Source organism: Bufo gargarizans, chromosome 4 (assembly GCF_014858855.1).
Source record: "Bufo gargarizans isolate SCDJY-AF-19 chromosome 4, ASM1485885v1, whole genome shotgun sequence".
Classification (NCBI taxonomy): Eukaryota; Metazoa; Chordata; class Amphibia; order Anura; family Bufonidae; genus Bufo; species Bufo gargarizans.
This window is the reverse complement of record NC_058083.1, coordinates 309,101,544-309,245,722: the sequence shown is the minus strand read 5'-3', so window position 1 is coordinate 309,245,722 and position 144,179 is coordinate 309,101,544. Positions and strand designations below refer to the sequence as shown.

The 144,179-nt window shown below is 43.7% G+C and overlaps 3 protein-coding genes across 7 annotated transcripts; 1 reads left to right on the top strand and 2 right to left on the bottom strand.

Moving 5' to 3' along the window:
* Nucleotides 1–24,722: 24,722 nt before the first annotated feature.
* On the bottom strand, nt 24,723–102,128 carry TRMT11 (tRNA methyltransferase 11 homolog). Of its 3 annotated transcripts, XM_044289114.1 has the most exons (14): nt 101,979–102,128; nt 100,910–100,975; nt 94,803–94,876; nt 92,674–92,755; nt 92,443–92,535; nt 89,647–89,781; nt 81,056–81,212; nt 77,039–77,119; nt 75,406–75,570; nt 73,672–73,741; nt 72,258–72,389; nt 43,235–43,355; nt 26,166–26,352; nt 24,723–26,057 (listed from the first exon to the last, which is right to left on the bottom strand). In XM_044289114.1, the coding sequence occupies exons 1-13, from the start codon at nt 102,060–102,062 to the stop codon at nt 26,182–26,184; spliced, it is 1,431 nt and encodes a 476-aa protein (XP_044145049.1). In that variant the 5' UTR covers nt 102,063–102,128; the 3' UTR covers nt 24,723–26,057; nt 26,166–26,181. The 3 variants fall into 3 exon arrangements, with proteins under 3 accessions (XP_044145049.1, XP_044145050.1, XP_044145051.1); XM_044289115.1 differs by lacking the exon at nt 94,803–94,876 and having other exon boundaries at nt 101,979–102,037; XM_044289116.1 differs by lacking the exons at nt 89,647–89,781; nt 92,443–92,535; nt 92,674–92,755; ... (1 more) ...; nt 100,910–100,975; nt 101,979–102,128 and adding an exon at nt 84,106–84,241.
* HINT3 (histidine triad nucleotide binding protein 3) lies at nt 102,100–120,045 on the top strand. Its single transcript, XM_044289118.1, has 5 exons — nt 102,100–102,277; nt 111,161–111,275; nt 111,935–112,004; nt 115,267–115,393; nt 118,959–120,045. Exons 1-5 carry the CDS (start codon nt 102,170–102,172, stop codon nt 119,004–119,006), a joined length of 468 nt encoding a protein of 155 aa, XP_044145053.1. The 5' UTR covers nt 102,100–102,169; the 3' UTR covers nt 119,007–120,045.
* A 7,944-nt stretch (nt 120,046–127,989) lies between these two features.
* LOC122935095 (actin-binding Rho-activating protein-like) lies at nt 127,990–139,482 on the bottom strand. Of its 3 annotated transcripts, none has more exons than XM_044290853.1 (2): nt 139,438–139,482; nt 127,990–128,887 (listed from the first exon to the last, which is right to left on the bottom strand). In XM_044290853.1, the coding sequence occupies exon 2, from the start codon at nt 128,857–128,859 to the stop codon at nt 128,389–128,391; it is 471 nt and encodes a 156-aa protein (XP_044146788.1). In that variant the 5' UTR covers nt 128,860–128,887; nt 139,438–139,482; the 3' UTR covers nt 127,990–128,388. The 3 variants fall into 3 exon arrangements, 2 of the variants coding, with proteins under 2 accessions (XP_044146788.1, XP_044146787.1); XM_044290852.1 differs by having other exon boundaries at nt 139,324–139,466; XR_006388779.1 differs by lacking the exon at nt 127,990–128,887 and adding an exon at nt 137,126–138,033 and having other exon boundaries at nt 139,438–139,474.
* Between the last annotated feature and the right edge of the window lie 4,697 nt (nt 139,483–144,179).

Below are 144,179 nucleotides of genomic sequence, written 5' to 3'. Positions count from 1 at the left end.
GGCAAGTGCTAAAACCTCCTGCTGGGGGTTCTCCTGCAGGATTAGCTTTCCTCCAAACTGGCTGGTTGAGGTGTGACGTTATCCACCTGGGGCCTCCTTGAAGCCTGGACCCCTGGGGCTTCCTCCCTTGCTAGCTGACTGCAGATGGCCGTGAACATATTTTGCATGTACACTGACTGTGTACATGCCAAAAGGTGAATCAAATGACAATCAGGGCTGCCAATAAATGATAACCCATATTCCTCACACCTCCCCGCTTTAGAGGGCGCTAGGGGGCAGCACCGTCTTGTGTTCCCCCGTGCGCCCATCCGCACCCTCTTCTTGCCGGGATAGCCCATCGGTGTTCCTGTGGTCAAGGCCCTTCTTGTGGCGAATGGTCAAGTGATACTGCTGGAGAGCTAGGCTCCAGCGTAGCAGCCTCCCATTCGTCCCGGATACAGTGTTTAACCAGCTGAGGAGGTTGTGGTCGGTCTCCACAGTGAAGTGGCGCCCATATAAATATGGCTGCAACCGTTGCAGTGCCCAGACAATGGCCAGGCACTCCTTCTACATTGTGGATTACGCCATCCCCCTCGGCAGGAGCTTCCGACTCCTAGAACGGGGTGTTCTTGGCCCGCAGTGTCGACCTGGCTGAGTACGGAACCAAGGCCAAAATCACTGGCGTCGGTCTGTACGCATGAAGTCGGCTGCCTGTAGTACAGGAAAGCTTGAGAGGGCGGCCTTCAGTGCCCGGAAGGCGGTCTCGCAGTCGTTTGTCCAATCGACTGCGGAGGGCAGCTTCTTCTTGTGGAGGTCAGTCAAGGGCTTTGCCAGGCTACTATAGTGGAGGACGAACCTCCTATAGTACCCGGCGGTGCCCAGGAAGGACAGCACCTGTTTCTTGGTTCTGGGGAAAGTGGATGTGATAGCATCCACTTTCCCGGGCTCTGGCTTCAGGGTCCCCCCACCTAACCGGTGCCCCAGGTAGTGGACCTCGCTCATGCCCAGCTGGCACTTTTCCGGCTTGATGGTCAAGCCTGCCTGGTGGATCCGCCTCAGAACCTGCGTCAGGTGAGTGCTGTAGGTGATCCTCCCATGTGGGACTGAAGATGGCAATGTCATCCAGGTATGTGGCCGCGTACTCTTCAAGTCCCTTAAGCAGCGTGTTGACCATCCGCTGAAAAGTGGCAGGGGCATTCTTCATGCCGAACGGCATCACCGTGGATTTGTACAATCCAAAGGGGGTGATAAAGGCAGAGCGTTCCCGCGCCTCATGGGTCAGGGGAATCTGCCAGTACCCCCGGCTCAGATTCATGATGGTCAGGTTCTGGGCCCCGGCTAACTGATCGAGCAAGTCATCGATGCGTGCCATAGGGTACGCATCTGTGACCGAGACAGCGTTGAGTCCCCAGTAGTCCACGCAGAACTGGGTGGTCCGGTCCTTCTTTGGGACGAGGACCACAGGCGATGCCCAAGCGCTGTTGGATGCCTGGATGACCCCTAGCTTCAGCATCTCGTCAATCTCCTGGCGCATGTGCTTCTGCACCTCCAAGGAAACCCGATATGCTGAACGCTGGATTGGGGGGTGATCCCTAGTGTCCACGTGATGGAAGGCCAAATCCGTCCTTCCGGGCTTGTTGCTGAACAACTCCCGGAAGGGGTGAAGGGTGGCCCATAGCTGGGACCGTTGGTCCTTCAAGAGCTGTTGGCCCAAATCTACATCCTTGATGGACCCATCCGCCTTCACCTGGGCGAGCATGTCCAGGAGGGTTTCCTCCTCCCCCTTATCTGAAAGGTTGCAGACAGGGAGGGCACATGCCTCTCTCTCATGATGTGCCTTCATCATGTTCACGTGGAAGGCCTTCTGCCTTCCCTGGGCATGGTCCAGGGTGACCAGGTACGTCGCGGCGTTGAGGCGCTGATGCACGAGGTACGGGCCTTCCCAGGCCGTCTGAAGCTTGTTTTGAGGTACAGGGACTAGTACCCATACCTTTTGACCCACCTGGTAGGTCCTCTCCCAAGCTTTCCGTCGTATTATCGCTTCTGGTCGGCCTGGGCCCGCTCCATATTATCGTGCACCAGCTGCGACAAGGCCTGCATCTTGTTTCAGAGGCGCATGACATACTCAATGACCGACACTCCAGGGGTGGCTACATCTCTCTCCCAGGTCTCTTTCACCGGAGCCAGGGGCCCCTGCACACATCGCCCGTACAGGAGCTCGAAGGGGGAGAACCCTGTGGAGGCCTGTGGGACCTCTCGGTAGGCAAACAGTAGATGTGGGAGGTACCGCTCCCAGTCACGCCTGTGGGAGTCGACCAACATCTTAAGCATCTGCTTTAAGGGGCCATTAAACCTTTCGCACACGCCGTTGGTCTGTGGGTGGTACAGGCTGGTCACCAGATGTTGCACCTGTGTTTGCCTACAGAGGGACTCCATCAATTGCGACATGAACTGGGTCCCCAGGTCGGTGAGCATTTCCTGGGGAAGCCCACTCTGGAGAAAATCTCCAGCAAGGCGGTGGCCACCTTGGTGGCCTGAATGGATGACAAGGCTACCAGGTGGCATAGTCTACTATCGTCATTATGAAGCGTTTCCCGTAGCTGCTGGGAATGGACAGCGGTCCAATCAGATCCACAGTCACCCTCCTGAAAGGCTCTTCAATTATGGGCTGCGTTACCAGTGGGGCTTTGGGGCGCCGCCCCGCTTCCAAACCCGCAGGCAGGTGACACATGAACGGCAGTAGGCAACCACATCGGCCCGTATCTTTGGCCAGTAGAAATGTTGGGCTAATCTGGCCTTTGTCTTAACGACCCCTAGGTGTCCAGCCATCGGAATCTCGTGAGCAACCCGCAACAACTCCGTCCTGAACTGATAGGGTACCACTAGCTTTTGGTCCCTAGGCAGCACCTCCGGTGAGCCCTGATAGACCATGACCCGGTACAGCCGTCCTTGGTCCCAGACCATCCGCTCGAGGTCTGAGTCCGAGGTGGGCTGTCCCGCTTGCTCCTTGAGAGCGTTCAGGCTGGTGTCAGCCACTAACGCTGCCTGAAACTCTTGACTGGAGGTGGCCAGAATAGACGAGACTGCCACGTCCCCTGTCAGGTCCCCGGGACCTGTCTCCTGGCCTCCATCTGACTCGGGAGCCACTTGGTCAGCAGGGGGAAAGCCATCAGACCCCTGAAGGGCCCCAGCACTCCCACTGCGCGTGACAGCAGCTATGGCCGCTGCCACCGCTGGTAGTACCTGCTTCCTCTCGGCTTTCAACCAAGTCGCAGTCTAGATGGACTAACCAAGCCCTCTGACATCCCAGTGGTGGAGGAACCCTGCACTGAGGCTTCACCTGGCAGCCCTACTTCTCCTGGGACAGCCCTGACCTCATTTGCATCCTCCTCCCCTGCAGTTCCTTTGGATTATAATGGTGGAATAGTCCTTGGCTGCAGTCATGTGGGGCCGGTGATGTCAGCAGTTTCCAGGTCTCTCCAAACACATGGCACGATGTGACCACTTTCAGAGAAAGACACGCTCGCTTGATGGCACAAACCTTTTAACGTGTAGCCAGTCCCTCCCCTCCCGGCCTTTGGAAGGGGTCCACTCTCCTTTCTGCTGGGCTGGCAGCAACTGACCCACAAAACCCTTTAGGGTTCATAGCTCCAGGCCAGCAAGTCACAGGGAGATGGTTCTGGGACCAACGGATCTGTCTGGGTTCCGGCTACAAGTAGAGTCCAAACATGGTGCCGCTATGTTGTTTCTGTGGGGAGATATGTATATTTCCCCTGCCGGGCATCCTAGCCTCAAGCCAGGACCATGTGGACATTTGGATAACCAAATTATGCCTGGGATGGACGGACGATTTATAATTCCTTATGAAATGTAGGTGCCAACATGTCTGGGAGGTATCATTGATCCTGGGCAAGTGCTAAAACCTCCTGCTGGGGGTTTTCCTGCAGTATTAGCTTGCCTCCAAACTGGCTGGTTGAGGTATGACATTATCCACCTGGGGCCTCCTTGAAGCCTGGACCCCTGGGGCTTCCTCCCTTGCTAGCTGACTGCAGATAACAGGGGGGTGCGGACATATTTTGAAGGGGAATCAAATGACAATCAGGGCTGCCAATAAATGATAATCCATATTCCTCACATCTTCATATATCATATGTGAACAGAAAAATAGAAAAAAGTTATGGCTACAGGAAGCCAGAGAGTAAAAAAAATACTAAAAATCTCTTCAGGAAAGGGTTAAAAGGCAGTTTTTGCAGTATCTCTGAGTTCGCAATCATTGTGCACACTATTCTCAGTCACAGTACACGTGACACAGTATTGCTCACTGCCTGCCACATAATGTTACTTACAGCAGGGTTCCTCAACTGTGGTCCTTAGGGTCCACCTACAGGTGAAGTTTTCAGTAGATGAACACTGACTTACAGGCTGCAGGCTGGCTAGTCTTTATTACAGATGGGATTTGGCTGCTTCCAGGATGCACAAACTAGGGAGCTTCTTTCTACTTATCTCTGGCCTCAACTCCTCTGCAGTATTCAGTTTTAGATGCTCTAGCTAATCCCTGAGGTGTTGTACCTTTAATTAAAGGAGTTCTCCACTTTTACTATATTGATGACTTATCCTCAGGATAGGTCATCAATGTCAGATCGGCAGGGGCACAACTGCTGGCACCGCCTTTCAGCTGTTTGAAGAGAATGCAGCTCTCCTATGAGCACCGTGTTCTCTTCACTGCTCGCCGTTGACATTGCAGTGGTGAGCAGTGTAATTACAGCTCCTCCATCCCCATTCACGTCAGTGGAAAGGCTCCTTCAAATTTAAGTCAGTATACATCAGAATAAGATCAGTGCTGTTCCCAACACACATTTACAATACACACATTCACATTATACTGTATTTATCTTCAGTGCTGTGATACATATATAATCTCCAGTGTGGTCTCTGCAATGTCCATCAGATCTTACTCGGGGTATATGACTCTCCCGGAGTGTCAGTATGCTGTCACCAACTTCCCATGAAGTTATCATTATACATTCCTACCATGATCTCAATACTTTGAGGGTGTTTCACCCACACTAGTGCACATAATCCCAAGGATCATTTATCTATTGGGAAATACAGGGCACAGTATAATACACTAGAATCTATATACTATAAAGATATTAGCCCTACCCTGGAATAATAATACAATTAGGGAGTCATTTAAACAGAAATACGTCTATATTAGGCGTATTTCTGACACAGATTGTGGTGCAAAGGTCCTTAGCACCGCAATCTGCAACTTTTCCCCACTCATGTCAGGTCTAAAAAAGCTGGCGTGGGCAGGGAAAGGGATACAGTTATTGCCAGACAGTTATTGGATAACACCACCATACAGTAACTGGATAGCACCGCCATACAGTCACCGGAGAACACCTCTGTACAGTGACTGGATAACACTGCCATACAGTGACCGGATAAAAGGGTATACGGGGGCACAGTACAGGAAATGACTAGGGGCACTATACAGGGTGTGGTAAGAGGGCACAATGCAGGGTATAAGGGGGCACAGTACGGGGTGAGGGGCACAGTATGTGGTGGGGGGCACAGTCACATGACCCTGTGATGTTAGAAGGTCCTTTTGGTGAATGCGGTTCAGATGCCACCATAATGAGAGGCAGAGGAGTGAGGCAGGGGTCCTGGATGGACAGGAGGGTTGTACACAGCAATTAGGTGGAAGGGGCTCTGAGGGGGATTCATACAAGAAGTAGGGGCAGGAGGTCTGTGCAGTGCATCAGTAGGAGATAGGAGGGTGGAACAGGAGCTCTGGATACATGAGGGAGGAAAGGAGACAGCAGGGGCTCCATGAGGATGAGATAGGATAGGATATGAAGGGGGGGGGCAGGTGTCATGGGGCAAACTGCTTTATGAGGCAGTAAAACAACCAAATAGCATGAAGCTGCTGGTATACGGCATCCAGCAGCAACTCAAAGAGTTCAGCCTGCCCACCCTCCTGTCCCACAGAAAATAGACAGTCACAGTACAGACTCACAGACTGTGTTCACACTTCTGCTCCAGCCCTGCGGTCTCTCTCCTCAGGCAGCATGTCTTTTGTAGAGGGGGTGTGTCTGAAGCTCTGCAGCAGCTAGCCTCATGTGACTATCAGAGGGCCCACCAGAGGGGTACTGCGTAAGTGAAATGACAGCAGTGTTATTGATGGAAGTGCTCAAAGCAGCTCAGTGGGCCCCCCCAGGTGCAATGGGCCTCGGCACTTGCCCGGGTATGCCGGGTGCTGACTCTGGCCCTGTGCACATATATTTACCACTCCCTTGATGGCATCTCACAACAACTTAAAGGCACAGTACATATCATTAGAACATAGCATATTAACATTGGTGCAAGTCACATGGCACAATCAAGTGCTGGGAGATATAATAGCGTGCATAAACATACCATTATACAGTGGCAATGCTGGCATATTTTGACACAAAGGGGGTCATTTATTAAGCTGAAATACACCTATATTAGGCGTATTTCAGGGGCAGATTGTGGCGCAACAGCTAGTTGCGCAGCAATCTGCGACTTCTCCCCTCTCACGCCAGGTCTAAAAAAGTAGGTGTGGCATGGGCGGGGAAGGGGGTAGCTGGAAGGCCCGTCTCATTTACCATTTTCTATGCCTTTTTCAGACGTAGAAAAAGGTCCACAATGTAAGACAGCTAGGAAGATGTCTTACATTTAGAACAAGTGTTAAATGAGCCAAAGTTATGGAGGGGCTGGCCAGCTTAGAGGTTTATTAAGACCAGTGTCTAAAACGCGGTCTTAATAAACGTGCCCCAAAGTTTGAATGAGGCCATACTTATAGTCAATATACTTATAGTTCTCCAAATATCAGCTTAAACTTATGACACTTTCTGTATAACACAAAGAATAAAATGTCATGCAGAGGTCATGATCTTAGCTGGCAAGCGATTGTGTCCTGAATCATATCCACATCCTACCAGAAAACCACATTATTTCCTTTTTTTTTTCAAATAATTGTCCAGGCAATGATCCAGTGAGTGTATTAATATGGGCAGGACATGAAACCGATTTCTGTACAATATTAATCTCCTACACAAATGTCAATATAAAAATATTTGTAATGCGGAATATCATGTTATCGTCCTGTGTTGCAGAACCTCAAAGCACAGGAGGAGCATTTCTAAGGACATAAGGTAACGGGCAACAAAAACTTTCCATTCAGGCAAAGCTGAAACAATTCTCTTTTATTTATTATATATGAATTATGTATGTCCTTACACTTTTCCATCTGCTTTAGGCATCTTTTATCACAGAGCTTACAACTATGAGACCCCAAAGATGTCTAATAATTAGATGAAGGTCTTCAGCAAATACAATTCCTTAACTACTACTCACATGTTTAAGAGTTATTCTGAGAATACCTTAAATAAAAGCACATACTAAGGTCCTCTTTAAAGTACAAACATGCCTCGGAGTTTGCTCCAGTCTCTGTTGTGGCAATGGAATGATTATATAACATTTCTTATGAGGGACCTCAGTATGAGAAGCAGAACAAGGCTGTATGATCACTACCTGCATAATTGCAGCCATATTACCTGCCACACCAATTTTCTTATAAGCAAAGAAATGGCTAAAATTAATTTTGTTTTACAACTTGACAACTCAATGACTTTTGCAACCATCTTCTTAAAGGGTAAGGGTAGATCTGTCAGCCCAGAGGTAGACGATGGGTTGATTGCTGGTTCCTGCTTAAGGTTGCTGACAGTCTACCAGGTGTGCTTATTTTTTTCTGTTCTTCAGAACAATGTCAGAGGTCAGCGCATGGCAGGAAACCTGTCAGCTACAGTTATAACAGACTAGTAGCTACTTGGGTCATGGACATTAAGATAAGTGGGGCACTGAATGAACTTATTTCTAAAGTGCCTTCCTTGACTCTCAGAGATGGTCTTGCTGCCTTGCCTACAAATTTAATTTAAAGTAGTTTTGGTGGAAATGCGAGCAGTGTTCTATGGACGATATATTTTTGTAGCCACGGAACACAACTTTTTCTCAGAAAGCCCCTGAAAAGATGTTACACTAGTGGGGCAATTTTGGATTATCTATATATCACATCCTCTAATATACATTTATGTTATGATAAATAGCTAACATAAGTGTGGAAAATTCAAAAGCCATCAGTAAAGTGTAATCTGCCATTTACATTAGGGACAGGCACAATGGGTAGGCAGAGCAGATGGCTGCCAAGGGCTCCATTTAGGTAAGGGTGCAATTATAGGCAAAATGATGGGTTTAAGTTTCTTTCTACTGGCAATCTAAGAAGCATGTAATGCTGTATGACAACCATATGTACATATACGGTAGTATATGCACATAACATATTGCATCAAATTTCAGCAGAGCCACATGAACAAGTTGGGTTAGGTTCAAACATCTAGCAGAGGAACAGCCTGCTGGAGTTCATCGTATCCGGCGTATTCGAATACTGCGTTTCCCTGCCGGGTCATATAATGGGACCTGGCGAGCATCTGGCCTGTTTCTGGCATTAGTGCTGGGATTCTGCTGGACAGAAACTGCTGCAAGTCAATGGGAGCCTATCGATGCCCTGGCCTTTCCGGCTATACCAGATACGATGTACTTCGGCAGGCTGTTCCGAAACAGCCTGCCGGAAGATTTTAACTCTAGTGTGAACCTATGCTACTGGTTAAACTAGGGCTGAAAATGATAGGCTGAGCCACTGTCCATCTGACAGCTATGAGAGCTTGTCCTGTTCCTGTCCCAATATTCAACAGGCAAACAGACTACCATAAAACTGCTCTAAAAAAATAACCCCCATTGTAAAGACAGCAATTTTAATAATACGTATATAAAGCAAAATATGTTCATGCAATTCCCCAATACAGAAGTGCAGGTGTCCCATAGGAGAACCTCTGCCTATCCTTTCCTAACCTATCCAATTTTTTTTGCAGGACATTTGTTTAAAGCCTCAGTAGAAGATAGAATGGCATCACCTAACTTCTGATTTGTAGTTATTTCATACATTACACTTTGGTTTATGTTGATGACTGTCTTACATTCATGAGATGGATGACTGAAGAGCTGTACATACAAAAGAATGTTTGTTTGCAACTGGTCACATAAGGACATTATTCCTTTGGAAGGAAACCTTTGATCATGGATGTCAAACTGAATTTTTGGCAGGTCATTTCTAAGATGCAATAGAAACAATGTGTCAGGTTCATGGTGAGTTTCCCTTCTGACTGTTTAGGTTTAATAGATTGAACCAAAGCTATAAAGTTAACAGTTGAGGTCAATTTATGATCTGAAGATTTCACATGTACTGACAGAGTTTCTAGAAAAAATTTGAAAAGTGGAAGTGAACATCAGATTAGAACCACTTGATGCACCTATGCTGCACTTTCATTTTGTCTTGTATTTAGAAGAAAGCTCAAGTAAATCCTTTAGCAGGGGTGCTGAGAGTTGGACTAGTTTAAAATCAATGGCCTAGCTTATCAGCTGACTGAAGAACCTTACAATCACTGTAGCCTCATCCTATTCACATGAATAGGAATCAGCTGTAATACCACGACAGCCCCTACTAAATGTACAGAGCTGTGCCTGGTAAAAAGATGTTCCATTAAAAAAGCCCACATAAAAAAATCAAGTGCCATATTCATCATTCTAGATAACCGTTCATCTGTCATGTATCAAAAGTTATTGTCAAATCTGTATTTCAACACCTTGACATCTGCTGTACATGAAATGTCGGTTGTTGAGTCATTAAATATGGCATCCGCTTAGGAGTGGACGCCATAGTGCCTGGTTCCTGCTATTTTAAACACCAGGTACCTGGTGGAAGAGGCCGTGATCGAGTCGGTAAAGGCAATTCCGATCATGGACTTTAACCACAGAGGTGTCATGGTTGATTGTTACCATAGCATCTGAGTGGTCATTTGCCAGGGGATCGCAGAAGCTGTTTGGTTGCTATGGCAGCCTAGGGCCTTCTGAAGTCTCTGAGGCTTGCCATAGTAAAGTTCCTATCGGGTTTGATTGGAACACACTCATTCTCCTGTAGACTGCAACGCTAAATCATTGCAGTCTATGGTAGAAGTGATCGGATGATCGCTTGTTAAAGTTCTTTAGGGGCGAGATAGGACTGAGAACCGAGAGTTATGGAAACATTGTAGCTTTTTCTCCTACACTGTCTGTGTAGCTCCCATTTGCTAAAATGCCAGTTACGGAAACAGTGGATCGCCGGGCCACTTGGCTGTTTCTATAAGCCCATCCACCTGGGGCTGGTGTTTAGTCCCATCTCACCATGCAGGGGCGGATTGGCCATAGACTTTATAGGAAATTTCCCGGAGGGCCGATGTCTAGGGGGCCGCCCAAGCCCCAATCTCTGCCGCTAGCCGGGTACATAATAAGCTATCAGTGGTAAATAAGGGCTCATGCACACAAACGTATTTTCTTTCTGTGTCCGTTCAGTTTTTTTGCGGACCGTATACGGAAGCATTAATTTCAATAGGTCCGCGAAAAAAAATGGAAGGTACTCTTTGTGCATTCTGTTTCCATATGTCCTTGTGTCTGTTCCACAAAAAAATAGAACATGTCCTATTATTGTCTGCATTACGGACAAGGATAGGACTGTTCTATTAGGGGCCAGTTGTTCCGTTCTGCAAAATACAGAATGCACATGGACGTCATCTGTATTTTTTGGAGATCCATTTTTACGCACCGCAAAATACATACGGTCGTGTGCATGAGCCCTAACTGTGAGAACCAGGTACTCATGTACCCGGCCAGTGACATGCCCTCCTGAATTCAACTATGTCCCGCATCTCACCTCCTAAACACCCTGCTCTATATCTTAATTAGAGACAAGTGGAAGAGGAGGAGAGAAAATGGTAGCTACCGATGGCCAGCTCGGAGGGATAGCTTTAGGGGCAAAATATCGTGCCGCACTGTAGTATGTGGTATTTTGCTCTATGATATTGCTGACTACTTTTGTTGTTCCCCCTACTGTCAATTTAGACCCCATACCATATAGGCCCACTTTTAGGTATTTTTCCAAGGCCACTTTAGATTCCCAATCCGCCCCTGTCACCGTGAATATGGCAAGATGGGACAAACCCTTTAAGTGTATGAATTTATTGCTATACTATTTCAAGTGGCCATTTTTTCTGGTTACCCTCAATGCATTCTGTGACAATACAGACTTTATGCTTTTATGGCTCTCTATTATTTATTTATTTTTACTCACTTACATAGCACTGACATATTCCACAGAGCTTTACAGACATTATTATCACTTGCTGTCCCCAGCGGAGCTCACGATCTAAGGTCCCTATCAGTATGTTTTTGGAGTGTAGGAGTAAACCGGATTACCCGGAGGAAACCCACACAAACACAGGGAGAACATACAAACTCCATGCAGATGTTGCCCTTGGTCAGATTTGAACCTAGGACACCAGTGCTAACCACTGATAATATACAGAAACAGGTTAGTTGAAAATAGAGGTTACTGACCATGTACTGTATCCTCATAAGATTGTAGTTCACAACACATCTATCATGGTAACAATTACTTCTTTTAATCGCAAGTGGTTTCTATATTATCATTATATATTGCTGTACTCAGAATTAGTGTTGAGCGAACTTGTGTTTTAAGTTCGGCGTCTAAAGTTCGGGTTCGGGTTATCGAAGAATTGCGTTATGGATTCTAAATTCCGTTATGGTCCGTATTATTCTTCGATAACCTGAACCCGAACTTTAGACGCTGAATTTAAAACACAAGTTCGCTCAACACTACTCAGAATGTAAATAGTGAATAACAGTGGGGCACTCTTGATAGCAATGATAACAGTAGATTGAATTAGTATATAAAAAATGTATTACTATCCTAAAATATATAAATGAATTATCACAGCTGGTTGAATAATAGCAGCAATAGTGGTGGCAATAATGCGCAGTACAATAAAACAATAATACAGATAGCAAAAAAAAGAGAATTAATAACTGAATATATTAATCCATCAGTAGATTGATCATACAAAACCAAAATAGTGCTGGTGTCTTGCACCAAAAAGTGTACATCAAAAAATGCTCTAGGTATAATCAGATGACTTCCAGTTTTTGAATTGTATCAACTGATCTCCGATATAAAGTGCAAGTCAGCGCTGGTAATATTCAGAGCGGCGTCCCGCTCCTAAACTGAAACAGCGGCGTCCCGCTGTATATTTCGAAAAGCAATCGCTTACTGATGCAGACACATCGACCTTACCCGGAGGGCTTCAATGGAATCGCCTACCTTCTACACGGTGCGCCTCCTGTATGTATCGGTGCTCCGGTCTCGAGGGCTGTTAGCCTTCAGAAGATCCCACGCCAACACCGGAAATCCAAGTAGGTCCACTGGAAGTACAGGTTTCCCCTCGTGCGTTATCAGATCTATAAGATAATGAGTCCTGCTCCTCCTAAATCGATCAAAGGTTGTGTGTCTGTAATCCAATCGTGGGGGTTAGTACCAAACGCGTTTCGGGGTTTAGGAGATTGACCACTGATGAAGGGCGTGGGATCTTCTGAAGAGTAACAGCCCTCGAGACCGGAGCACCGATACATATAGGAGGCGCACCGTGTAGAGGGTAGGCGATTCAATTGAAGCCCTCCGGGTAAGATCGATGTGTCTGCATCAGTAAGCAAACGCTTTTCGAAATATACAGCGGGACGCCGCTGTTTCGGTTTAGGAGCGGGATGCCGCTCTGAATATTACCAGCGCTGACTTGCACTTTAGATCGGAGATCAGTTGATACAATTAAAAAACTGGAAGTCATCTGATTATACCTAGAGCATTTTTTGATGTACACTTTTTGGTGCAAGACACCAGCACTATTTTGGTTTTGTATGATCAATCTACTGATGGATTATTATATTCAGTTTTTAATTCTCTTCTTTTTTTTGTGCTATTTTTGCTATCTGCATTATTGTTTTATTGTACTACGCATTATTGCCACCACTATTGCTGCTATTATTCAACCAGCTGTGATAATTCATTTATATATTTTAGGATAGTAATACATTTTATATATGCTAATTCAATCTACTGTTCTCATTGCTATCGAGAGTGCCCCACTGTTATTAACTATTTATTATCTCCTCTTTCAGATTGGGTGTCATCTGTTATTGGGTGCATCTCGTGTGGTTCCCTAGTCACTCTTGTGCGACATATCCCTGTTATTTACTACTCAAAATGTATTCTCTTACATTATTCTGTACATCCAATGGGGCTCATAGTGTAATTTCCCTGTCTGAGACAAGCTCAATCTTGACTAAATTTTTAGGAAAACCCAAGGAAACAGTTGCAAAAGGTGTTTTGATCACAAGTGAACACATCAGAGCAATGCAATAAATTATATGTTGACCCGATTCCCTCATAAACATGCATACATGCATACTTGGTCTGGCTGATTATGCACCTTGCTTTAACATAGAAGGGGAGATAAGAGACTACCAGACACCTCTAGCACCTCCATCTCCAGGGCTCTAATGCCAACATCCTACCTCCTGTCAATGAATCTGACAACTAACAGCTAATGCCTATTAACAGTGCCAATCACTCAGCCGCCTTACTGTCCACAATGTGCGATAATCTGCAGTAGTGAAATGTTCAGCCATTCTAATGGTCAATAATAGTATAAGCATGGCTCTAATATTAACATGAGAATATAAGGGCTACAGAGTGACTTGTGAATGTGTTTGTGCTGAAATCCAGCTGGTTTATGCTGATTGCCATGTCGCATGGCACCTAACAGCTGAGAAGTAGCAGTGTGACACTGCGACCTTACTTTACGCTGCCACGTCACGTGTAGCTTTAGGGTTTCATTATCATTATTGACAGCAAAATACCACATCTGAACAACTATTCAGAGTGGATCCTTGCATTGTACTATAAATGGCTCATATTCTTGGAAACTGGAAGTTGCATTACAGGAGAAAATAGGTCGGCTAATTTAAACCAGCTATCTATATACAAAGCCACACACTGTTCAGAAAATTCAGGCTTGACTTTGATCAGCAAATATGCAATAGATTCATTTCTATGATGTAGAGCCTTGGAACTAGAAGAGGTCCCAAATAACTATAGGACAAAGAAATGCCCCAAATTAAATTTGGAGTTTGGCTGCAATTATTGCTGCTAAAGGTGGTGCAAGGGGTTATTACATTTAAAAGGTTATTTCCATATGGGGAATTTTTGGCATGTCCACTAGACATGCCAGAAATGTCAGCTGCGGGACCTGCATAAATCTTAAGAACTGGGGTCCGCTCAACCACCATCTTACATCTGCTGTGATAGGAGAGATAACCACATATACGCAGCGCTCTCCATTCTTTATATAGGAATTCAGATAATGGCTAAGCATGCTATTTTTTGAAGTCCCATAGAAGCAAATGGATATGCAGCCACCTCTCCATTCACAGCAGCTAGAAGACAGGGATAGGCCATCAATGTCCCAGTCTCACTGCCAATGACATATTTGAATTAAAGGGAATGTATATACAGTTGCAAGAAAAAGTATGTGAACCTTTTGGAATGATATGGATTTCTGGGCAAATTGGTCATAAAATGTGATCTGATCTTTATCTAAGTCACAACAATAGACAATCACAGTCTGCTCAAACTAATAACACACAAATAATTAAATGTTACCCTGTTTTTATTGAACACACCATGTAAACATTCACAGTGCAGATGGAAAAAGTATGTAAACCCTTGGATTTAATAACTTTTGGCAGCAATAACTTCAACCAAACGTTTCCTGTAGTTGCAGATCAGACGTGCACAACGGTCCGGAGTAATTCTTGACCATTCCTCTTTACAGAACTGTTTCAGTTCAGCAATATTCTTGGGATGTCTGGTGTGAATCGCTTTCTTGAGGTCATGCCACAGCATCTCAATCGGGTTGAGGTCAGGACTCTGACTGGGCCACTCCAGAAGGCGTATTTTCTTCTGATTCAGGCCATTCTGGTGTTGATTTAATTCTATGCTTTGGGTCGTTGTCCTGTTGCAACACCCATCTTCTGTTGAGCCTCAGCTGGTGGACAGATGGTCTTAAAAGAAACATGTCACCAGTTTTATGGTGTCCTAACTAAGGGCAACATAAATAAGTGACCGATTCTCTTTGCAAAATGCTGGGTCACTTTCTTTAATTGACCCAGTCAATCTGCCAACATCTTGTATTGAAAAGCTCCAGCTGATAATGATGAGTCCTGAATATTTATGAGCTCCTGACGCTCCCCGCCCACCTGCTGCTGAATAAGTTTTTTTTCATGTGAATCAGCAGCAGGTGGGCAAGGGAGTGGCTACAGCTCTGAATGAAATATACGCTGGACTCAAATCAGCTCATTAGCATGCGACAGGTTCCCTTTAAGTTCTCCTGCAAATTGTTTTGATAAACTTGGGAATTAATTTTTCCTTTGATGATAGCAATCCATCCAGGCCCTGACGCAGCAAAGCAGCCCCAAACCATGATGTCCCACCACCATATTTCACAGTTGGGATGAGGTTTTGATGTTGGTGTGCTGTGCCTCTTTTTCTCCACACACAGTGTTGTGTGTTTCTTTCAAACAACTCTACTTTGGTTTCATCTGTCCACAGAATATTTTGCCAGTACTGCTGTGGAACATCCAGGTTCTCTTGTGCAAACTGTAAACGTGCAGCAATGTTTTTTTTTTTTTTACAGCAGTGGCTTCCTCTGTGGTATCTTCCCATGAAATCCATTCTTGTTTAGTGTTTTACATATCGTAGATTTGCTAACAGGGATGTTAGCATATGCCAGAGACTTTGGAAGTCTTTAGCTGACACTCTAGGATTCTTCTTCACCTCATTGAGCAGTCTGCGCTGTGATCTTGCAATCATCTTTACAGGACGACCACTCCTAGGGAGAGTAGCAGCAGTGCTGAACTTTCTCCATTTATAGACAATTTGTCTTACCGTGGACTGATGAACAGCAAGGATTTTGGAGATACTTTTATAACCCTTTCCAGCTTTATGCAAGTCAACAATTCTTAATCGTAGGTCTTCTGAGAGCTCTTTTGTGCAAGGCATCATTCACATCAGGCAATGCTTCTTGTGAAAAGCAAACCCAGAACTGGTGTGTGTTTTATAGGGCAGGCCAGCTGTAACCAACACCTCCAATCTCATGTCATTAATTGGACTCCAGTTGGCTGACACCTCACTCCAATTAGCTCTTGGAGATGTCATTAGTCTAGGGGTTCACATACATTTTCCACCTGCACTGTGAATGTTTACATGGTGTGTTCAATAAAAACATGGTAACATTTAATTCTTTGTGTGTTATTAGTTTAAACAGACTGTGATTGTCTATTGTTGTGACTTAGATGAAGATCACATTTTATGACCAATTTGTGCAGAAATCCATATCATTCCAAAGGGTTCACATACTTTTTCTTGCAACTGTATGTACCTTTATTTTTTCTGATCAATTAAAATCAGGTACTGACACATTTTTTCTAATCTGCTTGTATTTTAAAGTTTTTGGGGATGGTCATTTCGCTTGAGTTGCTGATCTGCTCGGTTAACAGCATTCACAGATGTTACTACAACCATGTGGACCATAGAAACCTGTAGCATGGAGCAGTTTATGGACTTCTATGGGAGACTGGTCTAGACATGCTTTGTGACCTATACAGTGAGGGGAGAAGCTTAGTTCATCACCTACTATCACTAGTGGATCTTAGTTATCTGCCCCAGCTTAAAACAAACATGTTACTGTTGTAATACTGTTTGTAATGATAAGCAGATGACTGCTGAGATGCAATCTTTACGGAATAGGGAGGTTCAGAGGCTTGGTGGTCAGTGTGAAAACTGCAAGATTTCTGGAATTTATATAGTAATTCAGATACAACATATTGATGGATAGTGCTGAAACCTACACTATGTATGGAGCCTTCTGCTTCCGCCCATACACCGGAGCCATGGCAGTCAGAAACAGCCGATTGGTGTCAGGCACCTCCAACCTGATACTGATGACCTATCCTTAGCGGCCCATCCTCCAACAGTGGCACAGAACTCTACAGACTGATATTCCAAATGAAGGTCATATAGAGCGAAATTATTTTTTCGAGAGCTATTCTATTGTGTGTTTATGATTTCATTTCACTGGACTATACCTGAGTTTTGTATCTAATAAAGCATTCTGGATATAGCCAAGCAGTAGAGTGCCATGGTAAGTCATTCTGTACCACCATTTGCGTCACTGGCAGTGGAGGTGTCATCTACAATATTTTGTTTCAGAGGATAGGTCATCAATATCTGTAGCCTGGAGAAACCCCTTTAAAACAATAGGTTATTTTTTTTTTTTTTACAAATTGATACCCCCACCTTGGAAATGGAAAATCTCAGAAATAACCTGTAGGGGCATGATGACAGTTAAAGGGGTTATCCAATAGTACAAATACCCCCCACAATGCTCAGGCCCCTCCTATAGACAATACTTACCTGGTATCCAGCACCTGTGTGACACTCTGGATCCCTGCATGGTGATGCTAGAGAGGCTGGTCACCGTAGGGGCATGCTATTGGCTGAACCCCATCCCCGTATGTTTTGATCCGCGTGATGGGGTGATGCAGCGGTGGCTGTGCAGGGATCCGGAGGGATGCAGGTGCTGGGGACCAGATAATTATCGTCTATAGGAGGGGCCCAAGCATTGTGGGGGGTATTTGTACTATTGGATAAACCCTTTAGGAAGCCATTTTTTATTCTCATGTTCAGCAATGGACTAGGCTGAAGGCCCCCTACCAATTTAATGTGACATTTAAGAATAGGTACAAATATTTTAAAAATTAGACAATTAGGCAATGATATAGTACATGTGAACATTAAATCTAGTGTAGAATACCTCTATGATATGGCATGTGTTGGTGCATGACAATTGTTCTCTCATCAATCACTAAAAATAAATGTAAATTTGAGATACAGTATGGGCTCAAAGGGGTTATCCAATTCTAAAAATGCCCCCCACAATGCTCAGGCCCTTCCTATAGATAATACATACTCCGCTCCCCGACACCAGCATCACTCCGGATATCAGCAAGGCAGTGGGGGCCATTTTTTGAATTGGGCAACCCCTTTAAAGAGGCTCTGTCAGCATGATCAACCCTATGAAACCAGGAATACTGCCTGGTAAGGCTCATCATGCTGATTAAAATGATACATTTCTTTTGTCTGTATGCTAAACAGTTGCATAGATATCTGTATTTCTATTTGCATCAAGGCACTGCTTTGTAACACCCTCTGTACTCTGCTCACTTCCCCCCTCCCTTTGATTGACAAGGCTAGACATAAGCATGTTAAGCCTCATGCAGACGTCCGTGGAACACTGTCCGTGAGATACCAGACTGGTATCTCCTGCACTCAGGAGGACGCCAGTCCGGTATCTCACGGACAGTGTTCCACAGACGTCTGCATGTGGCTTTAAGGGCAGAGCTCTGTCCTACATATCATATTGTGCCTTACCACATTGAGATCTGCATAGAAAGCTAATATACATACTGGTTTATTCACAGGCACAATATAAGATTATAATGACACCAGTAAAATGTTTCTAAGCTTAGAAAAAACATTCTTCTCTATGTGGTAATGCTATAGCTTAGTGCTAAGTGGTGAGCCTTGCAAGAAGAGATTCTAGGTTTGAATCTTGGGAAAGACTTTCAGATTTTTTTCTCCCTCAATTAACCCATAATAAAAATCTATATCCTTATCATATTGCAAATAATGTTCTTTATGCATAGAAGGTAATATGTATTGCTGATTGTGCCTGTGAATAAATCGCTAATAGGTTTTAGGTTTCTAGGTTAAAAAAAACACTATTCTGTATAGTAAGACCTTTTATTATTATTTATTATATTTTATCCAGTTTATGAACAGTTAAAGGGGTTCTGCAGTTAGTTAAAACTGAAGATCTATCCTCTGGATAGATCATCAGCATCTGACTGGCGGGGGTCCGACGACCTTGGACCCCCGCCAATCAACTGTTTGAGAAGGCAGCGGCGCTCCAGCAGCGCCGCGGCCTTCTCACTGTTTACCGCAGGCCCAGGGACGTCACGACTAGCATCAACTGGCCTGGGCGCGGCTAAGCTCTGTTCACTTGAATGGAACTTAGCCCCGCCCAGGCCAGCTGATGCTAGTCGTGACGTCACTGGGCCAGCGGTAAACAGTGAGAAGGCCGCGGTGCTGCTGGAGCGCCACTGCCTTCTCAAACAGCTGATCGGCGGGGGTCCCGGGCGTAGGAACCACCGCCGGTCTAGAGAAGTACATGTACGTCATGGTGATCGGGCGGGTACAGCAGCTGCGTCTGTCGATCAGCGGCAGGGGTCTGGCTGACACTGATAGCCAGACCCCTGCTGCATGCGCCGGCATCGGTGAAAACACTGATGCCGGTGCATTAACCCCTGCACAGCTGCGGTCAGCGCTAAAAAATATTATTTTTTTTCAACACTGCTTGGTTATGTAAAAGATCCCGCGCCTGCGCTATCCATTGCTTGGCCGGGGCATGCGCACTGCGATGCCCACTGTGGGCACGGTATCGCAGTAGCTACTGCGCATGCTCTGGCCAACGGTGCGAAACAGCGGTGAGGAGGCAGACCAGAGACACCCACAATGGGCATCGCAAGTGAACAGAGCTTAGTCGTGACCTCACTGGGCCTGCGGTAAACAGCAAGAAGGCTGCGGCGCTACTGCCAGCGCCGCTGCCTTCTCAAACAGGTGATCGGCAGGGGTCCCGGGTGTTGGACCTCCACCGATCAGATGCTAATGATCTATCCAGAGGGTAGAGCATCAGTTTAAACAAACTGTAGAACCCCTTTAACCACTTCAGCCCCGCTAGGTGAAACCCCCTTCATGACCAGAGCACTTTTTACACTTCGGCACTACACTCCTTTCACCGTTTATCGCTCGGTCATGCAACTTACCACCCAAATGAATTTTACCTCCTTTTCTTCTCACTAATGGAGCTTTCATTTGGTGGTATTTTATTGCTGCTGACATTTTTACTTTTTTTGTTATTAATCAAAATGTAACGATTTTTTTTGCAAAAAAATGACATTTTTCACTTTCAGCTGTAAAATTTTGCAAAAAAAAACGACATCCATATATAAATTTTTCGCCAAATTTATTGTTCTACATGTCTTTGATAAAAAAAAAATGGTTTGGGTAAAAGTTATAGCATTTACAAACTATGGTACAAAAATGTGAATTTCCGCTTTTTGAAACAGCTCTGACTTTCTGAGCACCTGTCATGATTCCTGAGGTTCTACAATGCCCAAACAGTAGAAAAACCCCACAAATGACCCCATTTCGGAAAGTAGACACCCTAAGGTATTCGCTGATGGGCATAGTGAGTTCATAGAACTTTTTATTTTTTGTCACAAGTTAGCGGAAAATGATGATGATTTTATTTATTTATTTTTTTCTTACAAAGTCTCATATTCCACTAACTTGCGACAAAAAATAAAAAATTCTAGGAACTCGCCATGCCCCTCACGGAATACCTTGGGGTGTCTTCTTTCCAAAATGGGGTCACTTGTGGCGTAGTTATACTGCCCTGGCAATTTAGGGGCCCAAATGTGTGAGAAGAACTTTGCAATCAAAATGTGTAAAAAATGACCGGTGAAATCCAAAAGGTGCACTTTGGAATATGTGCCCCTTTGCCCACCTTGGCAGCAAAAAAGTGTCACACATCTGGTATCGCCGTACTCAGGAGAAGTTGGGGAATGTGTTTTGGGGGGTCATTTTACATATACCCATGCTGGGTGAGAGAAATATCTTGGCAAAAGACAACTTTTCCCATTTTTTTATACAAAGTTGGCATTTGACCAAGATATTTTTCTCACCCAGCATGGGTATATGTAAAATGACACCCCAAAACACATTCCCCAACTTCTCCTGAGTACGGCGATACCACATGTGTGACACTTTTTTGCAGCCTAGATGCGCAAAGGGGCCCAAATTCCTTTTAGGAGGGCATTTTTAGACATTTGGATCCCAGACTTCTCACACTTTCGGGCCCCTAAAAAGCCAGGGCAGTATAAATACCCCACATGTGACCCCACTTTGGAAAGAAGACACCCCAAGGTATTCAATGAGGGGCATGGCGAGTTCCTAGAATTTTTTTTTTTTTTTGCATAAGTTAACGGATATTGATTTTTTTTTTGTTTTTTTCTCACAAAGTCTCACTTTCCGCTAACTTAGGACAAAAATTTCAATCTTTCATGGACTCAATATGCCCCTCACGGAATACCTTGGGGTGTCTTCTTTCCGAAATGGGGTCACATGTGGGGTATTTATACTGCCCTGGCTTTTTAGGGGCCCTAAAGCGTGAGAAGAAGTCTGGAATATAAATGTCTAAAAATGTTTACGCATTTGGATTCCGTGAGGGGTATGGTGCGTCCATGTGAGATTTTATTTTTTGACACAAGTTAGTAGAATATGAGACTTAGTAAGAAAAAACTAAAACAAAAACAAACAAAAAATTTCCGCTAACTTGTGCCAAAAAAAATGTCTGAATGGAGCCTTACCAGGGGGGGGGGGGGTGATCAATGACAGGGGGGTGATCAATGACAGGGGGGTGATCACCCCCCCTGTAAGGCTCCATTCAGACATCCGCATGATTTTTTACGGATCCATGGATACATGGATCGGATCCACAGAACGCATGCGGACGTCTGAATGGAGCCTTACAGGGGGGTTATCAATGACAGGGGGTGATCAGGGTAATCAGGGTGATCACCCCCCTGTCACTGATCACCCCCCCTGTAAGGCTCCATTCAGACATCCGCATGATTTTTTACGGATCCATGGATACATGGATCGGATCCACAAAACGCATGCGGACGTCTGAATGGAGCCTTACAGGGGGGTTATCAATGACAGGGGGTGATCAGGGTAATCAGGGTGATCACCCCCCTGTCACTGATCACCCCCCCTGTAAGGCTCCATTCAGACATCCGCATGATTTTTTACGGATCCATGGATCGGATCCACAAAACGCATGCGGACGTCTGAATGGAGCCTTACAGGGGGGTTATCAATGACAGGGGGGGATCAGGGTAATCAGGGTGATCACCCCCCTGTCACTGATCACCCCCCCTGTAAGGCTCCATTCAGACATCCGCATGATTTTTTACGGATCCATGGATCGGATCCACAAAACGCATGCGGACGTCTGAATGGAGCCTTACAGGGGGGTTATCAATGACAGGGGGTGATCAGGGTAATCAGGGTGATCACCCCCCTGTCACTGATCACCCCCCCTGTAAGGCTCCATTCAGACATCCGAATGATTTTTTACGGATCCATGGATACATGGATCGGATCCACAGAACGCATGCGGACGTCTGAATGGAGCCTTACAGGGGGGTTATCAATGACAGGGGGTGATCAGGGTAATCAGGGTGATCACCCCCCTGTCACTGATCACCCCCCCTGTAAGGCTCCATTCAGACATCCGCATGATTTTTTACGGATCCATGGATACATGGATCGGATCCACAGAACGCATGCGGACGTCTGAATGGAGCCTTACAGGGGGGTTATCAATGACAGGGGGTGATCAGGGTAATCAGGGTGATCACCCCCCTGTCACTGATCACCCCCCCTGTAAGGCTCCATTCAGACATCCGCATGATTTTTTACGGATCCATGGATCGGATCCACAAAACGCATGCGGACGTCTGAATGGAGCCTTACAGGGGGGTTATCAATGACAGGGGGGTGATCAGGGAGTGTATATGGGTGATCACCCGCCTGTCATTGATCACCCCCTGTAAGGCTCCATTCAGACGTCCGCATGTGTTTTGCGGATCCGATCCATGTATCCATGGATCCGTAAAAAATCATGCGGATGTCTGAATGGAGCCTGACAGGGGGGTGATCAATGACAGGGGGGTGATCAATGACAGGGGGTGATCAGGGAGTGTATATGGGTGATCACCCGCCTGTCATTGATCACCCCCCTGTAAGGCTCCATTCAGACGTCCGTATGCTTTTTGCGGATCCGATCCATGTATCCGTGGATCCGTAAAAATCATACGGACGTCTGAACGGAGCCTGACAGGGGGGTGATCAATGACAGGGCGGTGATCAATGACAGGGGGGTGATCAGGGAGTTTATTTAGGGTGATCATGGGTGATCAGGGGTTTATAAGGGGTTAATAAGTGACGGGGGGGTGTAGTGTAGTGTGGTGTTTGGTGCGACTGTACTGACCTACCTGAGTCCTCTGGTGGTCGATCCTAACAAAAGGGACCACCAGAGGACCAGGTAGGAGGTATATTAGACGCTGTTATGAAAACAGCGTCTAATATACCTGTTAGGGGTTAAAAAATTCGGATCTCCAGCCTGCCAGCGAGCGATCGCCGCTGGCAGGCTGGAGATCCACTCGCTTACCTTCCGTTCCTGTGCGCGCGCGTTCACAGGAAATCTCGGCTCTCGCGGGAGGACGCGTATATGCGTCCACCCAGAAGAGCAGGGCCGCCGTCAGGACGCGATCCTGCGTACGGCGGTCCTGAGGTAGTTAAGGTGAAATATGGCAGGGTCCTTAAGGGGTTAAATAAGAAAAAAATAACAGAAAAATATATATAAGTCCCTTCTGGGACTTGAACTTAGGATATCCACATGCAAGGCTAAGCACTTACTGCTGAGCTACAGCCTTTCCACATAGAGACTAATGGTTTTTCTCTGCTTAGAAAGATAACACAGATTAATGGTATCTTTATAATCATATATTGTGCCTATGAATAAAGCAGTAATATGTATATTAGCTTTCTAAGCATATCTCAATGTGGTAAGGTGGCAACACTAAGCAGTGTATATGATCTATACATGCCAGGACACAGCTCTGCCCTTAGCATGTTGATGTCTAGCCCTGTCAATCAAGGGGAGAGGGTGGTGTGCGGAACACAGGGGTGTTACAATGCAGTGCTCCAAAGATTTATCTCCTGGTGCCCCAAAGTGCTCATGTGCATATGAAAAAAAAATATATATATCTCTGCAGCTGTTTAGCATACAGACAAAAGAAAGGTATAATTTTAATCAGCATGATGAACCCTACCAAGCTGTATGCCAGGTTTAATAGGGTTGATCATGCTGACAGAGCCTCTTTAAAGCAGACTAGGGATGCCATATTGCAGAATCACAATATGTGGTTTGTATTAGACTTATAGCAGTTTTTGCCGTTGTAGGCCTCCTGCACACGAACGTGTGCTGCCTGTTGCCGTATTGCGGACCGCATAAGCGGATCTGCAATACATGGGCGCCGTTCCGTGGGGATTCCGCATCACGGATGCTGACTCATTCACTTCGATGGGTCTGCAAATCCGGAGATGCAGAATGGTGCAGAACGGAACCCTACGGACGCACTACTGTGGGGTTTCATCCCGTGCTTCCGTTACGCAAAAAGATAGAAAATGTCCTATCTTTTTGCGGAAAGGGTGGATCGTGGACGGGGCGCACACATTTGTGTGCAGGAGGCCTTAGTGATAAAGAAATTATTTCCGTTCCAGAATTAAGCTTTCACTGTTATCTGAATCCAACTGATGGCATTTTGTAAACAAGTGCAATCTGATATCAAACTCAGGAGTTCAATCGTATTCATAACAGCCCATAATCGTTGTCAGTGCAGGTGTGAGCTTATGTTCTTATTATCTACCCCAAATTCCTCCTTGACAGCCACACTATAACTACAAGTTCAACCAATAGCAATGTACTTTATTTACATCAAACTTTGAGATGAGATTCAGTTTAAAAATGGACAGAAATACCAGGCAGTCCCATGTAAAAATCCATATAAAAGTCCAATGATAAATATTGAAGCAGACAGCTCCCAAAGAAATAGGCGGTTACTTGATGAATGGTCTGGTTTCCAGGAACACTTCATTCCATGTGCCATTTACTTCCTTTTTCCCATGCTTGCACAGAATACATCATCAGTACACGGTGCAATAGCGGTTGGTGCTGGAGTTCTTCACGTCCTTTTCACCTCCGGCTTGAGTGTGGAAGGAGAAAGGTCTTGCTGACCACATGTATTAGTGATTCATCTTTACAGTTGTCTTCCCAAGGGTGACAAGGTAGAATCAGCAAAGTGTTACACCCAACAAAAATAAAGAAACATAAAAGTCTAAACACAGCTTCAATTTCAAACGAGAACATCTCAGTGCAGACGCAAGAGGAGTCACACGCCTATTTGTTATGGCTCCACAAAAAAAAGTCTTTTAGGTTGTGAGTAATAAAAGGAAGAAAAAACAACAACATAAATTCAGTTGTCTTAAGAGAGAGCCGGACTGTAGGAATGTAAAAACAAATGAGAAAGAACAGATGAGCTTCAGATGTGGACAGGCTCAACAGAATGCCATCGCCTTCCAAAGCCTCAGTCGAGTCCTCTGGGCTTAACGTAACTGGCCAGGGTCAGACCCATAACAAACCACAAAAGGACCATTGCATGCAACGCTGTTGTAACTAGACAAAGCGAGATTGTGTGCGTTTAATGCGGATCAATTACAAACAATAACAAATGAAGGCAATCTCCCTAATGAGGGACACTTCATCACCCTTACATGTGAAGAACGAATTCCAGAGGTTGGAGACTGAAAAGCAAACATGCAACTTCCTTCTGTGAAAGACAGACGCGGCAGCCAGTGAGCTCCAGCTCTGTGGCCACTTAGCGGTGCTAATTCCCATTAAAAAGACTATAAATACAGAGCGCAGGTTTATATACAATAAAATACCAGAATGTAAACCAGAGACCTTGCAGTCCTCCAAATGAATATGAAACCGTTCGATATTAGCTTAACCCCTTCATAACCCTGCATGGTGGTTGGCTGACACCAGGTCAAAAGCAGGTGACAAGTAACAGGAGCCCTTGGCAAACAATGTCAGCCACGCTGTTGCATTCTTTCGACAGTCTGTACTCATATGTATAACATACAGCAAACATGCTTATTTCCACCAATCCTGGGGATCCTCATCAGAACGGAGTGAAGCATGTAACCTCACTGTGTGGCTCCCAAGTACCTTGCCCGAGACCTGTTTAGGAAAAGTAAGAAGGAAGATGGCTTAGATGTAGAAGTTTTTCAGAACCATTCAAGACTGAAATTTCAGCTGCGACCATGAGATGAACTGTATTTAAAATACCGTCAAACTCTTGACGTCAGACACCCTGTTGCGCCCCAAAATCGCAACAGTTCTGCCCTTCAGCCCTGGCTCGCTCTTCTCTCGCAATTCTCTTTGTTAAGCCGCTAAAATACTTCTCGCGGAAGGAGTTGTGACCTTGATACTGTGAATACTGCCCATCTTCCAAATGGGCATATTGGTCCTTGTCCTGATTAAGAAAAGAGTAAGAAAACATCAAGTTACAAGACGTCTGCATATACAGTGAATATAACATGCTATGACTTATTCAAATACTCAAAATAATAGTTTTTCCCAGAGTTCTCTTACTATATAAAAGATTTTGTTTATAATTTATTTGACTATTTTTTAGTTAGCTTTGTACAAATGAAAATCTGTTTTATCCTTATTCATGTTTATGTTGATTTTAACCTTTTTGGTGCCATCATTGATTTTTCATATAGCCCCCCCCTCCCGCATACATTATTGATCAAACACAGAAGGACATACAAAGTTACATATTTTTATAGGATCCATTGACAGGCAAAATACAAGAAGAATACAGATGATGGGACAAGCTGTGCATCTGAAATATCTGCATGGAAATTCGGGATCTCCCAAATAGAAGACTCACAGCATGAATGAACGGGAGTCGGATAGTTCTGTATTATACTAGTGAACCAAAAAGCTCAGGATGAACAGGTCCTCCTTTGAGTGTGAAAAAAGCGACATCAAATAGCAAGATAAATGAAATATGGTGGCTGCGTGTGGGTGGCCTTAAAGACCTAATAACAGTTTCCTTAAAGCGGAAGGAACATTCTTACATGGGGCCAGCTTGTAATTGGTATTAATATGTTGAAAAAATACAAGTTTCTGTTATTGGTTCCTTTGACCATCAATTTACCAACTGTACATTGGGGGCTTAGTAAGTAAGATACAAATAAGCTATGTCTTGAGCATGGAAAATAAGAACCAGGTGTGAGGAGACAGGAACCACTTCAGCTAACAATCTAAAGCAGAAAGAAATATACAAGATCCCTTGTTTAAATTTGGTATAATTGGGAGCACACACTCGGCAAAGAGTTTTCATTGCTTTAGATTAAAAAGAGCCTCCCAGAACCCAGCGGACATAATTCCCTGTTTAGTGGATTAGGAGGAGAGCTGGAAATGAAGTCTTGAATAACAGCTTTATCCTGCAGTCACATCAACAACTGTGAAATGAGAGAGTGTGAGGGAGGATCGCTGCTGGGAGCCAATTCCAAGTGTGTCTAAAGATTGGGATCTTGACATAAGGCAGAGGAGAGGCTTTCTATACTAAGTGAATGGTTTCCAAACAATGTGGTGCAAACAAATGCTTAAATCTACTGCAGTTAAGTAGTGCAGTCAATTACCAAGAGGGTCATATAAATCTCACTCCTTTCACAGCCAAATTAGGCTCTGGCAATGTAAAGAGGGTTAATGCCTGCAAGCATACTGGCCCAACAAAAACATATCTGCTGTGCCAAGGAACTCCATGGTATACGAGATAATAAGTGCAATATTACAGGATTATGATATATACAATGGCTCAAGGGTGATGGCTTACAAAAGAATGCCTTTACCCAGTCCTGCTATAACAGACAGTTCAGGAAGATGGGAGGAAAAACTACCCCATACAATTTAGGCCGCATTCACACACACGTGGACCACAGTCCGTGAAAATCCATCCTGCAGTCCTGCTGAGTGCACGGCGTCATTGGTTGCCATGATGCCGTGCACTTCGTGCCGACGCCGCTGTACAGTAATACACTCGTATAGATCATAACTATACAGCGGCGGCAGCACAAAGCGCACGGCGTCACAGCAACCAATGACGCCGTGCACTCAGCAGGACGAGTTTTCACGGACCGTGGTCCGTGAAAATCCACGTATGTGTGAATGCGGCCTTATTCTATTACATTACATAACAAGCATGATTTATGAGCTGCACTGCAATATATCTGGAGAACAATAAGTAGCACATAGGCAAGCTCTGCACAGATAACAGCAATAGCCTGTATTACTTCACCTATTCCTGTAGTCTGACGCCTTATATCAGAGCTGTACCTCCATGTCATGAGTATGATGCCTCTGTATGGCAGTATATTACGTATGTATTCTCCCTTAGCTGAAATACCTCAAAGGCTGGGTTTGCCATGTTGCAGGATTGAGCTGCGTGGCCAAACTGCAATGTGATTTTTCGCTGTGTGGCTTTTACAGGTTTGGAAAACGCACTTTACTTGTAAAACCATGTGGTAAAATCCTGCAATGTATAAGCCCAGCCTTAGAGAAAATACCTCCATAACCTCAACAGTCACATTAAAATTGGAAAAACCCTCCCAAAAATGTCACTTTTTTATTGTAGATTTTTAATATGTGTCTGCTGTAAATCTTATTGGCGCACAACTCAGGGGACACTATTGCATTTTAACCCTTTAGTGACAATTTTAGCCGTAAGGACCAATAATATTTTCCCCCTTTGTGTTCTACTAGTCATAACTAATTTTTTTCTTCTAAATTCATTTTTTATTTTGTGGGATTAGTTGTAGTTTTTTTAGGAACCATTTTGGGGTATATATAGTGTAGTAAATAACTTATTATTTTATTTTTAGGGGAAAGAAAAAAACAGCTATTTTAACAATATTTGGTGGAATTTATTCACTGTGTGGTATAAATAACTTTTTATATGGGTCAGTATAGTGATGATAATAACACATTTCTATATATTTTATACTATTTTTAATTCCTTCGGCAGCCTGTCAGCTCTGCAGCTGCTCCCTCATTTTCCTCCAGACTAAAAAGGAGGGGAGGGGGGGGCTGCTTTAGCTGCTCATATCTCTGGTTTGGCAGCAGCTAGTATTATCTTCACTACATGGGAAGATATCTCTGTTAGAAATTCGGATGCAGTGAATGCAATTGAAAGTAAAAGCAGGTATTACCTGCGCTTATTCCCGACTCAATCTCTAACAGTGATATCTCCTGTTTATCATGGCTAATGCCGCCATTTTGGTCATATATATATATATATATAAACAGTGGATATAAAAAGTCTACACACCCCTGTTAAAATGTCAGGTTTCTGTGCTGTAAAAAAATGAGACAGATAAATAATTTTATAATTGGTATACACGATTGCATGAGAAACCCCACAAGGTCGGCAGCTTTTGAAATGCTGGCCCTGGCACGTCTATAAACGATGACCATACCTTGATGGAAGCCGCACAAATTGTTCGATTTTCCCATTCTAACGTGGATTCACAATAAAACTGATCGACAGGTCACCTGATTTTATGCAACCAAACATACACACGTGGATCAACTTTAACGATAAAACCACATGTGTTCCAAGTTCTTTGCTGTGGTGGAAAATGACCCGTCACTACAGAGAAGAAATCCAGTGCTGAGATACTCCAGAACCAGACCTGATGACAGGCACGGTGGAGGAGTAGGCATACTACTTTCTCCACAGTGCACATTAGAGGTCATTCCCCCTGTACCCTCTCTCACATTCCCCCCTTTTGAGGTTCACACCATTAGACTCTTCCATCCATATCTCCTGAGAGTTGCAGTTGTCTATCACCCCCCAGGCTCCCCCCACCAATTTCTGGATCACTTTGCAGCTTGGCTTCCTCACTTCCTATCTTCTGAATTACCAACTCTTATTATGGGTGATTTTAATATCCCCATTGATGATCCTAACTCCCCATCAGCAGCTCACTTTCTTTCTTTAATCTCCTCTCTTGGCCTATCCCAACTTACTTCCTCTGCCACGCATGAACAGGGCAAAATACTTAATCTAGTCTTCTTCCGTCATTGCTCAGTCTCAAACTTTAGTAACTTATCCTTCCCACTTTCTGATCACAATCTTCTTTCATTTACCATAAAGACTTCTCACTTTTCTCATGGCAATCCTACTTTTCACATTTATAGAAAACTACACACCATTAACTGCCAGGAACTTATCAACACCTGTGGTAAGGTGTACAGTGCTGGAAGGTGTGTTGTCCCACTCGGGTACTTCAGATGGGTGAGACAGATAAAATCCAGAGAGTGGCAGTGGTCTCAGCAAAAGCATAGTTTGCTGAGACAGTTTCTGGGCTGGATTTTACTTGGACTGGCAGTTAGTCTTGGTAGAGGGAGCTGTCAGTCCACACCCTTCCGGCACAGGTATTCCCTTTTACCTGAGGTGATCACAGGGGAGGCCTGCTCTAATAAGGCTGCGAAAAAGCACCTCCAAGTGGGTTATCCGAGACCACAGACCTGCAGAGGTTTGGAGTGGTCTCAGCAGGGGAGGCTGAGGGGCCACGAGGCTAGGCGATAGCCTGGACTTTGGGTGATGCAGTGACGCCTGGCAAAGTAGGGTCACTAGGTCAGAGTCGGGAGGACTGCTAGACCCCTACCCCCAAAGGTACTGGACTTGATACTACCTGAGAGGCTGGAAAAGCCGCATGTTGGTTAACAGGGTGTGAACGGCTCTTTAGCTAAGGTAGGGAAATTATTTATGTTTAGCGAGAGCCCAGACAGGCAGGTGTTCATTTGTATTGTTTTGTGTGTGCTGGTGTTAAAATAAATACACTGTTTGGACCCTGGAAAAGAGCTAATCCCCTACAATTGGTGTCAGATGCGGGCAAGCGTCCCTGCTAAAAAAGAGACTGACTTGTGAAAAAAATAAAAACATATATATATTTTTTTTTGGGGGGGGGGGGGGGGGGTTAGTTCTGGCTAAGTGGACTTGGTTGCCGAAATGTCTGTTAAAGTGACTTTCATGACGGAATATGCCAGATGATGGCAGCATATCAAACAGCTAGAAAACCTGGCCAAGGAGCTGGGTTGTGGCCCCAGTGAAATGGTGTGCTTTGATGTAGAGCGGGAGGCGTTGAGGACGCAATTGCAGTGGGCCCGCAAGACAAATTCTCCAACGCTGTAAACGTCCAAGGTGTCAGCGGTGTGCCTGGATTTCCAGAGGAAAAGCGGATTTATGCCATTGCCCAGGGCAACCGTCGGCAAGACAAAAAGGGGGAGAGCGGTGCAGCTCGTAGGAGTGCCTGTATTTCCTGTGATTGTGTACAAGGTCCTAAAGGGTGTGCCTGGAGTGACCGTCCGTGGTTTCCAGTAGCAATGGCTGCAGATAGGAGTCTGCCGGTGGTCGTGGTACCAGGAACCCAGAGAAGGCTGGAGGTCTCGGTAGATGTGATCTTGGGATATCTTCATCTCCAGAGACTGCCGAATCCGCAACGTCAGGCGGTAAGAACATTCCTGTATTTATTGGGCTGGCCGATTCCGGGACAGTACGCCGACGACAATTGCTACCTGCTGGGCCGTGAGGTGGTAAGTCCCAGAGGCAAGGAACTGTTGCAAGGGGATGTGTCTATGTGGAAACCGCAGTGTCTGAACAGGCGGGTAAGCCTGTTGCGGTTGCTCCCTCGCTGGAATCTGCAGGGGAGAAGAGTATTGTGTTGCCCAAAATGCCCGGGATCAAGGCTAGGCTCGGGGTTGTGAGACCCTATGCTAGCCCGGGTAATGGGTAGCACGATACTGAAAACTAAGACTGGTATAATGGTAAATATGATGGACAGACCTGCGATTAAAAAGGACTGTCAAATAGTTCCCACCGGATGTGGGACTGAAGTGACAACTAGAATCAATGGTGCCAAGTTATCTGCATTGCCTAATGAAAATGTGAAGTTATGTAAATTAAGTGATAATTATTACACCCCTTTTCCTTTGCAGGTGTTTCATTTTTCTGGAAAAAAGCTACCCCTGCTGGTTTAATTGTATATGTGGTTCAGATGTTGATTGAAAGTGAGGCAATGCTAGAAGGTGTACCACATGTACTAGGTGCAGATAAGCAGTCTCCCCAGGGTTCTATGGTTAGTGAGCCCGGGTGCAAGATAGATGAAAGTGGTGTGACCTATAATGTGAACCAGGCACCTGAAAGAGAGCCTGAGCAAGTGGTTCTCACTGAGGGGGAGTCTCCAGTATACTACTACAGAGGGATCTGGATAGACTGGAGGCTTGGGCAGATAAGTGGCAGATGGGGTTTAACACTGATAAATGTAAAGTTATGCACATGGGAAGGAAAAATGCAAGTCAACCGTACATACTAAATGGTAAAACACTCGGTAACACTGACATGGAAAAGGATCTAGGAATTTTAATAAACAGCAAACTAAGCTGCAAAAACCAGTGTCAGGCAGCTGCTGCCAAGGCCAACAAGATAATGGGTTGCATCAGAAGGGGCATAGATTCCCGTGATAAGAACATAGTCCTACCACTTTACAAATCGCTAGTCAGACCACACATGGAGTACTGTGTACAGTTCTGGGCTCCTGTAAACAAGGCAGACATAGCAGAGCTGGAGAAGGTCCAGAGGAGGGCAACTAAAGTAATAACTGGAATGGGGCAACTACAGTACCCTGAAAGATTATCAAAATTAGAGTTATTCACTTTAGAAAAAAGACGACTGAGGGGAGATCTAATTAATATGTATAAATATATCAAGGGTCAGTACAGAGATCTATCCCATCAGCTATTTATCCCCAGGACTGTGACTGTGACGAGGGGACATCCTCTGCGCCTGGAGGAAAGAAGGTTTGTACACAAACATAGAAAAGGATTCTTTACGGTAAGAGCAGTGAGAATATGGAACTCTCTGCCTGAGGAGGTGGTGATGGTGAGTACAATAAAGGAATTCAAGAGGGGCCTGGACGTATTTCTGGAGCTTAATAATATTACAGGCTATAGCTACTAGAGAGGGGTCTTCCTCTGGATCAACTTGCGGGATAACAGGCCGAACTGGATGGACAAATGTCTTTTTTCGGCCTTATGTACTATGTTACTATGTTACTATGTTACTATGTTACTGGGTCTTGTGGACCTGATGTTACAAATATGTTCATATATGACGTGATGTTTGGCTGTGATATTGTTTCGTTGTTGTGGGGTAAGGTAGACACTTCTGCATATAGTGACGAAACTCCTGCAGAACCTGTACTTGCCCGTTTAATAAAGGTCTAAGGGAGCTGCACATTGACCACCATGGGGAAAGAATATTGCCTATTGAAAACAATGGTGCTGATAAAGGTGCAAAGCGACTGTGCCAAGTTTGAAGAAAGGCATAATGAAAATGTGATGTCAGGTGAAATATGTGATGATGATGACATGCCTTTTTCGTTGCGGGATGTGATCAGGGGAATAGCACCCCCCTGGTGGAAAACATGTGAATGATGCAGAAGTGCAGATAAATGTCGTGAGCCCCGAGTGGAGCACTCTGGTGAACGTGCAAGAACGGGAAGCAGTCCTAGAGGGTGTACCACACGTACCAGAGGTGGACATGCAGTCTCCACAGTGTTTTATGGTCAATAAAGTAATGTCCCGGGGGGGGGATTAACTCGGCAGTGCTCCTAGAGGTCAGCATTAATAATCACACTAGTGGGAAGCTACCAGGTCGAAGTCTTGTGAAGTTGAGGTGGTTACTAGTAGCGACCAGATGACAGTTGTATCTGACATGACGAAAGTTAAGTGGGGAGACTTAAGCATAGTGTCTGAGACCCATACCCAGGCCGTGGTAAATGACTCAACTTGTCGGTACAGCTGCAAGCAATTCCTCCCTCTCTATACGGTCCCTAGATCTGATAAAGAAGAGACTAGCTGTCTTCACAGAGTTATCGAAGAAGGCTGCAGAGGGGTCAAGGGAGGAGACCCAGAAAGAAATACAGAAAACTGCGATAGACACCGATAAAGTGCTTGAAGGGACTCGGAGTGGAACCCCCACAGGGTCTCTGGAAAAGAATCGTCATACTCCTATATCTGCTGCCACAGAACCCAGCGAGGAGCAGTTGAACCAGGAGGCCCAAGAGAGGGGTGCTTCCAACAAACTGGTGCAAAAAATGTCTTGTCCGGCTCCGGGCTGAAGAGAAATAAATCTTGGCCCGATATGCCGAGGAACATCACCAAGCAAAGGTGGATGCTCGGGAAAGAGAGACCAAGGCCCTCTCCTTGGCTAGAGCCCTTGAAGAAACGCAAGAGGAGCGAGATGAGTTTGAGGGGCCTTAACAGGCAACTCAGAGCAGAGATGGATGATCTTATAAGCTCAAAGGATGAGGTTGGGAAGAACGTCTGAGTTGGAGAAGCCTAGGCCAGAGCCTGTTAAGAAGGGATCTGGAGATGGTGGCGCTGTGGTGCCGACCGAGTCAGAGAAGACGGAAGATCTTTCTGGTGAGCCCGTTGATGGGGCTGATGTGAATGCAGAGGCCAAGAACACATGGCAGGGGGTAGCCAGGACCTGGTCCCGAAAGATGTCCCCTCCGCCTGCAAAGCCGTCCAAGTAGCCAGCAGCCTGCTGGGGAACGAATACGAGGAGATGGGAGACCAGTATGCGGATCCTGTCTACTACTGCGAGTTGGCTCTCCTAGAGCCTAAATGATTGGGAAACAATATCCTGGGTGAACCTCTGGAGGGATTGCCAGAAGGTGACAAGTCTGGTGAAGATCCCGATGTCCCCAGTGCCTCCGACCTTGATGAGAAAGAGGAGTTGAGAAGGCAAGGATATGATGCCATGTCCGTGAAGGATGAAAAGGCTAATAAAGTGAATGGAGACGCCCAAAAATTTGAGGCTGAAGAAGCTAAGGCCGAGGTCTTGAAATGGGAGAAATCCTCGGATGTTCCAGAGACCAAAGTTAAAGGGAACCTGTCACCTGGATTTTGTGTATAGAGCTGAGGACATGAGTTGCTAGATCGCCGCCAGCACATCCGCAATACCCAGCCCCCATAGCTCTGTGTGCTTTTATTGTGTAAAAAAAAACGGATTTGATACATATGCAAATTAACCTGAGACGAGTCCTGTATGTGAGATGAGTCAGGGACAGGACTCATCTCAGGTTAATTTGCATATGTATCAAATCGGGTTTTTTACACAATAAAAGCACACAGAGCTATGGGGACTAGGTATTGCAGATGTACTAGCGTCCATCTAGCAACCCATGTCCTCGGCTCTATACACAAAATCCCGGTGACAGGTTCCCTTTAAGGCGGAAGGAGCGACTGCCGAAGTGGGAAAAGCCAATGAAGACACTGAAAACTCTGAAGCGCTGCCCCCAAACCCGAGGAAACCCCTGCTGAGAATAATGGAAAGTGGTCCAGATACGTGGAAAAGGAGCGAGCAGTAAGAAACATGCTCTGCTGAAGCAGTGGTGTAAAATAAAGGGAGAGCGAGGTCAAAGAATAGAAAGAGAGGGTCTGCCTGTCACATGGACACTGGAGTCTCTTAGACAATATCTATTAGGCAGAAAGTCAGTTTTAATAATAAACCAAGCTCTGCTGGCATGGGTGTGGAAAAATAAAGGGAAAGGTGTGCAGCGGATGCCTTCTTATGAGCATCCAGGTATTACAAGTGTTCACCCCCACAGGTGTGAACAAAGGGGGGGATATGTGGTAAGGTGTACAGTGCTGGAAGGCGTGCTGTCCCACTCGGGTACCTCAGATCGGTGAGACAGATAAAATCCAGAGATTGGCAGTGGTCTTAGCAAAAGCATAGTTTGCAGTTTTGTAAACATTTTCTGGGCTGGATTTTACTTGGACTGGCAGTTAGGCTTGGTAGAGGGAGCTGCCAGTCCACACCCTTCCGGCACGGGTATTCCCTTTTACCTGAGGTGATCGCAGGTGATAGGCTGGACTTTGGGGGATGCAGTGACGCCGGGGAAAGTAGGGTCACTAGGTCAGAGTTGGGAGGACTGCTAGACCCCTACCCCCAAAGGTACTGGACTTGATACTACCTGAGAGGCTGGAAAAGCCGCATGTTGGTTAACAGGGTGTGAACGGCACTTTAGCTGAGGTAGGGAAATTATTTATGTTTAGTGAGAGCCTAGACGGGCAGGTGTTCATTTGTATTGTTTTGTGTGTGCTGGTGTTAAAATAAATACACTGTTTGGACACGAGAATCTGTTGTCTGGCAAGGTATCTGTGAGAATGACCCTGGAAAAGAGCTAATCCCCCACATACCCTACAACTAGCTCTTACCCCAATCACTTCCCTCCCCCGTCCAGACTTGGCTGCCAATCATTACAACAAGACCCTCAAAACCACCCTAGATGAAGTTGCTCCAATATAAATCCGACCCTCTCGACACAGAACACGTCAACCTTGGCACACCTGAAACACTTATGGAGAAAATAGCGAATATCAGCAGACTTCCTCCATTATAAATTTATGCTCAAAATATACAATTCGGCTCTCAACATTGCCAAACAAAAGTATTTCACCTCTCTCAAATAACCCAAAACGACTCTTTGACACTTTTCATTCCCTTCTAAGCCCTAAAGTTCCAGATATCACTGACCTCTGCGCTGATGTCATGACCACTTACTTCAGAGACAAGATTGGCAGTATCCAACAGGAAATCTCCCAGTCCCCATATAATTTCAATCCTCCTCCCTCCAATTTCTCCACATGCTCTCGATCCTCTTTTGACCCTATAACAGAAGAAAGTCTCCAGGCTTTTCTCTTCTTCTCAACCCACAACCTGTAGCAGTGATCCTATTCCATCACACCTCCTCCAGTCCCTCTCCCCGGCTGTCATCACTCACCGAACTACAATTTTTAACCTCTCTCTTCTGGTATCTTTCCCTCCTCTTTCAAACACTCTATTATAACCCCACTAATTAAGAAACCATCTCTTGACCAGACCTGTGCTGCTAACTACCGACCTGTTTCTAACCTCCCCTTCATCTCTAAACTCCTTGAACGTCTTGTCTACTCTCGCTTAATAAGCTATCTCTCTGCAAACTCTCTTCTTGACCCCTTACAATCTGCCTTTCGCCCTCTTTACTCTACAGAAACTCCCCTTATTAAAGTGTCTAACAATCTCCTAACAGCAAAAATAAATAGTGACTATTCTCTACTGATTCTGCTGGCTCTCTCTGTAGCATTTGATACCGTAGACCATAAACTCCTCCTCACCATGCTCCACTCAATTGGCCTCAAGGACATTGCTCTCTCTTGGTTCTCTTCCTATCTCTCTGGCTGCTCCTTTAGTGTATCATTCGCTGGCTCTTCTCCTCTTCCTGTGGATGTCCGAGTTCCTCAGGGCTCAGTACTAGGTCCTCTACTCTTCTCCCTCTATACAGCCCCCATCGGACAGACTATCAGTAGATTTGGCTCTCTATATAATCTCTATGATGACGACACCCAACTATACACTTCATCCCCTGATATTACCCCTGCTTTACTCCAAAATACCAGTAATTGTCTGGCAGCTGTCTCTAACATCATGTCCTCTCTGTATCTAAAACTGAACCTCTCAAAAACTAAACTTCTTGTCTTTCCCCCCCATCTACTAACTCACCTAAACTTGATATTTCAATTTCAGTCTGCAGCACTATCATAACTCCTGTGCAACATGCCCGCTGTCTTGGGGCCACATTTGACTTTTGATCTTTCCTTTGTTCCCCATATTCAATCACTTACACGCTCTTGTCGTCTGCACCTCAAGAATATCGCTAGAATCCACCCTTTTCTTACGGTGGAAACGGCAAAAACTCTTGTTGCTGCCTTGATTCATTCTCGTCTTGACTACTGCAACGCATTACTAATTGGTCTCCGTCTCACTAAACTCTCCCCCCTTCAGTCTGTTCTAAATACTGCAGACCGGCTCATCTATCCATCCAACCAACCGCTACACTGATGCTACTAGTCTGTGCCAGTCACTTCACTGGTTGCCCATCCACCACAGAATACAGTTCAAACTTCTCACCCTCACCCACAAAGCTCTCCACAGTGCTGCACCTCTATACATCTCCTCCATCTCCATCTACCACCCTACTCGTACTCTCCGTTCTGTTAGCGACCTAAGATTAATAACCTCCATAATTCGTACCTCTCACTCCCATCTTCTTTTCTCGAGCTGCACCTACTCTTTGGAATATTCTGCCCCGGAATATTAGGTCAATTCACAACTTCTCCACCTTCAAACGTGCCTTAAAAACACATCTTTTCAGACAGGCTTATCAAGCTACCTAAACTGACTATTCCCCGACTAAACCTTTCCCCCACCAACTCCTCTAGCCTAAACTCAATCCTCTAGCAGTCCCAAACCCGAAGCAGATCGGCCAGCACCACTCCTGTCAGTTCAATAATGGCTCAAATCCTACTTATCACAATCAACTACCTTATGTGTCACCCCCAATTCCTCATAGCTTGTAACCTCTTGTGAGCGCCTAGTGTTTCCGTTGCATATTAGCCAGTTACTTTTGTTTGTATATGAACTCTATGAATTTGGAAAGCGCTGCGGAATATGGTGGCACTATATAAATAAATGCTATTATTATTATTCCTCCTAGTGCAACAGAAGATATTCACGCAGAAGAGGAAGTCATTCGTTGCTCTGAGTACCCTAGAGCAGAGCGTGCAATGTAAAGTCCTGGTGTCAATGTGCAAAGTATCTGCAAACCATCTGGTCTGCGAATTAGAAGCACCTGCCTGCTCGCCTGCCAAAGCGCAGTAAGTCATTTGTCTCTGAGCTACAATCAGGTGCGGTAATACAAACACTTAACAACCACAAAGAGTTGCTCAGCTAAACAGCCAATAATAAAATAACAAAACAATAAAAACAAATGCCAACACAGAATATTAGAGCGGAATGCGCACGCCAACTGCCGTGGTCTGAAAAGGGGGTTAACTAGAAATAAACTACTGAATGCTGCGCTTCGAAAAAGAGACTTGATTTAAGACCTGCCCGTGGATTACTAACAAAAAGCAGAGAGAAAATAAACAAGTGCCAAGGGTTTAAAGAGGAGGAAAACACAGCAATTTTTTTTGTTTGTGCCAAAGTCAACACTGTTGATCTGAGGAGTAACAAGCATAATTTGTTATGTTAATGCTGCGGCTGTTTATCATTCCTGCTCTTGTTTTATCCTGAGATAGGCCGAGATGTCACTTGCGGTGCACGTCATGGATGCCAGGTGACCTTGCAGTGGGGTCCCTTAAGCTGTGATGTTATGACAAATGAAGTATAAACTACAGATGGCCAACTCCTCGCACAGTGAACAGCAGCCATTTCAGAGAAAATGGAACACATTCCATGTCGGTACACTGCTCAGCCAATATCATATCGCTTCCATCTCTACTTGTCAGCAGCTCATAATTGGATCTCTCAAGGAGCCGTCACGTGGCTTAGCTTAATAACAAAATGTGCGGAGATGAAATGAGGCAATCTGCAGAAACAAGCAGGTGCTGGTCAGAGCAAAGCTATTTTACAAGCTTCATTATTCAATTTCCAACTTTCAATACACTTCAGTGGTTCTGTGAAGTGATGGCAAGACCCTTTAATTATACAGAATTACAAAGTGTATTATAGCCCAGAGCTGCAATCAGAATTCTGCAAGTTGAACACCAACATCAATCCCTGTCGGCTCATTGGGGGAAATTTATTAAAACTGATGTAAAGGAAAACTGGCTTAGTTGCCCATTGCAACCAATCACATTCCACCTTTCATTTTCCAAAGAAAATCCGATTGGCTGCTATGGACAACTAAGCCAGTTTTCCTTTACATTAGTTTTGATAAATCCCCCCCCATGGTCTATAAAGAGCTTGCATTCTGGGACGTGTATTTACGCAAGATACTGTATAATAATTTGATGTGCTGTAGGAAAATATGTTTTCCATTCCTTTAAGGCTACATTCACACGTCAGTATTTTCCTATTTTCAGTCCGTTTTTTGCGGATCCGTTGTTCCTGAAAATGTTTCCGTATGTCATCCGTTTTTTGCGGATCCGCAAAAAACGGAAACATGTATGAATTTCAATAATCAAATAAAGTTGTTTGGATTTCTTTGAAAAAAAATTGAAAAAAATAATAATAAAAAAAATTGGTTATGTGTTTCCAGGAACGGATTCCGTATAAAACGGATGACATACGGAATGACATCCGAATGTCTTCCGTTTTTTGCGGATCCATTGACTTTGTATTGTACCAGGATCCAAATTTTGCGGAAAAGAATAGGACATGTTTTATATTTAAACGGACATGCGGAACGGAACAACGGAAACGGACAGCACACATTGTGCTGTCCGATTTTTTCCAGGACCCATTGAAAATGAATGGGTCCAGATCTGGTCCTGATCTGTTCCGCAAAAAACGGAACAGATCAGGAAAGAAAAAACGGACGTGTGAATGGACCCTAAAAGAGTTCAGTTGTAGGGTGTGAATACGGCCATATAAGCCCCAAACAGATAATCCAAACCTACTGCATATTTTTTCTGAAAGTAGACACCCTGCAGCATTCAGATTGGCTTCTAATACAGTACTTTGCAACAACTGGATCATTGGAGTATTAGTCTGTTTCAGCAGGGGCAGAAAACAAGTGGCTGGCAGAGGAGATGACACAGATTGACTATACAAGACAAGACATAGCCCCCCAGCACCCTCCAGTAAAGGACATTATCAAAATGTAATAGAAATCTATTTGACAAAAAAAAAGGATTGGGCATCTTGAATTTCAACATGCCCGTCATTCTGTTCTCAGAGAGAGATAGGTCACTGTCAGGTGTGTAGCAGTGGCTTTCCTCCCACTCCACACTCATAATAAGGACGCTCCTCTCAGGTGTACGGAGGAGTGAAGAGGAAGAAATGTTGGCCGCCAGCTATTGAAGGTGTATGGGCTTCTTAAAGGGGGGATAATGGATTATTAGCAAGTGCCCACAGCCTGCCCCCTGAAACAGAAGATTCGTACTCGCCTGCTCTGGTCCTCCGCACTTTATTCGTTGTCTCCATATTCCGGTCATTCACACTCTATGGTCACATACACCGCTCCAGCCAATGACTGCCTTTAGCAGTGGCATGCTGCTTGTGGCTACATTACCTCGGAAGATGGAGAGAAAGGGGGCAGCGCCGCAGAGGACCAGAACTGCGTAGAGCAGAAAAGTATGACTTCTGTTTCACGCTGCAGGCACTTGCTAAAAAATCCCTTGTTAAGTTATTCCCAGAAAACCCCTTTAGGATGGCTACACACGGCGCCGATTATGCAAATTTTTTCTGCACAGATTTTGTTTTTGGAAAAACCACAGCGTAATACAGCACCAGCAACAGTACAGTACGACATTAGACAAATCTCATGTACACTTTATTTATTTTTTTCTTAGGTGCGTAAATTGACCTGCTGCGCAGATTTCGGAATCCACAGCATTTCTATTATTTTTGTGTGGATTTCACCTTTTTCAATGAAAGTGGGAGATATGCTTTAAAACCGCATCAAAAAATGCATTTAAAAAAAATCACCCAAAAAAGTGCCCAAACCACAATAAATAGTTTGGGTTTAGCTGCAGATTTCTTGAAGTTTTTCTGCACACAGATCTGCACTCTTTAGATATCAATGGCCAATAATCAGATTGGTGGGGGTCTCACACCTCGTTCCCCAATGATCAGACAACAGCACCAGAAATGAATCTGTGAACAGATTTAGAAGAAGAAAGGCAGGCGTACGCGCATCAGTTCCCATTTATGTCAATGAGGGCGGAGCTGCAGTTAGCTTTGTATGTCAATGCATTTACATGGATTTCAGAGGCACCCAAAGCACAGTGACAGACCTGTATTGCCTGCAGTGGTCTGGTCAGTGCCATAAGTTCATTAGGCCAAAGTGACATAAACCAAACCACCCATCTCTCTCCCCCGAATAAATGAAATAACACCAACTGGGGTCATTTACTATCCAGAATTGTGACTTCTCCCGCTGACGCCAGGTCTAAAAAAGTGGGCATGGTAGGGGACGGCCTGGCAGGTTTAGGTGTAGAAAAAGGTTTGAATGTAAGACAGCTAGGAGCCTGCGCCTCTACATAACTCCGGCTGATCCACCGCCAGCTATAGGGGATATTAACACTGGCATCTAAAACGCCAGGCTTAATAAATGATTTCCCAAATGTATAAATGGGACTGAGCTGCAATACCTGGCAAAGCTTAAAGGACATGTGTGGCGCCGTTTCTGGAAAAAACAACCAGATCTGTATGTTATTCTCTTACAACCTCTTATAGGGTATGTTCACGCCACAGATTCATAGCAGAACAGTTTGTGACTGAAAAATCCATCCCATACATGTGAAATGGGTTGTTTCTGCAGCATGTGCATTGATTCCTGCAGCATATTTATTTTACGCACTTATATAGCGCTTCTATATTCTGCAGCACTTTACAGACATTAGCGTCATACTGTCCCCAATGGGGCTCATAATCTAAGGTCCCTAGCAGTATATCTTTGGAGTGTGGGAGGAAACCGGAGTACCCAGAGGAAACCCACACAAACACTGGGAGAACATACAAACTCCATGCAGATGTCCTTGGTTGGATTTGAACCTAGGACCCAAGTGCTATAAGGCACCAGTGCTAACCACTGATTTCACTGCACAGTATTTTTTCCTGCAATAAATAACTATAATCCAGCACTTATCACAAGACCCTCATTGTATTACATTTTTTATCTGATCGCAGACTGGTTTCTTGATGCATATATATATAGGGTTCGGACCGCGCGTGTCATAAACAGACGGTATACAAACAGGTTTTTTTCTAAAAAGGAGAAGGAGAAAAGGAAAAAAAACTGTTTGTATACCGTCTGTTTATGACACGCGCGGTCCGAACCCTATATATATATATATATATATATATATACTCCACACTCCTCGGACCTGCAGCGCAACATTTTTGCAGACTGGTGATTAGATATCTTTCTTTTTTACTGGTTTCTTGATGCACTTTTAAAGCCAAAACCAGGAGTGAATTCAAAAAAGAGGAGAAGTCACATGAGTCCTTTATACTTTCTCTCCTTTTCTGATCCACTCCTGATTTTGGCTTCCAAATCTGCATCAGGAAACCAGACCGTGTGGCCGCACCCTAATAGACTGGTCAAATTTAGTGCAGTGGGTGGGATCAGGCTGAATGGTCTGAAGAAAAATAGCGAAATCTGAACTCATAAACAGTGCTATTATATTAAAAGTTTTTCTCATCTCTTTATTGAATTAAACTACACTCTGATACAAAAAAAAGGGGAAAATATGTCCCCTCCCCATCTCGCCCCTCTAAGCTCTCTCACCTCAAACTCTTTCACCTTTTCCATTGTTATCAGGCGCCGAGACGTGTGGCTGGAAAGCATCTGTTCACAGTTGCTAATAAGTTTCAGGCACGGGTGCCGGGGTATAACCTCCTCTGTATATCTAATAGAAAGAAAGCAGAGCTGGTAAAATCAGCAACCAACCATAAAGAGTCAGCTTTTAAAAAGCATTTCACATGCAGATCATGAACGCTGAATTGTGCGCTGGAGATTTACTACTGAAAGCTGGAGAAAAACTCAATGGTCTGCATGGATGCATAACCTATATGCCATGTTAAGTGCCTCGTGACCAAGTGTTGAAAGTGACAGTAGGGAGTACATATTGGTTCACACCTCTGTCAGAAATTGATGGTAAGGGTCCGGCTACATGGCAACATGCGTCGCGGAAAAGGTTTCAGCTACACAGCAACGTGTCGTGCGACATTTATGTTGCGCAACATTTTTTTTTTTACTGATAGTCAATGGACAATCTGAAAAAATCCGACTTGCATGTCGCATTATGACACCATTAACTATCATTACAAAAATCGTCACACAACATTGCTGCAACAAGAAGTAGCGAAACAAAAGTAAAATAAAAGTGATGTATTAATGGTCTTTTTACAGAGCTAATTCAAAGGTACCATCCACTATGAAGGCACTTACTGATGGACACCACAACAAAACACAAAAATGCCAACTCTATAAATAAAATTAAGATAATTGCTAAACTTTGTAGCTGTTCTAACCTCTAAGTTACCAGTAGTTGACCAACTGTACATATTAGAAGGAATTCTTAGTTAAAGGGGTTGTGTCAAAAACAGATTCTACATTTTTCAAACCAGCACCTAGATCCAAAGACTTTTGTAATTGTATGTAATTATCAATTTAGCATAGCCACTATGCTATTTAACCACTTCCCGACCGCCCATCGACTATAAACATCCTTGGGCGGTCTAGAACGTCCATTCAAAGATCGAAGCTGCACGCTAATCGTGCAGCTGCCGAGCGGGGGGGCCACTGTCAGTGACAGCAGGGCACCCCAGAGAGAAGGCAGGGACCGTTCCTGTATGTCCCTGCCTTCTAGATAGCTGTATACAAAAAATAGAAAAAATAAAATAAAATATACATATTTGGTATCACCGTGTCCGCAACGACCGGCTCTATAATAATATCATATAAAATATCGATAAAATTAGCTTCCAATCCGTTGATACAATCAATTACTGCAGCAGGTCCAAATAGTGATGTGGGTTCAATTCACAGTCAGTCATTACAAGACCACGCGTTGATTGAGAGAAGAACTCTAAGTTTAAACCATCCACTACGATATATAGGTGAGACATCAGGTTCACAAGTGACCTCTTCCTACAGACACCCTGTGGAATATCAGAAATCGCACTGATAGTGAAGTGCTATATTTGTTGTTCCTATGCGCTCATGTGAATATACTCACAGCCAAAGATGAAAATGCAGGCACACTCTTCTATGGACTAATCTATAGAATAATGCAATCCACTTAAAATTTATTTTATTATACTCGTACGCCCCTGACGAAGCTTGGAACGAAACCCGGGTTGGGCAGTATTGGGGGACGGTTGTTTTAATCTATATGCCTGTTTTTACGGACATTTGTGAGTAAAATAAAATTAATTTTATGTTAATCTTGTAAACTGTACTTCACTATGGGAGTGGATTGCATTATTCCATAGATTAGTCCATAGAAGAGAGTGTGCCTGAATGTTCATCTGTGGCTGTGAGTATATTCACATGAGCGCATAGGAACAACAAATATAGCACTTCACTATCAGTGCGATTTCTGATATTCCACAGGGTGTCTGTAGGAAGAGGTCACTTGTGAACCTGATGTCTCACCTATATATCGTAGTGGATGGTTTAAACTTAAAGAGTTCTTCTCCCAATCAACGTGCGGTCTTGAAATAATATCATATGATCTACCCCATCAGGTGAACGCCATAAAAATAAATAAATAAATGAATAAACATTTCACCAAAACATATTTTTTAGTGAGCTCACCTCCCAAAACACATAATGTTAAATCAATCAAAAAGTCGTATGTACCACAAAAAGGTAGCAATAAAAACATCACCTCATCCCGCAAAAAATGAGCCCCCACACAAGACCATAGCCAGAAAAATAAAGAAATATGGCTCTATGAAAATTGCAACACAAAAACCAGATTTTTTTCCTAAAAATGCTCTATTTTTTTTTAAAAGTACAAAAAAATAGACATATTTGATATTGCCGCATCTATAACAATTGGCTCTACAAAAATATCACATGATCTACCCCATCACTAATAAAAATTATGCCAAAACAGTTTTTTTAGTGACCTCACAAAAAACAATATCAATCAAAAAGTCATATGTACCCCAAAATGGTAGCAATGAAAACGTCACCTCGTCCCGCTAAGAACAAGCCCTCACACAAGACTATAGCCAGAAAATGAAAAAAATATGGCTCTAAGAAAATGGCAAAACAAAACCATGATTTTTGCTTTCTAAAAATGTTTTTATTGTGTAAAACGTAAAAATAAAAAAAATATACATATTTGGTGTCGTTGCAACCGGATCTATAAAAATATTACATGATCTACCCCATCAAGTGAACAGTGTAAAAAAAATAAAAGAAAAATTGACACCAAACAGCTTTTTCTGTTACTTCACCTCACAAAAATGAGATAAAAGGCAACCAAAAAGCCAAATGTACCCCAAAATGGTGCCAATAGAAACCACAGCTTGTCTCTTAAAACCATGACAGAAAATTACATGTTAGAAAATCCAGATGCCGCTCCTTCCCTTCTGAGACCTGGTGTATCCCCAAATAACAGTTTACAACCACAATTGGAGTGTTACTGTATTCAGGAGAAAGTGGGTAGCAAATGGGGAAGGGGGGGGATATTCTCCTGTTATCTTTTGTGAAAATAAAAGTTTGGGCCTAAAGCACCCTTTTCTTGTAAAAAAAAAAATATATATAATTTTTCATTTTCACACCCAAGTATTAAAAATTCTATAAAACAGCTGTTGAGTGAAGTGCTCGCTACACCCCTTAAAAATTCCTTGGGTGGTGAAGTTTACAAAATGTGGTCACTTTTTGGGGGTTTTCACTGTGGGAACACCTCAGGGCCTCTTCAAATGCAACATGGTGCCCAAAGACCATTCCAGCAAAATCTGCCCTCCAAAAACCATATGGCGCTCCTTGCCTTCTGTGCCAAAACAGCGGTATACGACCACATATGGGGTGTTTCTGCAAACTGCAGAATCAAGGTAATAAATATTGAGGTTTGTTTTGTTGTTAACCCTTGATGTGTTCCAGGAAAAAATTTATAAAAATGGAAAATCTGCCAAAAAATTTGACATTTTGAAATTTCACTTCTATTTTGCTTTAATTCCTGTGGAATACCTAAAGGGTTAACATTTCTAAAACAAGTTTTGAATAGTTTGAGGGGTGTCATTTATGGGTTGGTTCTATTATGTAAGCCCCACAAAGTAACTTCAGACCTGAACTGGTCCTAAAAAAAACCAAAAAAAAAAAAAACACACTTTTTAAACATTTTAAGAATTGCTTCAAAAATTCTAAGCCTTCTAACGTCCCAAAAAAATAAAATGACATTGACAAAATGATGCCAACGTAAAGTAGACATATGGGGAATGATAAGTAATAAATATTTTATGAGGTATCACTTTCTGTTTTAAAAGCAGAGAAATGTAAATTTAGAAAATTGCTAATTTTTCCAAATTTGGGGTAAATTGGGGATTTTTTCATAAATAAAGGTGAAATATATTGACTCAAATTTATGACTATCATGAAGTACAATGTGTCACGAGAAAACAATCTCAGAATGGCCTGGATAAGTAAAAGTGTTCCAAAGTTATTACCACATAAAGTGACATGTCAGGAAGGGGGTAAATGGCCCTGGTCTGGAAGTGGCTAAAAAAATGTATCTGTATAGCGCCACCTGCTGTTTGTTCTTTTCCTTAGTTTTAATCCGTCTCACTGAGCTGGTCGAACGTGCTCACTTTATGTCAGAACTGCCACCAGCCATATGTTCTGTTAGAAGCTGTGGCAGTTACTGGCTTCTTTGGGAGAGTTTTCTAGACATGCTGTGAACTGTGCAGAGGTCTTTGTGTATGGAGGGCATTAGAGATTAGCGAATTTCCGCTTATGAAATTCGTTCACGGATTCGTTCAGAGGACTCCCCTGCATAACGGAAACGGGACGGATTAGTTTTGCGGCCCATAGACTTCTATTATGACAGAATGAATATCAGAATACCTTTAAAGGCATTCCATTATGCATTCCATCATAGAATTGCATTATGGTCCGTGATAACGAATCCATAACGCAATTCACCTTTACCAACAATCGAAGTGTGAACGAATTTTAAAATACGAAATTCGCTCATCTCTAGAGGGGGTAGCAGATAATTTGTGATATCACCTACTGTGCATAAGTAATCCAGTATTATTTATACAAAGCTGTGATATGTCAACCTGCCTGAAGTCATTTTCAGGCATTTTATTAGGCTTAGTGGCCAGTGTGAAAACGGAATTTTAATATTTTTTTAATATGGATAGTGTCATGGAAACTGAAAAAAAAAATTACCAAAAATATATATTTAACAAAAACTTGATTCAAACAATAGGTCATGTTCTCATGACAGATTACCTTTAAAGAAGACGTGCCAGCACAACAACTTATGACCTATCCAAGCATCTGATTGGTAGGGGACTACTACTTAAAAGCTAATTATTGTGGAATGAATATTTCTGCAATACATTTGGTGTACGGTTTACAAGAGGTATACTATGTTTCCAGTCTTTGTCACCGTACTTCACAGTACTCATCTCTTCAATCTCCACAGATCCAGCAAGTACAACACGTGACTACTGTGGCCACTAATTGGTATGGTATGACCAGCAGCCTCTATACAAAGCACCAAAACTAGCTTCCATATAAATATCACAGATCCATATATAATAGCATAATCAACCAAAAAAGATATATGGATACCCACTGAACAGTGTGAAATAATGTCCCAATGCAAAATATAATGAAACCATACACAGTTTTATTATAGTCACATAAATACTCCCGATTGACAAAACACAAGGTTAAAAACACAACTTATTTCGAATGGCTATGCTATTTGGTGGCTGGGATCAGGACATTCTACACTAAATTCTTTTCAATAAAAACCGTTCAGTGGTTTGAGGTTCTTTCGGTGCTTCAGGAGAAGATGTGTCTTGTAGCATTCGAAATTGACATGGGTGCCAGACTAACAGTTGGTAGCCATACACTGTCAAAGATTCAACCTTAAGGGATTCAGGTACAGACACAATGATATATCAAATATTCTTTTAGAACAGAATCTAGGACTGATCTAAGAAAGACCCCGATAGACTAATTTATTCCTTCCGAGTCTAAACAGACAGAAATACTTTGGAAATATTTTACTTCTGAGAGTGAGGTTTATGGTTTGTAAAATGTGTAAGCTATGTCAGAAGCTGCCATGTTTGTGCCCCTTCCTGTCTCCATTATACTCCTGTCTGCTCTCTGGACTTGCTCAGCCCATGTTCTGATCATCCCTAATCCAGACTGATTCCCTACTCTCAGCAATAAAACAGAACAAGCACCTAATCCCTTTATCCAGGTCTGTCAAACAATATTAACTTCTAAAAGCTGTTGAAAATGAGTGTTTGGGTTCAAAATCTGGCAACTTGTCTAAGGAGAAACTCATGGAAAAAAATAAAACTGTTGCCAAGTTTATAATTAATATAGCAAAGACGAGTCCTTTGCAAGTCCCCTGAATGATGGCTTTCGGTTTCTGTCCTATGTGTGATCCTGATTCTACCACCATGCAAGTAGTGTTATAATTGTAGTACGTCAGCCTAAAATGCCTTTCATAAATCTAATAAAGCCAGATATCAACAGTCCATCGACAGGTACGTCATCATCTCCATGAAGGTGCACTCAGGATTTACCAAGAACCACAGCACTCAGCTATACACTGGAACTTGCAAAGATAACAGAGGTTGTCCAAATCAGACAACGCCTCTAAAGGGAACCTGTCATGAACTTTTTGCATACCTCACTAAAGGCAGGATAAAGTGTTGACAGACATATTGATTTCAGCCGTGTGCCACTTATGAGATAATATTAATTGGTTTCTGAGAACCAGCATCATAGTTATGGCAGCTGGGCCTGAGAAAGAGTCACGGCCACCTAAGAAATCATGGTCATTCATGAGTTCCTGCTCTCCCCAACCTCCTGCTGATGATAGACAAGTGTCCTACTGAGTTGTCCCACTAGGAAAGAATTGCCACTCATCAGCAGATGGACGAGGAGAGCAGGAGAATATGGATAACCAGGACTCTTCTCCGGTAGATCTGACTCTTCTCCAGGCCTGGGCTGCAATGGTTATGATGCTGGTTCTCAGCAACCACTTACTGTTAGCTCATGAATGACACACCGCTGACATCAGCATTTCTGTCACTATTTATGCTGCCCTCAGTGAGGTCAACATAAACTTAATGCAAGGTTCCCTTTAGCTACTTTAAAAAAAAAAAAATATGTATGTATGCACTCTGGGGATCCATGGACCTTCTCTATGCCTGTAACACGCTCAGTGACTGAACGCTACAGATGTGTCCTTCCTTACCTTTTTGATTGTTAAGCAATAACAATATAAATGGTGCAAGAACTTTGGAAAAAAAACTTACATTACTGTGTAGAGCACTCTGAAAAACGCAAAGCCTGTCATCTTGCACCATAGACCTCAAGATATCTTGAAACAAGCAAAAAGGTAAAGAAGGACACAACTGTAGTGTAATATAAGCATATACGCTGGGACTCATGCATAAAACTACCCACCTATTGCATGTAACCAGATCTATTATTTCATTTTCTCTGCAAACTGAAATCTGATTTATGTAGCACTGAGCCCGTGACAGTATCTTGGGAGACCATGGCTACAGAGGGCAGGACCATGGATGTAGAATACTGAAGAAGCCCTTTAAGACAAACAGTGACCACCTGTAGAGACATATCTTTGCCATCATGGAAATAATTGCATACTGCAAATTATTATAATCCAGCATAATTTATTTTATTTAAATTATATTATGCCTGCGCATCAGTAAGTTTCATTAGTAAATATCATATTTCATTTTCAACACAATTATAAATGTTTAAATGATTCAAAAACAACAAAATAATAATTTCTGTAAATGTTTACTGGATGCTTCTCATAAGCAGTGGGAACTGGGTGAAAGGCCAATAATTCCATTAGTGCTTTGTGTAGTAAGCCTACAAAATGGGTTGTCTAACCCTCATTACTAAAAAGAAAAACAGTTTTCAATGGTGTCAAAATAACAAAAGGAGCAATACTTGCCTTACCTCTTTGCTGCCACTCTAGTGCCAACACACTGCCGGTCCACCGCTGGTCTCTGTTCTCCTGGTACAAAGATCAAGTGACCACTGTAACCAGTAACTGGCTGTAGCGGCTACATGTCATGTATCGTGGAACAAGAAAGAGAGAGACACGCAGGGGACTGGTTAAGTATAGTCACTGAAGCAGCTGCAGAGTGTTAAAGGGGTTACGCAACATCATACAACAGCCCCCCCATGTGCCGGGCCCCTCAGAGGGAATATACTTACCCAACTCCCGTTCCCCGCACCGCCGCTGCTGCTTCTCCCTGTACATGGATGAAAACATCTGGTGTCGGGGGGAGCAGCCAATGGCAGGCGGGGACAAGCCTCCCTAGCATTGTGGGTGACGCTAGGGAGGCTCATCCCCTTCTACCACTGGCTGCCTCCCCCCAACATCACATGTTTTCATCTGTGTACAGGGAGAAGCAGCAGCGGCGGTGCAGGGACCTGGAGTGGGGTAAGTATATTCCCTCTGAGGGTCCCGGCACATTGGGGGCTGTTGTATGATGTTGCAGGGGCGAATTACTCTTTTTGTTACTTAAAAAAAAAAAAAATCATTAGGGATGGACAACCCCTTTCAGCTGGACATACATAAGACAATGTCGGTCAAAAGTTAACATTGCTTTTTTCTCCATTAACCCCCTTAGTACTCACCCATACCTTGGTCACTAAGGGGCCTTAGGCTAGGCCGCTGCATTTTTACACCAACTTATTCTAAGGGTTGCAAGGGTTTCCAGCAGCGGAGAGCCAAGCTCCTGCTGTAGCGGCCTGGACCGACAGAAGCACCCATATTGGCTGTTTAACCTGTTACTGGTTTAGAGGGAGCTCCCTCTATTATCCACTGGCACCGCAAGTGAGATTGCAGGGTGCCCACATCTTCGGATGGCAGCCTGGGGCCTAATGAAGGTCTGCTTGCAGTGCAAGCCTAGCAGGCTGCGCCTTTTGGACGTTTGTCAGTATAGTATTGATAGTATAGTACACTGTACTCCATAAGCAATACAGTGTATTATAGAGACAATCAAAAGATTGCCTGTGAAAGTCCACTTGTGGAACTAGTACATTGTTAAAAGCAAAGCTTAAAAAAAGTCTAAAAAAAAAAAATCCTCTCAACATTTTTGGTATCATCGCACCTGTAATCACCCGCACTATACAATTACCATGCAATTTATTCCATATGGACAATGTTGTAAAAAAATTACAGAATTGCTGGGTTTTTTTTTTGCTTATTTACCACAAAAAAAACTAAAAAAGTGATCAAAGAGTACTACCGTATGTACCCCACATGATTCCAGTAAAAAAAAAAAAAAGCTGCAAAAATCAAGCCGCACACAGCTCCATAGATAGAAAAATGTAAAAGTTATACGTATGGGGAATGGGGCAACATTTTCATATTTTTTATTTTTTTTTAAAAGGGTTTATTGTGCAAAAGTGGAAAAAAAAATCTATATATTTGGTATCACTATAATTGTTCTGACACAAAAAAGAAGTTATTGCGTTATTTATGCTGAAAAATTAACACTGCAAAACTTATAACGTAAAAACTGTGGCAGTATTGCTGTTTTTTTTTCCCATCTCTCCAAAAAAAAAAGAGTTAATAAAAGTTCATCAGTAGTTATGCGGTGCCATTAAAACGACAACTTGTCCCGCAAAATACAAGCCCTCATACGGCTAAATCCAGAGAAAAATAAAAAAAAGTTATAGCTCTTGGAATGTGATGATGAAAAAATGCCTGCCTACTTACAGCCTAGTGTATATTATGCCTATGAAGAAACCAGTAATACTGTATTTATTAGCTTTCTCAGCATAGAAAACCATTATTCTCAATAGCCTGGAGGTAAGTGCTCTGCCTTCCAACATAGGGTCTCAGGTTCAAATCACAAAAGAGATTTGTACATTTTTCCTTTAGTTAATTTTTTGTATCCAACATTTAATCTATAATAAAACTTAACTAAAATCTTTTGTATATGGCAAAATGGCTTGATGCAAGTAATGCTGTACTTGCTAGGCTGTAAGCAGTGTATATGATATGCTATGACACAGCTCTAGGATGAATTTGCCTTCTTTCCTGATACTCATATAGAATACTTCCCATAACTAGTTCAAGATCTGTTTATCAGTCTAAAGGCAAAGTTAGAAAGTGTTCTAGGCTGGTAATGCGTCTGAGCCTGTACTCATTACCTGTATATTACACTTCAGGCCAGCAGGTGGCAGCACTGAACTGTAATATACCCATTTCTATATAGAATAATGGAGCAAATTCCACTATTCTACACAATCTGCAGTCTGATGATTGCAAGTTAGAGTCCACTTGGGGCCATATAAAAAAAAAAAGTAAAAAAAACTTTGGAAATATATATATAAAAAAATATTGAAATTCAAATCATTCCCTTTTCTCCAAAATCAAAATAAATAAACAAAAAAAAAATCATGGGCATCGCCGCGTGCAAAAATGCCTGTACTATTAAAATATAACAAAAAAGTATCCCAGTGAATGGCATAACGAAAAAAAAAATGTGATGGATCATGTGACTGGACCATGTGATATGACATCACCACAGGTCCTTTAGCTGGCAGCTCATGATTAAAGAAGTAAGAAGAGACCGGCAGCTACGCGATCAAGAGGAGAAGGTGAGTTAATTATTTTTTAACCCTCAATTGACCTTCTACTATGCATTCTGTATTGAAGAATGCTATTATTTCCCCTTATAACCATGTTATAAGGGAAAATAATACAGTGAATAGACTGTCATCTTAGCAACCATGCGTAAAAATCGCACTTGATTGCGGATGCTTGCGATTTTCACTCAGCCCCATTCACTTCTATGGGGCCTGCTTAGGGTTGCGTGATAAACACACAATATAGAGAATGCTGCGATTTTCACGCAATGTACAAGTGATGCGTGAAAAATCACAGCTCATGTGCACAGCCCCATAGAAATGAATGGGTCCAGATTCAGTGCGGATGCAACGCGTTCACCTCCCGCATTGAACCCGCGTGGTAATCTCGCCCGTGTTAGCTCAGCCTTAAGCTAGCTGACATTAGAGATGTGCTAATGTCAGCTGAACCTAACTAGCCTATTCCTACTTGTATCTATGCCCCTGTTACTCCAGAAATATAACTTTTATAATATGCTAATTAGCCTCTAGGAGCAGCCTACAGGTATCAGCCTACAGCAGGGCATTCTGGGAGTTGTAGTTTTACAACAGCTCGAAGGCCACAATTTGAGGATGCCTGTCCTAGAGGCTCCGTTCTCCCACTTCTGGCCACGCCCTACTACACTAGATTGACAGGGACAGGCAGCCTTCACCTCCAACTGCCGGCCCTGTGGAAATCTTGCGCCGTTCAGTATTCAGCACAGGCGCAGTGAGGAAGCCGTCGAGCTCCCTTCACTCACTGCGCCTGCGCCTAATACTGAACGGGACGGCGCAGGCACGAGATTTCCACGGCAGACAGGGCCGGCAGTAGGAGACCAACGCTGCCTGGTCCTGTCAATCTAGTGTAGCAGGGCGTGGCCAGAGGTGGGAGAACGGATCCTCTACTAATGTCAGCTAGTTTAATAGGGTTAATTCTGGTGACAGAAACCCTTTAAGGAACCTATCCCGCTGAACGTGCAGTGTAACCTGCAGACAGCATGCAACTAGAGGCTAATTAGCATAATATAAAAGTCATATTTCTGGAGTAACGGGGGCGTAGGGTTAATTCTGGCGACAGAAACCCTTTAAAGTAAACCTCTCTTTGAAATGGCCTTTTGGGGAACCTTGGAAAAGCACATTAAAAGTGTCTTCTCACTTCAGCAAGTGTCATTCACCATGTACAGAAAGCTAATACAAGGCACTTACTAATGTTTTGTTATTATCCATTGCTTCTTTCGCTGGCTGGCTTCATTTTCTCCATCACATTATATGCACTGCTTGTTTCCATGGTTATGACCACCCTGCAATCCAGCAGTGGTGGTCGTGTGTGCACACTACAGGAAAAAGTGTCTGCCTCTCTGATGGCTGGGACCGTGGAAGCGCACATAGGCTTGTGCTTTTTCCTATAGTTTGCAAGCATGGCCACAGCTGCTGGACTGCAAGGTGGTCAAACCATGGAAACGAGCAGTATATAATCCTTAATATCATACATAATAAATGCCATTTGCTGAAGTGAGACAACCCCTTTAAAAGGGGTTTTCCAGGAAAAGATATTTAAGACTTATCCTCACGATAGGTCATCAGTATAAGATCTGAGGGGGTGCTGCACCTGGGACCGCCACCTATCATCTGTTAGAGGAGTCCTTGAGCACCATAGCCTCTTCCTAGGCAAGTGACATCACTGTACTACGGTCACATGGCCTACTTGCAGCTCAGCTCTATTCAAGTCACTGGGGCTGAGCGCAATTCCAAGCAGCGCGACTATACAATGTATGGCGCTGTCCTTGGAAAGCTACGTGTAGCCTGCATCGCTCACCAGAGTGAGTGCATGGCCTCTCTGATATGGCTGATCATCGGGAATGTGGGGACTTGGATCCCCACTAATAGGTCATCATTCTCTTTTCCAGGATACCCCCTTTAAGCTTCACTTATTTTGACAGGACAAGAAAATGGTAGTTTATGACTTGCTGTTATCTCGTTTTGGCTAACAATTTATGATAATGGAAAATAAAATAATGTTTGTATGTAAAACACTTGTGGCTTGTTCATAACTTTATCTTCTCCTTATTCTGAAGATGGGAAGATGTTTTGTTTGTTTTTTTAGTAGAAAAGCCTTGTGTATGCGTCAAGTCATACTGCAGGATGTTTGTGTATACCCATCAGGATGTAAACTGATGATACAGCACTTGAGGTGATCAAAGATTTGAGATAAAAGAAAAACCTGGTGTTGACGTGACTATAACAGTTATTTTCAACACTGAAAAGAAGCTCAAGTTGTAAGTTAAGAGAGCAACCCCCACTCTTCTGATCCTAGCCAATATACTCACTGAAAGATGCAAGTCTTCGAGTTGACTGATAGGTAATGCTATAAAAAAAAGTCAATCCAAAAATTTTTTAGGGCCCATTTACATGGGAAGGTTATCATGCCAATGATTGGGAAGGAATGGTTTTGCAAATGCTTGTTCCCCTTTAAGGAACATTGAACACAGAAAATGTAGAAAGCATAAAATATCACATTTAATAAGCAGGTTGCACCAAATTTGAACAAACCAAACATCCTCAAGTCCGTGCGCCTGGACACTGGAGTAGAAGATGATCAATGCGGCAGGGCTGCTGGCCCTGCTTCTCTTTTTGGGAAAGTGGCAAGGCTTTCATACTACGAATGAGGTGTATCCTAGTGATAAATCTGGCCCTATGACTTTTCAACTTCACTCAGAAGTGGGCATAACCACCAAGTTTTAATCAAAAATTTGATGCAAAAAAATGCGTAAAAATAAATTAATATCCTAGCAGACCCTCCCTTTATCTCCTTCATTCCCTTGATCATATTTTGTCTGATATGACAATTAAAACAGAGAGATATACTGTATAAAGAAACGTTCTCTGCGTGTCACAGGAGCTCAGCTATGTCCCATTCCTCATCCTCCCTGTGTTATGTGGCTGTAAGACAATTGGCTGGAGCATGAGCCTCCCTGCTGTCACCTGTCTGCAGTACGGCATAAGGGAGATGACTACATGACACTTTCTAATATAGCCTTTATTGAAATTCTACACTATTTTCTATATTTCATAAGTTATATCCCCATGTTTACAAAGTCTTTTGTGCTGTCCACACAGAGGTCCTATCCAAGAGATGGTCGCTGATGGAGGGTCATGTGATCAGACAAACTACACAGAGAGGTTTAAATCCCACCCCTTCCCCTCCATCACCAGTCTATTTCCCACGAAACCATGATAAAGGGATAATAAATTACTTAGATTCAGGAAAACAAAAAATATATAATCTATGTCCTAAAAAGAAACATGGGTGGGAAGTATGTGGTGTCATGGAGATATCCAGGAAACCGGATTACCGGTGAGTGTAATACTCATTTCCCTAGTCATCTCCATGACACCACATCCTGAGAAATAACAAAGAATATTTTAGAGGGCGACGATGGCACAAAGGACTTTCCGTCCAAAGGCCATGTCTTCGCTAATAAAAATGTCTAACTTGTAATGCTTGGTAAAAGTACCGTATTTATCGGCATATAACACGCACTTTTTCCCCCTGAAAATAGGGGGAAAATGATGTATGCGTGTTATACGCTGATATAATGTTAAGAAGCCATGTTTTTACATACCGAATGTATAACATTAAGACGGCGCAGCGCCTGCCGCAGCTCCCTCCTCATGCGCCGCCTGTCCCAGCTCCCTCTGTCATGCGGCGCCTGCCCCAGCTCACTCTGTCATGCGCCGCCTGCCTGTTCATTCATAAAGTGAGATAAGCAGGCAGGCGGCGCATGAGGAGGGAGCTGGGGCAGGCGGCGCATGAGGAGGGAGCTGGGGCAGGCGGCGCATGAGGAGGGAGCTGGGGCAGGCGGCGCATGAGGAGGGAGCTGGGGCAGGCAGCGCATCAGGAGGGAGCTGAGACAGGCGGCGCATGACCGAGGGAGATGCCGGTCTGCGCCGTCTTAATGTTATACCTCCGGTACTACAGTAAGTACCGTACAGCGCGTCTTCAAGAGATCAGATTGAATGTTTAACAGTTGCGGGGCCCGGTGTATTAGAGTAGAGTCACTGCACCGGGCCCCGCCATGAGTGTCCCCGCCTCCTCTCTCCACACTGATCCATCTGATGGGGGATCTGTAGATGACACTTATGGGGATCTGTGGATGACATAAGTGTCATCCACAGAGCCCCATAAGTGTCATCCTTTTACAATATTTACCTTATAAGTGGTAATAATATTAATAAAAAAAAAGTTCTGAGCTACCCTTTTTTTCCTGAAATTTCCCTCTTAAAATGAAGGTGCGTGTTATACGCCTGTGCGTGTTATACGCCGATAAATACGGTATGTACTCTTTTCCAGATTGTTGCCCTATAAATCTGTTGTAGAGAGGTTGATGAACTCTCTGCCCAACAAGCGGCCATGCCTCTTGTAGAGTGTGCTCTAAGAGAAGAAGGGGCTTCCTTCCCTTCCACTTTATAGGCTTCTGAAATAGCTGTTCTTATCCAGCAGGAAACAGAACTTTTCACTGCTATTCTACCTTTATTTGGTCTGCAAAATTGGACAAAAAGGTTCTTGTCAATTCTCTAATCCTTTGTCATTTTAAGATACCTTAATACTGCTCGTCTAACATCCAAGGTATGAAACCTAGTCTCTTGCTCAGTTTTGAGGTTGGCACGAAACAAAGGAATTACTATATCCTGTGATCTATGAAAAGTAAAAACAACTTTTGGTAAAAAACTGGGATCTAACTTAAACACTAGCGTGTCCTGAAAAATACTGAGGAAAGGGTCCCGAATAGACAAGGCCTGGAGTTCACAGACTCATCTTGCTGATGTTATCGCTACAAAAATTTTTTTTTTTAAGGTGAGCCATTTTATGGAAATAGATTCTAATGGTTCAAACGAGCCGGAAGTTAGTCCTGACAAGACTGTGTTAAGGTTCCAAGGGGCTACCATATTTCTGATTGTTGGTCTAAGCCTGTCTGCTGCTTTCAGGAAGCTGGCTATCCAGGGAAACTCTGCCAGACTAGTACTATATAAAGCCCCTAATGCAGAAACCTGAACTCTTAAGGTATTAGGAGAAAGCCCTGGGTCTAATCTGTCCCGAAGGAAATCCAAGATCTTTGATATGTTGGGTTTAAATTGGGCAAATGAATCCCCACACCAAGAGGCAAATTTTCTCCAAACTTTAAAATACGCCTTGTTTGTATTTTGTTTCCTGCTAAGGAGTAAGGTGGAAACCACTTTATTAGATAACCCCAATTTTAAGAGGATGGATTCTTCAGAATCCAGGCAGACATCTTTAGGATTTTTAATATCGGGTGGAGAATGGGCCCTTGATACAACAGATCCGATCTCAGAGGTAGTAGAAGGGGGGCTTCTATGCTGAGTGACTTTAGCAGTGCAAACCAGCTCCTCTTGGGCCAGAATGGAGCTACCAAAATCAAGGTACATTTTTCTCTTTCAAATTTATGAAGGACCTTGGGAAATAGAGGAATGGGCGGGAATGTGTAAACTAGGCAAGATGTCCAGTCCTGATTGAAGGCATCCACCGCAGTCAGGAGATCTCTCGGGTTGAGGGAGAAGAAATTATCTATTTGACGATTTTTCCGGGAGGCAAAAAGATATATTGATGGCTTGCCCCACTTTCTTATTATCAGCTGAAATGCTTCTGGGCATAATGTCCACTCCCCCGAGTCCAGAACATGATGGCTCAGGTAATCTGCTTTTATGTTTAAACCTTTTAGGTGGACTGCCAAGATCGAGATTATATTTTGTTCTGCACAAGAAAATATCTTGTTTGCTAGATTCTGAAGTGGACTGTGTCTCGTCCATCCATGATGCTGAATGAAGGATACTGCTGTTGAATTGTCCGAATAAATTAGAACATGGCGGTGTTTTGATAAATGTGATGTCTTCTTCAGAGCTTCCCCAATTGCTTGTAGTTCTCTGAAGTTTGAGAATAGTTGTCTTATGAGGAGTGGCCATTTGCCCTGGTAGGTTTCCTGCTGAACTACAGTCCACCAACCCTGAATACTGGCGTCCATTGTGATTCTAACAGGACGTTCCTGGTTCCAGTATATTCCCTTCTTTAGATTGCTGTCTATGAGTCACCACTTTAGGGAGTTTTCCGTATCCCCAGAAACGTTTCCGGCTGCTTGGGGAAATATTTGATTTCTCCCAATTGATAATCCACCCTAACAATTGGAGGTGGTTTAGAACTTTCTGTAAATCATTTTGTAATAGATCTTGTTGTCCGCTATCACTAGAAACTGATTGCTTCTTATCTTAGGGCTGCTACTGCCTCCGCCATGACCTTGGTGAACACTCTTGGCGCTGAGGAAATTTCAAAAGGGAGACATACAAATTGATAATGTTGTATGTGACCCCTCGTCTGTATTGCAAATCTTAGGAATTGTCTCAATGTTTTGTATATCGGGATATGGTAATAAGCATCCCTCAACTCGATTGAGCCAATTACCGCTCTCCTTTTTTTATTAATTTTACTGCTGATCTTAAAATTTCCATCTTGAACTTTTTGATATGTAACATGTTTGTTCAAGGGTTCTAGATTTATTATAATTCTGGATTTCGCGTTTGGTTTTTCTACTAAGAATAGATGGGAGTAGAGGCCCTTTCCCAGCTGATCTTTCGGGACAGGTCCTATTGCTCCTAATTTTAGTAAATCGTCTATGCCTATCATTAAGGTACCTTGTTGAGAGGGAGGAAGAGTGGTAATAACACATTTTTCTTGAGAGGAGGACTCTAATTCAACGCAATAACCTTATCTTATGATATTTAGGATCCATGAATTTGATGTTATGTGCTCCCAAGTTCTTAAAAAGGAGCTGAGCCTTTCCCCTACTTGTATGGTGCCATTGTTTTGGGTTAGAGGAGGAGGTTTCCCCTCTTAGGGCTGAGAAGGAAATTCCTTCCCCTACCCCTTTTGCATAACTCCACCTCCCCATTTTTCCCTCGTCTTTCCTTTGTTCCGATTGGTACTGACGGCCACGAAAATTCAGTCTTTTTGATTTAACTCTTTCCTCTGGAAAACCCTTTTTCTTATCAGTGGCGTTTTCTAAGATCTTGTCTAGATCTGGTCCAAAAACTTATTGGCCGTGAAAGGGAAGGGAAATTAGCTTATTTTTGGATATAATATCTCCTATCCCCATGCTTTGAGCCATGTGGCTGTGTTAGATAAAACTGCTGTACGTGCTGAAAGTTTTACGTATTCAGCTGCAGCATCCGCCAAAAAACTAGTTGCCATTTTAAGTAACGGAATGCTCTCCAGAATCTGATCTCTCAGTGTTTTATTGACTAGATGAATCTCCAACTGCTCTAACCACAAATTAAGGGTTCTAGCTACACAAGTAAAAGACACCCCTGGCTTAAGTGCTGCCGTAGTCTCCCAAGTTTTCCTTAGTAGGCTCTCTGCTTTCCAATCCATGGGGTCTTTAAGTTGTGCTGAATCTTCAAATGGCAGGGCGGTATGCTTCGCTACTTTAGCCACGGGAGCGTCTACTCTGGGAATGGAATCCCAATCGGCGCAATCCTCATCATTAAAAGTGTAGTGCCTCTTGATACCCCTACCCACCTTTATCTGGCTTTTCCCATTCTGACCTGATTAATTTTTGAACATTGTCTGGGACTGGGCATACGGTTTTCCTTTTTTCCCCCAGCCCCCCAAATGTATCCTCCTGCACCGACTTAGGCTTTTTAGGCACCTCCATTTGTATTGTGACTCTAATTGCTTTTCTCAGCTCATCAATATCATCCGGATTAAATAGGAAACGTTTACATTCATTATCTTCGTCAGAAGACGCATATGCTTTTTCATACGTTTCGGCGTACGAGTCTCCCAAAACATCAGAATCCAAGAGATACACTGGATTTCTATTATCACAGATGATTTGAGGAGGGTTATGGGGAGCTGGATCCCGGAACGCTAGTGCGGACTGAGAGAAGGATCAGATAAGGATCTCTCCCGCTAGTGCGGGAGAGAAGGATCAGATAACCAGGATGTAGGGGTGGTACACCATGTGCTTGATACCAGGCTACTCACAGCTCCTGGATTTGCTGCAGGCTCCTCCGGGGCCTGTGCACGAGCGCAGACAGTACATGCGGTCCCATGCGAAGATTCCCCTGCGGCGGTCCAGGCGGGCTTCATGCAGAGGGAAAGGAAGATGGCGGCCGGAGCGATACTGTGTTGCGCTCCCGCCGGAGCGTGACGTCAGACGCTGGGGACGGGGCCGGATGTCATAACATCATCTCCCGTCCGCCAGCAGATACTGCGCTTGTTCCTGTGGATCAGATTGCGCTGTTCGGGAGCCATTTGAGCAGGTCCTGCGGTCTTTTACCGTTCCTGTGACCTGCGGCGCCCGGAGATGTTGTCATGACATCCGGCCCCTTCCCCAGCGTCTGACGTCACGCGCCGGCAGGAGCGCATTACCGTGTCGCTCTGGCCGCCATCTTCCTTTCCCTCTGCATGAAGCCCGCCTGGACTGCCGCACAGGAATCTTTGCATGGGTACCTGCGCTCGTGCACAGGCCCCGGAGGAGGAGGGCGGTTGCACTTCTGGATCCGACCTCGGCCTGTCTGTGTGCTTCTCAGGTGGGCCCCAACGAGCCTCCATGCACCTCTCCTGCTTCCTATCCTGATAGGACAGAAAAAACACTGGTGATGGAGAGGAAGGGGTGGGATTTAAACCTCTCTGTGTTTTTCCTGTCTTATCAGAGGAAGTCAGTCTCAGGATGTGGTGTCATGGAGACGACTAGGGAAACAAGGAGATACAACTTATGGAATATAGAAAATGGTGAAGAATTGCAACAAAGCCTATATAAGTAAGTGCCATCTAATCATCTCACAAACACATTGGTCAACAGTAATCAGAAAGTGTACAACCCCTTTAAACTATGCTCACAAGGCCAAGCCACAGCCATCAGTCAGCCACCTGCTAAAGATGGATCAGATCAGCAGATTAAAGGGGTTCTCTGGGCTTTTAATATTGATGACCTATACTCAGGATAGCTCATCAATATCAGATCGGCAGGGGTCCAACACCCGGCACCCCTGCCGATTAGCTGTATGAAGGGAAGGCGCATGCAGTGTGTGCCTGCTGTCTCCGATCTCTCTTCCTGCTCGCCATAAAGATAGCAGCAGGGAGAAGGAAGAGAGAAGGAGACTGCACGAGCGCATGGCATCACGCACCTTCTCTTCATACCGCTGATCGGCAGGGATAATATGATCTGATATTGATGACCGATTCTGAGGCTAGGTCATCAATATTAAAAGCCTGGAGAACCCCTTTACATTCACACGTACGTAAGTGTTTTGCGGATCCGCAAAACACGGACACCTGCAATGTGCGATCCGCAATCATTACGGACAAGAATAGGACATGTTCTATATTTTTCAGGAACGGAATTGCGGATCCCGAAAAAAAAGGATGCGGATCCCGGAAATGCGGATGCAGATCCCGGAAATGCGGATGCAGATCCCGGAAATGCGGATGCAGATCCCGGAAATGCGGATGCAGATCCCGGAAATGCGGATGCAGATCCCGGAAATGCGGATGCAGATCCCGGAAATGCGGATGCAGATCCCGGAAATGCGGATGCAGATCCCGGAAATGCGGATGCAGATCCCGGAAATGCGGATGCAGATCCCGGAAATGCGGATGCAGATCCCGGAAATGCGGATGCAGATCCCGGAAATGCGGATGCAGATCCCGGAAATGCAAATTCGCATCCGTTCCTGCCCCATTGAAAGTGAATGGGTCCGCAAATTGCGGAACGAATGCGGACCCAAATTACGGACATGTGAATGGACCCTTAGGCCTCCTGCACACGACCGTTTTTTTTCCCCCGTTTACTGACTGTTTTTTGCGTTCCGTATACGGTCCGTATATGGAACCATGCATTTCAATGGTTCCGCAAGAAAAACGGAATGTACTCCGTATGCATTACGTTTCCGTATTTCCGTTTTTCCATTCCGTTTAAAGATAGAACATGTCCTATTATTGCCCGCAAATCACGTTCCGTGGCTCCATTCAAGTCAATGGGTCCGCAAAAAAACGCAATGCATCCATATGTCCACCGTTTCCGTTCCGTTTTTTGCGGAACCATCTATTGAAAATGTTATGCCCAGCCCAATTTTATCTATGTAATTACTGTATATGCCATACGAAAAAACGGAACAGAAACAAAAAACGGAACAACAGATTAGTGAAAAACGGACCACAAAACACTGAAAAAGCCATACGGTCATGTGCAGGAGGCCTTACGCTGTGTTCTCTGCATGATTACTACCCAACTGTTTGTATCAGGATCATGCAGCAAGTGCTGTAGAATAACCGTGACAGCAGTTATATTTCTTTTTTTACTTTCATCACTCCTTCCCAGGCTTTTCTTAACCTCAGTGGAGTTTACTGATAAGCCAGTACAGCAACTGGATTAGTAAAGGTTTAACTACTGGTAGAGCAGAGGCAACATAAAACTTTCCTTGCTGTAGACAAAACATCAACCACAAGGCTCAGCACTCAACACGATGCTTGTGTCTGTGTGTGAGCTCTCTAGTAATGGCCGCACACTCTGCACAAAGGTTACAACTAGAAGAATGTAAAACATTCAGACACAACAATGATGTCTATGTGGGATTAAACAAATAATCCTTCTAGCTCAATGTTATCTTTCATACAGAAATGGTTATTTCTTCCCTTTAAAACACTGCCTCTCAGTCACTGCTGATGTGCATATTGTTTTCTACATGTACAGTAAAAAGCTTTCCTTCGACAGATGGAAAACTTAGGAAATGGGACGAAAGATAAAAAAAAGGCAAAAGAAACAAACAGCAGGTGGACTAATCATCATATCTCACAAATGTAACCCTCCTAATCTGCAATTCAGATCATAGGAAACATGCTTGGACGGCATCTGCATCATCACTTAAACTCATTGCAAACTCAGGACCTTCTTAACCCCTTCCCGACACAGCGATTTTCCATTTTTGTTTTTTACTTGCTGCCTTCCCAGAGCCATAACTTTTTTATTTTTCTATTCACATGATTTTTATTAATGGCACCAATTTATATTGCGTACAATGTAGTGAGAAGCAGGAAAAAATTCCAAATAGGGTGTGACTGGAAATAAAATTCCACTATAGTTTTATGGGTTTCGTTTTTACAGCGTTCCCTATGCAGAGACCTTTGGGTCGGTATCGTGACAGAGATATCACAATTATATAGTTTTTTTCTTTGCATAGCCATTTTCTGGCTCCCATACCTTAATTTATATTTTATTTTTTTACGGTGTTCCCGTGTGGGTTAAATTACATAACTGTATTGCATAGGGTATTACAGATGCACCAAAACCAACTTTATATAGTGTTTTTTTTTGTTTTTTTAACCCCTTAAGGACCCTGCCATATTTCACCTTAAGGACCAGGCCATTTTTTGCAAATCTGACCAGTGTCACTTTATGTGGTGATAACTTCAAAACGTTTTTACTTATCCAGGCTATTCTTTGACTGTTTTCTCATCACATATTGTATTTCATGACAGTGGTAAATTTGAGTCAAAAAATTATTTTTATTTATAAAAAATACCAAATAAAAAAAAAATAGAAAAATTTCCAAATTTCAATTTCTCTACTTTTATAATACATAGTAATAACTCCAAAAATAGTTATTACTTTACATTCCCCACATGTCTACTACATGTTTGGATCATTTTGGGAATGTCATTTTATTTTTTTGGGCTGTTAGAAGGCTTAAAAGTTTAGAAGCAAATCTTGAAATTTTTCAGAAAATTTCCAAAACCAACTTTTTAAGGGTTCAAGTTCAGGTCAGAAGTCACTTTGTGAGGCTTACATAATATAAACCACTCAAAAATGACCCCATTTTAGAAACTACACTCCTCAATGTATTCAAAACTGATTTTACAAACTTTTTTTGTAAAGGGTTTTAGGTGTAAAGTGTTTTAGGTGTAAAGGGTTACAAAATTTAACTTTTGTGGCAGACTTTTTACTTTATTAAAAAAATTTCCACTAACAAATCAAGGGTTAACAGCCAAAAAAACTCGATATTTATTGCCCGGATTCTGTAGTTTACAGAAACACCCCATATGTGGTCGTAAACTGCTGTACGGGCACACGGTATTGCGCAGAAGGAAAGGAACGCCATATGGTTTTTGGAAAGCAGATTTCACTGGGATAATTTTAAGCTGCCATGTCACATTTGAAGCCCCCCTGATGCACCCCTAGAGTAGAAACTCCAAAAAAGTTATCCCATTTTGGAAACTATGGGATAAGGTGGCAGTTTTGTTGGTACTATTTTAGGGTACATAAGATTTTTGGTTGCTCTATATTACACTTTTCGTGAGGCAAGGTAACAAAAAATAGCTGCTTTGGCACCGTTTTTATTTTTTGTTATTTACAACATTCATCTGACAGGTTAGATCATGAGGTATTGTTATAGAGCAGGTTGTTACGGACGCGACAATACCAAATAGGACTCAGGGCTCCAGATGGCGACCAAAATGGTCGCCAATGCGACTTAGAATTTACAAATAGTGACAAGACTTTTTAGTCCTGTCGCCATATGCGACTAGACCCTCCGCGGCAGCTCTGCTGTTGAACAGCGGCGGGCACAGGAGCTGATAGTTCTCTGCCCCGCCGCCGCCGATGTTCTCCTCAGTCTGAGTCAGCTCGGTCACAGCACACAATAGCAGAGCCGCTGGCAGCAGTGTAATCTGATCCTAGAGTGAAAGCTGCTTCTGCCAGCCCCTCCCCTCCCCGCCCACCAACCAACCAATCAGAGCTGAGGCAAGGCAAGCACTAGCAGCTCTGAGTCACTGACAAGTACAGGGAGAAAGAATCGAATGAGTCACAGGTGAAAAGAACTAAAGATCCGACTTGTGACTCATTCGATTCTTTCTTAGACTCCCTGTACAGTGTGCCCCCCCAACACCCCAGTATAAGAAACATTGGTGGCACAGTGTGCCCCCCCAACACCCCAGTATAAGAAACATTGGTGGCTCAGTGGGAAGTGCCAATGAGGGTTAAAAAAAATTAACACACCTCCTCCAGTTGATCGCGTAGCTGCCGGTCTCCTGTTCTTTCTTCAGGACCTGTGGTGATGTCACTGAGCTCACCACATGGTCCATTACCATGGTGAGGAATCATGTGATGTATCATGTGATGAGCACAGTGATGTCACCACAGGTCCTTTGACAGGTCCTGAAGAAACAACAGGAGACGATCAATTGGAGGAGGTGAGTTAATTTTTATTTTTATTTTTTAACCCTCATTGCACTGCCCACTGCGCTACCAATGTTTATTATATTGAGGGGGGTGCACTGCGCCAACAATGTTTATTATACTGGGGTGTTGGGGGGGTGCGCACTGCGCCACCAATGTTTATTATATTGAGGGGGGGGCACACTGCGCCACCAATGTTTATTATACTGGGGTGTTGGGGGGGGGGGTGCGCACTGCACCACCAATGTTTATTATATTGAGGGGGGGGCACACTGCGCCACCAATGTTTATTATACTGGGGTGTTGGGGGGGGTGCACTGCGCCACCAATGTTTCTTATATTGGGGGGCGCACTGCGCCACCAATGTTTATCATACTGGGGTGTTGGGGGGGCGCACTACGCCACCAATGTTAATTATACTGACCTTCTACTATGCATTCTGTATTAAAGAATGCTATTATTTTCCCTTAGAACCATGTTATAAGGGAAAATAATACAGTGAATAGACTTTCATCCTAGCAACCATGCGTGAAAATCGCACCGCATCCGCACTTGCTTGCGGATGCTTGCGATTTTCACTCAGCCCCATTCACTTCTATGGGGTCTGCGTTGCGTGAAAAACGCACAACATAGAGCATGCTGCGATTTTCACGCAACGCACAAGTGATGTGTGAAAATCACCCCTCATGTGCACAGCCCCATAGAAGTGAATGGGTCCGGATTTAGTGCGGGTGCATTCCGGTATTTTGAATGCCAGATACGGCACTAATACATTCCTATGGGAAAAAATGCTGGATCCGGCATTCAGGCAAATCTTCAGTTTTTTTCGCCGGAGATAAAACCGTAGCATGCTGCGGTTTTATCTTTTGCCTGATCAGTCAAAATGACTGAACTGAAGACCTCCTGAAGCATCCTGAACGGATTACTCTCTATTCAGAATGCATAGGGATATGCCTGATCAGTTCTTTTCTGGTATTGAGCCCCTAGGACTGAACTCCGTGCCGGAAAAGAAAAACACTAGTGTGAAAGTACCCTAAAATATTAAGTTTAAATCCCCCCTTTCCCAATTTTACATATAAAATATATAAACAATAAATAAAAAAACATATTACATAGCGCTGTCCAAACTATTAAATTATAAAAAAATATCTCCTATGCGGGGAGCATTCGCCATTTTTTAGTCACCTTGTCACCCCAAAAAATAGGATAGGACTGTTCTATTATGGGCCGAATGTTTCATAAAATGCGAAATGCACGCGGCTTTTTTTGGTGTTTTTTTTTTTTTGCGCAGTATTGAGTATCGCAATACTTTTTTATGGTGATGAAAGCGAATCAAAATTTTGGTATCAAAACAACCCTATGCCGATCTGATCGGCGTAGCGTTGTCACGATACCAAAATTTAGATTCGTTTCAATTTGGCGACTAAAAATTTGATTTGGCGACTAAATTTTGCAGTTCAGGAGCCAATGGCTACTAGGTATTTTTTTTTGTCTGGAGCACTGGGACTGGTTGGTTGTTTCAGTTTTACATAATAAAGCATTTTTTAAAATATTTTTTTTTTTAGTGTCGCCACATTCGGAAAGCTGTATTTTTATTTATTTTTTGGGCGACTGTCTTGTGTAGGGGCTCATTTTTTTCAGGAGGAGATGACAGTTTGATTGGCTCTATTTTAGGGTGCATATGACTTTTTGATCGCTTGGTATTACACTTTTTGTGATGTAAAGTGACAAAAATAGCTTTTTTGACAGCGTTTACATTTTTTTTTTTTTTTACGGTGTTCACCTGTTGGGTTAGGTCATGTGATATTTTTATAGAGCAGGTTCTTACGGACACGGCGATACCCAATTTTTTTTATTTATGTAAGTTTTACACAATGATATCATTTTTGAAACAAAAAAAATCCCCATAGTCTGAGAGCCATAGTTTTTTCAGTTTTTGGGCGATTGTCTTAAGTAGGGTATCATTTCTGCGGCATGAGATGACAATTTGATTGGCACTATTTTTGGGTGCATATGACTTTTTGATTGCTTGCCATTACACTTTTTGTGACGTAAGGTGACAAAAAAAAGGTATTTTTTAAACAAAAAAAAAAAATCATGCTTTAGTGTCTCCATAGTCTGAGAGCCATATTTATTTATTTTTTGGGGCAATTGTCTTAGGCCTATTGCACACGGCCGTTTTTTTTTCCAGTTTACTGGCCGTTTTTTGCGTTCCGTATACGGTCCGTATACGGAACCATTCATTTCAATGGTTCCGCAAAAAAAACGGAATGTACTCCGTATGCATTCCGTTTCCGTATTTCCGTTTTCCGTTCGTTTAACATAGAACATGTCCTATTATTGCCCGCAAATCACAGTCCGTGGCTCCATTCAAGTCAATGGATCCGCAAAAAAAACGGAACACATACGGAAATGCATCCGTATGTCTTCCGTTTCCGTTCCGTTTTTTCCTGAACCATCTATTGAAAATGTTATGCCCAGCCCAATTTTATCTATGTAATTACTGTATACTAAATATGCCATACGGAAAAACGGAACGGAAAAACGGAACAGAAACGGAAACACAACGGAAACAAAAAACGGAACAACGGATCCATGAAAAACGGACTGCAAAACACTGAAAAAGCCATACGGTCGTGTGCAATAGGCCTTAGGTAGGGGCTCATTTTTTGCGTGATGAGGTGACGATTAGATTAGTACTATTTTGGGGGTATATGCCTTTTTGATTGCTTAGTCTTGCACTTTTAGTGATGTAAGGTGACAAAATTTTTTTTTATTTAGCACAGTTTTTATTTTATTTTTTTGACGGTGTTCATCTGAGGGGTTAGGGCATGTGATATTTTTATAGAGCCGGTCAATACGGACGCGGCTATATCTAATATGTCTACTTTTTCTTTTTTCACAATTTTTTTTACAATTTTCTTTCCCTTTATTTTGGCAAAAGGAGATTTTCTATTTTACTTGGAAAACTTTTACATTTTTTTTTCACTTTTTTTTTTGTCCGACTCTGGGACTTCAACTTTTGGTGGTCTGATCCCCTTTACAATGTCATGCATTGGCTGTAAATGTATTACACACTTTAATACACTTACAGCCTGCTTGCCTGTGAGATCCAGGGGGCTGGATCTCACAGGCTCTACCGGAAGGCAGCCACGATGCCTAAGGAAGGCATTGGGCTGTCTTCCCAGCCATCAGGTCCCCGTCATATCAGCGCGGGGACCCAATGGCCAACCCGCACATGTCTGAAGCCTGCATGTGCCACGGTCAGCGCTGACCGCGGCCGTGCAGGGGTTAATGCGCCGGCATCGGTGATTTCACCGATGCCGGCGCATGCAGCAGGGGTCCGGCTATCAGTGACTGCCGGACCCCTGTCTCTGATGGGGCGGGCGCAGCTCCTGCACCCGCCCGATCACCATGCAGTACATGTACGTCACTGGTCCTTAAGTCACGGCCAGATATGATGTACATGTAGGTCATGGGTCCTTAAGGAGTTTAAGAAAGATACTTTATTGATAACATTTTTATTTTATTTTTTATTATATTTATTAGTTCCACAAAGGGACCTGAACAATTGATCCTTTGATCACTTGTATACTACACTGCACTACTTATCTAGTCTGTGTTACATTATGTATTATGAGCTACCTCCCGCTGCACCATCTAATGGGTTTAAAAGCCTGGGATCAAACCTAGTCAATGCAGTAGAAGCCCGCCTGTATATTACAACTGTGCCTGCGTTATACACATGATGTAGCTGTACGTTGAGGTGTGGGAGATTAGCCCTCGCCTACACATACAGTTACATCATGGATTAAAAGGGTTTTCCAGTGTTATGTAAAATGTAATCAAAGCCCACATGTACAAAGACTAGAAGAAGTCTAAGAGACAAATTTATTAAAAAGTACACACTTTTTAATACATTTTACATATTTGGAACTAAATGAAAGAAAGTCAAATCTGCCATTTGAACCATTTTCTTGCTTTCTCCCTAACCGCTTGTTGACCGCCCGCAGACTATATATGTTCCTGGTGGCATATATCTTTGCATGGACTTTTAAAACTGATGGTATCTATGTGCGGTCCACATTCTTTTGCAGCCCAATAGAAATAAATGGGTCTACGCGCAATCTGCAAAAAATGCATATCAGACAAAGACCCAAAGTATGGTCATGTGAAAGTAGCCTTAATCTTAATCTTCTGCTGTTCTGTTGCATGTTCGGCTGCTGGGTGGCTCTGGGGGCAAGTCTTAGCCAAGGCGGTGGGGCTGACTGGGGGAGGCTACCGCTCCAGTCTGTTTTACAGCCAGACACATGACAATGAGGAGGAGAGGGGGCATGGCCGAGCTCTTGGGGCCCACAGTGAAGGGTTCTATATATATATAAATATATATATATATATATAAATAATCTGTGATATCACAGAAAATAGGATCAAAGGAAATGAGATAAGATTTGCTTATATTCTGGTGCATTTGACTCCTTGGAATTTCTAACTTTTTACACTTGGCGAGTGACACAAAAGTCAAAATGTTTATGCAAATTTGGTGTAAACTACTTAGGCCTCTTTCATACTTGCGTTGTCCGGATCCGGCGTGTACTCCACTTGCCGGAATTACACGCCGGATCCGGAAAAACACAAGTGTACTGAAAGCATTTGAAGACGGATCCGTTACTATGGCAGCCAGGACGCTATTAAAGTCCTGGTTGCCATAGTAGGAGCGGGGAGCGGTATACTTACAGTCCGCGCGGCTCCCGGGGCGCTCCAGAGTGACCTCAGAGCGCCCCATGCGCATGGATGACGTGTCATGCGATCACGTCATCCATGCGCGTGGGGCGCCCTGACGTCACTCTGGAGCACCCCGGGAGCCGCACGGACGGTAAGTATACTGCTCCCCCGCTCCCCGCTACACTTTATCATGGCTGCCAGGACTTTAGTGTCCCGGCAGCCATGGTAACCATTCAGAAAAAGCTAAACGTCGGATCCGGCAATGCGCCGAAACGACGTTTAACTTAAGGCCGGATCCGGATCAATGCCTTTCAATGGGCAGTAATTCCGGATCCGGGCTTGCGGCAAGTCTTCAGGATTTTTGGCCGGAGCTAAAAGCGCAGCATGCTGCAGTATTTTCTCCGGCCAAAAAACGTTCCGGAACTAAAGACATCCTGATGCATCCTGAACGGATTTCACTCCATTCAGAATGCATTAGGATAAAACTGATCAGGATTCTTCCGGCATAGAGCCCCGACGACGGAACTCTATCCCGGAAGAAAAGAACGCAGGTGTGAAAGAGCCCTTAGTAAAAGTGGACCTTTGTGTTTCAGTTCCTCACCGTCTGTGAATGGAAACAATCTTGCTCATACCCAGAGGCTGAAACAAACAACCATATCCACTCAAGGCCATTCTGTGTAAGCTAAAAACACAATGGTCTATTTAGTCCTGTTAGTTTGCTATATTGTATCTGAAAAGATACTCTAGGCTGCTTAGCTCACAGCCGATGGCCTAGGCTGGATGTAAGAAGAATTCTAGCCACCACCAATCTTCAAAATGTTGAGGACATAAAATAAAAATGGTAAATGTTGAACTGGCAGAATATAACAGTCAATGTTCAATGGAGGACATCTTACATACAACTGACTCATCCGGACATTACTACGGAAAGAAATATAAGGAAGCATCAGGCAAAATATGAAAACACTTACTCTGGCTTGTACACAGGTAGCCAGTAGACCAACCTCCCTCCTACAACTAGAAACTCAGCCGCAAAGTTCAACAGGTCCAAAAAGATATCACTTAAGTGGTAGGTTAGCTGGACAGGCACATGACTTTCTGGACTGGAAGGAAAAGAAAACCATTAGACCATGTGTACTGCTAACCAAATTGCCATAATACAATAATTAATTGAAACCTTAAAGGGGTTGTTCATCTTCTGGGGGTCTTGTGGCCGGACCTGCGGAGGGAAGAATACTAACCTGCTCCCTGCTGCTTGGTCCATGCTGCTTTGCCTCCTGCCACCACAGGAGTTCGGGTCCCCCGCTGTCAACATCCGCTGCAGCCAATGTCGCTGCAGCCAGTGACTGGCTGTAGTGGTGACCTGTCCCACTGACGTGACATCAATTGGTCACTTGACGCAAGGGGGGCAGGTCACCTCTGTGGCCAGTCATTGGCTGCAGCGGAATCAAACCAGATGTTGACAGTAGGGGACCTGAACTCTGTTTCGGTGGCAGGGGGGAAAAGCAGCATGGATAAAGTGGCAGGGAGCAGGTAAGTATGCTTCCCTCTGCAGGTCCGGCCACAAGGGGGGAGGGGAATCTGCCCCCAGAAGATGAACAATCCTTTTAATGAGGACACAAAGCAGATTCAGCAAAACCACAAAATGTCTACTTTAATTAAATCATGCTCCTTTCAAGCCTCTCTGCATACCTTGAAGCTGAAGTGAAAGGAATTGGCTGGTCAGCAGCGATGAGCGAACCCGAACTGCAAATTTCGGTTTCATACCGAACTTTGCAAGTTTAGGTATCCGGACCCGAACCCGGACTTTTTCACTGAAGTCCGGGTTTGGGTGATTTTATTATTTTCCGTTGTAACTTCCACGGGTTCCCTACTGATCAGCTAAGAAGATAAAAGCAATATATTTGTCATGAACAGTGCTGTGTGGCAAGACATTCCATCTGTCAATCATGTGCTCTTGCCTTGGATTTTCCCCGCTTTCCTTGGACGGGCACAGCCGTCATCTGGACAACTCACTTAAAGGCATACAGTGTGCCCGCGCTGTTTGCCCAAGCAACTGACACGCTGCAAGAAAAGGGGAAGGTCACATGATCGCATACAGGACATCTTGTCGCGAGGGTAAACATGGCGCTGTTCCAGTCATGTGACCATGGAGCAGAAGGGAGGGTCACAGCCGAAAGCTAACCAGACAACTCCCTGAAGCATGTTCATTTGCAACAGTCTTCCTATAAACTCACATAGTTATCTCTCTCCTTAACAGATGGGTAGCAACTAATATGAGCTGCAAAGTCACGTTTCATTTTTGTATACTTTCTGTACGTTTACATGTTACATCACAATAGCCCAGTAAGTGACCCTCGACAGGTGCACTGAGAAATAACTTACAATTGGTCTGTCTTTATAACTTCTTTCTGCGTGCCGGTCTTTCTAGTTGACTCCCGAATGCCATATGGGGCTAAATAGGGAGAAAGAATTACAGTCACGGTGCCAATAATATGTACATGGTTTATTTACAAACCCCGGCAGAGCCTTGATTTCTGTCAGATCCTGACACTCCGATTTCTTTTGCTTCCATTATTGGAATGCAGTTAATGGTTTTGATCTTCTGTCAGTTTGAGAAGACAAGGTCACAGAAGGGCCAGAAAACAGCCGCCAACCAGACGTAGCATTTCAAACAGTGAACAGCTCCAGCTGTGATGGAGACTTCCCCTTATTATATCTCCCTCCAGCACCATTAAATCTAAAAATACGCGTCACCCACTAAACACGGAGCGTGGCTCAGAACAGGTGTGCACAAGACCCATTTTAAAGGGAATGTGTCATCACAAAACAACCTAATGTTTAAATTAACCATGTTTGTATGTTCAACTTTTTTTGTTAGAATTTTTGATTTTTTTGTTTACATTTTCCATGTCACTACCTAGATAAAAAAATAATAATGAAAATTAACCTGTATTCACACTGGCTGCGGGGCCTAATAATATGTCGAGACCGTTCTGTACTGATAACTTTTCAGTAGCCATCACCCTATCACAGGCAGAATTACTATGACAGATGTGTTCTCTGTAGAGGTGACACAGGATCCAGCATTCATAGTAGGTGATATTGCAGCTTGTCTGCTCCCTCCTGACCTCTGCACAGGTCACAGAGCATGCCTAGAAAACTCTCCCATAGACGACAATGATGTCTACACAGTCTATTGTGTCTATAGACAAGAAGTCTTAACATGTTTGAGGCTAAGTGGCCAGTGTGAAAATGGCTTGATTTTAGGATTTTTAAGCATAAAAAAGCCATGGAAAATAAAAATAAATAAAAAATCAGCAAAAATTGTAAAAAGAAACTGTTTAACATAAAAATTTGATTTAGACAATAGCCCTTTTCTGATTACACATTCCCTTTCAAATAAAAGGACTAGGTGCTTAATTGTGACCCATGTTTCCCCTAATCTAAAAATACTACCTACTATCCAGACAGCCCTACAGACAGGAATCGCCTTGGCTTTACCTAATCCTCTACACACTGTGATGGGAGATTGAGGCTTGAGCTGCTATGTACACTGCCTCTCCCTCTGCTAGTCAGGGGTATTCCAAGTTTGGCTGAAGGGGCCATACACCTTAGATAGCTGTCCAACCCTCCCATATACACATTCTTGCTCACCATGGCCAAGTGTGTAAGGGGTTCTCAATATAGAGATGGGAATAAGCTGCTGCCAGAAACCCCTAGCAGTGGCTTATCTCTCTTGAGAACAAAACGATCGGTCACACTGAAATCCAGCTATCAACGAGAATTAGTTACAGGCAGACTATGCCAAATACAAGCCTCTTGTCAGTGAAAAGGCAAGCTCATAAAATTTACAGTATTTTTGGGTCTATAAGGTGCACTTTTTAGCAAGAAAAAAAATCTTGATAAAAAGTGCCTGCATCTTATAGTCCACAGTCAAGGTGGTCCAACAGGTCCAGACCCCCTGCTTCATTAATGATCCAGCAGAGCACTCATACATTGCTTTTCCCGATCAAAAAGGAAAAAAGTTTCAGCCAAGAGAAGACACCAAAAGTTTATGGACTGAATCCATCAAATGTGAATGTCTTTTATACCTCCCCTGATATCTTAGACACTTACGGTCTGTAATGATTGCATCAAACAACGGCCCTTTTCTCCAGATAGGTTTGGATGCATCAGACACTAGGACATCAAGATAGTATTTCTCCAACCCATACTGGCGTAAATTGGCCCTTATGTTCTCATCTGGCCCTCTCCACTTCTGGTTCATTCGAGTGGCTTTACCTGAAGGTCGATGGAAAGAATATGAAACATAAATGTCTAAAAAATGTAAAAGGTGTTCTCTGTGTGATAAAAGTTCTCTAAATTATTAAAGAAGAAAAAAAAAAAACTTATACTGGTACCTCCCACACTCCAAAGACACACTGACATGGAACTCAGATTGTGAGCTCCACTGGAGACAGCAAGTGATTGGTGAAGCAACGGGAAAGATCGGATCAGGAGCAGCAAGGGATTGGTGAAGCAAGTATGATTTTTGTTTTCTACAGCATTGTGAGGCTTTTTAAATCATGTTATCAACTAGACAACCCCTTTAAGTTCCAATCTGATTAACGCTGATTATACTGTATAATCTGCAAATGTAACATACAGCCTCTTCGTACTAGATCTACTTTACCTAGTTTGAGGTTTCAACTTTTTTCCACTCAACAAAGAAAATCCTCTGCTATCTGGAAACCATTATCAAGCAGGTTACTTGATGCTGGTGACTCCCATTATGACTTTTCTACTATAAAATAATAAATAATCGATATTCATTAACGCAACTATCTGGCCGGTCTGACAGATATTGGTCATTCCTGTGTAAAGAAGCAAGTCTGCAGGTATTACTGTGACAATCCCACAAGACTATTCACAGCAACATAACTTCATACACACAAGATACTAAACGGAGACACACAGAGAGCTTGCTGATGGTTTCCACGCTCAACTGCATCCTATTCTGTATAATTAAAAATAAAAAAACATTTTAATAACTTTTATTTTATTACAATTGCCTTGATCAGAATTGAAGTTAAATGATTATTCTGTAGTGGAGAGAGAGGGACAGGACACGAGTCGACTGGAGTACAAGCAAGCTACAGAACGGAAAACGGCTGATAATGTTTAATGAAGATCACTTGGAGAAATGCTTTTTAACATTCAATGATGCAATGGAATAAAAAAAATAAAAAATGAAATAAAAAAGGTATCCAAAGCTTGTAAGGAATCCTATCATCAGAGGCAATGTGCTGAACAGCTACAGATAAAACGTCACTCGAAAGAACCTGTTTTCCAGGGCCAGTTGTACCACATTAGCCATGTTCTGTTAATACTAGTTTAGCATGAAACATCCACCCAGCTCTTCAAAGCCTTAATGTAATAATTGTTTCCAGCACCGTGGTTCTGGCAGTAATTATTGTGTATGGTTCAGGACTGAAGACTGCACTGTATACTCGTTTTCCATGCAGACAGTAAAAGTAATTACTGAACTGTTGGCCTCCTATAGAAGCATGAACCCCGGAGTTTTATTCTGCCTTCATATTAGGAGCAGATTCCTTACAAGGTGCCCATGCACTAATACAAGTGCTTACTACCAGGACATCACTTTATATTCGTCAGCAATTCTACACTATGATATCAGTGTGACATACAACCATGACTAACTGATGGAAAAGGCATTCGGTATAGGTAAAAATAGAAGATGGTTACTCACCTCGTCCATGGACTGTGTTGTAGTCAATCTCAGTGCCGCACACATAAGCCCCAAAGTGGGCACATGGTACCAAAAGACCCCCTACAGAAAGAAACAGTCTACGGTCAACTATACGCTGATGGAAGCCTTCACACGTTATAAAATGGCAATCAGGATCTTAGGTCTAAATAGTCAGCGGGGACTGTGACATTGATGGTTGAAACAAGTAGATGTACCACCATAAGTGTGTCGTAGTTAAAGGGTAACTGTCATGTTTTCATAAAAAAAAAAATCTATTTTAGCATATGTTACTGCTGCAGCAGCATTATGCATAAAGCAATCTTTAGTTTCTTCACATACCACTGTTTTAGTTGAGTTTTTCCCCTTAATTAGGGCTGTTTTAACCACTACAATATAAGTATCTCAAGATGGTTCCTCTGCCAGGTCTCTGAGGCCAAAACTGCTTTCCCTCACTTCCCATACACGCTTGCTGTAGCCAGCAGCTCCCTGCCAGCCAATCAGATTACTGAGAGACACGCCTCCTCACTCTGAAGCCCCTTGTCTTCCTGTCTTCTTAGCCAGAGACAGACAAGCCCTAGCAACTGTCTTTTAAAGGGAGCAGTGGAACGGGACAGAGGACCTTAATGAAAGCTGTTATTATAAGGTAATTACAGATCTTTTGACAATCATTAAAAGAGTAACTCAGGTATACATGCCTAGCTCTAATAAACCTCAGACCTGAAATGCATAGCATATTTAAAAGTGGGCCAGGGCACTCCATTCCAACTCCTCCAGAACAGGGGGCTCGGGTTCCCCGTTTTAGTGATGTTGGGGGCCTGCTGATGCATTTATCACATATCTAAAACATCTAAAACCTCCATTGAACCCACAATGCAAAAAGTTTTGGCAAAATCAAAATCTATGTAAGGCCTCATGCATACGTCCATATTTTTCAGCTGTGTGCCATCTAGATTTTTTGCATACTGACCCACTAATTTGTATAGAGCCATACACACATCCGTGCAGACTAGATGGGCCAAATGGTTCTTATCTGCCGACACATTCTATGTTTGCACATCTACAGAATGTGGCCATTCCATAAATTAGAGAATAAGCCCTATTTTTTCCCTATAGAGGAGTCTATGGAAAAACGGTTAAAAAAAAAAAAGGCATACCCAAGGCATGCTATATTTTGAAAAAAAACAGCTATGGACCCAGAAAACACAATGCAATTGATGAAATATGCCCCCAAAAAATGCACTGTTTGAAGTGCCTTTAAAAAATTTCTACCCACTTACAGCTAACATTGGGCTGCAAAAAAAAAAGGTGCCAAAATGCTAAGTTTTTGCAAAAAGATCAGTTGGGGATCAGAACTTATTTAAAGGGGTTATCTGGAAATTTGATATTGATGAACTATCAGCAGAACGGGTCATTAAATCGGTGTTAGGAGTCCGACCCCCACCGATCCCGATATTGATGACTTATCCAAAAGGCAGCTGTGCTTACCGGAGATCCAGTGAGTGTCGTGGCCTCCTGGCAGCTTAGCAAGCACAGCGCTATAACATTGCCGCTCACCTCCATTGACTTGAATGGGACTTAGCTGCACCCTAGGCCATGTGACCAATGTATGGTGATGTCACTGGCCTAGAAAGAGGCCTAAGTGCTCCCGGGACGCCGCACAGTTGATCGCTGTGGGTCCCTGGTATCAGCCTCCCGGCGATCTGATATTGATGACCTATCCTGAGGAGAGGCCATTAATATCAAATTCCCAGAAAATCTCTTTAATAAATATTTCTGAATTTTAGTTGGATGGATAGTAATACTATATACACAAGCCTGTGCACAATTATCCATTTAATACCTAGTCTAAATTTCCACCCTTTAACTTTACAAGGAAAACGGAGGGCCACCCAGATCCACTGTCTATGTGATTAATACACAACTACATAGGCGCTGACTGATAGGAAATAAAAGGATATAATGAGCTGAGGAGAACAGCCCTTGAAAGACGGACAGGCAAATTATAAACTTCCCAAGCTTACTTTCTTTCATCCACGTATAAGCATATATACAAAAAGGGACTGTCCAAAAATGTTAGAAAAATACGTTACCAAAACTGTGTTCAACATGGATCCTATTTCCGTAGCTTTTTAGTAAATATACAAATGGGAAATGTCCGTAGAAATTTTTGTATTAGTTTTAGCTATGGGACAGGCAGCTCACTGATATTATGCTGGTATTTAAGGCCTAAAGAAGCACAGAAGGCCTTAAAAATAATGCATATAGCATGTGAGAAAGATAGAAGTGATTATAGATATTAAAGTCCACCCTTGACACCAACTCTCTAAAATGCATACATCTTACCCCTGGTTCCATTAGTAAAACACAGGTTTTATTTAGGGCAAACGGAGCTATAATGGTCATAAATACATGCTGCAAAATCAATGCGCCTATATCCGATTTTTAAGGACTTTTCCTATGCAACGCTGCCCTCTTGTGGAAGACTAAAGGTAGCCAACTGTTTTGTTCAAAGCAACCTATTTAAAGCCAGTAAATGTGACTTACAAAATGGTCCACAATTCCTACATTTTCCAGAACTGTGTATACAAGTAGGGCCATCATACGGGGACGCTCGTTTTTCCTACATATTCTTACACTTGCACCAATCTTGAAGAGAGAAGACTCTGGACATCCGCTTCTCTCTAGTAAGGCCTCTCCGATCATACCCAGCAATAATCACTTTGTGTAAATGACCCAATCATCATGGTGTCTAAAACATGTCTTGCCTTTTTGCCACGTGGGAGTACTCTCCCTCTAATGCCATAGCTAATATGCTGCATATGACCTGCAGAGACCTCTGTGCCCCTAGTGGGATGCCACATTTATTCATACAAGTCACCAAACTTCCCAAGGCCCCTTTGCCCTCTGATGCGAAGTAATAAAAAGAAAACTAGCAGTTTTGTGCAGTAGAGTCTGTCTGTCCCATCAAGGACAGAGGTGAGGGACTATAAGGCTCAGAAGAATGGTCAGTGTTAGACCTCATGCACACGACCATATTTCCGGTGCTCATACGCATTTTTTTGAGGCTCAAATGCAGACCCAAAAAATGGGGCCTCAAAAAACGCTGTTGACATCTATGTGCCGTCTGCATCTGTGTGGCTGTGCTGCAAATTGTAAAATATGTCCAAGTCTTGTCCATTTTGAGGGCAAGAAGAAGCATTTCTACAATGGGGCCTGTGAAAAGTGCGGGATGCACATCAGTATTTTGAAGATCCTCGATTTGGGGACTTCAGAATTGATATGGTCGTGTGCAGGAGGCCTTAGAGCCACCCAGACAGAATAAATGCTAAGTTCTGGGTGAGAAAACACATGTTTGATAACCGGCTAAAGGACAGAGACTAAAAAATGGTGGACTTGGTTCCCTGACATGATCCATGCACCTATACTTTATCAAAGGCATATTTTCTAAAGCTACATGTCTGAGAACCATTTACATTCTTCCTTTGATGGATGACAATCCCCAACATGCTTAAATGTGCAAGAAAAATGTACTATTCCTGCTGTTTTCCGAATGCACATGGATAATTTTTATGGATAAAGTGGAAATTTATAGTTGTTTTTGGATGAAGCAGCCATCTGTTTAGTCTCATTACGGCTGCTGATAGATCAATGTCGCGTTTGAAAACTTAACGCAAACATCCTCCTTGTGCTTGCAAATTCCTAATTAGAAGTGGCCAACCCCTGTGGAAACATGTCACTTATCCCTCCCCAGGAGCTCATAAACCGTCATAAGCTAGAAAATGGCAATAAAACTACTATACCAACAGTCAAACTTTTCAGGACCTCACAGTATGTATGACAAATTTAAAATGAAAAGTCATTTTTTAAATGCTGTAACATAAAATGTCTACGTAGGGGGAAATGGCAAGAAAAGTCATTTGTAATATCCGGAATCTAAAACACATACTGAACAGGCAGCACTTTACAAAAAAATAGTAGGAAAATACTGTAATCGGAGAATGTGCAGGTGGACCTTACCGGTGCCTACAAAAGGATCGAACACTAGATCGTTGGGTTTTACTTTTGCATGGTTTGCCATGATGAAGGAAAGCCCAGCATCCATGCTTGTGTTCCCAATAAAATGCCTCTTTTTCACACTGTAGGAGTTGATTAATTCTCTTTGTCCATCTGCAATCTTGATAAGAGAAAAAGAAAAAGTTCAGTTCAATTTACTGGATAATTTCAATTTTCACCGAAAGGTCCGGTCACCTCTCTGGTCATGTCTGGCTTAGTACAGTGGAGGAAATAATTATTTGACCCCTCACTGATTTTGTAAGTTTGTCCAATGACAAAGAAATGAAAAGTCTCAGAACAGTATCATTTCAATGGTAGGTTTATTGTAACAGTGGCAGATAGCACATCAAAAGGAAAATCGAAAAAATAACTTTAAATAAAACATAGCAACTGATTTGCATTTCATTGAGTGAAATAAGTATTTGAACCCCTACCAACCATTAAGAGTTCTGGCTCCCACAGAGTGGTTAGACACTTCTACTCAATTAGTCACCCTCATTAAGGACACCTGTCTTAACTAGTCACCTGTATAAAAGACACCTGTCCACAGAATCAATCAATCAAGCAGACTCCAAACTCTCCAACATGGGAAAGACCAAAGAGCTGTCCAAGGATGTCAGAGACAAAATTGTAGACCTGCACAAGGCTGGAATGGGCTACAAAACCATTAGCAAGAAGCTGGGAGAGAAGGTGACAACTGTTGGTGCGATTGTTCGAAAATGGAAGGAGCACAAAATGACCATCAATCGACCTCGCTCTGGGGCTCCACGCAAGATCTCACCTCGTGGGGTGTCAATGGTTCTGAGAAAGGTGAAAAAGCATCCTAGAACTACACGGGAGGAGTTAGTTAATGACCTCAAATTAGCAGGGACCACAGTCACCAAGAAAACCATTGGAAACACATTACACCGCAATGGATTAAAATCCTGCAGGGCTCGCAAGGTCCCCCTGCTCAGGAAGGCACATGTGCAGGCCCGTCTGAAGTTTGCCAATGAACACCTGAATGATTCAGAGAGTGACTGGGAGAAGGTGCTGTGGTCTGATGAGACCAAAATAGAGCTCTTTGGCATTAACTCAACTCGCTGTGTTTGGAGGAAGAAAAATGCTGCCTATGACCCCCAAAACACCGTCCCCACCGTCAAGCATGGGGGTGGAAACATTTTGCTTTGGGGGTGTTTTTCTGCTAAGGGCACAGGACAACTTATTCGCATAAACGGGAAAATGGACGGAGCCATGTATCGTGAAATCCTGAGCGACAACCTCCTTCCCTCTGCCAGGAAACTGAAAATGGGTCGTGGATGGGTGTTCCAGCACGACAATGACCCAAAACATACAGCAAAGGCAACAAAGGAGTGGCTCAAGAAGAAGCACATTAAGGTCATGGAGTGGCCTAGTCAGTCTCCGGACCTTAATCCAATCGAAAACCTATGGAGGGAGCTCAAGCTCAGAGTTGCACAGAGACAGCCTCGAAACCTTAGGGATTTAGAGATGATCTGCAAAGAGGAGTGGACCAACATTCCTCCTAAAATGTGCGCAAACTTGGTCATCAATTACAAGAAACGTTTGACCTCTGTGCTTGCAAACAAGGGTTTTTCCACCAAGTATTAAGTCTTTTTTTGTTAGAGGGTTCAAATACTTATTTCACTCAATGAAATGCAAATCAGTTGCTATCTTTTATTTAAAGTTATTTTTTCGATTTTCCTTTTGATGTGCTATCTGCCACTGTTACAATAAACCTACCATTGAAATGATACTGTTCTGAGACTTTTCATTTCTTTGTCATTGGACAAACTTACAAAATCAGTGAGGGGTCAAATAATTATTTCCTCCACTGTATATACTTGTATTCCAGATGTGATCATTCTGGAGAACGTTTTCTAAGATTTGTGCCATTCCACTGTCACACCTACAGTCTTACGGCAGTAGGTAACAGCTGTCACATGGCCGTTTTCAGCACCAATTAAAATCTATTGGGGTTGTTCTCATGGCGTTTTTATTTTTTTTCTCTACGGCCAGTGAATAGCAGCCTTTAAAAAATAGGACATTGCCATTTTCACAGCGAGACGGACCACACTGAAATCAATGAGCCCATTTTTAGGGCGCAGTGGCTTCCCCCTCAGTAATATCTTCATTGATGGCACAGTGTCCTCCCCCCAGTATTATTTTCATTGGTGGTAGTGGCCGCAGGGTTCCCTCTCACGTCCCAAAAAGTCAGAACTATTAAAATATTTAAAAATATCTCCTATGCGGTGAACGCCGTAACAGAAAAAAAAAAAAAAACATGCAATTCACAATTTTTTTGTCACCTTGTCCCACCAAAAAATAGGGTAGGACTGTTCTATCATGGGTCGGACGTTCCATAAAATGCGGAATGCATGCAGCTTTTTTTGGTGTTTTATATTATTTTTTTTGCGTGGTATCGAATATTGCAATACTTTATGGTATCGTGACAACCTTAAAATGAATATGTGTAAACCCAAGCTAAAAAATGTATGCATAAATTGACAACTAAGTGTTAACATTGGACTTTTTTCATACATTTCTAGAAGAAAGAAACGCACATGTAGCATTACGTTGAGAGAAAAAAAACCTCCGGAATAGTTATTTCATAAAGAATACATGTCTTTACAGACAAGAAAGGCGTGTGACAGGTTCCCCTTTAAAGGGTAAAGACTATGGAATATCCCTTACTGGTGAGAAGTCTCAGCACTGTGACTCCTATTAATTAGGAGAATGTGGGTCCTGTGCAGCCCATTAGTCTTCTAAATCCGGGTGAATGGAAGAATAGAAACTGTCGATTTCTAAATAAAGATCCCCAAATGACCACATATATGTGCTGTGGATACTGGTGGGCTCTGGGTCCATACAATGGACCATGGCCTTACTCACTATCTGCACATGTGCTGAATGGTTTCAGCTACTATTCTATAAAGTGACCGACCCCTTTACATAAAACATCATACAATGAATAGCTGACTGCTTTATATAAGGGTAAAATATTGGATTACACTTACCGGTAATCGGTTTTCTTTGGGCCTATGAAAGCACGCCGCCTCCTCCTCCTCAGGACAGGAAACAGGAACCAGAATCGCCTTTTAAAGGAGAGATCATCCCCTCCATCTCCAGTCCTTTTCTCAAGAACTAAGAAACATAACATCTTAACAACCTAACAATATCTATTTTTTTCTTTTTTTTATATACATCTATGCATCCACATATATATATATATATATATATATATATATATATGTATACCTATATAAAATTTTTACATAGGGTTGGGAATTAACCGTGTGCCGTCATAGGCTCAAAGAAAACTGATTACCGGTAAGTGTAATTCAATATTTCTCTCTCGCCTATGACAGCACCCCTGGAGAATAGGCAAGAATTTGTCTAGGGCGGGACCACAGCCTGAAGTACCTTACGAGCAAAGGTAAGACCTTCATTAGAAGGTAACTGTAGTCTATAGTGCCTAAAAAAAAGTATGCAGAGAGCTGCAGGTAGCTGCCTTACAAATCTGCTCTATAGAGGCAGAAGCTCTCTCTGCCCATAACTGATCTCGTAGAGTGAGCTCTTACCCCCGAGGGTGGAACAACTCCCTTAGAATAGTAAGCTAAGGAAATGGCCTGTCTAATCCACCTAGCAATAGTGTGAGAAGAGGCTGCAGATCCCTTTCTTGCTCCCTAAAACAAAATCAGCAGACGTGAGGAGGATCTACAAGGCTGAGTGACCTGTAGATATTGCAAAATATATCTCCTAACATCTAGACAGTGGTACTCTGATTCTTTTTTATTTTTAGGGGAAGCACAGAAGGAAGGTAACACTATCTCCTGAGAACGATGAAAACGTGAAGAGACTTTTGGTAAAAAAGAAGGATCAGGAGAAATTACAACCTGATGCTCCAGGATCACCAAATAGGGAGGGTCAATCGAGAGTGCAGAAATCTCACTAACTCTTCTAGCCGAAGTAATGGCCAGAAGGAAAGCAAGCTTAAGGGAGAGCAACTTTAGGGAGATTTTATCAATAGGCTCAAAGGGGTCTGACGTGAGAGAGGAGAGGACCCAATTTAAATCCCAGGGAGGAATTTTACTTTCACAGACCAGGGATAACTTGGATACTGCTGTTATAAACCTCTTAACCCAAGAATGTTCTGCTAATTTAAACAAAAATAGGGCGCTTAAGGCAGAAACCTGGACCTTAAAAGTACTGGGCCTAAGTTTTTTGTTCCAATCCTCTTGTAGGAAATCTAAAACGAGCGATGTCAGGAGCTTGCAGCACGTCCACAGGTTTTTTGGCGAATCTGAAAAAGGTCCTCCAAATTCTAAGGTAGATATTGGAGGTGACCTTCTTACGACTGGCCAACAGAGTGTTTACCACATCCTCAGAGAAACCTCTTTGCTTTAAAATCTCCCTCTCAAAAACCATGCAGTCAGGTGTAGATTCTTCCCATCTGGGTGAAAAACTGGTCCCTGGGACAGAAGCTCCTGTGATTCTGGAAGCACCCACGGTGTTGCTATTGACTCTTTGCAGAGCCAGGAAAATCATACTCCTCTTGGCCAAAAGGGAGCAATAACTATTACTGTGGCTTCCTCCTCTCTGATCTTTTTGAGGACCCTTGGTAGCAATTTTAGTGGAAGAAAGGCATACAGAAGGCCCCGCCTCCAGGATTGGGCCAGTGCATCCGCTGCTCTCGGATGCTCCGGTGAAAGAGAAAAGACCTCTACTTTCTTGTTCGCCCTGGTGGCAAAGAGATCTATCTCTGGAGTTCCCCACAATGCTACTACTTGATTGAAAAACCCCTGATCTAGGGACCACTATCCCTGGTATAGTTGATTACTGAGGAAATCCGCTTTTACATTCTCTGAACCCCTTAGATGTACTGCAGAAAGGGATAACAGAGAAGCTTCTGCTAGGCTAAAAAACTCAGCTGAGTGAGAGACATTAGGCGCCGAGCCCTTGTACCTGCCTGCCGGTTGATATAGGCCACTGCTGTCGTGTTGTCTGAATAGACCCTTACGTTCCTGCCTCTGATGACCGGGAGACTCTGTAGTAAGACTATTCTGATTGCATCCAATTCCCTGAAATTGTGTGAATGGGACAGAGAAGTGACCCTACATGGGCTCCCCAACCGGATGGGCTCGCATCCGTGGTTAAAGGGGAGAGCCGCCTCCCTGGTCCAAGGAACTCCTCTTTCTAGGTTTTTTAGGTCCATCCACCACCCCAAGGAATCTAGGCTCTGGGGAGATAGAGACATCACTGAGTCCAGAGAGGGAAGACTTTTATCCCAATCCCGCAGGATCTGAAGCTAAAGAAGCCTTGAACGGTACTGGGCCCTTTCCACCCCCAGAATAGTGGCTGTCAAGAGACCCAGTACCGACATGGCCTCTCTTATGGTGAGTAAAGGAGACGAGAGAAGCTGCTGAACTCTTGATCTGATAAGTAAAGCTTTTTGCAGCGGTAGGAGGCACTTCTGGGAACTGGAGTCCAAAATCATTCCTAGGAAACTGCATCTCTGGCTTGGGCATAAACTGGATTTTTCTAGGTTTATCTCCCATCCCAGCTTCTCTAGAACCTCCCTGAACCAGGCAATCTGACCCTGAAGAATCTAACCTGACTGGGCCACCAGCAGAAAATTGTCCAGGTATGGTATAATGATGACCTCCTTCTCCCTGACGTGGGCCATCATCTCTGAAATAATCTTTGTAAAAACCATCGGAGCTTGAGCCCGGCCGAAGGGTAATGCCTGGAATTGAAGATGCAGAATCTCTTTCTCTAACTGGACTGCTACCCTCAGAAACCTCTCGTGGCTGGGATGAATGGTGACATGATAATACGCATCCCTCAGGTCTACTATGGCCATAAAGCAATCCGGGAACAGATTGTTCACTGCAGACCTGATGGACTCCATACGAATCTCTCGTACTGCAGGAATTGGTTCAAACACTTCAAGTTTAATATAGTCCGAAACAAGCCATTTTGTTTTTTGACCAGAAAAAAAAGAGTTGAATAAAAACCCCTCTGTCAATTCCTGCTCTGGGACTATTACCAACACCCTTTTTTCCATCAGGGACAAAACCTCTGAGATGATGTCTTGCAGGATCTGTATGGAAATCTGTAATTACAAATCTTCCTACTGGGAGACTCTTTAGCTTTAGTCCTTTCCCCATCACAGAATTTATCCAGGGGCTGTTGGAGATCTTCAGCCACTGAGGAGCAAAAAGAGACAGACAGGCGCTCTGGCGTCATTGGAACTGCTTTTTTGAGGCATCTGACCCGGAAAAAATACTTTACTCTTCCTACCCGGACCTGCAAACTGTTTTGCTCTTTCTTTTCCTTTAAAGACTCCTTTATTAAATCTAGGACGGAAATACTTTTTCGGTGCCTGACTAAGGGTACTTTTACACTTGCGGCAGGACGGATCCGACAGGCTGTTCACCATGTCGGATCCGTCCTGCGGCTATTTCGCTGTGCCCGCGGACCGCCACTCCTGTCCCCATTGACTATAATGGGGACGGGGCGGAGCTCCGACGCAGCACGGAGAAAGGGCGCCGGACTAAAATTACTGCATGTCAGGCTTTTTAGTCCGGCGGCTTTCTCCGTGCACTGCCGTGCTGAGCCGGAGCTCCGCCCCCGTCCCCATTATAGTCAATGGGGGCGGAGAGGCAGTCCACGGGCAGGGCGAAATAGCCGCAGGACGGATCCGACATGGTGAACAGCCTGTCGGATCCGTCCTGCCGCAAGTGTGAAAGTAGCCTAACTAAGGGAAAGCCCTTCTTTTTGTCCGAGGCCTTTTCTAGTAAATCATCGAGTACAGGCCCAAACAAAAATTCTCCCTGACAAGGGATAGCACAAAGTTTTGCCTTGGAACCAACATCCCCATTCCAGCCTTTTAACTAAATAGCCCGCCGGGCAGAGTTGGATAAGGCGGAATCCCTAGTGGAAAATTTGAAGGTATCCGCAGAGGCGTCAGCTAAGAAATCCAAGGCATTGTTTATAGTGGGGATTGGGGAAGAAGGAAAGTAACTGCTCCCTAGGGGTACCCCCTTTAATGTGATCCTCCAGCTCTCCCATCCAAACTTTTAGGGACCTGCCCACAGACGTAGCGACAATAGCAGGTTCAAAAGCCGCCGCAGAGGCTTCCCAATTCTTTTTTAAATAAACCTCTGCCCTCTTGTCCATTGGGTCCTTGAGCGAACCCATATCCTCAAAGGGGAGGGCAATTTTTCTGGACATTTTTGCTACCGAGGCATCAAGTTTTGGGGCCCTATCCCAAGGAACAGACAATCCCTCAAACGGATACTTCCACTTCACCGAAGAAGGAACAAAAAAACGTCCTATCCGGTCTTTTCCATTCACTGGCAATTAGCTCCTGATTGTTCCTATGTACATCAAACACTTTTCTCTTTTTGGGGCCTAAACCCTCAAACAGAGTCCTGGACAGAATACTACCCCATAGTAGCCCTATCCGCCTTTACTAGGGAGTTGGTATTCTCCACATGAAATATGGTCTCCCTGCGGCCTTGTCCTCAGAAGACTTTTCAGATGACCCCCATTCTCCTTCTTCCTCCAAACCGGAAAGAATATCACTGTCACTTGAGGGGGAGTCGTTAGTAGCGGCAGCAGAAGAAGTACTGGGACAATGCATTATCAAACCGCTGACTCTCTGACCTCTTCATGTATCATCTGTTTAATTATGACCATAAAAGACGGGGCTTCCTCCTCCATTAACTTGCTGATACAGCCTTGACATAGGGGCTTTGCCCAGGCAGAAGGAAGTTTCTTCCTACACACCACACCTTCTCTTTTACTCTCGGGGTCTTCCTAGAAGACTCCTTTGAAACCTAAGTAACAAGAAATGACCCCATGAGCACATAAGATAGAAATTTCATGCTGGGGTATAACCCCTCTTACCCCACCCTGGTACCGATGTATCATTGGTGGTCTCAGTGGGTTCAACGCATTGAGTCTGCTCCATGTTTCATACGGCACACACCAGCCTAATGGAGGAACTGCCTCGTTTGTTTCACCCAGCATGGCAGTGAGCTGGCTGGGTTTCTCTCCTAGGCGGGCGCTAGCCGGGATCTCTCCCCTTCCGGTCCGCAGCTTCCTCCCACCGCCGCAACCTGGAAGTAGCAATTTCATAGCGCGGGCCGGCGGCCAAACATGCAAACACAGCCTGCAGAGGTTCGCAGGCGCCCCAGAAGGGCAAGCCCTCTCAGGAACCTGGAAGGAGGATTGAAGGAATAAGGATAGAGAAGGGAGCCCAGACTTCTGCAGCAGCTCCCGGAGGAGGCTTATGCTGCACGGAGTAACCCTCCACACACTATTTACAATAGCCGGGGCCTTCGCAGCTCTAATCCTAATCTTCTATCGGCGGATCTGATTCCCTCCTGCCCTTTAGGACAGTAAACAGAACTGGAGATAGAGGGGATGATCTCTCCTTTAAAAGGCGGTTCTGGTTCCTGGTTCTTGTCCTGAGGAGGAGGAGGCGGTCTCTCCCGGGGGTGCTGTCATAGACGAGAAAGAAATTATATTTTTAGCTAGTTAGTACTCACCCACCGGCCAAAGTAGATCTTCAGGGGATCTTTGGGGGCGGTATTTGGGTTAGCTCCGTAATCCTCCAGTAAGTACAATATATGTTCTGCATTCTGTAAACTAACTTTCCCTTTAAATGGCATGAACTCCATTGCCTGTGTGTGCAAACAACCATTATTAGATATACAAGAAGTACAGAAAGTGCAAGCATGAAAAACAAACATGGACTTTTTTCATGGTCAGTTTTTTTTTTTTTGGAAAACGTGAAGGGGCAGCAGCACTGCTCAGGAGCCCTCTGTCCATTCTTCTTTCATCAGTCCTGCTCAGCATTTCAAGCATGTGAAGTACCGATCCCATGTACTTTCTCTGGATTTGTACTCCATACGCTCAAAAAGTCAACCGAGCCAATGAAAGCCCAAGGGGCAGAGCACTCTGAGCAGCATTTATGCTCCTTTGTGTTTTCAAATGTTTAGATACCCTTCAACAGTTCTGAAGGTTTTTTAACAACCCTGGTCCAGCATATGGTCCCCCTAGAACAAGGATCAGCAACCTCCGGCACTCCAGCTGTTCTGAAACTACAACTCCCAGAATCCTCCTTTTACTTCTATGGGAATTACAAGAAAAGCCAAGTACGTGTACATGCTGAGAGTTGTAGTTTCACAGCAGCTGGAGAGCCGAAGGTTGCTGATCCCTGCCATAAAGACTAGTGTTGGGACATCGACGATCAGGTGTTACCTGCAAAGTAAGAAGCCACTGATAGTCCTTCTACAATCATGCTCCATTCCCCAGATCAAGAGCACTTCCGTCGAAATACCGAAAAATCCATGAGGGGGGGAAAAAAAAAAAGTCCATATACCTCTGTATGAAAGTGGAGATCTATAGGGAAGTACAGTACAGACCAATGGAGGTCTATGTGTGGCGCAATACAACGTACATGGCATCCATTCAGTTATCATAGTCTCTGACGTAATTTGCGGTATCAAACACAGTACTTGGCTCAGACACAAACGCTGCTTCACAGAACCACAGACATTCTTAGAAGAAAAAGGATACCTCTTGATTTCAAAGATTGTATTGCAGCACTTTGTCTTCCGGCTACACAGAACAAGCGTTTTCATTGATCCCCTCTGAGATATCAGCTGTTCGTGAAGACTCCCAGCAGAAGGATCCCTGACTGTCTACATCAAACTGCTTTGGATGTTTTTTATGGTACAATTAAAGGCTTACTCACACAACAGTTTCTCTCTTCCAGGTGCATTTTTTTTTAAATGGACAGCACACAGACCCATACAAGTCAATGACGATATCCACACATAGATAATTTTTACGGATCTATGTCCCCAATCTGAAAAACTCACTGCAAGCCCTATTCTGGTCCATTTTTGCAGATTAGAGTGTGGGAGCCAGAGGGAAAAAAAACAAACGAATGCACGCAGAAGCCATCTGTTTTTCACTATAGAAAATTAGACATGGTTGTGTGAATAAGGCTTAAAGGGTTCTCAGGGAATAATTTAAAATAACCACCAGCACCCTGTCCCTAAAACATGAGTAGGATAGGTGGGTGAGGAGCGTGGCCTCACTGCACTCTGGCACTTGTATGTACAGTGATCCCTCGAGATCAAAAGGCCACAGGTACCATATTTTCTGCTTACCATGGTCTTTGCTGGCCCATTGTAAGTTGAAACTAGACTCATATCCAACCAACCTACAGGTCTATATCTGTGGTAAAACACTTGTACTGACGGTGTACTACATTTTCTGTACTGCTCTTCACCTGTGTCAGGATGAGCTGCTCTTCTGGATGTCGGGTGAGGGCGGCTCTACTGTATTTTTCTGGTAAACCGTAATATACTGGACCGTGAAGACGCTCTAGTCCTCATCACAGAAAGTAATGGATAGCTTCCAGCATTTAGTCCTGATTGTTATATGTAAGGTCTTGCTTTATGTGTCTTATTTAACTGCTTATTTCTCCTAAAGGGGTTGTCTCACTTCAGCAAATGGCATTTACTATGTAGAGAAAGTTACTACAAACCACTTTCTAATGTATTGTGATTGCCCATATGGCCTCCTTTGCTGGCTGGATTCATTTTTCCATCGCATTATACACTTCTTTTTTCCATGGTCACGACCGCCCTGCAATCCAGCAGCAGTGGTTGTGCCTGCACACTTTAAGAAAAAGCACCGACCTATGCACATTGCCATGGTCCTGGCCACCAGAGAGGCCAGCGCTTTTTCCTATAGTGTGCAAGCACGACCACTGCTGCTGGACTGCGGGGTGTTCGTAACCCCTGGAAGCGAGCAGTGTATAATGTGATTAATCTATCCAGCAAAGGAGACAATATGGACAATCACAATATATTAGTAAGTGCCTTGTATTAACTTTCTCTACTTGATAAATGCCACTTGCTGAAGTGAGACAACCCCTTTAAATCTTCAATTTCTTACCTTGGGATGACATTTTGGGGCTTTGGAGCCAATTATTAGTTTCCCATACAGGTATGCAATGCACTCAGGTTACAAAAGTTTCAACATACAATAGTTGTGATGGCACCAATTAATATTGTAACTTGAGGGACCATCGTACTACAAATTGATGCTTTTCCTGTCAGGCTGCTCAGCCATGATGACATATCATAGGCAGGATCTCAGCATTATCATCTACTGATTAGCAGTGTATAGTGTAGTGAGGCCTCCTCACCCCCCAGACAGCTCACATTCTAGGACAGGTTATTGGCGGCCATTTTAAATCATCCCTGGAGAACCCCCTTAAATTCTAGCCAAACATTCTCGGCTTTGACTGTGGAATGACTACTCACATCTATCTTTGCAACTTTTTCTTTCTGTGTCAAGGTTTTATTGAAGCTATGGATGCAGATCTTGTATGTGGAATTGGGCTGAAGATAGGGGACCTAAAAGAAACAAAGGAGCTATAGTTAAGAAATACGTATAGTATTTAAGATGCTAAAACTAATGTTAAAATGAAATGTAAAAGCAAAATATTATTAGTGTAGGACCCTGTATAGTCATAATCTGGTGCTTTCTCCTACCATATTTTCTACAGGATAGCTTTGGATTGATTGCTTGAGCTCGTTCAGGCATTTTCCATGACCCCACAACTCAAAGAGCGACCTAAGAGTACAAGAAGAAATCATTTCAATTGGCAAATATTAGAATGCCATATAGCAATCATGGTGCAAAGTTTACTGGATGCACATTTTTTTAGCCCCAAAGGCCCCCAATAGACATAGTGGGGGAAATTTACTAAAACTAACATTCCGACGGACTTTTCACAATGTCTGATGATTGATGATAAATCTGGTGCACCTTCACGTTGTCTAATCCAGGGGTCTCAAACACGCGGCCCCTGAAGGCAGTTATCTGCAGCCTACGATTAGGGCCAGATTAACATTTGTGCAGATGGAGCAACTGCTTCAGGCACACTGCTTGGTGGGGGGGGATCCACAGCCTCCCAAAGAAAACAATGGGAGACGGTTTTTTCGGCTTCCAAAAAGTTTGGCCCCAAACAGTATTAGCAAGAGCCAGGGGCCCCAGAATAAGGGTATGTAGGCTGATGGACTTTTTATGATCCCTCGTGGTTCATGTAACATAGGCAGAAATATATTTAAAACCGATGTCCGAAATAATTAAAATCTTGGATCATCCCTCCAATAGCCTACAACAACCTCTGTAGGTTGTATATTCACCTCTTTCTCCTGTGCAGTTCCCTGTCGCCCTGGTCTGGTACTCCTGCTGCTGCTTGATTACGAACTGTAGCTGTGATCCGTAGGTATATAGCATAAATGCTGCAGCCACTCACTGGCACACACAATGGCCGAGGATCGGTCACATCATCGCTAACAAACGTTTGCTAGGAATGCTTGTTAACAATGATCTTCCTGTGTAAAAGTGCGGCTGATTACCCCATGAATGAGGCAGGTACAAAAACCGCTGCTTGCCATTAGCAGATTACGCCGTCTAATCATGTTCTGCTGCCAGCACATAATGATTCTGCAAGGGGATGAGTGATGGCATTAGTGATCGCTGCTCTCCATACTGTGGAGGAGATCACTGCATGTAATTGTTATTAGTTGGCTTACTTTGCCCCGGAATTTTAGTGCACTTTGTCATTTCTTAAGCCATACCCCTTTCCCGGGAAGTCAGACCCATGCCTCTTTTTTGAGCGAGGCGCTAATAGTGTATATGACACATAGTAAATGTGGTTCAAAGCATTTGCACCTTCATCTGTTTGTCCCTCGTATACAGATGCCTCGTGCACGAGACAATGTTTTTGGTCCACGTCTGATCTGCATTTTTTGTGGATCACATGGGGAATTCATTATTTCTATGGGGGCCGCGAAACATACAGACAGCGCAAGTAAGTCACCCGTGTGCTGTCTGCATCCATGCGGTCAGTCCACAAATTCTAGAACATGTCCTAAGAATAGGCAGTTCTATAATATGGACCGTGGAATGCACAGGACCAGTATCCTAAGTGGGGAGTTTTATAAATGTTTTTATGCCACACTTGTGCAATCATTTTAAAAGTTTAAATGGAAGGGGCGAAGCTTAGCGGGAGAGGTGTGGACAACCACGGCCAGCTGGATTCACTATAAATGACACCAGAAATTGTAGCTGAAGTCTACTCTGGCTCTTAGCCGGCATAGATTTCAGTTTCCGAAGCACGGAAAGTCAGAAGATGAGGCAATTTATTAAGGGGCTTGTGCCATCATACACCAGTGCACTATTTACTAAGCCTGGCGGAGGATGTCCCACTTTTAGTAAATCCCGTCCACTGTATTGTTATTACCGAGTCTGGATTGTACCTTTAAGGGTATGTTCTCATGTCAGAATACAATCTCACTTCAGTAGCCTTGTAGCTTTAGAGCCATGCCAGATGTGCATGAAGATTAGCACGACATGCCATTAAATTTCCGATGCAAGTAAATGGGGTTGCGAAAACAATGGATGTGGATTTCTAATGGATTTAGGCACAGAATCTTACATGTGTCAGGGTATGTATGTGTCATTTGTGACACCTAAAAGGGGAACAGTTAGCTATTTGCTGTTATGTTCCTTTAGTAACATAGGAATCATTATGTCTACATATCAACTCAAGGGCCAAAAAATATAAAAAGCCCACAGAAGGCAGAAATACAGTCATTTTCCCAAGACTTACTTTGCACATACAGTGCGATGCATTATTTTCCTTGCTAGGGCCTCACTTGGGATATTAAGAACACAGAAAGGAGACTGTGAACAAGAATATGTAAAAAGAAAGTTAAGATACAGTACAACAAGAAACTGCAGATGTGGATTTTACATATCATTGTTGATTTTATGTCGCCCTTTGCACTATATACTGGGTCTAGATTGGATCTATGCGTCTATGTGCCATATATATTTGGTAAGAATTAATATATACAAAGAAAATGAAAAAAGGTGACATCACTTTAAATAAAAACGCACAAGAAACACAAACTGAGAATTTATGCAGCTTACAAATTAGTTTCAAGGGGTTATCCCAGGAAAAGTATTAGTAAGTAATGAATAAGGCATTTCAAATGACGTATTATTTCAATATACAGTACAGACCAAAAGTTTGGACACACCTTCTCATTCAAAGAGCTTTCTTTATTTTATTTTCATGACTATGAAAATTGTAGATTCACACTGAAGGCATCAAAACTATGAATTAACACATGTGGAATTATATACATAACAAAAAAGTGTGAAACAACTGAAAATATGTCATATTCTAGGTTCTTCAAAGTAGCCACCTTTTGCTTTGATTACTGCTTTGCACACTCTTGGAATTCTCTTGATGAGCTTCAAGAGGTAGTCACCTGAAATGGTTTTCACTTCACAGGTGTGCCCTGTCAGGTTTAATAAGTGGGATTTCTTGCCTTATAAATGGGGTTGGTTGTGGAGAAGTCAGGCGGATACACAGCTGATAGTCCTACTGAATAGACTGTTAGAATTTGTATTATGGCAAGAAACAAGCAGCTAAGTAAAGAAAAACGAGTGGCCATCATTACTTTAAGAAATGAAGGTCAGTCAGTCTGAAAAATTGGGAAAACTTTGAAAGTTTCCCCAAGTGCAGTCACAAAAACCATCAAGCGCTACAAAGAAACTGGCTCACATGCGGACCACCCCAGGAAAGAAAGACCAAGAGTCCCCTCTGCTGAGTTCCCCAAGTGCAGTCACAAAAACCATCAAGCGCTACAAAGAAACTGGCTCACATGCGGACCACCCCAGGAAAGAAAGACCAAGAGTCCCCTCTGCTGCGGAGGATAAGTTCATCCGAGTCACCAGCCTCAGAAATCGCAGGTTAACAGCAGCTCAGATTAGAGACCAGGTCAATGCCACACAGAGTTCTAGCAGCAGACACATCTCTAGAACAACTGTTAAGAGGAGACTGTGTGAATCAGGCCTTCATGGTAGAATATCTGCTAGGAAATCACTGCTAAGGACAGGCAACAAGCAGAAGAGACTTGTTTGGGCTAAAGAACACAAGGGATGGACATTAGACCAGTGGAAATCTGTGCTTTGGTCTGATGAGTCCAAATTTGAGGTCTTTGGTTCCAACCACCGTGTCTTTGTGCGACGCAGAAAAGGTGAATGGATGGACTCTACATGCCTGGTTCCCACCGTGAAGCATGGAGGAGGAGGTGTGATGGTGTGGGGGTGCTTTGCTGGTGACACTGTTGGGGATTTATTCAAAATTGAAGGCATACTGAACCAGCATGGCTACCACAGCATCTTGCAGCGGCATGCTATTCCATCCGCTTTGCGTTTAGTTGGACCATCATTTATTTTTCAACAGGACAATGACCCCAAACACACCTCCAGGCTATGTAAGGGCTATTTGACCATGAAGGAGAGTGATGGGGTGCTGCGCCAGATGACCTGGCCTCCACAGTCACCGGACCTGAACCCAATTGAGATTTTTTGGGGTGAGCTGGACCGCAGAGTGAAGGCAAAAGGGCCAACAAGTGCTAAGCATCTCTGGGAACTCCTTCAAGACTGTTGGAAGACCATTTCAGGTGACTACCTCTTGAAGCTCATCAAGAGAATGCCAAGAGTGTGCAAAGCAGTAATCAAAGCAAAAGGTGGCTCCATACAGTATTAGAATGTATTGGCTCCGATGAGCCGAAGATATTGCTTCGCGAAGTCTCGCAGGACTTCGGGTAATAACTTTATAAATTAATTTATAACTCTGGTACCTTGGAACTGAACCCGAGATCAGGAAGTGTTTTTTTACAGTACAAATTTATGAAGGCTTTCATACAAGACCAAAATGACAGCTAAAGTCCAAGCAACAGAGGAGAAATCACTGTTAGAACTCAAGTTGGGAATAATCGCTGATAAAACCTGCTTTTACTTTCAGCTGCATTCACTGCATCCCGATTTCTATCAGTGATATCTTCCCCTGTACTGAATATATTGCTGTCATTCTGGTATTGTCTGAAAGCTTAGAATGTCCATATCTCTACCTGGTACCGAACCAGAGATATGAGCAGTTAAAGCAGCCCCCACTCCGTCAGACTGGAGGAGAATGAGGGAGCAGCTGACAGGCTGCAGGAGGAGAGAAAAAACTGTAAAAAATATTTAGAAATGTGGTATTATCCTCAATGTACTGACCACCATAATAAAATGATGTTATTGTTACCACACAGTAAACACCGTAAAAAATATTCCACAAAATAATGTGAAAATTGCAGTTTTTTTATCTTTCCTCCTAAAAATAAAATTATAAAAAAGTTATTTAACCCCCAACCAAACGGTTCCTAAAAAACCTACAACTAATCCCACTAAATCAGGGGTGCACAACCTTTTCTGGTTGGGGGCCACATTGTCAACCTGAAACAATTCCAAGGGCCGAAAATAATCTTTAAAGGGGTATTACCAAGTGAAATACTATATTTATGGCATATTGAACCTACAGTATATATTCTAAATGTCTAGTTACACTTCCAGTACTCCCATCTAATGGGACAATACATGAAAGATTCATGTGAGCAGCCACAAGACATAGACATACATGTCTGTTACCAGATGGCTGGGGGCCGCATAGAATGGTATTGGGGGCCGCAGGTTATGCACCCCTGCACTAAATAAATAAAAATTTAGAAGAAAATTTTTAAAAAATTATGACTGCTAGAACACAAAGGGGGAAAATATTATTGGTCCTTAAAGCTAAAATTATTGATGTCACTAAGGCTACTTTCACACTAGCGTTCGATCGGATCCGTTCTGAACGGATCCGATCATAATAATGCAGACGGAGGCTCCGTTCAGAACGGATCCGTCTGCATTATTTTAGCATATAACAGCTAAGTGTGAAAATAGCCTCGTACGGATCAGTCCAGACTTTCAATGTAAAGTCAATGGGGGACGGATCCGCCTGAAGATTGAGCCATATTGTGGCATCTTCAAACGGATCCGTCCCCATTGACTTATATTGTAAGTCTGGACGGATCCGCACGCCTCCGCACGGCCAGGCGGACACCCGAACGCTGCAAGCAGCGTTCAGCTGTCCGCCTGTCCGTGCGGAGGCGAGCGGAGCGGAGGCTGAACGCCGCCAGACTGATGCAGTCTGAGCGGATCCGCCTCCATTCAGACTGCATCAGGGCTGGACGGAGGCGTTCGGGTCCGCTCGTGAGCTCCTTCAAACGGAGCTCACGAGCAGACCGACGAACGCTAGTGTGAAAATAGCCTAAGGGGTTAAATATGCGATACTGTCCCCTGAATTGTGCGCCAACAAGATTTACTGCTGATTCTACAATTAAAAAAGTTACTTTTTGGGAGGGTTTTTCCAATTACTCCGTTTACATTTCATGTCCGTTCCGAAAAAAAAACAGAACACGTCCTATTACTGTCTGCGTTATGGACAAGGATAGGACTGTTATATTTGGGGCTAGCCCTTCCGCAAAATGTGGAATGCACACAGCTGGTAAACGTGTTTTGGGTATTCGCATTTTGCAGACTGCAAAACACCAGCAGAAATGTGCATTAGCCCTTAGGGCTGTTTCACACGAGCGAGTCCATTGCGGGAATCACGCTCGTGTGCGAGTGTGATCCTCCGCTCTGGACTTGCAGGAGCGCACGGCATTATCATGATTTATAATGCTGTGTGTCTCTGCTTGGCCTTTTTTCCACAGAATCATAGTGACATAAAGCTGTCAGTATGATTCTGTAGAAATAAGGCCAAGCAGAGGCACATAGCATTATAAATCATGATAATGCCATGTTCTCCTGCAAGTCCAGAGCAGAGGATCACACTCACACACGGAGCGCGATTCCCGCAATGGACTCGCTCGTGTGAAACAGCCCTTAGTGTGAGTCCAACCTAACAGCTCCATTACACTTCTGAGGATCAGTGAGGAACTCAGCACTTAGGCCTCATTCATATCTCCGTTTGTGGATCTGGCAGGCTGATCCTCTACCTCACTGCCGAATCCACACTGACCGCTATGGGGAACTGCCAAAAATGCTGGGTTTCAGCCGGGCATAAACCACTGCATTCAATGCTTTTCTTCTGGCCAAAACCCGGCATTTTTGCCAGAAATCGGACGGATCACCACTGGACCCAATTGCAGTCAATGGGGATCTGGTGGTGAAGTGATGGATCCCGCTGGCTGCTTTGTGCCGGAACAGCCTGCTGGATCCACAAATGGAGATGTGAACATGGTCTGATCACAAAGCACTGTATTTTTCAAACTGTAAGGCCCCTTTCACACGGGCGAGTATTCCGCGCGGTTGCGATGCGTGAGTTGAACGCATTGCACCCGCATTGAATCCCGACCCATTCATTTCTATGGGGCTGTTCACATGAGCAGTGATTTTCACGCATCACTTGTGCGTTGCGTGAAAATCGCAGCATGCTCTATATTCTGCGTTTTTCACGTAACGCAGGCCCCATAGAAATGAATGGGGTTGCATGAAAATCGCAAGCATCCGCAAGCAAGTGCAGATGCAGTGCTATTTTCACGCACGGTTGCTAGGAGACGATCGGGATGGAGACCCGATCATTATTATTTTCCCTTATAATATGGTTATAAGGGAAAATAATAGCATTCTGAATACAGAATGCATAGAAAAATAGCGCTGTAGGGGTTAAAAAATAATAATTTAACTCACCTTAGTCCACTTGCTCGCGTAGCCGGCATCTCCTTCTGTCTTCATCTTAGCTCTGTGGAGCAACAAGGACCTTTGGTGACGTCACAGTCATCACATGATCCATCACATGATCCATCACATGATCTTTTACCATGGTGATGGATCATGTGATGACCGGAGTGACATCACCACAGGTCCTGTTGCTACACAAAGCTAAGAAGACAGAAGGAGATGCCGGCTTCGCGATCAAGTGGACTAAGGTGAGTTAAAAAAATTTTTTTTTTTATTTTTTAACCCCTCCAGCGCTATTTTACTTAGCATTCTGTATTCAGAATGCTATTATTTTCCCTTATAACCATGTTATAAGGGAAAATAATACAATCTTCAGAACATCAATCCCAAGCCCGAACTTCTGTGAAGAAGTTTGGGTACCAAACATGCGCGATTTTTCTCACGAGAGTGCAAAACGCATGACAATGTTTTGCATTCACACAGAAAAATCACGTGTGTTAACACAATGCACCCGCACAGTTTCCCACAACGCCCGTCTGAAAGAGTCCTAAGACTGACCATTTTTTTCCCCAAAAGCAGGGGGAAAATGGCAGTGCTTCCGGTCACAGTGCAGTGAAGACCAAGGAGTGGTGAGTGTCAGTGCAGTCTATAGCAGGAGGTAAGTTCATTTATTTTTGTTGTCTAATGGAGCTTGGGGTCTGATCTTAGGAAGAATGGGGGTCTGAAACAGAGGTCTGATCGAGCTTGGGGTCTGATCTGAGGAGTAATGAGGCTCTGATGGAGCTTGGGGGTCTGATCTGAGGAGGAACAGGGGTCTGATACAGAGGTCTGATGGTGCTTGGGGGTCTGATCTGAGGAATGGGGGTCTGGTCTAAGAATAAATGGGGGTCTGATCTGAGATCTAATGGAGCTTGGGGTTCTGATGAAAAGTATTTTTTTTCTTATTTTCCTCCTCTATATCCTAGGTGCGATTTATGGTCTGGTGCGTCTTATAGCCTGAAAAATACAGTAATTGCATATGGTAGTGGTATGCCGCCCATTGCTATCATGGGAATTCCCTATTAAGTGCCATCAAATAATTGTTAAAGGTGAGTTATCGCATGTTTACATCAGGCTATACAGACATGTACACACTTCTACACATCTACAAACCGTTTCATGGTCTTCTTGAATATTATTGATATTGCCGCCATAAAGTGAGAGAAGGGAGTGAATTTCCTGCATGGTGGAAAAAGAAGAACCATATTAATATTATCACTATGCCAATGACTTACCACTCTGTACAAACTATAAAACATGCCCCCCCAGTACTTACCTCGCTCCCTGGCACCCACGTCGCTCCTGATCCCTGCACGGCCACCGCTGCATCGTTGGCGATACTAGGGAGGCTCGTCCCTGTCATGGCCTGCTATTGGCTGCTCCCCCCGTCGCTGGATGCAGTGGCGGCCATGCGGGGATCAGGAGCGACGCAGGTGGCGGGGAGCAGGGTAAGTATAATCTATATGAAGGCCCCGGGCATTGGGGGGAATGTTTTACAGTCTGAATTTCCATTATTTACTCCAAATTTATGATTCGTCACAAGCTGTTTGATAAGTGCATCTTGGAGATGTTACTCCACTTTTTAGTTTCTTAAATCTTTTAGTTTCAATTCCTCACCATTCAAGATCTCTACTTGCTGCCAGTGAATGGGGCATTCTTATTTACATCAGTAGGCTGAAAAACCAATACAGACCTAATCCTATTCACAGTTAAAGGGCTTGTGTGGCGGATAGGCTTGGGATGGCTCAACAAAACTGGCCACAGCGGTGACCGTTACTCTGCCAGTAATTGGCGGGGCGTGCCCTCCTGTCTTTATAAATGGGGCTACCAAGTGCTGAGGTCTTCAAAGATCTGTAGAACTAAGAGGCAGCTGGGCCCAGCCGAACAGTTCTGTCCCTGTCCTGGAGGGTCTCTAATGACAGCTATGCTATAACTGTGGATTGCCAAGGCATGCTGAGACCTATTGTACTGGGTTCTGGATGTAACAAAGAATGTTCCCATTCACTGACAGCAAGCAGATCTCTTGAAAATGAAGAAGCATTGATGTGCAAATTACAGAAGAAAGTGGTCTTGTACATCAGAATCAGTTACTAGGCATTGTCTTCCTCCGGTACATGCAGTAAGCCGTGCTGGCAGCACGCACACTCCTTAGCGACTACTACCCCCTCTCTCCACCTCTCACCGGCAGCCTGAACTCGCAGTTCTCCTGGGCCAGGAGCAGCAAATATCTCTTTACAGCCGCGCCGCTTCTACAGGACAGCGCCATCTTCCAGCGTGACGTCACACGGGGGCGCAGGAAGTGTAGGCACTGGGTGGAGCGGCCGTGTGTGAGGGAGGGGGGCCCCGCTGCTGTCACTGTGCAGTGAGGAGGAGATGTCTGCGGAGGGCGAGGAGCAGGGGTCGGGCGGCTATGACAGCTCGTGTATCTTCTGCAGGATTTCCAACAACCCGGAGAGCGGCTCTGAGCTGCTGCACTCTGACGTAAGTGACCTGGGAGTGACGTCACTGGGTGGGAGACACAAAGGGGACTGGGTCGGGGTTTTGTCCTACCGCAATAATACACACCTAAACCAGTATGGAGCATTGTACCACAGAGCAGCCTGAGCCATAGTCCTCCAGTGAGCCATCCAGGACGGCACTGCTCATGGAGGAGCTGTCAGTCAGTAGTGTCAGGCACATAGCACTCCAGTACTGGCTGTACACTTTACATTACAGCCCCAGGTGCCATGATTGGTGAGGAAACACCTGGTAGTGGCCCCCTGCAGCGTAGGGGCCCATAGACGTATGGGCGCTGTGCTCTGTACAAGGGGCAATGTCTAAACTATACCCTGAGAGCTGGGCGTGTGCCCATGTCATTACGGTATCGCTGTGAGACCAGCCATGTTGTCCCGCCACCCCTGAGGGTGCGTTTTTGATTATGGGGGGTACGACACACTGCAACGACGACCCCTCTAGATGGTGCTGGGGCTATGGGTTTGCACGTAAATTTAACAAAAAAATCCTGCAGCGTATTCGTAATGTGTGAACATACCCTAATGACTGTGTGCATCATTCTCATGTGAAGAAGCCATGGATTAGCCATGCCTATGTTGTAGTGGCAGTTTTTCCGAGTCACGTTTTTGGGGACACACAACTTGAGATTAGGGGCAGGAGCGTACCATGTGCTGTATTCCCCGAGGTCCAGCCACGTAGATCTCCTCCACCTTCAGGACACAGAGGTGCCACTACGGGCACCATTTTCTTTAGTGCCAATGCACCAGAACTGGAACCAGTGGTGCAGTGTGCTTGTGGTTCACCATCGTGTCCTATTTCACCTGGTGCCTTTGCCTCTTCTGCACTCGCTTTCTCAGTGTGACATCTTAGCCCATATCTCGTGATGTAACCTCATAATACACATCTGCAGGAATGTGACCAACGGGGAAGGTACAGCCATGACCACCACAGTTTTATCTATTCTTTTTTATTTTATTTTTACACTTTAAGGCCTCATGCACACAGCCATTTTTGTGGTCCAAAAAACACGAATATCGTCAGTGTACGTTCTGCATTATGCTGACCGGCGCATCATGCCTTCTTGTTACCAAAAAAGGACAATAATAGGATTTTTTTTTTTTTTTTTTTGCGGGGCTGTGGAACAGAAAGAACACGGTGTGCTGTCAGCGTCTTTAGTGGTCCTATTGAAATGATTGGATCTGCATCCAATCTGGAAAAAATGAGGTTCGGATGAGGACCAAAACCACTTGAGTGTGCATGAGCCCTAAAGTGTACAACATGAGCATGGTATCAAACCCAGATTACTACTTGTCTTTCCGGTTCCGAACCATTGTGGAGATGGGCCTAAGCTCGTGGGGGGTCATTTCCTATATTTACTATGCCAGTTTTCCATTACGCCTCATGACAGCACCTGTGAGAGATCCTCCCCCTTCCGGACAGGAAACAGGAACTTCCCAGATCTTTAAATAGGGTCCTTCATACGCCATTCCTCAGTTTCTTCCTGTTTCCTGTCCATAGGACAGGGGGATGGATCTTTCCTGGATCTATTAGGGGCTGCAGGGCCTCTATAGGGTCTGCGTTACATACCTATTGGAGGTCCCTGACAGCGTGAGTCTCCACTAGGAGCCACTGTTAGGGTCCATTCACACGTCCGTTGTTTGTTTCCTGATCTGTTCTGTTTTTTGCTGAACAGATCTGGACCCATTCATTTTCAATGGGTCCTGAAAAAAAATCTGATATTGTGCTGTCCGTTTTTTTTTCAGGACCCATTGAAAATGAATGGGTCCAGATCTGTTCAGCAAAAAACGGAACAGATCAGGAAACAAACAACGGACGTGTGAATAGACCCTTAAGTCCTGTAATTTTGTCTCCTTTTCTGCCATTGGGGATTCCTGGTGGCACCTCGTTCCTTCGTACCTGCAGCCAGGCGAAGTTCCGGTAGGGAAGAGGAAGGCGTCCTCTCCCTGGTTCGCTGATACAGCGTGCTCCTGCAGGCCCTGTTTTTGGCGCTCATCTAGCAGGCGCGCCGGTAGTGACGCGTGCGTTCCACGCTGGCAAGGGGAGGGGCTGAGAAACATGGCAGGCGGTGCGTGGCCCATGGGGGTCCCCATCAGTAGACCTGTTTGCTTCCCAGAAAAACAAGAAATGCAAAAAAGTTTTTTTTTTTCTCTCAACCCAAAAGATCAGGCCCAAGGGATCAATGCACTATCACAACCTTGGGGCAAGGATCTGGTTTACGCATTTCCAGAGTAATCCAGAAAATAAGGAGGGAAATAGGCAACGGTAATCCTAATAGCCCCCTATTGGCTGAAGAGAGTATGGTTTACTTGGTTAAGGAGGCTGTCTCTTTCAGACCCTTAGATACTTCCAGAGAGGGAGGATTCGTTGTTTCAGGGGCCCCTTTCGGCATCCCGAGATAGGAAAACTACATTTAGCAGCATGGATATTGAAAGGAAACTCCTTAAATCCAGGGGTCTGTAATTTATTTGAGAGTTTGGAAGACCTTTATTCAGTTTGCAGGCTCAGATTTGGATCTGTCAGCCCCACCAGAGATCACACTGATTTTAAAATTTCTTACAGGAAGGCCTCAATAAGAAATTAAGACTGAGTACATTAATGGTTCATGTCTCTGGTCTCAAGTGTATTGTTCGACTGTAGTTTGGCAACTTATCCGTGCATCAAACTGTCCATAAAGGAGTCAATTAGAATAAATTCCTCCTCTAACCCCAGATCATCTCCCTGGGATTTGAATATTGTCCTTTTCTATGCTCACATAAAGTCCTTTTGAACCTTTAGACTCAATCTCTTTGAAAATGTTGTCTTACAAGACAGCCTTTCTTGTAGCTATTAGAATTCTGTCGGATACTGAGTACTACAAAGTACTTAGCTATGACCCTACAAAGGAATATGTCCAAATATTTAATAAAATGATCGAAATAGGCCACCAAAATGGCATTATTGATAAAAAAGAGAAAGCGTACCTTAAAGCCCTACATCCTTCAACAGCACGTTTCTATTTCTTGCCGAAAGTACACAAATCCCTGAAGGACCCCCCCGGGCGGCCAATTATTTCAGGGATTGATTCACTCACGTCTAATGTGTCTGAATATGTCGACGGCCTACTTCAAAAATACGTGATCTCTTTGCCCTCCTATCTTAGAGACTCTGCCCAACTAATCTGTGCTCTAGAAGCTTTTGAGTGGAGAGATGAGTATATGTGGGCAACCCTTGATGTTACAGCACTTTATAGTAACATTATACACTCAATAGGTTTAAGATCAATAAAAGATTTCATTGATGCTGACACACTTATGCCACAGATACAGAGAGATTTTGTTTTACAATGTATTGAGTTTATTTTATATCATAACTATTTTACTCACAATAACACCTTCTACCTACAACAAAAAGGCACAGCTATGGGGACGAAGTTTGCCCCATCATACGCCAATCTTGTGATGGGGGCGTTTGAGAAACGGTTCGGTTTCCTTTGCCATCCCAATATCATATTCTATAAACGTTATATAGACGATATTATTTTAATTTGGAAGGGTGATGCTGAAGATCTGAAGCTTTTTGTAAATAATGTTAACACAAATGATTGGAATCTTAGTTTCACTCTAGAACATCACCCGAAGGAAGCAGTTTTTCTTGACCTACATCTGAATATTGTCAATAATAGAATTCTGACAAAAACTTCTTTCAAGAACGTTGATACAAATAGTTATCTAGACTTTAATAGTTGTCACCATCATAAATGGAAGAGTAACATACCCTATAGCCAAATGAGACGTATTAGGCGGAACTGCACTGAAGACAAGGTAATGAGGGAACAATTAGATCTGTTAGGCGACAGATTCATCGCCAAGGGTTACCCCCTGCAACTCATTGGAGAATCAAAAAATAGAGTCCTCAAGGAGACGCAAACGACCAGTCTCAGACCAAAAATTAAGAATCAAACTAATCCCTTTGTGTATAAACCCAGTCTTATTACAAGATATAATTCTAAACACAATATCATAAGACAGATTCTTAATAAGTATTGGCCAATTCTACAAAAAGACCCTATTTTAGGCAAACAAATCCCCAAACAACCGAATCTAATCTATCGTAGAGCCAAAACACTTAAGAATATAATAGCCCCCTCTTGCCCAAAGCTAACTAGTGAGAGAAGTAGCCTGACACCCCACGACAAAAAACAAGGAACGACCAAAGGTGTATTTAAATGTGGATTAAGAAGATGCAAGTGTTGCGCTATGCTACAATGTGCAACAGGCGAATTTTACTTACCAACACTTAACAATAAGATTTCCTTCAAACACCATATGAATTGTGGTACAACGAATGTTGTTTATTTACTTTGGTGTCCGTGTGGGCTCTATTATGTGGGTCGTACCACCCAAACCCTAAGGGAGCGTATGAATGAACATCGCTCCAACATTAATAGAAAAACCACTACTCATAGTGTACCACGCCATTTTGCCCTTAAGCATGAAGGAAATTCGGCTATCCTCAAGATGATTCCACTAGAATATGTACCATCTTCTTTCCAACAACTCAGCCTTAAAGAAATGTTCTGGATATATCATCTCAATACATTAGCGCCATTTGGCCTAAATGAGGCACTTGAATACGTCAATTATTGATGGGATTTTTTGTTTTTATTATTTTTGATCCCCCCTTTTTAATAACGTTATAAAGGAAGGGAACTAAGAGACCGTTAAAAGTTAAAGATTATAATACTTTTAATATATTTATACAATAATAATATTTTTTATTAGTTTTTTATATATATTTTTATATTTTAACTATACGTTTGGTTTTCTTAAAAAATCTCTTCCCCATGTCCATTTTATTCTATTTATATATATATTTCATGTTTTACTGCTTCTTGTGTCTGTGTATATATATATATATGTATATATATATATATATACATTTATGTGTATGTTTATATATATATATGGGTATCAATTCACTGCCGAAAATGTGTCTCTATATGGGTGGTATAAGCCCATGCACATATGGGGTTTTATGAATCCTTGTGTGCCCCTATTGCCGTTAGATATACGATTTTCTGCTCTAGATATACGGTTTGTATCAACTGGCACTTTCACTGCCGGACCGGAAGTTGTTCTATGCGGTCCAGCGTGAAACGCACACCGGAAGTGATGTATTCCGGCTCTCTGTGCGTTCCAGGTTGGAGCGCCTGCCGGACCGGAAGTTCCGGGTGCGTTCCAGGCTGGAACGCATCGGATGCCGGAAGTTCACTATCTGCGCTCCTACAGCATCTCCCGATCGAGTGAGGAGGCGTTCTACGCCCATCCGCGCCCCACGTGGTCTCCACCCCCTCCTTTTTGGCGCCAAAAGACTTCACATTGCCATCCTTTCACAAGCCCTATATATAGGGCCACCAGGTATTATTATTATAAAGCTTGTTTTTTATTCTGTCTGTACCTGCTCCTGAAGAAGGGGTTTGCATACCCCGAAACGCGTTGAGCCTTTTATGAAGAGCCTTTTATGAATTAATAAAGAAGCAAAAGCCTTCAAACAATACCACTGAAGTGAAGCCTTTCCTTTCCATACTGGGCAATCGTCAGTGTTGGACGACTCTACAGGCACTCCGGATTGGGGGGTTTGTGTTCATGCTGGTGTCTTGAGCTTATCCAGCTGACCACCCCCCGTGAAGTGAGTTGACTATTTCTTGGCTTTTCCAATATACCTTATAGGTTAACCATATGTGAATACTTTTATTCATTGTTCTCTTTAGGACGCCTTATTGATGTGTCTATTGGTCACTGGGTTCACCTTCTTCCCCTGGTTACCCTGACTTTGTTATATGATCTACCATACCTTAATTGCTTACCTAATTTCATTTTCCGTATTTCCTGGGTTTTTGGCGCTTCTCATAGGGGTGTAAATTTTTATGACTCATTAGTCACTCTCCTTTATTCTCTTACACACCGAATTCTTTCGGTGTGAACACCCCTTCCAGCTGCCTCCCTATTCCACACATTTTTTCCCTTTCCTCTGCTTTTTTACATCTTTCTGACCTCCATCCACTGGCGCCTCTAGTTATATCCTTCTACCTGATTGGAATAACCCTCGCCTTTTTCTTTCTCTCTATACCTGCATTGTAGCTATTACGTCAGCTAGACGGGTAGGGGAGATTTCGGCCTTATCCGCTTCCCCTCCTTATACCTTGATCTTGGAAGATAGAATTGTTTTGAGACCGGACCCTGCCTTTCTTCCTAAGGTGGTTTCCGTTTTCCACAGGTCTCAAGAAATCCTTTTGCCCTCCTTCTGCCAGAATCCCCAAAATGAAGGGAAGGAAAGGTTCCATACAGTAGATGTAAGGAGAAGTGTAAATACTTAGACTTAATAAAAGAGTGGAGGAAAGCCCCTCAGTTATTTGTTCCATTCCTGGGTCCAAACAAGGGTTTAAAAGTCTAGCCTACTCTTCAGCAGATCTTCAGGTTCCTACTGGGTTCTTGGCCCACTCCACAAGAGCTATAGCTGCTTGCTTGGCAGAAAAAGGCTGTGCCACCATTGACCAAATTTGTAGAGCGGCTACCTGGAGCTCTCCAAACACGTTTTATAACCATTATAGATTGGATCTATCTTCTGCTCAGGACTTGGCCTTTGGAAGAAAGGTCTTGCAGGCAGTAATCCTACCCTAGATTTATCTAGTCTAATCTCTCTCAGGTGCTTTGTGGGGATTCACTCTGGTAGACAGGACAAGCGGGTGCAGTATAGAGGCAAAGACACGTTTGTAACTCAAAACTGCAGTGTTTATTCACTAGTTGCTGGTTCACAGTATGACAGTTCATTTTCAGTATTGGTGTTAGTTCACACACAAAACTGTTCATACAGAAAAACATTCACCTTTAGATCATGGGTGTTTAATCCACACCCGGCTGAATGCTCAGCCTCAAAGTCCACCTGCAGGCTTTAGGCGGCCTGCTCGCCCGACCCACTGTCTTCAGCTTTCAGCCCACACAAAGGCCTCAGATCTCAGCAGAGTTTCACACCGCTCCAGTGTCAGAGAGGAGTAATCCAGTCACCTGACACTGCTGGCTGTTTTTTATAAGCCTGTCAAAACCCGGCCTGGACCGTGGGGAGTAGTTACCCACCCAGCACTTTGACTACTCCCAGTAAGAGCCGTCACTGATCAGCTATTAACAGCCATACTAGATAGCAAGGTGTCGCACAGCAACTACTGCTGACACATGAAAACTGTCTCTTACTCCACCGAGGCCAGAAACCTCGGTGACACATACCTATCATCCACGATGAATCCTTGTACCTTCTTACAATATGTACATAGGGTTAAAAGTATTCTTAAAGAGGAAATATGCTGACAGTCATATATTTAACATGTTATTTTTTTTATGGTATGTTAACACGTTAAGGACCCAGGACGAGAATGCTCGTCCTAAAGGGCCGGTACTTAGTGTCCTAGGACGAGCATTCTCGTCCAGGGGTCCCAGAGTGGGACAAATAATAAAGTGAAACAAAAGTTAAAAAAATAAAGTTTTACAAAAGAAATTTAAGTTTCAAGTAAAATTAAAAAGCATCCTCTTTCCAAAATAAAGTAAAAATTACGGACATATTAGGTATTGCCGCGTCCGTATCGACCAGCTCTATAAAAATATCACATGACCTAACCCCTCAGATGAACACCGTCCCCAAAAAAAAAAAACTGCTAAAAAAGCAATTTTTGTGTCACCTTACATCACTAAAAGTGCAACACCAAGCGATCAAAAAGGCGTATGCCCCCCAAAATAGTACCAATCTAACAGTCACCTCATCCCGCAAAAAACGCCTAAAGTTTGTAAAAAATCAGGTTTGAATACCTTGAGAGGTGTAGTTTCTAAAATGGGGTCATGTTTGGGTGTTTTCTGTTATGTAAGCCTCAGAAAGTGACTTCACACCTGAACTGGTCCTTAAAAAGTGGGTTTTGGAAATGTTCCAAACAATTTCAAGATTTGCTTCTAAGCCTTCTAACGTCCCCAAAAATATAAAATATCATTCACAAAATGATCCAAACATGAAGTAGACATATGGGGAATGTAAAGTAATAACTATTTTTGCAGTTATCACTGTCTATTATAAAAGTAGAGAAATTGAAATTTGAAACTTTCTCAAAATTTTTGGTAATTTTTTTAAAATTAAAAATAAAATAAAAATTTTGACTCAATTTTACCAGTATCATGAAGTACAATATGTGACGAGAAAACAATCTCAGAATGGCCTGGATAAGCAAGATTGTTTTAAAGCTATTACCACATAAAGTGAGACATGTCAGATTTGCAAACAATGGCCTGGTCCTTAAGGGGAAAAATGGCAAGGTCCTGAAGGGGTTAAGTTTCACTGTATTCAGAAAATGGGCAGTCCTAGGAATCTTGTCACAAACTGAGGAATGGAGTATGCAGGACCCTATTTAAAGTTACTGTTTCCTGTCCGGAAGAGGGAGGATCTGTCACAGGTGCTGTCATGGGCTAATGGAAAACAGATTACCGGTAAGAGTAATCAATGTATTTTTGGTGCAAAAATAAAAATCACAATTCGCAGGTTTGCAACTTTTTAAACACATTTATCAAACTGGTGTAAAGTAGAACTGGCTTAGTTGCCCATAGCAACCAATCAGATTTCACCTTTCAGATGATCTGCAGGCAGGGAGGCATGCCTGTCCAGTTTGTGTCAGGGTTGCTGCATTCACTTGTACTGAGCTGCACTACCAGACACGACCATGTACACCAGGGGCGCTCTTTCTGTGACCCTTTTTCCTCTTGTCTTACAGACCCGTTTGATACGATCTCCGTTCAGTTGTGTAGCACCGAGACTAAATGCTGTCATCTCTGTTCACAGGAGGAGCTGGCCTGCTTTAAAGACATCAGACCTGGAGCACCTTATCACTACTTGGTGGTCCCCAAGAAACATGTTGGAAACTGCAAGACCTTGACAAGCGACCATCTGCAGCTAGGTAAGGGGCAAATGGAGATATTCATGCAGATGACTTCAGCCAGGCATGGCCGTTCGTCTTTATCCATATTCTTGTCCATAGGCGCCGTTGTCTGAATATCAGCAGAAAATGCCCATTAAATATGTTCGGAAGTTATCATCATCCTTCTCCTCCCTGAAGGTGCATTGACACGATTGTGTCTGTTTTGCAGCCTACAAAACACGGATCCGTAAAACACGGACACCGGCCACGTGCATCCCACATCGCTGTGCGGACCCTTTGACTTCAGTGGATCCGTAGTCCACATTTTGCGGCCACGTATAGGACATATTCTGTCTTTTTGTGGGACAGAGATACGGATGTGGAAAGCACACAAATCATCCATGTGTTTCTGCATCCGAATGTCCGTTCCACAGAGGATAGAACATATCCTATTTTTGGCTGCAAAATGCAGACCACGGAGTAATTAAAGTCAGTGAGCTAGCAAAAAAAACTGATTCATCTGTGTTTTGTGGATCTGCGTTTTACAGACCGCTGAATACATACGGTCGTGTGCATGCGGCCTTACATTGAGGCCATATGGCTCCGTCCTAAAGCCCCATGCAGCCTCTGTGCTGTGCCATACGGGAACCATGGGCATTACTGTCTCACTGAGATCTGTCTTTCTCTTTTTCGTGCAGTACAAAACATGGTGGAAGTGGGGAAGACTGTGCTCCAGAAAAACAGTGTGACTGACTTGGAGGATATAAGGTAACGTGTTATGTGGCTCTTTTTTTCAGGATTACTGAGCTCATTGCACTGTATAGGTCAATAAAACTAACTGTATTTTCGGAAACAAACCCCTTGCAGTTGTTGGGACACGCCGTCCATGTGCTGCACGCCAGCTTAGTGCACTGCCTGGACCTGGGGACCCTCCGTTTCGTTATTAAGCACATGCATGGGGATGCCACAACCAGACGGCTGCTTTAGGGTTTGTCGACAAGACAGGTTATTCATGCGGATTCTGACACTAATTCTGCTCCGAAATCCATACGTGTTCAGCATCCCATTGATGACCCATATAACTCAAATGACACCGATAAATTTTTATTTATTTTTCATTTTTTTATTTATTATTATTTTGTGCCCTTGAGTTGGATTTCAACCCCGTTTTGTGGGGAAAAAAAGAAAATGACCAGTCAGTTCTTGATGCAGAAACTGTGACTGGCTAACGGCTTGCCCGTTCATTGCAGATCCATGCAGTGTAGATTAGCCCAATTAGTGCAGATCAGCCCCGTTCATTGCAGATCCATGCAGTGCAGATCCGTGTAGTGCAGATTAGCCCCATTCAGTTCAGATCCATGCAGTGCAGATTAGCCCCATTCAGTGCAGATCGATGAAGTGCAGATTAGCCCCATTCAGTGCGGATCCGTGCAGTGCAGATTAGCCCCATTCAGTGCAGATCGATGCAGTGCAGATTAGCCCCATTCAGTGCGGATCCGTGCAGTGCAGATTAGCCCCATTCAGTGCGGATCCGTGCAGTGCAGATTAGCCCCATTCAGTGCGGATCCGTGCAGTGCAGATTAGCCCCATTCAGTGCAGATCCATGCAGTGCAGATTAGCCCCATTCAGTGCAGATCGATGCAGTGCAGATTAGCCCCATTCAGTGCGGATCCGTGCAGTGCAGATTAGCCCCATTCATTGTGGATCCGTGCAGTGCAGATTAGCACAATTCATTGTGGATCCGTGCAGTGCAGATTAGCTCCATTCAGTGCGGATCCGTGCAGTGCAGATTAGCTCCATTCAGTGCGGATCCGTGCAGTGCAGATTAGCTCCATTCAGTGCGCATCCGTGCAGTGCAGATTAGCCCCATTCAGTGCGTATCCGTGCAGTGCAGATTAGCTCCATTCAGTGCGCATCCGTGCAGTGCAGATTAGCCCCATTCAGTGCGGATCCTTGCAGTGCAGAGTAGCACCATTCAGTGCGGATCCGTGCAGATCAGGTTAGCCCCATTCAGTGCGCATCCGTGCAGTGCAGATTAGCCCCATTCAGTGCGGATCCGTGCAGTGCAGATTAGCCCCATTCAGTGCGGATCCGTGCAGTGCAGAGTAGCACCATTCAGTGCGGATCCGTGCAGTGCAGAGTAGCACCATTCAGTGCGGATCCGTGCAGTGCAGAGTAGCACCATTCAGTGCGGATCCTTGCAGTGCAGAGTAGCACCATTCAGTGCGCATCCGTGCAGTGCAGATTAGCCCCATTCAGTGCGGATCCGTGCAGTGCAGATTAGCCCCATTCAGTGCGGATCCGTGCAGTGCAGAGTAGCACCATTCAGTGCGGATCCGTGCAGTGCAGAGTAGCACCATTCAGTGCGGATCCTTGCAGTGCAGAGTAGCACCATTCAGTGCGGATCCTTGCAGTGCAGAGTAGCACCATTCAGTGCGGATCCTTGCAGTGCAGAGTAGCACCATTCAGTGCGGATCCTTGCAGTGCAGAGTAGCACCATTCAGTGCGGATCCTTGCAGTGCAGAGTAGCACCATTCAGTGCGGATCCTTGCAGTGCAGAGTAGCACCATTCAGTGCGGATCCTTGCAGTGCAGAGTAGCACCATTCAGTGCGGATCCTTGCAGTGCAGAGTAGAACCATTCAGTGCGGATCCGTGCAGTGCAGAGTAGCCCCATTCAGTGCAGATCCGTGCAGTGCAGAGTAGCCCCATTCAGTGCAGATCCGTGCAGTGCAGAGTAGCCCCATTCAGTGTAGATCTGCAGCACAACAAACTGCAAATCTGCATCAGAAATCTAGGGGTCAGGCTCAGATTTCAGCCGTAGATCCCACCACCAATACATGCCATTTCTTCGCAAACATTCAAACATGTCCAAACATTTTAATCACTTGAACTGTACTGTACCTTCAACCTGCACAGATATTAAAGAAATTCAGTTTTGCTGTTTGCATGGAAAAAACTTGGAGAAACCTTTCTGTTAATGGCCCAGTTTTATGGCCTCCATTCCAACAGGAAACCTTTGTCCAGGGCCAGAGCAGAGAAATCAGAAAGCTGACATTCCAGTCAATGGAGGAGCTGACAGTGCAAAGCGTCCATTATCATCCTTTATGCTTGTGTGGATCTTTCACAACAGAAGCGGGACATGTCCCCTGCTCCGCACGGTGCCCCTCTGTACAGACCCTAAGTGCTTGTACTTAGTGTGACTGGGCAGGAGATCTTACATTATACATTTTATTATTGCCATTTCTCAAGACTGTACATAGCAATTCCCTAGTACAGTGGGGGAAAAAGGCCATCAGGTCCAACCATCTACTATATAAACTATTCTTTCTATGACCACCTGCTGAGGTACAACTGTCTGTGGGATCATTCACATTAACCTGTTAGTGACCACTAACAGGCCATAGGGTAGGCCACCACCTTTTTATGGTAGCCTGGTCTGAGTGCTGCGCAGCTCTAATAGCCCCAACCAACAGAAGTGCCAATCTGGGCCATTTAACGGACACCGGCAATGTGCGTTTTGCATTTTGCGGACTGCACATCGCGGGACTCTCATAGAAAATGCCTTTTCTTGTCCGCCCAAGAATAGGACATGTTCTATTTTTTTGCGGAACAGAAGTGCGGATCCGCAAATGCGGATGCGGATAGCACATTCCGGTCCCCATTGAAAATGATAGGCTCCGCAAAATTGTGGAACGGATGTGGACCCATTTTATGGACGTGTGAATGGACCCTTAGAAGAAGTTAGTTCCCTCTGTCTGGTATCTGAGATCATGGGTGCTGATGTTCTTATCATGACAACTGGGCACCTAATGAAGGCCCCCAGGTCTGCCCGCAGTGTATGCCTTATCAGTGTTACAGTGTGACCAGTCATGTTCGGGAAACAAGCTCTCTAGGCATCACACGACTATAAACGGGTCTCCTTCAGAAGGGTTAATTCGAGTGGTTCTAAAACTCATTCCTTTCTAAGTGCCGACACAGTGCTTGCTGTTGTCAAATGTATATTGATTTTGTTTCCCTTTTTACTGTCAGGTTGGGTTTCCACTGGCCTCCTTTCTGCTCGATATCCCATCTACATCTCCACGTTATGGCTCCAGCCAGTCAGCTGGGATTTCTCTCTCGAATGATTTACAGAGTGAATTCATACTGGTTTATCACGGTAAATGAAAGCTGTGCATTATACCAATTATAAAATGCCTATATGCGGGTTATTAGATGTGAGTGCATATTCAGTATACCAGTAAAACTCATTGCATCTCCGCAGATTTCTGATTGTCAAAAAGTCTGTATTTGGGCTGTAGAATTAAAAGTAGAAAAGTAGGGAGAGGACATTTTCCAGATATTATCCACTTATGAACACCTCCCCTCATTCCTGTGGCTAGTCAAGATCGCTCAGCCCGACAGCCGCTCCATTTGTTTCCTTCATGTAAACACTATGTATACTGTCACTGTATATACTGTCAGTGTATAATACTGTTGAGGGGGCCCTGACAATCAAATCTTTTAGTCCTCCTCCCGGGTGGGCCCCTTCTTAGTTTGGGCCCCGTAGCAGCCGCTTCCCCTGCTACCCCCCTGCTTTTAGGTGAAGACCTAGAGGCCTTTAAACATTTTTTGTGATTTATGATTACATGGGAATATTGCTATGCACCATGTGTGCTGCAAATGCACAGCAAAATTGTATGTATAATATACAGATTTGTATCCCTTGTATCATATTAAAAGGGATGAAATCTGCAGTAAAAAACTGCAAAATAAACTGTCATGCTGCCAATTTCGGGGTCTACACCACAGGTGGGAGGGTCATGTTTGACTTTGTTAAGATGAGAATTGAATGGAAGTATAATTAGCTAGTACATAAACGATTGCAACATGTAAAGACTCACTAAATGCTAGATTGCACGGTGGTCGTAACCATGGAAAGAGGCAGTGTATAGAAAAATAAATCCAGCCAGCGAAGGAAGCAATATGGACAATGACAATACATTAGTAAGTGCCTTGTATTAATTTTCTATACATAATAAATGCCACTTGCTGAAGTGAGACAACCCCTTTAATTGCAGCCAGTGGAAATCCAGTAGACTGTGATCAGAGGATCTCATTAAAAAGTTCCCTAAGGGGACTAAAAAAGGTAGTAAAAAGAATAATTTTACAAGTAAAAAATAGACAAAGAAAAAGCATAGCGCGGGGCAAGGGCTTTTCCTTTACCTCCGGTGATGTACCGGGCTTTTCATGGATATTCTAGGCAGAGGCTAGGGCAGAACAATAGACTGCACATTAATACCAGTGACCTCACCAGGCTCACTGCCTCCACCTAGCAGTGTGACAATGTAAACAAAACAGCCCTTGCCCTGCACGATGCAGCACAGGGCAAGGGGGAGCATTGGAGCATGAATGAAGGAGGGGTTAACTTAATACAAGCCACTTACTGATGTATTGTGATTATCCATATTGCTTCCTTTGCTGGCTGGATTAATTTTTCCCTCACATTATACACTGCTTGTTTCCATAGTTACGACCACCCTGCAATCCAGCAGCCATGGTCGTGCATGCACACTATAGGAAAAAGCACCAGCCTATGTGCGCTCCCATGTTCCGCCCACCAGAGAGTCCGGCACTTTTTCCTATAGTGTGCAAGTGCAACCACCGCTGATGGTTTGGTGGTCGTAACCATGGAAATGAGCAGTGTATGAATTGATGGAAAAATGAATCAAGCCAACAAAAGAGGCAATATGGATAAATGCCACTTGCTGAAGTCACACAACCCCCTTAAGGCAGCATTCATTCTAGTTACATACTGGTGTAGCATTCAGCAGTGGTGCTCCAGTATGTTCTCTCTGGCTAAATCCACACTGAGGAATCTGAAATAACTACATATACAAGGCTGTAACTCTTAGGCCCCTTTCACACGGGCGAGTATTCCGCGCGTATGCGATGCGTGAGTTGAACGCATTGCACCCGCACTGAATACCGACCCATTCATTTCTATGGGACTGTTCACATGAGTGGTGATTTTCACGCATCACTTGTGCGTTGCGTGAAAATCGCAGCATGCTCCTCTTTTACACGCAACGCAGGCCCCATAGAAGTGAATGGGGTTACGTGAAAATCGCAAGCAAGTGCGGATGCTGTGCGATTTTTCACGCACGGTTGCTAGGAGACGATCGGGATGGAGACCCGATCATTATTATTTTCCCTTATAACATGGTTATAAGGGAAAATAATAGCATTCTGAATACAGAATGCATAGTAAAATAGCGCTGGAGGGGTTAATAAAAAATAATTTAACTCACCTTAGTCCACTTGATCGCGCTGCCCGGCATCTCGTCTGTCTCCTTTGCTGAACAGGACCTGTGGTGACGTCACTCCGGTCATCACATGTTCCATCACATGATCTTTTACCATGGTGATGGATCATGTGATGACCGGAGTGACTTCACCACAGGTCCTGTTCCTGCAATGAATGCTCACCACAGGTCCTGTTCAGCAAAGAAGACAGAAGAGATGCCGGGCTACGCGATCAAGTGGACTAAGGTGAGTTAAATTATTTGTAATTTTTATTTTATTTTTAAACCCCTCCAGCGCTATTTTACTATGCATTCTGTATTCAGAATGCTATTATTTTCCCTTATAACCATGTTATAAGGGAAAATAATACAATCTACAGAACACTGATCCCAAGCCCGAACTTCTGTGAAGAAGTTCGGGTTTGGGTACCAAATAGGGCTGCACGATATGGGAATTTTGTGCGATTTGCGATTAGGGCCCTAAAAATCGCGATAACGATATGCGATGCGATATTTTAACAGAATTGTGCTAGAGGTCTATTTGCTTGGATTTTCAAGGCAAAAGCACACAGAAATTACTGATAATGCTGAAATGTAGTTATGCTTAACTCAAGAACTGAAATGCACAGTGTTTTTCAAAATAAAACATTTTACTAAATTATATAACATAGTTGCATTACTGCAAAAGTACAAAATACAAAACTTGCCATTTTCTTAATAGCACTGCACAGAACAGATAAATAGAATAAATAGAAGAACATTTGTTCATTAAAATAACGACTTGCCTCCAGCCCATCCTCCCTCCCCGCACTGTAACTGATGTATCGCCGGCCGCGCTGTGCAGCACAGTGGCCGGCAATTCATCCGTGTCAGCCACGTAAAAAGTCAACCATCGCTTTATAAGGCGCACTGCCATTCTCCCCCCACTTTTGGGGGGGAAAAGTTTGTCTTATAAAGCGAAAAATATGGTAATATAATTGCAGCATTTTTGGGTCAGCCAATTGGCGATTGCGATATGGCGATTAATTGCGATTGCTTTGGCGATATATTGTGCAGGCCTAGTACCAAACATGCACGATTTTTCTCACGCGAGTGCAAAACGCATTACAATGTTTTGCACTCGCGCGGAAAAATGGCGGGTGTTCCCGCAACGCACCCACACATTTTCCGGAACGGCCGTTTAAAAGAGTCCTTAGGCTAAAGGTCGTATTGCGGACGCATTTATGCATCGGTATTACGGACATGTGTCCAGGTTTGACTATGGTTTTACTGACCCAAACTCACTGCATCTTAGATCTAATAAACCTGCAGTCAGGCCAGGACACATGTCTGTAATGCAGGTGCATAAAGGAATCCACAATATGCGCCTGCGCAGCTGGCCTGGCGCAGTATATCCATATCCTGTATATCCTAACAAATTGTGTCTTTGTTTCTTTTCAGGCTGATCAGCTTATCGAGCGCCTTCAGGCAAATCTACTTGCAAGTTGAAATTCAAGCACCCTGTTATTCTCCAATTTCATTCCGGCTGACTGGGCCAAGTGGTACCAGTCCATGAAAAGATAGATGGGTTGAATGATCTATTATTAAAGAATGCGACATATTTATTGTTTGATTGATATTCTGGTTGTGAAGTGATAGAAAGCAGTGTTACCTCTCATAGTACATTTAAGTTATTAGGAAGTAATTGAAGAAATTCCAGTGGCCTATAATAGGCTGCAAGCTGTGGCATGGGGCCTGTGAGGTCCTCGATGTAGTTGTAGAATATAATAATTTAGAGGTTTAAACTCTAGTATCATCTCCCTCTAAGTCCTATTCATATGCCCTGTTAGGGGGGTATGAATATAACACAGCGGAAGCTGTCTCTCTCTCCTATCATGTCCAGGGATTACATGGATGGTCCACTAATATCTCTGTGGAATCCTGCATTTCTCCAGCAGCATTGCTGCCATGGGTGATTGCAGCCCTTATTTCATGGGCACGAGGGTTTCACTGTAGTTCTGATGCCATGTCCGTTCTAGGCCAGAAGTAGAGCCGTACAAGGAATAATCAGATAGTTGCTCAATTCATCTGGATTATTGTGGTGCATGGTGAATGTACCAAATATCATTATGAGCATACCATTCGTAAAACTAAAGGAGGCTCATGGGTTAATGGATCAGTTTATGACGGAGATGTGAGAACAAGGTAGAACAAATATTTGACACCTTGGGGCATTTATTAAGAGGGAAGAAGGTTGAATCGTCAGAATATAATGGCTGGAATAATTCTGTCTTGTTTCTCCCTATGGCATGCATGCATGGTAAAAGAAAAGGCATTAGGGGGCTACAGTGGGGTAAAGGGTAGAGCGAGGCTGATCCAGTGATGCCCATTACATTAGGTCCCATTGGATATAAAAGGGGCAGTACAGGTAGCATAATGGCAAACTCTACCGGTTTTCTACATTGCAGGGAGTTACAGTACATTGTGAGGTGCAAGTTTATAATTTGTGTTGATTCTAAATTCAATAAACCTTTAACATACACATGAATACTTTGTTTTCCAGCTTATTTAATAGGACATGAGTAAAATGTTGGTTCATGAACGCTTACAGGCTATGTAGACCTTTGGGTAGTGTTTTTTTTTATCATTACATTTTGGTCGGAGATTAATTTTTTTGACTTTGTCTTTATTAACCCCTTAGTGACCACCCATACACCTTTTTACTGCGGTCATTAACCGCTTGCCGTCACACTAACGCCGAAAGGCGTGAGTGCGGCGGCTCTCTCAGGTCACACTAACGCCGAAAAGCGTCATCTCTTGAGACCCGAGATGCTGCTCGGAAGTTATACTACAGCCTGCCAGCGATGATCATTCGCTGGCAGGCTGTAGATGTTAAAATAATCGCATCAGAAAGGTATATCGGACGCTGTTTTGTTAAAAACAGCGTCTGATATACCTGATACCTGGTCCTCTGGTGGTCCCTTTTGCTTGAATCGACCACCAGAGGACACAGGCAGCTCTGTAAGTAGCACCAATCACCACACTACACTACCCCCCCCCCCGTCACTTATTAACCCCTGATAACCCCATATAGACTCCCTGATCACACCTCTGTCATTGATCACCCCCCTGTAAGGCTCCATTCAGACGTCCGTATGTGTTTTGCGGATCCGCAAAACACGGACACCGGCAATGTGCTTTCCGCATGTTGCCAGAACTATATAGAAAAAGTGCAGATCTGCAATTCCGGATCCGAGCGGGACAAAGTCTGTCCCCATAGAAATGAATGGGTCTGCAATTCCGTTCCACAAAATGCGGAACTGAATTGTGGACATGTGAATGGGGCTTAAGGGTCCCTTATCACCGCTAGTTAGTTAGCTACTTTTTGCCACAAGTTAGCGGAAATTGATGTTTTCTGTTTTCTTTTTTTTTTTTCTTACAAAGTCTCATATTCCACTAACTTGTGCCAAAAAAATAAAATCTTACATGAACTCACCATACCCCTCACGGAATCCAAATGCGTAAAAATGCCCTGTGAAATGCTAAAGGTACTCATTGGAATTTGAGCCCCTTTGCGCATCTTGGCTACAAAAAAGTGTCACACATGTGATATTGCCGTACTCAGGAGAAGTAGGGCAATGTGTTTTGGGGTGTATTTGTACATATACCCATGCTGGGTGAGAGAAATATCTCTGTCAAATGACAACTTTGTAAAAAAAAAAAAGGAAAAAGTTGTCATTTACAGAGATATTTCTCACACACAGGATGGGTATGTGTGAAAAGACACCCCAAAACACATTGCCCTACTTCTCCTGAGTACGGCGATACCACATGTGTGACACTTTTTTGCAGCCTAGGTGCGCAAAGGGGCCCAAATTCCAATGAGTATCTTTTAGGAGGGCATTTTTAGACATTTGGATTCTCACGCTTTAGGGCCCCTAAAATGCCAGGGCAGTATAAATACCCCACAAGTGACCCCATTTTAGAAAGAAGACACCCCAAGGTATTCCGTGAGGGGCATGGCGAGTTCATGTAAAATTTTATTTTTTGTCACAAGTTAGTGGAATATGAGACTTTGTAAGGAAAAATAAATAAAAAAAATCATTTTCCGCTAACTTGTGCGAAAAAAAAATAAACTTCTATGAACTCGTCATGCCCCTTACTGAATACCTTGGGGTGTCTTCTTTCCAAAATGGGGTCACTTGTGGGTTTTTTATACTGCCCTGGCATTTTAGGGGCCCTAAAGCGTGAGAAGTAGTTTGGAATCCAAATGCGTAAAAATGCCCTGTGAAATCCTAAAGGTACTCATTGGAATTTGGGCACCTTTGCGCACCTAGGCTGCAAAAAAGTGTCACACATGGTATCGCTGTACTCAGGAGAAGTAGGGCAATGTGTTTTGGGGTGTATTTTTACATATACCCATACTGTGTGTGAGAAATATCTCTGTAAATGACAACTTAAAAAAAAAATGTATACAAAGTTGTCAATTTACAGAAATATTTCTCACACACAGTATGGGTATATGTAAGAAATACACCCCAAAACACATTGCCCTGCTTCTTCTGAGTATGGCAATACCACATGTGTGACACTTTTCTGCAGCCTAGGTGCGCAAAGGGGCCGAAAGTCCAACGAGTACCTTTAGGCTTTACAGGGATGCTCATAATTTTAGCACCGCCCAAAATGCCAGAACAGTAAACACACCCCACAAATGATCCCATTTCGGAAAATAGACACCCCAAGGTATTCACTTAGGGGCATAGTGAGTTCGTGGGAGATTTAAAAAATTTTTGCCAGAAGTTAGCAGAAATGGAAACTTTATTTTAAATATTTTTTTCCTCAGAAAGTGTCATTTTCCGCTAACTTGTGAAAAAAAATTTAATCATACATGAACTCACCATGCCCCTCCGCGAATACTTTGGGGTGTCTTCTTTCTAAAATGGGGTAATTTGGGGGGTATTTATACTATCCTGGCATTCTAGCACCTCAACAAACATGACAGGTGCTCAGAAAGTCAGAGCTGCTTCAAAATGCGGAAATTCACATTTTTGTACCATAGTTTGTAAACACTTAGGCAAACCAATAAATATACACTTATTGTATTTTTTTTTTTATCAAAGACATGTAGCACAATAAATTCTGACACAAACTTGTATAGAAAAGTAATTATATTTGAACAATTTTACCAGAAAAAGTTAAAAATACACTTTTTTGAGAAAATTGCAGTCTATTTTGATTAATATCAGAAAAACAAAAAGTCTCAGCAGCAATCAAATACCACCAAAAGAAAGCTCTATTTGTGAGAAGAAAAGGAGGTAAAATTCATTTGGGTGCCAAGTTGCATGACCGAGCAATAAACCGTTAAAGTGCCGATTTGTAAAAAAAGGGCCTGGTCACTAGGGGGTATAAACCTGTGGTCCTTAATTGGTTAAAGGTGTTCTCTGGGAAAGATAAGAATGAAAATACTGAATACTTTATTTATATTGGCTCCTTTAGTCTAGGGAGCAATCAGTCATGTAGCTAAAACGTGGCTCTTGGATTTATGATCATAAAATCCATCCTTGTGACACTGCAGGACGGCCTGTGTGAGAAAGCAGAACACAGAGCCCTATGTAAAGTCTTCCGGTCTCAGCACTGTGAAGCTGTATATTAAGTGCAGATGACAGCTGAGATAACTGCTCCGCTGTGTCCCTGTGCTTCAGAATGACAGTGGGCACAAAGGCGGATGCCGTAGTCCCACTATGGTGTCATTGAGCATGATGGGTGTAACTGTACTTTACATGCTCTCTTTTATTATATTAGTGTTCTGTCCTTTTTTCCCTGCTTTGTGCTTTCTTTCTGCCATTTATTTTTCAGCTAACCTGAGGTAAATGTATTTACGGATTCTGATTGGATGATGGTTGCTTACCTGTATCTGGGGTACCTGTTTTCTGCCCCTCCCATGATTGGCCAGCTGTTCTCTGTGGCAGGAATTTGGAATATTTATAGAAGCTGTCAAGCAGGTTCAGAGCTGTCAGTCGCAGAACCTGTGAAGAGGAGAAGACGTCGTCCCGCCCGCCCTCCCCTTTGAAGTTGCGGTCCTGAGTTAGAGGGGGGTTAGTCACCCTTCGCTGGGGGGACATTTGTGGTTTTACTGACGTTTTAATGGTGTTTGATTAATTTATGAATTGATTAATTATTTATTACATTTGGTTTATTATGTATTTTAACCCCTAATAAAGGACCGCGGCCATTTTGCACCATATTTGGGTTTGGTCTTTATTTTAGTTAAGTTTTAGATAAGAACTATGCTCATATGACACCAAGGAGTTTACCTCATCCCATACTCAGAGGCTGAAGGGTAGGAATGATGACCAGACGCGCAGCTGTGGGGGAGGAGTGTCATTAGAAAACACCTCAGCCTGTGAGTACGGGATGAGGAAACTCCTTTCTAAAGCACATTCACTTTAGTGGGTCCGCAAATCCAGAGATGTGGAATGGTGCAGAACGGAACACTACAGAGGGCTTCCGTGTGGTTTCGTCCCGTACTTCCGTTCCGCAAAAAGAACATGTCCTATCTTTTTGCGGAACGGCCGGATCGCGGACCCATTAAAATGAATGGGTCTGCGATCCGCTGCGGCTGCCCCACGGTCACGAGGCGCACACGTTCGTGTGCAGGAGGCCTAAGGTAGGATAATAATTAGATTCATTATATTGATTAGATTAAGGATATCCAGGTGAAAGGTCATCTTTAAAAAAGGGTTTTATTACAAAAGTAGTAAAACGTAAGAAAAACTATATGTATTTGGTATCCCTGTAATCATACTGACCCAAACAATATAGACATTATGTTCTTTATGCCAAAGAATTAAAGCCACAAAATTTATAACATAAAAACTCAGTGGTAGTATTGCTCTTTTTTCCTAACCTCCTCCTAGAAAGAGGGGTTGTCTGAGTTATGAAAAAAAATAATATATAGGACTCAAAATCTAATGGGCAGCAATATATAACAAAGCTAAGCAAGTTTTATGCAAAAAAAAATAAAAAATATATATATATATATATATATTTCCTCATTTCCCTGGTTCTTTTCTGGCCCTTTGTTTACATGCAATAAAAACAATCTCTGCCCCTCCCCCTGCACTGCTAAGGGAGTGGCTACAAGAGCTGCCCTGAGTGACATGTCTGCCCCTCCCCCTGCTCTGCTAAGGGAGTGAATACAAGTGCTGCCCTGAGTGACATGTCTGCCTGCTGGGAGACTCTGCAGCATGTTGTAAGTGTAGGACTACATGTCCTAGCTGTATAATGACAATGCTAATACACACAGGATCTTCCCCCTACCTTCTTGTGTAATGTTCTCTAGTCCTTCAGCTCCTGTGCCCAGAATTGTCACTGCTGCAGATACCCAGTCCGTGCAGCTGAAGGGGTTAACAATCCTAGGAGACAGGCAGTGAAGGGGGCGTGGCCAGCACAGTGACGTCTTGTTTACAAGAACTTTATCAGAGCAGGGAGAGAAGCTGACATCACAGGTCATGTGACCCTCAGTGAAATCTGAGAAATCAGCTGCCGGAGATAAAGGGAGTTAATTGGAAAGCTGTTACATTTGCCCAGTTAGGAACATAGAAAGAACAAAAAAATAACTCGGACAACCCCTTTAATAAAAGTTAATCAGAAAGTTATGTGTGCCCCCAAAATGGCACCATTAAAAACAACTTGTCCTGCAAAAATCAAGCCCTCATACAGATACATAGACAGTAAAATAAAAGTTATAGTTCTTGGAAGGCGATGATGGAAAAAAATGAAGAAAAACACTTGGTCAGGAAGGCCCGAAACAGGCTGCTCACTAACGGGTTAAAAGTTTTCCTCTACAGTCTGTGACTGTTGATTCTGAATCTATCCGCCATGACAGCTCCATCTGTAGTCTCTGAACTCGTGATGGCTCATAAATACTCAATGAAGCTAAATCATCAATCTGATGAGAATTTAGGAAAGTACAGATAAGGGCTACAGATCGAACCATCAGCAGGAAGCAATAGTCTGCAGATGCTCACAGCTGTAGAGGAAAAACCGTTGAAACGTTTTATTTAAAAAATAAAAAAATGGGAAAAAATGTTTTTTGCCCAAAAGTAGTAAAAGCAATGATTCAAATCTTCATAACCTTTAAATAAATGTATTACATACTCTTTGGGGTGGACACAGAATGCACATTTCCAGTGTAGTTTTTCTGGTCGTATTCCTGTGTGTTGTATAATAGAAGTGTATTGGATGATAGCGAAATTGTATGACATCTACTTCCAAAACAACCAGTGGTATCAGAATAGCAGTATTTTTCTGGCCGATTCTTGGCATATTTAACGGGTTGTAGCCGTACAGTTAATGGGGCGAGCAGGCATACAGGCAGCTTCCGGCAATGCTAGATCCAGTTCCCTGCCAGAACCTCCTGCTGGAACTCTCAAATGCGAGTTTGAAACTAGCTTTAATTGTAACTTCTTGCTTTCAGTCTCTGATCACAGAGGGTTAGGAGCCTCCGACAAAGATGCCTTCTTTTTTTACAGGGACCTAGCATTGCAAGCCGCACTCTTTTTATCAGTTGAAACGACTACTTGGGAAAAGCTGTCAGACCTTATATTGGTGTTCCCTTACCATTTATTGTGTAATGGAAATTGTAAACCAGTTGGTTCTCGCTTTACAAACTGACTTTCTTAAAGGGATTTTCCGATCTCAGACATTGGGGGCATATCGCTAGGATATGCCCCCATTGTCTTATAGGTGTGGACCCCACGTTTGGGACCTGCACCTATCTCGTAAACCCAGGCAGCAAAGTGAAGGAGGGCGCACTGCGCATGCACAGCTGCTCTCCATCCACTTCTTTAGGACCACCAAAAATAGCTGAACGCTGGCTCGGCTATTTCCGTCGACCCCATAGAAGTGAATGAAAGAGGTGGCCGCAAAATTGCAGAGTGCTCCTCCTCATTTCTATGGGGATCCTGAAAATAGCCAAGCGCGCTGTTCAGCTATTTTCGGCAGGCCAGTAGCAACGATTGGTGGCGCTGCTCAGTTATTTTCGGCAGGCCAGTAGCAACGATTGGTGGTGGCCGGACCCAGCACTGCAGGCCACCACTTTGCCGGCTTTGTTTTAGAGATAGGTGCGGGTCCCTCACCTATCAGACAATTATCATTATTATTATTATTTATTATTAAAGCGCCATTCATTCCATAGCGCTGTACATATGATAAGGGGTGCACATATATAATACAGACAATTGCTCTAATCATAAACAAGACAAGTTACAAACTTGTACAGAAGGAGAGAGGGCCCTGCCCGTGAGGGCTTACAATCTACATGGTATGGGAGAAGGACACAATAGGTGCGGGTGAAGTTGGTCATAGCGGTATAGAGGCAGCAGGGTCACTGGTTGTAGGCTTGTCTGAAGATGTGGGTTTTCAGGTTTCTTTTGAAGGATTCCACTGTAGGTGAGAGTTTGATATGTTGGGGTAGCGAGTTCCAGAGTATGGGGGATGCACGGGAGAAATCTTGGAGTCGATTGTGGGAAGAGGGAAGAAGGAGGTCTTGTGAGGATCGGAGAGTGCGTGTGGGGGTGTATCGGGAAAGTAGCTCAGAGATGTAGGGAGGGGACAGGTTATGGACGGCCTTGTATGTATTTGTTAGTACTTTGAAGTGAATTCGCTGGGCAATGGGGAGCCAGTGAAGGGATTGGCAGAGGGGAGAGGCAGAGGAGTAATAGGGTGATAGGTGGATTAGTCGTGCAGCAGGGTTGAGGATAGATTGGAGGTGTGCGAGAGCTCTAGATGGAAGGCCACAGAGGAGAGTGTTGCAGTAGTCTAGGCCAGGGGTAGACAACCTCCGGCACTCCAGCTGTTGTGAAACTACAACTCCCAACATGCCTACTTGCTCATTTATTCTTAGAACTCCCATATAAATGAATGGAGCATGCTGGGAATCGTAGTTTCACAACAGCTGGAGTGCCGAAGGTTGCTGATCCCTGGTCTAGGCGGAAGATGATGAGGGCATGTACAAGTATTTTTGCAGATTCAAAGTTAAGGAAAGCACGGATGCGGAAGATGTTTTTGAGTTGGAGACGGCAGGTGGGGGAAAGGGCTTGGATGTGGGGTCTGAAGGAGAGGGCAGAATCCAAGGCAGCCATTGATCGTGATAAATAGGTCTGTTGGGGGGGTTGAGCAAGATGGGGGAAAGATGAATTCTGTTTTATCCATGTTAAGTTTTAGAAAGCGAAAGTCGAAGAAGGATGAGATAGAAGATAGACATTGTGGGATTCTTGATAGTAAGGTGGTGATGTCTGGACCAGAGAGGTAGATTTGTGTGTCGTCAGCATAAGAGTGATACTAAAAGCCATGGGACTCTATGAGCTGTCCCAGGCCAATAGTGTAGATAGAGAAGAGCAGGGGTCCTAGAACAGAGCCTTGCAGGACACCAACAGAGAGGGAATGAGACGAGGAGGTGGTGCGGGAGTGGGAGACGCTAAACGTCTGGTCAATGTGGGCACATCCTAGCGATATGCCCCCATTGTCTTAGATGGGAATACCCCTTTAAAGAATCTCACTCAGAATAATTTTTTCCCTCTATTAGTAATTCACATTAAGTAAATAGTAGTGCCGATAAAAAACTTACCGAGCACTTTATTCACATACTTTCACAACATGATCTGCGCTTTGAATCTTACAAGCTCTTATGTGTGGCCTGGATGTCAGTTTCTCTATGCATTTTTATGGAATTCTCTGAAAGCTTTTTTTAAAGCTTTTTAATGGTACTACCCCATTTACCCAGTGTAAATTATAAAGGGGTTGATCCTAGGAGCGATTCTTTACAATGACTTGCCTTCAGTTATTCAGTTATTGTTACAATAAAGTTTCTAATATAATCACTCCTATTTTATTCTAGCAGTGTAATAACAACGTGGTCATCTCTTCCTTGCCATAGCATCTCTCCTTCAAAGTGCAGCAGCCCATGTTTTCTGGCTCTCAATAAAACCCCTACAAGTTTATTCGAGATAGTCACATAAGTATCAAACAGCTTTCCAAAGGTGACTCTAGTCGGTCCATCTTCAGCGGTTACCCCAATATTTCTTATCACCCGACACAGTTCCTCTACTTCCTTGCCAAGGTGCCTATGAGCATCTTTTCCTCTCTTCTCTGTAAGTGTGCCAGCTTTGGGTTTGCCATACTCTGGATCCTTAGTGTCAAGATCGGCAGTGCCAGGCTGTATGACGTTGCTGAATGGGTTCTGTTTCTGATAATCCGCATGCTGCTTTGCCCAGATTTGCCATGAGTTCTTTAGAGATCCCACTGAGTTGTTGATTTCATTCCCTTCTGCTCTGCTTTTCTGTCCAAATTCATCCATCATTTGGTTTACAGTCAGTTGTAGTCATGTGCTGTGTAAGAACATTAAGTAGATATTAGGCATGACAAATTGAAGGCAGTGAGGTCAAATCCCGAAGGTGTACGTTATATCAAAAAGTTAGGCTGCATTCCATTGGCCATTTAATCAATGTTATATCTTTTATGTCAAGGACTAGAGTGTGTCTGTTCAGTTGAAAGCAGAAAAACTTTTTCAAGCAAAAATATTCTTCCTCAGATAGGATCTTCTATAGTTACAAGCAAGTATACAAACCAGACACGGAGCGAAATGTTTCCTATGGTTTTATTCACACATTACGTATTTGGACAGTATTGTGCATCAGTGTTTTGAAGACCAAAAAAAGACTGGATGCAAAAAAGAGACGTATAAACCTTTTCATTATGGTATATTGCCCTACTTTCAGGATCTACTCTGTTTCTGGCCATTATATCACTTGTATCTGGGATTTTTATTTAGCAGTAGCTCACTGTGCATAGTGAATGTCTAGTTTGCAGTTCTCTCACATGGTGGGTGGAGACTAGATGCCATCCACTGCACACAGAAAGTAAAGGAGAATCGGCTTCCTAACCTTGGCTAATGCACTCAGAGGCAGCCCTAGGATCATGGAGGACATTACAGAGAAGTACTTATTATATATATATATATATATATATATATATATATAGCAAACAAAGCAAACAAAGTCTCAGGAGGTGCTGTTCCGTTTTTTGCTTATATGTATATTATAGAGGACTAGGCATCCTCTTTGGAACTTAGCACTCCTCGCCCATCCCCCAGCCCTTGGTGTTTTTAAATCAGAGTGAAAATGGAGCTGGACCCTCCATGTTAGAGTAGGTCCCACCTGATAAGAAGCAACCTTGTCGCCTGGTAGGTGGGCCCGACATATTTTTGATCAATAATATGCGCTAATAGCTTCTTTACTGCATTTGCAGTAAATAATAATAATAATAATAATATTGGCGTCATGTATTTGACCCTGTTCACATATTCACCTGTATACTCAGTCTTAGTGCATTTAGTGGTGTGCTGCTACTTTATTTGTTTGCTGTATTATTGCCGGGTAGCTTGCACCTGCGATTAGTCTCAGGAGGTGCTGTTCCGTTTTTTGCTTATATATATATATATATATATATATATATATATCTGTGAAAAAAGCTTTTAGGAAGTTTATACCTCCCCCTCATGTAGCTGCTTGTTTGTGTGTGCTTGTGCTCACTCCTCCTATCTCTATAGACTTATCATATCAGCATTAATGTGTAATATGACCCTCCTGTGGATCTGCTTCTGTCTAGGATGGGATTAAAGCATTTTTCAAAGTGAAAAGCAATTAGTGAGTGGGGGAGGGGAGAGGTAAACAGCTAATAACATAAAAAATAGATAGTTCTCACTGACAAGACATATTACAAAGTTTCTTGTGGTCATTTGTACTATTGGTTTGTAATGTAATCTTGTTTGAACATTTATTGATCATTGAGTAATGAAAAGTTATTGTCATCTACTTTCAGTTTGTCTACTTGCTGTTTGTTAGTCAGCAAGGGGTTCCCGGGAAAACATCAACCACAAGACCTGTGACTTGTACAATAGGGAAGGAAAACTGATTTCAGCCTGCTCAGAGACTTTTTACAAAGCAGTAACTATATCTGGACAAGTACTATACCAAGCTTCTGTGAGACAGGAATGGCATTAGGCTAATTTCACATGAGCTTGTGGGGTCTATGAAACACAGTGACAGTTGCATTTTCTGGAGCAACCGCGATTCTGTGCCTTATAGTGATCTGTGATGTTGTGAGTTTCAGCTTGACCCGTGAATCTGCTGTCCTGTACAGAACAGTAGACCCTAATTTGGGCTGGAACTTAGAGCATCATAAATCATTATGATGGAGTGAGTTTGGTAAGCCAAGCCATGGCTGTCTGGGAAGTATGGCCATTTTACGTGAAACGGTTTTCCCTGACCATACTTGCCCTGTGTAAAATTTGCATTAGGGGTTCCCCCCAAATTTTTAAAAGGGTTTTCCGGGTTCAGGGCTGAACCCGGACATAAGCTCCCCTTCACTCCTTTAGCATGTAGGATAGGAGCATCGGAGCATTTCCTTGCTCTCAAGCTCCGCTTGCATTGAGCAGGGCACGGTCTGTTTGTTGTGAGCCGGTGATATACCAGGCTTCACAACACTATGCTAGGCGGAGACTTCCACCTAGCAGAGAGCCCAGTGAAGTCACTGGCACAAATGGGCAGTGTATAGCACTGTTCTGGGCCTAGCATAATGTTGTGAAGCCCGGTACATCATCGCCTCACAACAAACAGACCTTGCCCTGCGCAATGAAGCGCAAGGCAAGGGGAGCATCTGAGCAAGGAAATGCTCCGATTCTCCTATTGTACATGCTTAAAGGAGTGAAGGGGAGCTTATGTCCCGGTTCAGTGCTCATAAGCAGTTCCCACAGTCCTCTGTGCACTAACCACCTTAGCACCACAAACCTCTCCCCTGACCTAATAGTTCACTGTCCTGTATCAGTGTAGGTAAAATGTAAAAAAAACAATAGTGCCATCCTAAACCATAGCGAATTCTCAGGTATGAGAATTATTAGATCTCTATGGATTTTCATAACTTAATTATACAAAGATTAAATAAGCACTAGAGGAGGATTTGCTACTGCAGTGAATCACATTACTAGCCTCTTGATATCAGAATAATGAACTCAGTTCTTGGCCGCTGTTGCATCATGGATCTGCTGTAGGATCACTGGAGTCTTAAAGCATCTGCTGTGTCAGCCAGAACTCAATGTGAGTCTCATAGACTTGCGTAGAGAAACATAATTCTGGATAGCAGATGCTGGAGAACTGGTGATTAGACTGCAAGTCACAAAATGCAACAGCAGCCAGGAACGGAGTTCATTATCTTGAAGCAGGGGTGGCTTGGCCAATCCATTAGGATAAATCCCCATGGGCTAGTTAGGTTATGACATCATGAGGCTGACTGCCTCCCAAAAAAGGCCTGTTTGTCAATGAAGACCCATAAAGCAGCACATGATGTGGCATCACCAGTACTGCTCAACATTCATACAGAACAGGCATGGTCTATGTTTGAGCCACAACCTCTGCATGGTGACTAGTGTTGATTGTGAATATTCTAATCACAAATTTTTATCGTGAATATTGGCACTTCGAGAATATAGTGCTATATCTTTACAATCGCGAATATTCTAGTGCTTCTTGCTTGTGGGCCAATGAGAAGGCTGCAATATCTTTGACTTTAGGAGTAGTATTGATCGAGAATTTTCGTATTGCGAATTTTCCAATTGACGATTTTTGCAATCAAGAAAATAATGACTGGAGATCTTGAATTTGTGAATGTATGACAAATAGTCGCCCAAATATTTGCGAAATATCACAAATTCGAATATTGCCCCTGCCGCTCATCACTGATGGTGACATAACATAATAGCGCTCTTCCTCTTGGTTAACAAGCTCACATATAGGATGCAGTGTACTGCTATAGGGCTGTATATGTAATAATCTATCTAGATATCAGTATAGGGCTGTCTATATAATTCTGGTGTTCTATATCTCACTATACATGTAATGACTGGCCTTGACGTATCACTACAGGGCTCTATATACAGTTGTGTTCAAAATAATAGCAGTGTGTTTAAAAAAGTGAATGAAGCTCAAAATCCTTCTAATAGCTTTTATTTCCATACACGCAAATGCATTGGGAACACTACACATTCTATTCCAAATCAAAACAAATTTGTGAAAAGTGAATATTAGACTGTTCAAAAAAATAGCAGTGTTTGTATTCTTCTTTACAAACTCAAACATTCACTATATTAACTGAAAAATGTTTGAAGATTTTGCTTTCCTTTGAATCACTTAACTAATATTTAGTTGTATAACCGCTGTTTCTGAGAACTGCTGTACATCTGTGTTCCATGGAATCAACCAACTTCTGGCACCTGTGAGTATTCCAGCCCAGGATGATTGGACTACATTCCACAGTTCTTCTCTATTTTTTGGTTTTGCCTCAGAAACTGCATTTTTGATGTCACCCAACAAGTTTTCTATTGGATTAAGATCCGGGGATTGGGCTGGCCACTCCATAACGTCAATCTTGTTGATCTGGAACCAAGATGTTGCACGTTTAGTGGTGTGTTTGGGGTCGTTGTCTTGTTTGAACACCCATTTCAAGGGCATTTCCTCTTCAGCATAAGGCAGCATGACCTCTTCAAGTATTCTGATGTATTCAAACTGATCCATGATCCCTGGTATGCGATAAATAGGCCCAACACTGTAGTATTAGAAACATCCCCATATCATGATGCTTGCGCTACCATGCTTCACTGTCTTCACAGAGTACTGTGGCTTGAATCCAGTGTTTGGGGGTCATCTGACAAACTGTCTCCGGCCACTAGACCCAAAAAGAACAATCTTACTTTCATCAGTGCACAAAATGTCTCTTTAGGCCAGTCAATGTGCTCTTTGGCAAACTGTAACTCTTCAGTACATGTCTTTTTTTCAACAGTGGGACTTTACGGGGGCTTCTTGCAGATAGCTTGGCTTCACATAGGCACCTTCTAATTGTAACAGTACTCACAGGTAACTTTAGTCCTTATTTGATCTTCCTGGAACTGATTGTTGGCTGAATCCTTTCCATTTTGGCTATTCTTCTATCCATTCGAATGGTAGTTTTCCGCTTTCTTCCACGTCTTTCAGGTTTTGGTTGCCATTTTAAAGCATTTGCGATCATTTTAGCTGAGCAGCCGATCTATTTCTGCACTTCTTTACATGTTTTCCCCTCTCCAATCAACTTTTTACTCAAGGTACGCTGTTCTTCTGAACAATGTCTGGAGCAACCCATTTTCCTCAGGTTTCAGAGAGAAATGCACTGTAACCAGCATTTTCTGCCTTCCTTCCTTAAATAAGGGCAATAATTGCCACCTGTTTTTCAAAGAAGGAATGACCTCACTAATTAAACTCAACAATGCTATTATTTTGAACATGCCCCTTTCAATTAGTGATTCAATTACACAGAATGAGCAGCATACATGTCATGACTGTTGGGTCTGTTGGATTTATATTACTCTACTACACATGGTAGTAAATTATTTGCCATGTAGAAATATCATTTCTACCAAAAACAGTGATTGATCAGGTTAGTGATGTCTGACTGCTATTGTTTTGAACACAACTGTATAATAATGATGTTCCATATTTGACTATAGAGTTGATTATAGGGGTTGTAGTGCTGTGCTCTATTTTCTAAAGGGGTAGTCCGTTGTATTTTTGCATCATTCCCACTGACATTTTTTTTTTTTAATTCTAGGGTCACTTTAAGTTCCCAATCATCCCCTGTCCTGCAATAAAGGACCTGGTAATGTGATTCTCTGCTGTATCCTAGTTTACAAACAAAAGCCACCATAAAAAATCTCAGACTGCTGCTTTAAGGTTTATTTTACTGAGAACTGACAAAAATGGCAATAGTGTAAAAACAGTTTAGCAAAAAATAGCAGATTGCCATATTCCCACTAGAGGGCGCTGATACAATGTCTGTGGCCTATTCAAGCATCCATATTCATACCTATTCTCACAAACAGTAAAAAGTAATCTGAAGAACTCATAAATAAAAACCAGCAGTTGTATCAAAGTGTAAGGTTCACTTCCAACTAAATTAAAATGGTTTTCTGAGATTTTTATGCTGATGACCTCTCCTTTGGATAGGTGATTGGTGGGGGTCCAACACTCAGGACCCTCGATCAGCTGCCTGAGAAGGCAGCGGCACTCCTGTACCTTCTCGCAGCTTACCAAGCCCAGCGCCGTACATTGTATAGCGGCTGTACTTGGTATCGCGCTCAGCCCCATTCACTTGGATAGGGCTGAGCTGCTCCTGGGACTCATGATACATTAGCATGTCGTCACTCGGCCTAGGAAAAGCAGACAGAAGACCACGGCGCTACTTCTAGCGCTGCCGCGTTCTTGAAAAGCTGATCGGCAGAGGTCCCAGGTGTCGGACCCCCACCAATCAGTTACTGAGGATGGCTCATCAGTAAAAAATAAATAAAATTCGGAAAACCCGGATTATCGTTCTTTTCGTTCATGGCCTGTCATTAAGGCCCAGGCACATAAGCGAATAATTGTATTAATGTTTTCTGTGACCTAATAAAGAAAAATATCAGTGGTACTTTTTAAATGTCCATACGACAATATTTTATCGCACTGGCGTGTTTGTGCACCATTGTGCAAACTTGGGAGTGGCTCAGTGGGGGGGGGGGGCAGAGGCGGGAAAACAGACTTGCCAATATTCACACCTAGAAAGAGGTGTAAATGTTGGCAAACAGACTGCCACAGGTGTGCCTACTCCTCCAGCAGCGCAAAGGGGAAATATAATTATAATTGACCCCCAGCTTTGTAGTTTTTTCCATCAGGATCGTATCTATTTTAAATCCGTTTTTCAAGCGTGTGAAGAATAACTGAAGACAGCAACCAGCTGTGAAAGCAGACTTAAAAGGTTTTTCTGAGATTTTAATACTGATGACGTATCCTCTGAATCCTCTGAATGTTTGGTGGGGGTCTGACACCTGGGGCCCCTGCCAATCAACTGTTTAAAAAGGCAAAGGCGCTCTTGTGAGCACTGCAGCCATCTCCATGCTCACCAAGCACAGCGCGGTACATTGTGTAGCAGCTGTGCTGGGTATTACAGCTCAGCCTATTCACTTCTATAGGGCCGAGCACTACATAGGCCAAGTGACTGATGAACGTGTCATCCCTGGCTTAAGAAAAGCTAAGAGAAGGTGGCGGCACTACTGTGAGTGCTGTTGCCTTCTCGAACCGCTGATCAATGGGGATCTCAGACCGATTAGATACTGATAGGAGAATGGGTCATCAGTATTAAAATCTCTGAAAACCCCTTTAATGGGCTGTTGTTTTTTTGTTTTGTTTTTTAACTTAAATGGAGCAGTCCTGCATGAAAAACTCCTGAAGGTAGAACATGCTGTGATTTTTCCTGAATGCTCAGTGAAAAACAATGGTCATGTGAAAAACATTGAAATGAATGGGTAATGGTTAAGTCCAGATGCTATTACTGTAAAAACAGACCGCATCCAGATGGAAAATGCTCTTTTGTGAAATCAGCCTTACAAGACAGAGTGGTAGGATAACATGGCTTTGGGTCCCTGCTCTAACACAGGCATCCTGCGAACAACGATTTGGTTGAGAGAAGTATTTGCCCTGCCCCACACCATAAACTTGGGCCCAGGTCCGCCTGCCCCCCTCGAGCTCCCTCACTAGCTACACCTCTGTCTACATTATACTAGGACATCATGGCGCCCAACCGGGATGGTGGAATTTCTGGATGCCACAAAGATGCTTGCAGGTTGTAATAGTCTCTAAAACGTAGGTTGTGTAAAAAATTACTTTCAGCTGGAGAGCCAAATGGAAAAGGCCTCATTCCTGCCCTTCTGGGCTATAGGGTTATAGTGTTATAGATATATTTTATGTGAAACACAGTAGCATTGGTAATCCGCACACATATTGGACTGTTGATGCAAGCCTGTCAATCCACAAAGTGTGTGAAGCATCGAATCAACATCAATCTGCATACTTGCTGGGCCAGTGAGATAAGCTTAGCGTTCTGTATATACCGCATGTAAGATACAGAAATAGGATACTGTATTATCACTGGGCAGGTGGCCACTAGCATAGTCACATATAACTGCACTCAGAGAGTAGGCTCAGTCATCAGATACTTTTAACGATTTTTATTGAGTGAGGCATTTAAGTTTAGGATTATGGTTTTACTAGTATTATTAAACTCTAAGGCCCTGATTTATCAGGATCGGCGTGTGCTGCGCTGCCAGAGGAGGCATTTAATTTATGACGAGACGCGGACCTCGTTATAAATTAAGTGCCTCCTTTAGCAGTCAGTTTCTGGCTTAAATAATGATAAATTTCGCGGAGCTGATAGCCCCACCCATGCAACACCCTCAACACACCACCTGTTTGGAAACTGGCTAGGACGTCATAAAAATGGCAGTTGCAGCTATGACATTTTAAAAAGTCGCCAAACCAGGTTTTGCATCCTTTTAATGCCAGAAAACTGGCACAGGCGAATTTGTCATTCCCCCTTAATTTTAATAGCAAACTAGTAGTGAGCAGAAAATAGGGATAATTTTGCCCTAGTTTAATTTGTGTAATAACTAATAAAGTGTACTAACAGTGACTTACAATGTCCTATACCAAATAACCATTCTAAATTCAATGTTTTGTTACCTTTTTAATAATGTGATCAGACAAGTCATATTTACAGACCACAACATAACGATCAGCGATTAGTTGTGCGTTTGCAAAAAAGATTATTCTCGCAATCACATCAGCTGAGTGCGCACTCGTTTCTCTTAAGGTGGATTTACATGGGCAGATTATCGGGAACGAACATTCCTGTGAACACTCGTTCCCGACAATCTGCCCATCTAAGACCTCGTCCACATTTCTGTGTCAGTGTCATGTCCGTGAAAAAAAAGCGTACGTGTTTCATCTGTGAAGATGTCCTTGAAGGATCCGTTGCTCAGCTGAAAATGAATTTCCAAGGAATCTCCTATTAGTCCTAAGTGAAAAGCAGACGCATCACGGATGCTATCATTGTTGTGTCCGTGATTTTCATGGGCATGCTTGGTCCGCATCATGGTTTAAAGTAGTGCATGTCTCCGTGAACAGACACAGTTAAATCAATGGGTACGTGTGCTGTTCGTGGAAAATGCGGACAGCACACCTCAGTGAAAAACGGAAATGTGGCCGAAAGCTGCTGCCGATCTGCAGATGAAAAAACAAACCGCTTATTCGTTGGGTGAAACTATTGTTCGTGCAGACAAGTAAATTATGTGCAGCAGACGGTGGTGTCTAAACAGCGATCTGCTGCCCAGGAGCAATGCAGCTGTGTGAGGACAAGCGATAGCAGTCGCCATCACTTGTCCTCATACTGTGGAGGTGATCACTCCATGTAAATGCAGCTGGCTTTCGCAATGGAACATTTCCTTCCCGACAATTGACTTCTTCTCGGCACGTGTAAATTCACCTTTAGAATCGGGTTATCTGCTTGTATAAATTAGGTCATCAGTGAGGGTCCTACCCTTGGAACTTCTAAATGTGGTCTTCGCCATAGCTGCCCACTTCTTTAGAGAGAGAAAAAATATTGCAGAATTCATGAAATCAGTTTAAAGGGTTTCTGTCACTAGAACTAACCCTCTTAAACTGGCTGACATTAGCGATGTGCTAATGTCAGCAGAATCCAACTCTGCTATTCTTGTGTTTATTGCCCCCGATACTGCACAATTCTTACTTTTTTAATATGCAAATTAGCCTCTAGGAGAAGGGGGGGCATTGCTCCTGCTCCTAGAAGCTCTGTTCTCCCACCTCATGTCACGCCCTGCCGTCCTTGATTGACAGGACCAGAGTTCGTCTTCTCCTGCCAACCCTGTGTGCTGGGTAAATCTCGCGCATGCGTCGTGCCGTTTACCGAGCACACAGGGCCGGCAGCAGGAGCTGGAATGAGCTAATTTGCATATAACAAGAGTAAGAATTATGCAGTAAAGCCTCATTAACACGTCCGTGGAACACGGTCCGTGACATACCGGACTGGCATCCTGCTTAGTGCAGGAACGCACAATGTCATTGGTTGCTATGACGCCGTGCGCTTTGTGCCGCCGCCGCAGTACAGTAATACACTCGTATGATCTATAAGGGGAACATCAATAAACATAACAATAGCAGAGTTGGATTCTGCTGACATTAGCACATCTCTAATGTCAGCCAATTTAAGAGGGTTAATTCTGGTGACAGAAACCCTTTAAAGGGCAAACAGGATGCAAAAAAAACTGATACAGAAACATGGCTGAAATTCACAATTTTGATATACAGTTTTCCAACAATGAAAAACCACAAGGATTTCATGTATAAAACAGAATGTGGTACAGTGTGAGAATTCGGATTGCAGCAGTTGTGCCAGAGAATACAATACAACCCTATCCAAGTCAGTAATGCTCAGGAGCCCCTTGGTCTTGGTAGTGGTCCTGGTGGTTGAACCCCTATCTATCGGGCATTGCAGATGGTGCAGAAGCCTGTGAAGAGTCAGTTGTAGCAGAGCTGTAGTGTGACACATTGTGATTATGTGGTTTAGCATAGTACTTACCAGTAAATCTGAGGCTCTCCGGTTGTTGCAAAACGACAACTCCCAGCATGCCCAGACTGACTACAACTATCAGCTTACAGCAGTGCATGGTGGGAGTTGTAGTTTTACAACAGCTGGAGAGCCGCAGGTTGGCCATCTAAACAATGTACAATCTTTACAGTTCATACCACACAAACAATACTGTCCCCATCCACGACTTCAGCTCTGCCACTACAGCTATATATTTAGGCCATATTTCAGGGTAAGCAAATCTACTTGCAATTCAGGTATTTACCGTCCGGTAAATCTGATGGTACAAAGTTCATGCATGTGGTGTCCTATGTCTGAATAGTCCTAGTACGGCAGCTGCATCACAGGATCTCCTATTATCTCAGCTCAGGCAGCTCACCTGACCCACAGCAGATATTACCCGTCATGTGCCCCTGGCCTAGCCAGTCACAGCTTCATTCCCTGCCCAGATTACACTGCTATATATAGAGATTCTCTTGGTTTGGGCGAGGCCGCACACTTACTTCCTCCCACATAAGTGTTTATCATGACGTACTCCAGGGAGAATGAGAGAACAATGCTGCATAGTTTCATAATCATACCAATGAAAAATATGCCCTGTGCGTGGAAAAAGTCTTACAATATAGTAGCGGACAGGAAGAAGGGAGCTGATTGTGTTTCTGGGCTGTAGATTAGGTTAGACTGCGAAGATGCTATATTATTCAATTTTTTCATATGATGCAATACTTTAAATGGGGTTATCCAGGAAAAGATATTTATGACTTATCCATCAGTATCATATCTGTGGGGTGCAACACCCGGGACCCCCGCCAATCAGCTGTTAGAAGAGGCCTTGAGCACTGCGGCTTCTTCCTAGGCCATGTGATGTCACTGTACATCAGTCATAGGGCCTAGTTGCAGCTCAGTCCATTCAAGTCAGTGGGGCTGAGCTGCGATACCAAGCACTGCCACTATACGATGTATTGTGCTGTCTTTGGAAAGCTGCCAAGAGCATGCATCGGTCACCCGAGCTTCGGTGAGCGTGGCGGCTCGCTGAAACAGCTGATCAGCTGTGATTTGGACCCTCGCTGATGTGATAATGATGACCTATCCTGATAAGTCATCATTAAAGGGGTTGTCCAGGTTCGGAACTGAACCCTGGACATATCCCCATTTTCACCCAGGCAGCCCCCCCGACTTGAGCATTGGAGCAGTTCATGCTCCGATGTTCTCCTTTGTCTAACACTGAATCGTGCAGAGCAAAGGCATTTTGTGGAGTTTCGGTGACGTACCGGGATCTCCTTAGGGCTGCCAGGCGGAGGCTTCAGGCCAGCAGTGAGCCCGGTGACGTCACTGGCAAATACTAATGACATATCTTGAGGATAGATCATCAGTATGAAACGCATAGGAAACCCCTTTAAATAATTGCATAAGTAACTTTTATATTTAATTTTTTTAATGAAATTATAATAGGTCAGTGGGTGTCCAACTCCCAGCACCCCCACCGAACAGGTGTTGGAAGGGTTCATGACACTGGAGCAAGTGCTGTGACCAGTGGAGTAACTAGAAATCACTGGGCCTCACGGCTTTTTTTTATTACCCTCTCCTTCTGTGCAACCCTATCTCTTGTGGCTAGTCTAGATTGTTCTCTACAACTCCCAGCATGCCTGGACAGCCTACAGCTATCAGCCTACAGCAGGGAATGGTGGGAGTTGTAGTTTTACAACACCTGGAGGGCTGCAGGTTGAGCATCCCTGTCTTAGACAAAGCCTAGCAGCCGCTCCATCGGTTTCCTACACGTATATACTGTATATGATGTCATTGTATAATACTGTTGAGGAAGCCCTGATAATAAAATCTGTTAGTCCTTCTCCTGGGTGGGCCCCTTCTGAGTTCGGGCCCCAAAGCAGCCGCTTCCTCTATAGCTACGGCCCTGGCTATGACCTCTTCTGTGGCCTGTGACCTCACATTCATGGCCTTTGTGCAGCTCAGTTTCATTCAAGTGAACGGGATTGAGCTGCAATACTAAGCTCTGCCACTATGCTGATAAATGGAGGAGGCATTTATATTACAACATTTCTTGTCACTGCTTGTATTATTGATTTACAGAACAAAATGACAGTGGTTAGTCTGAGCAGCGAAAGCAGGTAATGGCTGACACGGTAAGGGCACGTTTACCTCAGCGTTAGTTATCCGGAAGGCTGTTCCGGCAGAGGAATAGCTTGCTGGCATTCAATGTATCCGGCCTAGTCGGATACTGCTCTTCACCACCGGATCCCCATTGACTATAATTGGATCTAGCCGCTTTCCGGCCTGAATACATGCAGTGCTTTTTGTCCGGCTGATAGCCAGCATTTATGCTAGAACAGGCCACCGGGTCTCCTAACACTAGTGTGAGCCTAGCATAAGCAGTCTATAAGAGGCTTCCTTCTAGGAAGACAGCCACGCAGACCAATTTGATGCAGTATGGTCTGAGCACTGACAGGCTGACCCCCCCACCCATTCAACCTCTGCAGAAATGCTGGCAGCACTCATACATCTTTTTTGAAAAGACAACCCCTGGATATGATGCTGAGCATGTGCACTCAACTTCTTGGGTCAACCACGGTGAGACCTGTTCTGAGTGGAACCTGTCTTGGTAAATCACTGTATGTTCTTGGCCACCGTGCTGCAGCTCAGTTTCAGGGTGTTGGCAATCTTCTTATAGTCTAGGCCAGTGGTGGCGAACCAGAGGTGGAACTCAGAGCCCTCTCTTGGGCACCCGCACCCTGGAAAAAGTCTATAGTTTACCAATATGCCTTAGACCAGGGGTACTCAAGTAGTTTTTGTAAAGGTCCACATAGCCGAGTCTGCCGTAGGATGAAGGTCCGAGCTGCAAAACAAAAAAAAAATACAAGGAGGGAAAACACCATTGGCGTGTAGCGCTGCATTATTATAATTTTTTTTTTAAATAATCCACACCTCCAAGCCCACCTAATCTTCTTTCTGCCAACCAAACAGTAAGAATGTCCTTTCAGTGCCCCCTAACAATAATTATGCCCCTTGAATGCCCCTTAGACAGTATGATATCTCTTTAGTGCTCCACAGAGTGTGATACCTCTAAGTGCACCTTCACAGCAGGGTGATCCCTTGGTGCCCCCACACATTACGATGCTCCTTAGTGCCTCTGACACTTTGCGATGCCTCCTTAGTTCCTCCCCACAGAGTATGAATACCCTAAGTACCCCTTCATAGTAGTAATGCCCTCTCTTTGCCCCTTTCACAGTAGTAATGCCCTATCTGTGCCCCTTCACAGTTGTAATGCCCTCTTTGTGCCCCCTTCATAGTAATAATTCCCATTGTGCCTCCTTCACAGTACTAATGCCCCTTAATAGTAGTAATGCCCATTGTAGCCCCTTCAAATTAATAATGCCCATTGTGCCCCCTTAATAGTAGTAATGCCCACTGTGCTCCCTTAATAGTAGTAATGCCCACTGTGCTCCCTTAATAGTAGTAATGCCCACTGTGCCCCCTTAATATTAGTAATGCCCACTGTGCCCCTTCACAGTAATAAAGCCCATTGTGCCCTCTTCACAGTAATAATGCCCTCTGTGCCCCCTCCATAGTAGAAATCCCCATTGTGCCCCCTTAATAGTAGTAATGCCCTCAGTGCTAGTAACGCCCATTGTACCCCCTTCAAAGTAATAATGCCCATTGTGCCCCTTAATAGTAGTAATGCCCTCTGTGCTAGTAATGCCCATTGTGCCCCCTTCACAGTAATAATGCCCTCTGTGCCCCCTTCATAGTAGTAATGCCCTCTGTGCACTGTGCCCCCTTTAGAGTAGTAATGCCCTCTGTGCACTGTGCCCCCTCCATAGTAGAAATGCCCATTGTGCCCCCTTTACATTAGCAATGCCCAGTGTGCCCCCTCCAGAGTAGAAATGCCCAGTGTGCCCCCTCCAGAGTAGAAATGCCCAGTGTGCCCCTTTCACATTCACAGTGCCCATTGTGCCCCCTTCACATTCACAGTGCCCATTGTGCCCCCTTCACATTCACAGTGCCCATTGTGCCCCCTTCACATTCACAGTGCCCATTGTGCCCCCTTCACATTCACAGTGCCCATTGTGCCCCCTTCACATTCACAGTGCCCATTGTGCCCCCTTCACATTCACAGTGCCCATTGTGCCCCCTTCACATTCACAGTGCCCATTGTGCCCTCTTCACATTCACAGTGCCCATTGTGCCCCCTTCAGAGTAGAAATGCCTATTTTGCCCCCTCTGTGTTAAAAAAAAACCACAGTAACTACTCACCTTGTCGGCTTGTCCCGTTCCTGAAGCTCACAGTCCTCTCTCCCCTGCAGACACAGATAACTCTGCAGCAAGGTGTGGGCGGGGCTTATGCAGATTTCCGGACTGCAGTCTCCGCCCACACATGCTGGCCGCCAGATCTGTGAGCCACTGGCCTGAAGGAGGGGAGGAGCGCAAGGAGCAGAGTGGTGAGTGACAGGACCGCAGCTCCCAGCGTTCCAGCAATGAGCGCTTCCATCTGTATTGATGGAAGCGCTCATTGCTTCTGGACTGTGGCACCCCCTGAGAGCTGGCACCCGGGTGCATTCAGGGGTCCGGACAGCTGGCAACCACGGTCCGGATTCGGACCGCGGTCCGCCAGTTGAGTACCCCTGCCTTAGACTTTTCCTGCCATTTATCAGCACAGGGCGCACTATAAACGGCACAGACAGCGCATTGAATGTAGGCAGGCTATTATAGCTACGGTGAAGACTAATATAGTGGCTCACCCTCTCAGATATAAAAGATATGGGTGCTCTGCCTGCCACACACACTCCGCTGTGTATATTCAAAAGATATCAATATTTATATAAATGACAGGAACTAAATATCCCAGAGTTGCATAGATATATCACTGAAATAGATATACAGTGAATAACAGAAGTATTTGAACACCCTGCAATTTTGCAAATTATCCCACAGATCATGGAGGGTCTGAAATTCACATTGTAGGTGCATTCCAACTATGAGAGACAGAATAAAAAAAAAAATCTGGAAATCACATTGTATGATTTTTAAAGAATGTATTTGTCTTGTACTGCGGAACATAAGTATTTGAACACCTGAGAAAATCTGTGTTAATATTTGGTACAGAAG

Excerpts from the sequence above, each read along its gene's own strand:
- TRMT11 (XM_044289114.1), bottom strand. The coding sequence starts at position 102,062 with ATGGCGCTGTCCTGTAGAAGCGGCGCGGCTGTAAAGAGATATTTGCTG. Across the intron at positions 94,877-100,909 it reads TTCAAGAAGACCATGAAACG|TCTCCTTTCTGTGTTCTTAA; the intron begins GTTTGTAGATGT and ends TCTTGTTCACAG. Across the intron at positions 92,536-92,673 it reads GCTATCCTGTAGAAAATATG|GTCCCCTATCTTCAGCCCAA; the intron begins GTAGGAGAAAGC and ends TGTTTCTTTTAG.
- HINT3 (XM_044289118.1), top strand. The coding sequence starts at position 102,170 with ATGTCTGCGGAGGGCGAGGAGCAGGGGTCGGGCGGCTATGACAGCTCG. Across the intron at positions 111,276-111,934 it reads AAGCGACCATCTGCAGCTAG|TACAAAACATGGTGGAAGTG; the intron begins GTAAGGGGCAAA and ends TTTTTCGTGCAG. Across the intron at positions 115,394-118,958 it reads ATTCATACTGGTTTATCACG|GCTGATCAGCTTATCGAGCG; the intron begins GTAAATGAAAGC and ends GTTTCTTTTCAG.
- LOC122935095 (XM_044290853.1), bottom strand. The coding sequence starts at position 128,859 with ATGATGGATGAATTTGGACAGAAAAGCAGAGCAGAAGGGAATGAAATC.